Raw genomic sequence first — 144,179 nt, forward strand, 5'->3', positions numbered from 1 at the left:
TCAGTATTTAGACTTATATATATTTTCCTTTCACCCAACCTTGGGTACCCAGGAAGGAATAGCAATCAGCTATCTCTCGTCAACAATAGTTGATTTGTTTCAGACTGTCCCAGTATTTCTGGGCCCAATACAGAGTGCTAGTGCTCATCTTAAAGGCCTCAAAGAGTTTAGGTCCAAGGTACCTGGTGGACTACTTCCACCTGGCTCTGTACCAGCTTATGCTCTGAGGTCAGCCCTCTGTCCCTTCCTGTACATTCAGTCAATGCATAGAGGAGTTGTGTGTACAGATCTATGGGGCACCCAGTTCTAGTTAAACAATGCATCTCACTGCTTCTTGTTAGAAAACAGGCTTCCATTTTATATCACAGCCACAGCTGTAGAAGGCAACCGTCTTTCACAAGGAGATGCATGGGGTGGGTGTGTGAAATTACCCTTTCTATTATTCATTCCTTCTGCTATCACTCAAAGAATTTTAGGCAAAAACCAGGAGAGTAACCAAATTAGCTAAGGTTGCCAGCTCCAAGTTGGGAAATACCTGGAGATTTTTGGGGCGGAGCCTGAGGAGGGCGGAGTTTGGGGAAGACATTGCACAGTTTAGTCTGACTCTTGGGAATGGGCAGGCTTGGTGTGGTTGGAATCTTGTGTGAGTGAAAGTCATTTAAAGCCTGTTTGTACCTGCAAGAACTAAAGAGAATTCAAACTACACTCTGAAACCACAACTAGCTTAGATTTGTGTGCTTCAGACAGGTTTCTCCTTTGTCTAAAGACCTCTGCTGCTGATCTGTTCTTTAAAACCAAATTGTAAATAAGTAAATCTTCTTTGTTATATGCATACAACTCTCACCTCAGCTATCTCCATGTTCTTGCTCACTACTACAAAACCTACCTTACTGGCAGTGAACCCAAAAGCCTTTACACTTCCTACCCTAGGAATATCTTGTAACTGAGGGGAAGGTTTACAGTTCTGAACAAACCTGGTTCTTATCATAAGAGGGTTTGTGGGTCCCCTCAGTTGGTAGAACAATTGTTCTTCATATGAGAGAAAAGTCCAAAGCAGGTGGTGACTGCAATGCCCTGAGATCCCCAAACCTCCCATTTTCATCATGGTTAGTCCCCCCAGCTTTCTGTACATGTGTACACCTGAATGTGAGCCTAGAAACAATAGAAAGAGCCTGAATTAAATGTATATCAAAAGACACCGAGTCATGCCAAGAAAGAAAGAAAGGCCGGGTAGCTCCTCTATCAATCATGCGTAAACCCACCCCAGGAGGAAGTCAATCGAGGGCCATTTCACCCAAGAACCTTGGAGCCTCTTCTCAGATAATTTGATCCCAAGTAAAGACCCACATTTCCAAAACAATAAGGAATGGGTGAATTCCCCAGTTATCTAAATGACTAGTCAAGAATGTGCCTGCCCTTCCCCAATTATGACAAGTACCCAGTTTTAGATACATACATATCTAACTTCCCAAGTGTTCCCAAGGAATGCTTTGGACACACTCAATGCAAAAGGAAAATAACTCCCCTCCACAGTATAGATAGAGGATTTATTTTCAGGCTTGCTCCTCTTCGACAAATTGCACTTTTATTATCCTCACATCCCCGTGCCAACACCCCTTCAACTCTTCACCCCAGGAAAAAAGGTATAAAAATGTACCCCTTGGCTCCACTTTTTATAGCTGGTATTGGACTTCTCCTGTTACCCCAGCCGTATAGTTGTCCTCTCCTCTCTATGATCTTAACTCTCCGCTCCACAGACCTGCTGCTGCGCTTCCCTCCCTGCCTTGTCAATTTAATCTCTTGAAGCATCTTCTTTACTGTCAAGGACAACCTCCCCCTTCTTCTCTTCAGGACAGGCTTATATGTCTTGTTGTCTTTTATCAGTTTATATTTCCTTTAAGTAGGTGACAGTTTTAGAGAAAGGTTTTGGTATATTGTTTATGATATTGCATTTCCGTTCTGTAATTTCATTCATAGGGTCACCATGAGTCGGAAGCGACTTGACGGCACTTAACACACACACACACAATATTTTCATTACTGCTCTACCTTATTGTACAGATTAATTTGGTCTCTCTTTCAGTTTGTAAAATAAAAACCACATTTGTTTGAGCACCCCCCCATTTTTCTGAGTGTTGATTTGAATCTGACCTAGGTCCATATACATAGGCTAAAGATCCCAAGTATATTGGTGCCCAAAATACAGGTGTTCGTTCCATCCAAGAAGGGGGACACCTTTGCATGTTATGGCTCTGGCATTAATATACTGATTTGTATAACAACTGTCTGACTCTTTGTTTCTTTTCCTTAATGGATTGCCAGTTGATTAATATTTCATTAACCTTTTTTGACAAGATGCCAAGACCTTTTCTGATATACAAAGTTTTTCAGGGTGCAATAAAGGTGTATGGCTTATACGTTTCCTGAAACACTACAATCTTTGTGACAAAACTCACTATAAAATATGTTGTGAATCATTTATAACATGAAAGCAGACATAGGATTCATTGTATTACCCAGGGATGTGACCTTCATATTGTGCTTTGTCTCTAGTCATTAAAAGAAAAGGCAAATTTCCTTTACTAAGATGACAAAATGTGTCGGCAAATTACTTTGCCTTCAACAGGCCATTATTTCTCTGCCAGAAAGTTGATACTTAACCCTTTAAGGCAAATTACTCACAGAACATTTCCTGCAGTAGAAAAGAGCAAGAGTCCAGTAGCACCTTACATACTTATAAAATTTCTGGCAGGGTATGCGCTTTTGTGAGTCACAGCTAGAATTTGAGTCCATCTTTCCTTAAGTAGAGAAAAATGACTTAGACACACAATGGCAATGTAAATGTCAAAGGCAAGGAAATGACATTAGCAAGCATGATTGGATTAGGTGTGATATGCAGAGGGGTAGTAGGCATGGGGAAATCAGCATTGGTAATGAGACAAGGAATCTCAGCTCTCTATTCAGTCCAGGAGAATGCATAGTCTTGAGCTTCATTTCCTGGATTATCTTCTGGATCCTGAAGTCAATAATGTCCAAGGTCTGTTCTGTGATCCATACCCCAAACTGAAGCTGGATAAAACATTAGCTCAGCACAAGGGTATGTGACAAATATGTAAAATGCATTTGTCAGCTTGAGCCATAACATAGTTAATAGGAAATATTACCGGTAGTCCAAATAATGATGTTCTAGTGGGGCCCATGATCTGATGGGGTTTTGCATCTTCCCTGAATAGATTTGTCTTCTGTTTGCCACAGAGACCCAGAATATTGGATTCATTTTTTTGTTACTTAGAAGAAGGCAAAAGAAGGACAAATGCTATTTAAAGGCCAAAAGGACCAGCATACCAAAAACTGAATACAGCAACATTGGAAAAAGAAGAGTGAGGGATATAGTATGTTGGGAAGGAGTTTCATTGGTGTTGGCAGTAGCAGATCATAAGAACATAAGAGCCCTGCTGGATCAGACCAGTGGTCTATCTAGACCAGCATCCTGTCTTGCACAGTGGCCAACTAATTACTCTGGAAGACCGAAAATAGGGCACAGTGGCTGAGACTTTCCACTGATGTTGCCTCCTGGCACTGGTATTCAGAGGTTTACTGCCTTTGAATGTGGAAGTTCCCTTTAGTCACCATAGCTAGTAGCCGCTGATAGACCTATCCTCCATGAATCTGTCTAATCCTCCCTTAAAGCTGTCTATGCCCATGGGTATCCTCTGGCAGCAAATTCCTCTCACACAGTGAATTCCCCATTTTAATCACCCACGTGACTTCACCTACTGATTATAGATCCCAAATGAGAAAAACAAACACGTTTCAATAAACAGGCTGGTTATTCTAGAGTGATAATGTGCAATATCTTTAATTCTGAGTTTGGTAAACAAGAGCTCCATTACTGATAATACCTACATTTTTATTGGTGCCTTTAATAAATGGAAGAAATCATGCTCTCTAGAGATTTAATTAACTTTTCTAGCTTGTTCCCCATGTTAGTGTGAGCATTCTAATATTCTGATTGGTGTTCAAGTTGATAATTCAGCAATACTGCTATATGGTTTCTTAAAATTCTCTTTCAACTTTAAAATAAGATGCTAAATATTGATCTTTTAAGATAGAAAGATGAATGCATATCCTTGTGGAGACCTTCCCTTTGAGCATATTCCCAGCATTCTTTGTCTTCTTGTGCAGCGTTTAACAGAGGAATAAAAAGCTCAGAATAATACCAGCAGAAAGCTGCTCATAAAGACGTATGAAAGGCCATAAAACATTTGTACCTATTTTGGACTTAAGGAGATGCTGTGGTGCTGGTTAATTTTTTTTTTTTTAACAACAAGCAGGACATTCAATATATGCTTACTGGACCACTGTTAAATCGATACTGTAATTGTTTTATGACTCAGAAAATTAGATGTATTCAAGCAGAATTGAAACCCCTCTGCTGCTCCCCATTTTCTCTTCTTGTTTCTTCCCACTGCTTCCTCTGCCTTTCTCTGCCTCACCCTTTCTCTCTATATATTTCCTTCCTCACCCTCATGCCTCTTCTTCCTCCCCTTGCCTTTCTCCCTCTTCCCCTCCCATTGTTGCATCCCCCTCCATTACTGCTGCTTTCTCTTTCCATCTCTGCTCTCCTGATGTCTCTCCTCCTGCAGTGCTCTCTCACTACCATATCCTCTTAATCTCTGCAGCCCCTCTCTTTTTGCCACTGCAGCCACCTCCTCTTCTTTCCATCACCACACTCCCCCTTCTCCTACCACTGTGACTGCCTTCTCCCTCTGCTGGCTTCTGCTTTCCCTACTTCTCTTTCACATAACACTCCTATTCCCTGTTGCTTCCTTCTCTCTTCCCAAGTCTTCTCTCACTGTGTCCTCCTCCTCCTCCTCCTCTGTCATCATTGCCACCTCCAACTTCACCCTCTGTGTTCACCATACTCACACTGTGGTATAGTTTACAAGGAACTCCTAAAATGTTGGCTGAGATCTTGTGATGTAGCACTGCAAGATCTTGCCTTGTTTTAACTGGAGGGGAGCTTAAATCCTTATTGCGGGGTGTAGGGGTTAAGAACGGCAGACTCTAATCTGGAGAACAAGGTTTGATTCCCCACACCACATGAAGCCAGTTGAGTGACCTTGGGCTAGTCACAGTTCTCTCTGAACTCTCCCAGCCCCACCTATCTCACAAGGTTTCTGTTGTGGGGAGAGGAAGGAGATTGCAAGTGTCAGATAGGCTCTCTGCCGGCCCCGGATATGAAACAAGATGGTTCCCCTCACGGACAAAATGGAGTTTTTTGCACTCCTTCCCCCCCACCCCCGTTTGCACCTGGTCTCCTGCCCAAGATCTGCACCTCAATGGAGACCCACCCGAGTAATCGCTGATCTGATACCGGGTCCCGGAAGACAATGCCGGGAGCCCGGAAAGATCAGCCAGTTAACGCACGCGTTTATTTCCTGTATGCGTTGTCTTAAGTCTTTACCGGTAGTTAACTTCTGTATTGTTTCTTTGTTTCTCTAACCTAATCAACCCCATTATATTTACCCTATATATGTACCGATATTTCCCCATGTCTGTATTCTAGCCTTATGTTTCTATGATCTGCTGAACTCGCTGACTTGCTGAAATAAAACTTTTAACTCGCTGCACCGTCTGGAGAAAAGTCTTTATTACCAGGAACGCAACGTGTCACTGAGACCTGACAGTAAGCTGGTTTGATTCTCCTTAAAAGGTAGAGAAAGTTAGCATATCAAAATCAACCCTTTTCTTCTTCTTCTTCTTTTAGTTTTCAGATTTTTCAGAAAATGTTTCCTCAGGTTTGTAGAAAAATCTTCCCTATCTGTCCCTGGTCCCATTGTGTGGATGATTTGATCCACACTCTAGGGCAACATTCTGCATGAGATATTAGAAGTGCTCTGGTCTTTTCTCCACCTCCTACTTATGTATGTATATTTTTGTTTTGCTGTGTTGTTGTTCTGAGCCTTTTCATTTGCATATTTTAATTGTTAATGTTACTGATTTGTTTATTTTATGGCATTTTAAAGCCATTCGTATGCTATTTACATGCAGTTGATGCAAAATCTGACATCAGTTGTAACATTAATAATTCGATTGAATTATTAGTAGGGTCAAGAAGAAAAGAAGACTGCAGTTCCACGCTGAGTGGGGAGAAACTGTTGATTTATAATTGAAACTGTGTGTTCACAAAATTTGATACCATCCCTGCTCTCATCCCTTCGGTCTTCCCCTTGAGTGCTAAAGGAAGAGGATAACTTACCTTTTGCAAATTGACAAACGCATAAATAAAAATACAAAATAATTAGCTAAAGCAGTAAGATTTATTTATAGCTAGTCTATTTAATTTGCTTTTAGATCTATTTTTATTTGTTTTTGTTTTTTTAATGCTGGGGCTAAGTTTTAAAAATTCTATTTACCTGTAATCTTTTCCCTTTGCAAGGCACATTTCTCTCTACCTTCTTTTATACACAAGGGATACACATTCTGTAAACTCAGTCACTGATTACCCTCTAGTGGTTGTTAAGGGGATACATTCTTGAATTTGCCATCCAAAAGGAATGCCAGAAACATGAATACTTTTGTATAGAGAAATGAAACATATACCACACCAAACTGTGATAAATGTTTGTACATCTGGTTCAAAAGATATATATTATTTATTATTTTATTTTTTTAGTGAATGTATCTGGATCAAAAGAAGATATATATAAAAAGAGGCAAAGCAATAGCTGAAAAACAAAAATGCTGAAGTTGGTTCCCAGTTGGTTCCCAGTTCCCTATTCACATCTCCTAGTTCCTGAATTATATTGAGGACAATTTAAAAGCTCTGCACCCCAAAATAAAGTTTGGACCACTATGAGCATGTAAAAACATGGTCCAAGCAGATCTACAACTTTCAGGCTGTTAAAAGAGTAACTTTATATACAAATACATGCCCACTGTAATCTAGTGATAACAAGCTTCAGATTGCAGTGGAGGTCATGAAGTGTCCCACAGGATGTCCCCCCCTTCCTCTGTATACTATAGGAATACGTATGCCAATTATTTTATCCTCTGGCTGTGAGGATTGCTGAGATAATGCTGTGAAGGACTCTAGACACTGAAGAAGAGCATTACATAAATGTTCAGTGTTGCTATTAATTTAAACCTGGGCACACAAGAGCTTAGCTCAAGGGCTGGTTTAACAGGTTTAGCAGAAGCCGGCTGCAATAGTACAATTCAAGATTTTCAGAAAAAAATCCGCTTGTGTTTAATAGATTACAGCTTTTGACGGTGTGAATCATGCAAAATTGTGGTTGGTTTTAAAAGAAATAGATGTGCCACAACATCTGATTGTTTTGCTGTGTAATCTGTATTCTGGACAAGAGGCTGCTGTTAGAACAGAATATAGAGAAACATAATGGCTTCCAATTGGCAAAGATGTCAGACAAAGATGTATTTTATCTCCCTGTCTCTTCAATCTATATTCACAACATATCATAAGGAAAGCTTAGATTTTGATGAAGGTGGAGTGAAAATTGGTGGAAGAAACATTAACAATTTGAAATATGCAGATGACACCACATTATTAGCAGAAAATAGTGAAGACTTGAAATGATTACTGATGAAGGTTAACGTAGGAAGTACCAGAGCAGGATTACAGCTGAACATCAAGAAGATAAAAGTAATTATTATTGGGGAATTACACAACTTTAAGGTGGACGATGAAGACATTGAGATTGTTCAAGATTTTCTATTCCTTGGTTCCATCATCAACCAAAAGGGAGACTGCAACCAAGAAATCAGGAGGAGACAGACTGGTAAGGGCAGCCATGAAGGAGGTAGAAAAGTTCTTTAAGTGTAAGGATTTGTCACTGTCAACCAAGATCAAGTTAACTCATGCCATATTATTCCCTATTACTATGTATGAGTGTAAAAGTTGGACAATGAAGAAAGCTGACAAGAAGGAAATTGATTCCTTTGAAATGTGGTGTTGGAGGGGAGGTTACGGATACTATGGAGCACCAAAGGCAAATAAGTAGGTTCTAAATCAAATTACGCCTGAACTCTCCCAAGAAACTAAAATGACCAAACTAAAGCTATTGTACTTTGGCCACATTATAAGAAGACAAGAGTTACTGGAAAAGACAATAATGCTAGGAAATGTTGAAGGCAGCAGAAAAAGAGGAGGACCCAACATGAGATGGATTGACTCAATCAAGGAAGCCACCTTAGTTTGCAAGACCTGAGCAAGCCTGTTAATGATAGGATGTTTTGGAGGACACTGATTCATAGGGTCACCATGAATTGTAAGTGACTTGATGACACTTAACACAGAGAGAGATAGTTCTTGCCTCTTATTCTGCTTTTGTAATGACCCACAGCATTGTAGGGGGTTCTTGGACATTCATATAGGGCTACTCTGGACCTGCCCCATTCAGGGCAGCAAAAAAACTTGAGTTGCCACTGTTCAGGCCAGACATCTGTCTTAAATTGCAGACCATATGGTACAGAAAAGGCTGTCTTTTGTGAATGTGCCTTTGTTATCACTGAGTAGCTTGAATTAAGGACAGAGCTTACAGAGCAAAGAGTGCTTCACCTTCCAGGCAACGCTTCACCTTCTCAAGGCCTCCATTCAGGAATTACAGTCAGCTGATAATTAGCTACCATTGAGGAAGCATCAACAGATACTAAAGACCGTTAACCTTCTTTTATCAAAGGCCCTAACTCCCATCATGTGCCCCTTTAGGCAAACCCTTAGTAACGCAGCCATTCACAGCATCAGGACAATAGTCTCACAACAATGTCTTGTCTGTCATTAGTCAAAGCTCCCTTCAGTGGGAACTTTGACACTCGAAAGCTCAGACCCTGGAAATTATGTTGGTTTTTTAAGTGCTACTGGACTTACATCTTGCTACTCAGCTGAAATTGTTTTTGTGACAGCTTTTCAGAGGCTTCTGGCTAGCCACTGATAGAGGCAGAATGTCAGAACTGGTCAGCAGTAATTTAGATCCTTCAGGGAAGAAAATAGAAGAGACAGTATGCTCCATGTATAATTTTTATTTCTGGGATCTGCTCCTCTGAAATGATTGTGCTACTGTACTGGTGTCATAGGCCCTCCTGTCCTCTAGAAGGCGCATGCACACTGATTTACTTTCTCCATGCACACTGTCAGTAAAGGGCTGAAAGACCCCAGCAATGGGAGCCGTGCTGGGCTCCAGTGTTGCTGTCCACCTAAACTGTGTCCCTGATAACAATCTTTTAACTGTCTCTCACCGAAATACCCAGTCCCAAACAGATGCACATGGAAAAGCTACTGCTGTGTACCATAGTGCTGTGTACCATTTGAAGAGAGTAGAAAGGGAGAGTGCATTGTAGAGGCTGAATTTAGAATCTGAAAAAATATGGTCCTGAAAAGCCAGTTGGAACACGAAGATTTCAGTTTCATCGAAGGGCTACATATATGCTGCTCAAATTATTAAGCTGTGAAGCACCTATTTTAATCTGTGCAACTCCAGCTTGCATTATAAGTAGGGTTGCCAGGTCACTTGCCAATCTAGTGCCCGGCTTGGAAGCGAGGATCACATGCGCATGCGGCTGCACTGATGCAATCTACCACTCAAACCGCACCGATGCAGTTTACCACTCAAACTCCCAGTCTGAGTGGTAAAGGCCCATTGCGATGCGGCACATCCAGGTGTAAACCGGAAGCGATGTGATCGTGTTGGCGTGGCCGAGTGCACGCAATCCCTGCCTCAGCTCTGCCCCAAAAACCTCCCGCCAGAGCCAAGGGAAGACCTGGCAACCATAATTATAAGTGAAGAAACCCATCAAAGCTCCTAAGAGGAGAGCAAAGAGGAAGGCCCCCTATAAATCTAGGTATCCACCTATCATTACATTTGCTGGGCAATTGGCTGGAGTCTTGTGAATCTTCCCTTAGTGCAATCAGAAGGGAGCAGGCAGCTTCTACCATATTTGACAGAAACAGCAGGAGCCACTTGTCCCCCAAACAACCTTTTCTCCCCATTCTTTTAAAAAGGTTTCACTTTTGAAAGAACTAATGACTCCCTACCTCATTCTTCAGTTACTGATGAGTTGAGTGGTACTGCCTTATTGTGGAATGCCTGTTTTGAACACATTAAGCTGCCTTATACTGAATCAGACCCTCAGCCCATCAAAATCAGTGTTGTCTACTCAGACCGGCAGTGACTCTCCAGGGTCTGAAGGTAGAGGTCTTTCACATCACCTACTTGCCTAGTCCCTTTAACTGGAGATGCCGGGGATTGAACCTGGGACCTTCTGCATGCCAAGCAGATGTTTTCTTCATGTAGTCTAGAGAATGTATGTTGATTTGGGGGCAACACATGGCATTCATTGTTGTTTTTAAGTTATTGAGCTGGGAAGAACCTAAAGGCATCTCCTGCACTGAAGTGCTCATTCCCACTCACATCTCAGATCAGGGTAGGTTAGTTTGATCAAGATGCTATACTAAAAAAGAACAAAATTATACAATACCCAGATGGCTGAATGATCAAAAGGGCCAGGTCTGGTAATAGTTTTCTTTTTCTTCCTTGCACCAGTCTTTTGCTCCCCTTTATTCCCTTTATCTTTCAGAGTGTGTTATGATACACCTGACCCTTTTCTGCATCTGACAGCAATATTCAAAGGCAAGAAGCTTATCAGAGTAAGTAGGCTGAAGATTGCAGCTTGTTTATCTTTTCTTTGTATCTATATGGATTACAAATATTTCTTTTCCCCCCCACCCAGGCTATTTTGAAATCATCTTGCTACACAACAGGTGTAGTTTAGGTAATTACATAGCCACATCTAATCAATACATTTTATGATCAACAAAGCCAGAAGAAGACTCTACTTACGAGGCTTGTAATTGTTACAACCACTGTAATAAAACCATTTAATAAAAACATATAAAACATATATCATTAAAACAACTTTAAAAAGCATTTAAAAAGTAACAGTAAAAGTATTGGTTAGGAAGGAGGGGTCATTGAGGGAATGCCAAGCAAAACAAAAAAGTCTTCACCCACTGGCTGAAGATGGGATCATAAGGGGACAGACAAATCTCCCTGGGGAGAGAGTTCCAGAAATTTGGTGCTCTGGCAAAGAAGGCCCTCTCTCAGGTTGCCAACTGCCTAATTTCAGAAGGCTGGGGGCACCCAAAGCATAGCCTTCAAAGATGGGCAGGCAGGTTCATAAGGGATTAGGTGGGGACACTTGAAGCAGGACCTTCAAAGATGACCATAGTGGCTGGGTAGGTTCATAAGGGATTAAGTGGTCCTTCAGGTGTGTTGGTCTCAAACCATTCAGGGCTTTGAAGGTCAAAACCAGCACCTTGAATTGTGACTGGAAACAAATTGGAAGCCAGGGAAAGTGAGCCTAGACTGGAGTGATATGGGCCACTCCAGTCAATAATCTGGCTACAGTGCTCTGCACCAACTCAAGTTTCTGAACACTTCTCAAGGGCAGCCCCACATACAGCACATTGCAGTAATCTAATATGGATATAACCAGAGCATGTAACACAATGGCCAGAATTTTTTGTCCAGGAAAGGACAGAGCTGGCTAACCAGTCAAAGCTGGTAAAAGGCACTCTTGGCCACAGCTGCCACCCGTTTATCCAACAGTACTCCCAGACTACGGACCTGTTCCCTCAAGGGGAGTGCAACCCCCTACAGAATGGATGATACCTTAAATCTCAGGTCAGACTTTCCACCCACCAGTAGCACTTCCATCTTTTCAGGATGCAGTGCTTCTGGGAGTAAACTCAGCAGTGACGTAAGCACGTTGCCCGTGGCCATCCAACCCTGCCTCCAAAAACCTCCCGCTTGTGGAGAGGGAGGACCTGGCAACTCTAGTTAAAGAGCATAGGGGGCAAGCTGGAACCTTGTGGGACCCCATAGGCCAAAGGCCAAGGGGCTGAACAGCAGTCCCTCAGCACCACCTTCTGACACCTACCCTCATCAGACCCACCACAGAATGGTGCCTCCCAATCCAAGTCCAGTAGAGTACCATGATTGATGGTATCAAAAGCTGCTGAGAGGTCCCGGAGAATCAACAAAGTCACACTCCCTCTGTCCATCTCCAGGTACAATATTATTTATAAACAGAGATTTTAGCAAACCATTTTTTGTTTTAAAAAAAGAAAGAAAAGGATATCTACCCCAAATGCAGATAGTCCAGTATGTTGTTTGTAGGGTTGCCTTAGAAAGCCAACAGTCACCAGTAATGGTGAGAGTTCCTGAAGTTTACCAAAAACTGACTGACACAACTTCGCACCTCAATGACCTTCAAAGCAGACAGATATAAAGTTATAATTGATAATCTTAGGTCACCAGGACTGTTTAGTAGCTGAGGCTAGAGCACATGTGCTAATGGAAAGGAAAGCAGAAGGGAAAATAATATAGAATAGGCTGGACTAGGACTACTCCAGTTGTAATTAATCCCTATCTCAGTAGACCTTTCACTCCTTTCCCATACTGGTGTGTCCTCCTCCTCCAGGAGCCATGGCAAAGTGTCTTCAAGGAACCATCAGCCAGGATTGCTTAAATGGCTTCCCACAAAATATTTTGAAGGCACTTTCTTTTGAGCTTCTAAAGAAGGTGAATGAAGCCAAACAGGTACTGATGGAGGATGAGTGATACGAACAACAGCTGATTTCTACAGCTGGGGGAATAACATCTGGCATAACAGCTACAGATTTATCTACAGTCAAGATCTGTGACATGGCTGTTTTGTTGACACTGAGACAACTGAGTCTTATGAAATATGGCAGTGAAGGATCAACATAACATGATAGTCTGTAAAGTAGGATGTAAACAGACCAATAAGATCAGTTTATTTAGGGGACAATGGCACAGTGGTATAGCATCTGCTTTGCATTCAGAAGATCTCAGGTTAAGTCCCCAACGTGTCCAGTTCAAAAAGGATCAGGTAGGAGGTGATGCAACAGACCTCTACCTGGAGGGGTTCTACTGGTCAGACAATAACGACTTTTAAAGACCAAGCGGAACTAGTGTGTTCATGTGTATGTTCAAGGTTTCCAGTATTGTAGGCTAATAATTTACCACTAGTGACAAAAAGTACAGGTCACATTAAGTAGGTCTATCTGTTTCAGAGATACTATGTATTCAATCTGGTACATAGTTTATGTAGTTGCCACATAGGAATCCACAGTGGCTGTACTAGATACATGTTTTCATCAATATTTCATCCTGCACTAGGCTCAAAAATTAATTCTAATAAAACAAAATTATATGAACAGGAGATAAACATTTCTGCCACAGTAATCATAACGCATTAAAAGATGGATACCATAAGTTTGAACTGTTGTTCATTATTAGGTACCGCAAAGGTTTCCAAACTTGCAATGTCAACTTTTGTTTGTTGCAGATTACCTTGACTTGAAAACCTCCACTGGAGCTAATTGATAAGACTTTTTTTTATCATCCAAGCAAACATTACAATGGGACGATAGCAGCAAAGGGTAAAAATAACCTTTATTGAATTAATTACAGAGACACACGTATAAATCATTCACATGATGCACCCAAAAGGCCACCACTCCAATCCCCTCATCAGCAGAGGGCCCAGCGGGGTGCCAGGCGAAAAGGGGGCATCTTCTCCCCCAGAATTTTTTTTCAGGGTTGGGGGGGAGAAGAGAGCCCCTTCCAGGCTGCTTCTGTTGCGTGTCCTTCGGCAGGAACCTGGAGGAACGGGGCGGCCCAAGCCGCCAACTGGCCTTGGGCTCAGCGGCCGGGTGCGTAAACTCCCTGGGAAGCGGGGGACTGTCCTTGGTGCCCGGCCGGCCTCTAAGCAGAGGGCTTAGTGCCAGCCGCGACTGCCTTGGAGCCCAGCAGTTTCTCCACCATGGTGCGGGCAAAGCGCAGGAAGCTCGACAGCTCTTTGCAGCAGCCAAATTCCTCGATCAGGCTGAGCTTGTAGGTGCAGAACTCCTGCTTCTCGTTGATGTAGCTGACGGCGGCGATCAAGGGGCACAGGATGACCTTGGTGTGGTCCTCAAAGAAGTTGATCTGCACGGTGCCGTTGCTCAGGTGAAAGATGATGGTGCTACGTGTGCGAAGCCAGGTGTGCAGGTAAGGGAGGCGGGCCAGCTCATCTCCCTCCCGGGCGGGGGGGGTGATGTTGCCGCCAGCTTTCACCAGGAGCTCACTCATGTAGTTGTGGAAGTATTTCAGCATGGTAATCTTCTTGTTAAAGCTGTCCGGGTAAGAGCGCATGTTGAAGTAGGACTCGGAGCCATTCTGCTCAATGTACTGCAGGCTGTCCCCATCGTTGTACATGAGGAGGCGCATCAGATCGTTGAAGAGGACACCCACGCTGTTGTCACACAGCTGATAGCCTAGGCCGTACTTGTCCGAACAATCCACCCATTTTAGCAGCAAAGTATGGAAGTTATGTCCAAGATGTATAGTACATCTCAAAATAGGTTTATGATCAATAATTAGCCAGACTTGGAATTGCTCAGATAAAGATTCATTCAATGTTAAAATTAACAGGAGTCTTTTGGCACCATGAAGTAAATTCAATCTTGAATTCAATATTTGTGGTGGAAATAGTTTGTAAAGAATATCATGCTGTGTCGATCCTTTGCTGCCACATTCTATAAGCCTCAGGTGTTGCCAATGCCAACAAAATAGCCTCATCACAAATCTTGATGGTGGACAAAACCATAGCTGTTCTGCCAGATCCTATTCTTGACAAAGCATCTGTCAGTATTGATAGGATTTTACAAAGAAAGCCAAAACATGCACAAAACTGCTAGCCTGCAGGAATTAGAATAATATCAAGCATACAAGCCACCTTGGGAATTGTGGAAAGGTGGGATATAAATATTTTAAATACAATTTAAAAATAAAATGATACCATTAGAAAGTCTACAAAAAGCAGCCAGATATTCCAAGCATGTGCGTGCACGCACACACACACACAAACAGTGCAATGGACACCACTCATGAAGGAGGAGAAAAGAGGCCAAAGACATACAAAAAGAGAAAAAAAACACACAGGTGAAACTATAGTTACTTATCCATGCTGGTCGGGCCTCTGTCCTGTTCCCAAAGCAGGGATCTAATCATCTGAAAGTACTCCTGTGGTGTGTGGCTGAATAGTCCAGAACAAACACAGATGGTTTGGAGCTTTAGAGATTATGCTTAGGGGGGCAGATTCTGGCTCCAATTATAGGTCCAGAAGATTTAGTTTTGAAGCTTGGAAATTGAAATGGGGCAGGGTAAGATGGGGTTGCCAGGTTCCTCTTTGCCACCTGTGGGAGGTTTGGGGGTGGAGCCTGAGGAGGGCGGGGTTTGGGGAGGGGAGGGACTTCAATGACATAGAGTCCAATTGCCAAAGTGGCCATTTTCTCCAGGTGAACTGATCTCTACCAGCTAGAGATCAGTTGTAATAGCAGGCGTTTTCCAGCCGCAACCTGGAGGTTGGCAACCCTAGGGTAAGATGTGCTATCGGATGTACTCCCTGACTGGCTGAAGGGGAGAAAGAAGGAGATTTAGGGTCCTGGGAATGTTTCCAAATAAGGAATAAAGCGGAATTATCCTAGGGTTTTGCAGGAAGCTTTGTTGAGGTAGGGTTTGGATGGATAATTCAACAATTGTGCTTAGAACAGTCTGAAACAAGAACCTTTTAGTGAGAGGTACTAATATGAGCTTGGTTCTTTCTCAGGCAAAGTGCAAATATGGAAGGCCTCCTATGCGGCTAAGTATTCTGATTAACTGCTGACAGAACTTTATTAATGGTCAAACAGCAAGATACAATGGCTTAGCGCCAGTTCAGTGGTTCCATGAGTGAATGAATTTTTACTCACTCTCCTACCGAAACTTAAAAGCCCCCTGAAATACTATTCAGGGGTCACCTGTCCCACAGGCACAGCATTTGGGGGGGGGGAGTTTGGACTCCATCAGGTGGTAGAAGCTGAGAAAGTCATGCTGTGTGGGCAGAAATCCACACTGTGCTGGATCCAAGCCAATCTCTCTCTGTAGCTGCTACTGTCCTCAGCAAGTGTGAGGAGATTAGGTGTATTCCTGAAGCTGGCTCTATAATGAGACAAGATAAGGTAATTACATTGAATGGAAGATTGGGGGAGGGGGCAGCAGCTTCTGCATTGTACTCACCCACACTGTTGTTACCGCCACTTTATCCTTCATCTTCCCCCTAAGAGCCAAGGCACCTAAGACTCCTTCCCTTGCTCATTCCCAAGGCATCTTTAAACAGCACAGTGAGCTACTTATGTCCTGCACTATGCATGTTCTAGAAAAGGTGGATCTTGATGGATGGATTTTTTGGTCTTGAGAACTTTGCCACGTGTTTGTTGATCCTTCCGTTCCTGTTCTGTCTTCCTCTCCATGGATAATTTATTAATAGTTTATTCACACTGTTTATTAATTTATTTCATGCATCTTTATTCTGTCTTCCCTCCGAGGAATTCAAGGTGGTGCACTATATTTTTGTTCTCCTCCATGTTATCCTCATGAGAACCCTGTAAGGTAGGTTAGGCTGAGAGAGAGTAACTGGCCCAAGGTTACCCAGAGAGCTTAATGGAAGAGTAGGGATTTGGACTTGCATCTCCCAGATCCTAGTCTTGACCCCACACTCCTGAGGTACATGCAGCACCGCCTGACTGCTTAGGCAAATGCCTCCAATGAAGCCAGTCTTCTCTGCATCCTGCTATTCTGGTACATAATACATTAGGTACATGGAATGGGCCTTGCCTCCAAAGTCAAAGAAAGTAAACACATGCCTTGGCCATTCTCACATAGGTACCCTAAGCACACTAACCTGTAAATGATATTGAATTTTGCATGGGTTGCTTTTGTGGTGAAGCCTGAGGAAGGCAGGGTTTGGAGAGGGGAGAGGCCTCAGCCAAATATAATCCCATACAGTCCACCCTTCAAAGCAGTCAATTTCTCCAGGGGGACAGAACTTTATTGTCTGGAGTTAAGTTTTAATTCTGATAGATCTTAAGGTCCCACATGGAGATTGGCAACCCTAGGCCTGGAAGCAACCTTTGGGTAACTTGATATCACCTGATTTGCATGATTCAACTAGACCTGGCTGCTTGCTAGCTGGTCAACAGCAGCCACCCTATGAAAGCCAGTGTGGTGTAGCAGTTAGAGCTTCAGAGTAAGATATGGGAGACCCAGATTTGAATCCTCATCTTGCTGAGGATTCAAACTTTCAGTCACAAACTTTCAGCCTATCCTACCTCACAGGGTTGCGGTGTGGATAAAAAGAAGGAGAGGAGATTAATATCAGCTGCTTCTGTCCCCACTGTGGAGAAAGGTGGGGTAGGAAATGCACTAGAGCGTCCCGTGTGATGCCGGCACTTCTGGGGGTAAACCTGGAAGTGATGACATCGCACTGCATGCGCTATGCACACACAGATCTTCACCCCTCAGCTCCGACCCAACAAAGCTCCCACTGGAGGTGTTGGGGGACCTGGCAACCCTATCTATGGCATTATACCCTGCTGAGGTTGCTTCCCTCCCCAAACCTTGCCTCCCAAGGCTTCACCCCCAAATCTCCAGGAATTTCCCAACCTGGAACTGGTAACTCTAAGGAGAGAAGAAAGCAGGAAAAGGGGAGAGGCTATGGGGGCTTTTAGGAAAGGGAAAGTGGAAATAGTGGGGGCCAGGGAAATGAGATCCCTCCCACAGGTCCTTGTGAGTCTCCCCTTGTCTTATATTTAATAGTCATGTGTGAACCCATCTATGCATACGTAAATCTGTGGCTCAGGGCCACATGGATGCATATCAGATAGTTCTGCAAACAGTGCAGCTACTGTAAGCCACAAACTGGCCCACAAGTAGTCTGAGACAATTGTCAAGCAAATGATCAGATCTTGGAATTGACTGGCTGCATTTCTCAACCCTCAAGCATGCAAACTGCTGAACTCACAATGAAAATCACAGCATCCCTTAAAGCGATGGTATCCCTATTATCTTCTACATGATAGAAGACATAGCACAAGGTATCTATTTGGATATAATTTTAAAACTAAATTAAATGAAATCATGTGAACCATCTGTTCTACATTCTATTGCTCCGTATGTTTATTATTTAATTAAAATAATCTTAAAGCAATATTTGTTGCTGCAGTTCTTGTGCTACAGCTTGCCCTGATGGAACAGCACTCTGTACGCTTTCCTTTCTGCTTATGCATGGATCCAACCCCTATATTTCTGCAAGACCAGCTTACCTATCCATCCACCCAAATGATTCATTCCAGTTCTTTCTTCATCTGCATTCTATGCTGCATCATGCCCAGTTCTGAGCCAGTTCTTTTGCTGAACAAAATATGGGGGCATTGAGGTATTTCCTTCTTGTCCGTGCCTCATTCTTGCCAGTGAGTCTTATACTTATTCTAGGCAGCTGCCTCCCAATCATCTGCCCTCATGCTAAACAATGTATGTGGGCATTCCCATATGTTGTGTTATCGATCACAAATAGGCTGCATCAGCATTTGCTTTATGATTACGCATGTACTATGCCTTTCCCAGGGAGCAGTGTGAAAATACACTTGTGCATTATGATCTGGGAAAGACTTCTCAGGAAACAGATGAATGGCTCTGAAAATGGCCTCAAAATGGGTTTCTCAGTATTTTAAGAAAAAATGCAAAGCTATTCTTTAGTAGCCCTAGTTGTGTTGCAAACACCCCCTGCAAACCTTTGCCTTAGCTGACAACCTGTTCAGCAATTGCAACTGAGGTTTGTTTTTATACAGATATTTTAACCAGACTCCTGGATTGTTCTTACCCATTTCTGATAAATTATTGTTATTAACTGCTTGATAGTTACAGGGTTTTATTGTTGCCAGAATTTTCTATACTGCTTTTTTTTTGGGGGGGGGGGGTTTACTTTGATGTCCAAAAAGGCATGTAAGTATTTTAATTAATCAATAAAACAACTCTGTAAGGTAGGTGAGGCTAAGAAGTGGTGACTAGTCCTAGTTACCCAGGGAGCTTCTTGGCTGAGTGGGGATTTGAACTATGGTCTCTTCAATTCTAGTCTGACATTCTAGCCATTCTATTTATTGGCATCAGTCTTAACCCACATTTCAGTTTTAAAGAAATGTACAGTGGTTTATTCAATATAATCTAAAGTGATGGGCAGCCCTCATTTACATTATCTTCATTACTGTATGATTACCTACTACCTAACCTGGATGGCCCAGGCAAGCCTGATCTTGGCATATTTTAGAAGCTAAGCAGGGTCAGCCCTGTTTAGTACTTGGATGTGAGACCATCAAGGAATAACAGGGTTGCTGCACAGGGGAAGTCAATGGCAAACCGCTTCTATTAGTCTTTTGCAATGAAAACCTTACTGGGTTTCCTTAAGTCATCTGTGATGATGGCACGTTTAGTACATACATGACTACCTATTATGAACTCCTAGTGAGAGAATTTATAACTTTTTATTATTAGAGTATTACTTGGGAACCCACAAGGAGTTGCGAGAGGCATCTTATTTCCCCCTCACTCGCTATTTTCTCTTTCCTGAAAGCCCCCACAGCCTCTCCCCTTTTTTGGCTTCCTTCTCTCCTTTCCTCCCAACAGTTTACCTTCCTTTATCTGCCCCTTTGTCTTCAGTTTTCCCTCCCCCGCCCCCAGCAGCTTCTACCTAGGAAAACTATGGCCCAGGTGTGTGGTGCTGGCTGATTGGCCAGGCCTACTTATATAGTAGGGAACCTTCAAGGATGAGGGTGGGGGGGAACAAACCTTACTTTCCCCTCTATCTCCCTTCCTGCACCATTTCCTCTTTCCTCCTCTTGGCAACCCCCAAACTCTTTTTCCTTCTCCTGCCTCATTCTCGCCTTCTTAGCCATCTTCAGCTAAATTGCTTATTTATTTATTTACTCCATTTATACACCTTTCTCCACAGTGGGTACCAAAGCGGCTTACATTATTCCCCTTTTTGTTGTTTTATCCTCACAGCAACACTGTGAGGTAGGTTAGGCTGAAAGTATGTGACTGGTCTAAGATCACCCAGTGAATTTCCACAGCAAGATGGGGAGTCCAATCTGGGTTTCCCAGACCCTACTTAGAAGCTCTAACTGCTACACAACACTGGCTTTTACAGGGTGGCAGCTGTTGAGCTGTAGCAAGCAGCCAGGCCTAGTGGAGTCATGCAAGTTGGGTTGTATCAAGTCACCCAGTGGCTGCTGCTAGGTCCATTCTTGGCCCTTATGTAGGGTTGCTGCTATTACATCTGGAGAGCCTGTGTGGTGTAGTGGTTAACAGTGGTGGACTCTTATCTGGAGAACCAGGTTTGATTCCCCACTCCTTCACATGAGCGACAGACTCTAATCTAGTGAACTGGGTTGGTTTCCTCACTCCTACACATGAAGTCAGCTGGGTGACCTTGGGCTAGTCATGGTTCTCTGAACTCTCTCAGCCTCTGCTGTGGGGAGAGGAAGAGAAGGAGATTTTAAGCCGGTTTGATTCTCTTTAAAAGATAGAGAAAGTCGGTATATAAAAACCACCTCTTCTTCTTCTTTTTCTTCTTCATCATCATCATCATCATCATCATCGTCATCATCATCTCCAGGCGACAGAGATCAGTTCATCTGGAGAAAATGGCCACTTTGGAAGGTGAACTCTATGGCAGTATACCCCAAAGGTATTTTCCAAACACAGTTGGCAACACTACCCCGGTGAGTCCTCCCTCAAAAGGCTAGAACTGTCCTATTTCCTCCCCCCTGCCTTTTACTCACAGAAATCAACCCTGGAATGCTATGGTTGCCATCAATGGCCACTGAGGGAATCCATTTTTTAAAGCTACAGGCCCGCCTTTGATCATTTTGGGTTTTTAAAAATCTCGGAATGTGATTTTTTTTCTTTTTTACATTTTTCTGCAATCCTTGGGCATTTTCAGATTTATAGAAAGAACTGCCTTGCCTGTTCACAGCTCCAATCACTAGATTTAAGTATCCTCCAATTTGGCCAACTTGGCTATTTGAATATATTACAAAGATATTACAACTGGCATTCTGTTAGCCATCCATTATAGCTACTCTGACATATCTCCTCTGCTCATACAATGATGTTTTCATCATTGGATTTAATATTATAACTCTAGTGGGGACTGAAATATTGATCAAAATATGATTCATAACATTTGTCTTAGATTCCAACATGTCAGCTATTCACATGCTACCTTTCTGATACAGATAGACCAGCTCTTGTCCCAAATACACTCTTCCCTCTTGTGGCTTTTACAGTGCAGTCCTAAGCAGAATTACACCTTCAAAGCCCATTGACTTTAATGGACTTAGAAGGGTGTAACACTGTTTTCATTTGCACTATTTCAGTACATTTTCCTGGCAGTAAGCCCCATTGAATATACTGGAGTACAATTCTTAGCAGACCTGCTTAGTATTGCTCTCTTAATCACCTTTACCATATTTCTTGGGAGGAGAGGAGGACAACTAGTATTTATACATCTGTACCTTACCATGTACTTTCAACCTGGGTGTGTTTAGAACTTTGTGATATCCAACAGGTATACATATATTTACAACATACTTTGCAACCCATATGTTGGCTTTGAAATCATCTTGCTGAGATAGATCTCGTTGACGGCTGCATTATTCAAATCTAGATCAATAAGACCTATGTAATTATGATAACTACACACCACATTTATGAGTGTATCGGTTTCTCAATAAACCGCATACACTTGTTTGAAAAAATAGGGGTGTGGACATGGCATGCTAGACTGACTCATGGTACCTCATTGCAAAGAGATGATGTTGATGTAGGACTTTCACTGTAGGAGCTGCCAATGAAGACTGTTAAAAAAACAATTAGTTCAAAATACAGCAGTTAGACTGCTGATAATGACCTTGATTGTAACTGTTTATTTACTAGTACTGAAAGTACTTCATTGGATCGCAGTTGTTTCTGGGCACAATTCTGACCTTCAAAGTTATATAGGGCTTAGGACCAGGGTATCTGAAGAACTGGCTTCTTGGAATTCCCTTTCTGGATATATTCACCTGCTCACCTCTCTATTAGCTTTTATGCACTGTGAGAACTGACTGCTGGACTTGATGGACCTTGGTCTGATCCAGCATGGCTTTTTATAAATCCCTGTACTGATTGCAGAACCCACAGTAAAAGCTATGGGAAACAATATTTTCCAAAAATTGATCCGCCTAAACTAAATGAGGCTGATAAAGATAAGTTGGAAGGAAAGATCAAGATCAGTTTTCAGGATGTTTGGGTTGTAATAAAAGTTTTTAAAAATCAAAACTTCAGGCTTAGATGGTTTTACCTCTGAATTTTATCAGCAATTTAGTAATATTCTAAGTGGTCCATTATTAGATGCGTTGAATGAAATTCATCTGAAATGGTTTCCTGCATCCTGGTCACAAAGCAATATAATTGTGATTTCAAAAGCAGGAAAGGAGGTATTTTTAATAATTTCTTATAGACCTATTATTTTGTTTAACCTCAACTATAAAAGATTAACAACACTTTTGGCTAACCGGTAAGGACAATAATATCAAAATATCATCCATAAATTAAAACAACCTTTATCCCAAACGATAAAATGACACATGAACACACATGAAGCTGCCTTATACTGAATCAGAGCATTGGTCCCTCAAAGGTCAATGTTGTCTACTCAGACTGGCAGTGGCTTTCCAGAGTCTCAGGCTAAGGTATTTCACATAATCTACTGCCTGGTCTTTTCAAATGGAGATGTCAGCCATTGAACCTGGTATGTTCTGCATGCAAAGAAGACATTCAACTATTGAACCATGGCTCCTCCCCTAATATATAATATAAGGAAGGTGATAAATCTAATTAAGAACATAAGAACAGCCATGCTGGATCAGACCAAGGCCCATCAAGTCCAGCAGTCTGTTCACACAGTGGCCAACCAGGTGCGTCTAGGAAGCCCACAAACAAGATGGCTGCAGCAGCATTATCCTGCCTGTGTTCCACAGCACCTAACACAATAGGCATGCTCCTCTGATCCATTGTACCCTCGTCCGTTTTTATATACAATTATGGCTGCAGAATTATTTTTTGCTAAACATTGGCGTAAAACTCCTCCTCCAATTAAGTAGGAATTGGTCAATAAGTTAAAAGACTAATTTTGCATTATAAAATCAACTGCTTATCATAAAACCTGTTAAAAATACAGAAATAGGGTATAAGATTATTCTAAAAATTAGTAGAGGAAATTGGTGATATGGTAAACTTAGTAATGAATAATTTATAAATTTGATATTTACAGAGTACTGAACTGATGTGTGCTATTCAATCCCAAATATAAAGGGGAGTATATCTAATGGGATCTCTTCATGGTGCTTATCAAGATATACAGACGTTTATTCACAGCTGAGCATGTTGCTGACCTTCCCAATATCTTGTGCTCACTACTGCTAATATCCAGCAGCTGGAGTCTAGTCTCGGTTAATTGCCTCCATGGGGTAACATAGGAATCAGATTGTAATAAAGTGACTCTCATTAGCTTCTGTGGCAAATAAATTTTTTAGCCAAAGCCTGAACACCTTTGCCCATGCCCTTGCTACCAAACATAGTAAGCCTACTTCTGTCCTTAAAGAAACATTACCCGCACAATTTGGCATCCTTGTGATTTTCCGCAAAAATAATGACAAAAGGGAATCTAGTGTCTCTCTACAAGCCTCGATCCATACTGGAGCTCCGTAGAGACCACTTATTTTTTCATTTAAAACTGAAATAGCAGCTGGGACAAACTGGCCACCTTTCCTGATACACCCCCCCAGAAAGCGTTATGCTTGTCTGAAAATGACTATCTGGCCTCAGAACCATCCCTGACCCCAGAACCATCCAGCTGTCCTTGATCAGGGCTTTTTTCAGATCTGGCCCCAGCCTGGTGGTACTCTCTGTCAAATGAGACCTGTGCCCTGTGGGACCTGGCTCAGTTCCTCAGGGCATGTAAGACGGAGATGTTCCACAAGGCATATGGTTGAAGACAGCGATGGTTAAGTGGATTAGCTGGTCTTCCATCCCCTCTTCCCTTCCTTTCTGTATTTTTCCTGCCTTTCCTTTCCCATGCTTAGACCTCACCATCCCCCGTTGCCCTTATAGGACCTAGTTATGGAGTTGAGGCTCCATCTGTGTTTTGGAATAGATGTATAGTTTTAAAGTTCTTAGTCATATGTTTGAATGTTGATACCCACTGTATGGTGTATTTATTTTTTGGAAGCTGCCCTGAGCCCAGCGGTGCCAGGGAGGGCAGCCTATAAATCGAACAAACAAACAAACAAACAAACAAAGTATTATGGTCTTTTTTGTGACTAAGGCCATATTATGAGGTTCTTAACATGGGTCCTTCAGGCCAAATTAGCTTGGAAGTGAACTCCTAAACAACAAAACTGAGTAACTTGCTCTATGGGTTTCCCATTGACTTGCCAATTATGCTTCTTTGAATTATTAGATTTTGAGAATACCATTACCTTAGATTTCCCTTGGTTAATTATCAACCCTTTTGTATGACAATATTCTGAAAAGGCTTTCAACAGTCAATGAAGGCTTACAGGTAGGGTAGCCAACCTCTAGGTACTAACTGGAGGTCTCCTGCTATTATAACTGATCTCCAGAAGGAAAAAGGGGATTGCTCTCAATCCTCCTTCTCCATGTAGCCTTAAGCACTATGGGCAATTCCTGATAGTCCCCAAACCCTCAGGAGTCATTTGTGGGGGCACTAGGGTTGCCAACCTCCAGGTACTGTGGAGATCTCCTGCTATTACAACTGATCTCCGGCTGATAGAGATCAGTTCACCTGGAGAAAATGGGTGCTTAGGTAATTGGACTCTATGGCTTTGAAGCCCCTCCCCTCTCCAAACCCTGCCCTCCTGAGGCTCTGCCCCAAAAACTTCCCACAAGTGGCAAAGAGGGATCTGGCAACCCTTCCTACAGGGTTCCTAGCTAACAAAAGTGTATCATCTGCATATAATAACATTGATATTAGAGTGTTAGCCAACATTGGGTAATGGAATTTTGGATTTCTCAAAAAAGATACCATATCATTTATATACAAATTAAACAATAATGGAGCTAGCAGGTATCCTTGCCAAACTCCCTTCTGTAAAGGAAAAGAGTTAGACAAATGGCCTTCCAAACTACAGTGAATCTGTGCCAAAGGACAATCATATAACTTTCTGATTAACCATATCGATATTTAGTCAATTGACGATTTCCCTCATTTGTCCCACAGATGAACTCTTGGTAGTGAATCAAATGCCACCTGAAGATCCATAAAACTACATATAAACTGCTTCTTGGAGTTAAAAGTGTATTTCCTGGCTACATGATAGAAAACTAATGATCTATTGTAGACCTTCAAGTAACAAAGCCTGCTTGTTCATGACCTAGAGTCTGATAATCTCTGTAATAACAAAGAAGAGTAGAGTTTTTCTAATTAAGACAAGAGACTAATTGGATGGTAATTAGATGGATTCGTCCCATTATTTCTTTATAGATAGGCATTATAATCGCTTGTCTCCACGCACTTGGGATTATACCAGTTTTGTTTATCACTGAAAAAAATGGATCCAAGGCAGAACACCAGGCTGTGTTATGCTGGTACAACTCAATAGGAATCATATCTGAGCCAGGAGGTTTCCCAGTTTTGATTCTGCCAAGAAGTTTTTTAAAATTTCTGCAGGCCAGATCTTAGGCCAAGAGGCCCATCCAAATACAAACCAGGGGCAACTGTGCTCAGCTTCCAAGATCTGATGAGATCAGGTGTGTGTGTGGGGGGGGGAGGGGGCAAAATCATTGCCTCCTCCTCCTATCAGGGTAACTGCAGAAGAGGCAGAAAAGACAATTTTGTCCCCTTTCCCCTCCCCACTAATAGCCATTAATCAATGCAGGTTCAATTATCCGAGGAATACATTCTTTTGCGGTTCAAAAGGACTATTGTGGGGAGGGGAGCCTGGGAAAGTTCTGCAGCTGTCAGCACCCCCCTTGATGAATAGCGGGATCCAAACCAATCTCTGAAACTCTACTTACATAATTTGTTTTTTTTAATAAAGTATAATTATTAATAATACAAAAAAGAGATGTTACAAGCAATCATATCACCATCATTAAAAAATTTTTTTTTGATATTACATCTGAAGTAGTCTTGCATCGCAGGCTACAAGCTATGGGCCATGGGCCAAGAGCCCTTTGACTCTTGCCCTTTAACTTGCACCTAAGAGCTTGTTCCTATGGCATTGCCCAGGCTTAAGTACTGGCAAGGAGAGGAGAAGAAAGCCTAAATGATACTAGAGATGCCAGCCTCCACGTGGGACCTAGGTATCCCTCATCTCCAGACTACAGAGATCAGGTCCCCTGGATAAAATGGAAGCTTTGGAAAGTGGACTCTGTGGCACTGTAACTCACTGAGGTCCCTTTACTCCCCAGGCTCCATTCCCTACTCTCCAGCAGTTTCCCAACCTGGATTTGGCAGCCCTACACTTCCATTCCCTGCTAGTGGCCAGGCAGGACCTGGCAACTCTAAATGATACTTTTGCCAAATTCACCCCGACAGAGCTTCCTTCCTTCTTGACTTCCTCTGACATGATTTTAGGTTATTACTAGGGTTGCCAGCCTCCAGGTACTAGCTGGAGATCTCTTGCTATTACAACTGATTTCCAGCCGATAGAGATCAGTTCACCTGGAGAAAATGGCCACTTTGGCAATTGAACTCTATGGCATTGAAGTCCCTCCCCAAACCCTCCTCAGTCTGTGCACCAAAAACCTCCCACGGGTGAAGAAGAGGGTCCTGGCAAGGACCTCAGTACCTGCCCAACATAGGAGCTAGTTACATAACAGCCCACGTTGGCTGATGAACGCCCCCGTGGTCGAAACAGGGTAATTAACCGGCCCGCTGTATCTATCGTCTTTTCCTTATCAATGCCACTGATGTGAACAGGGAGTTACAATATTCCAAGGAGCTTAAACAGAAGCAAATTTTTATCTCTTACGCAAGCTGCAAGATGCACCATGAAAGCTGCCTGTGCTCCTCATATGTCAATTAAGTGAGACATCTACAAGAAATGTTTTGTCTACTCTACCTTTAAACACCTGTGAAGCAACAGAGTGTTTCAACAATATTGGACTACTTAGATTGTTTGTATTTGTTTTTGTATGGACTATATACTTCCCACTTGTGCTTGGTGAATTACCTATGCTTAATATAGCAATAGGAGCCCCGTGACGCAGAGTGTTAAGCTGCAGTACTGCAGTACAAAGCTCTGCTCACGACCTGAGTTCGATCCCAACGGAAGTCGGTTTCAGGTAGCCGGCTCAAGGTTGACTCAGCCTTCCATCCTTCCAAGGTCGGTGAAATGAGTACCCAGCTTGCTGGGGATAAAGGGAAGATGACTGGGGAAGGCACTGGCAAACCACCCCGCAAACAAAAGTCTGCCTAGTAAACGTCGGGATGTGACATCACCCCATGGGTCAGGAATGACCCAGTGCTTGCACAGGGGACCTTTACCTTAATATAGCAATATAGCAACATTGCATTACTATATGGTATTTCTCTTCCTTACTGCTGTTTTTTGTTTACAAACCTCCAGGTTCCTCCCCAAACCCTCCCCAAACCCTCCTCAGTCTGCACACCAAAAACCTCCCATGGGTGACAAAGAGGGTCCTGGCAATCTTAGCTATTACACACTCTTGTGTTGTGAAAAAAAAATCTGGTTTATTTTAGAAATGACATTTAAATGACTGTATTGTGGTAATAGACTCGCAGCCCCCGGCTAGGCTTCTTAAAATACTAGGCCTCCATAAGGACTACCAGGACTACCACTATAGTCTGTCCTTGCTGCCCCTCAGTAGGGTGGGAAATCAGCCAGAAATTGCCTGTGCAACAGCAACGTGATCTCATTTCTTGGGCAAACCCGGAGATGACGTCACACTGTTGAGGCAGTGGTTTTTCCCATCTCCCTGTCTCCAGTCTCTCTCTGGGTGCCAGCCATTCTCCGGCAACCTTAGCCCCAGTAAATCCCTTCACCTTTTCCCATCATCCTTGGGCTCTGGATATGGGAAACCTTTCTGTGTGGTAGTGACTCACACATGGAGAGGGGCATAGCATATGAAAGCTACTCATCATGTGAGCCAATAGACAGCCACGATGCCAGTACTGCAGATTCCTGGAACTTCTGTGGTTTCCATAAGGTGAAACTTCTGGAACTTCTGTGGTTTCCATATGGTGAAAGTGAACCACATAATCAGTACCTTTAGAATGCTACAATGCCAAAATGGGGCCTTTGCCGTATGCATGAGTTTGCTGAAACCTCCAGGGCTTAAATGTACATAACAAGAGAGTTGACCATTCAGAATGTAACTCATTCCTCATACTATATATGATGGTTTTAGCTGAAAAGGAAGAAGAAGCAGCTGAGAGAGATGGCTTGGCATTTCTCTCTCCACAGCTGTGGAGGCAGAGGATGAACCGCCCATGATAGTCAGCAGAACCAATAAATGTTGGTTCTTCTCATCCATGGAAAAAAACAGGACATGTAAGACAGTAGATGCTAATAAAGCTGAAAACACGAGGTCATATGACGGATGATTATGATCAAAGGGCCGGACATCCTGTCAGAGGAGGTTTGTGTAATTGGATAATTGGCATAGCACAGCAACATCATTCTGACTTCATAGCATAATTATTTTTTTAATCTTGTGTTACACTTAAAGTTGCAGCTAATATATATTGCAAACCCAGCATGATGACATCGCCTACTTATTTATTCATTTGTTTGTTTATACACTAAGATGGTGAAAGAAAGAAAAATACAAGATGAGGGGCGTGGCTCAGGGCTACAGCACCTGCTTTACATGCAGAAAGTTCCAGGCTCACTCCGCAACATCTCCAGTTAAAGGATCATGTAGTAAATAGGACCTCTGCTTGAGATTACTGCAAGTCAGAATAGGCAATACCACCTTGACAACCCAAGGGTTTGACCCAGTACAAAGCAGCTTTATGTGATCATGTGAAACTTTGTATGACTTGGATGTCAACTTGAATTTCAGCAGATTTTTTGAAAACCCCTTCCTTGCACAGGAGACCTCTGACCCCCCCGCCAATTACCCTTCAGAATCTTGTATCCCCCCAGGAGGAACATTTCAGGGGGGAATTTGGGGCGAGAGGAGGGGACATCTTAAAATCTGTGAAATTCTAGGTGGGATCCAACCTTATGCTTTTCATCATAGTTTGAAGCCTGCCAGTTTTAAGTCAGAAAGCCCAGTCCTAAATATTTAAAAATGTAAACATTAGGAAGAACACTTTATAAACATTGGCTAAATGTAGCCAAATTCCCATAAATGTCAACAGTTGTGAACCATGTTTATGTTTGAGCTGAAATACATTTTCTTCCAACAAATTTCTCTCCCTTTAATGTGAATTTTAATGTTGAATACTCTCCAGGTATTTCTGTTGAAACTTGAATTCTTGCTGAACGCTTTAGGTAGGTATTTGAACCCTAGGAGCATTTGGTTTTAGAAACTGACACCTGACAATTGTTATTTGACTGTACTTGATAATTGTCACATGATAGTATTCATATTTGCCAATACTGAGTGTTGATATTCAGTGATATATCACAGTATTTTTCATACTTTCTGCCTGCAGGGAATACTTAAATTTGTCCACAAAGAGCCAAACTAGAGGACATATTTTGCCACAAATTGGTTTGGCTTCCCTAGCCCAACTCTGTTTATATCACAGTCAGAAGGCAGCTTGCTGGGAACCAAGTTCTCAAGTGCCACAGAGGCTCCATTTGGACTGGTCTGGCACCATGGTGAGGGTGGAGAAAGTGCTTCAGTCCTTTTCCCCTGCACTCTTTTACTGACTGGAAACACCCTGGGGGTGCAGCCTCCAAGGGGGCAAATAATACACCCCTGGGAATATTTAGGGTTGAAAAAACAGCACAGGAAGGAAAACTGAATCTCCTCCCCTTGCTGTAGTCCCAATCTGAATTGGGCCCCTGTGTTACTTGGAAACTCGGCTCCCAATAGTTGCAGTAAAATGACATATCTCACACATCCACAAAAAAGCGAAAGGTGCCCCAACCCTTCTAGGGGCTTAAGTCCTGCCTCCCTTTGCCCCAGAGCTTCTATCCCACATGGGGGAAATGACCCCCTGACCTGTGTGATGCCTAAAAGGTCTCTAAGGGTGTCATGTGACCCCTTTATGAACTCATCTCACTGCCCTGGACTAATACAAAAGGGTGTCAAGTTTATAGAAAAGTTGGGGCCAATAGCATATACCCATGCCTGAGAAGACCTAAGGACCTGTATAAGAACTGGTCTCATTGCCCAAAACCAATAAGAAAGGGTTTTGACTTTGTGGGATGCACAGGTAGGATGTTGGGAGGAGGCAATACTACACCCCCACTCCTCAGAATTCCCTAAGGGAGACATGTGACTCCTTTATGAATTTGTCTAATCACCCTTGATGGATAGGACAGGGCTTTGAGTTTGTGGGTTGCATGGGTGGAAAATGGGGAGGGGGTAATAGTACTCCTGTCCCTGAGATCCCCCTAAGTGGGTTGTATGATCCCTCCACACATTTGTCTCAGTGCCCTGAACTAATAGAAATGAGATTCAGGTTTGTGGGATGCAGAGTTGGCCACAAGTTCTGTTGGTTTTGGGGCCATCGCTGGCTGCTGTTCGTTTTTCTGAACCACTCTGCCCTTTGAGGGCTGAACAGAAAACTCACTGGTATTTGTTAACCATCTCCATGAGCAGAGTGTAGAGGGCTAGACTATGGTTATATTATTTCACACTGGACTATTAAACTGTAGATTCTGACATAAGATAGAAAGGACAAGCTCAGATGATACATATTATATATTTTTTAATATTTTTTTGCAAGTCCTGCAGCCAGAAGCTTCAGAGATTCCAAACAGATTCTTCCTTTCCCCCTCTGCCCCTCAAAACACAAACAAAACAAAATAAAAATGTTACCTTGGAAGAAAAAATTAGAAGGGGACATAAAATGGCACATGTTTATTTCTCAGCTGCTACTCTGCCCTTTGCAAATAAGCGAGACATAACTACAAGAAAATGGAATGTTAAAAAAAAAAGCTGTCTCGTCTGATTCAAGTCATAAGCATATAATATGAGGGGCAGTTATACAAATGACAAGCAGAATCATTGTAGCGGTCCCCTACCAGTCATCCTACCTATTTACTATTAATATATTACTATCAGTTCCATCAATTAATATGAACATTCAACGTAGTCTTACAACCTTATTAACATAAAAGCAGCGCTTCAAACAAGCTATTTGTTTAACAGGCTGCAAGTGTTCAGCCATTTTAATGCACAAATCCTATTGATTCTATTGGATGTATGTATATATTATAAGGCACAATGCCACAACCTATTTAAGATTTCATACTAGAGCCTAACCTCCTCCCAAGTCCTTGGATAATGTTGTTACAATAAATGCCCTAAAATTTCAGTCTGTCATAAAACTGTAACCCGTCTAAAGTAAGAAATCTACAGCACCATCCTAAGAAGAATTACACCCTTTTAAGTCCATTAAGTCAATAGGTTTAGAAGAGTGTAACTCTGTTTACGATGGCACTGTCACTCTTTGAAGCTTAAATTTATAGGTCTCTGTGCAACATTGATATTCACAGCAATGTGTTTTTTTAATGGTTTTTTAGGGATACAGAAAAGCAAATGGGGGTGGGAACACGGGGAAAGGGGAATGATACATATGATATGTTCCCGCCGCCCACCTCCGTTTTTGCACCAGTTAATACTTCATGCTAATTGCTATTCATTGCTAAATTTTGTTCGACAGTGTTTTCTATCTATAAAACATCAGAATGAGCATTTGGTCTGACTTATAAAAAATATTGTGCATTCCTTTTGCTATGGCTTGAATAAAACTCTAGATGTACTGTCCTTGATATATAGTTGTGTCATTGCTTATGTCCTAGATCAGTTCTCATCCGTATTTTTCGTGAAATAGTCGCCACTTTTGTTGGAATGCAGCAGCCGATTGACAGTGTCCCCTTTGCACTCATGGGAAGCAGGATCATGCGGTTTAATTTTTCAGGGCACATGTTGCAAGCCATAATGCTCTGATACTTAAGAAATATTTCACACATTTTTGTTAAGAAGACAGATACCTTGCAAAAGGCAATACTGGAGCCTAAAATATATATATTTTTAAAATACTTAAAGGCTTACGTAACTGGAAATGGCAATGACCTGATATCTGTTCCATTTGCAATAGTGCCATATCATGAAGTGGAAGGAGTTTGTCAGCAAACGCAGATCCTTCATTTCCTGAGTCTGATCCAAATAGGCTTTAGGTCAGGTGCTCTGTAAGCAGATTTAAAGAGCTCTAAGATGCATCTGACTGCTATAAAATGTACAGACCCGTATTGCAAGGGACGCTTCAGGATACAAATGTTACATCCCTTTTGACTCTGCTACAGTCTGCATTACAAATAGTATGCATATATTGATCCTGCTGACTTAGGAAGACAGCTGTGGTCTAGAGAGGAAAGTGTGATGCATGTTATCCTGCAATGAGCAGATCGTTGCCTTAGTAACTCATGTGTGCCCAATTAATGCTGTCTTGCATTCTGTAGCACGTACCTGGCATCTGGTGACTGGAGATATGTGGCCTAGTTATTTATATATAGCTTTATTTTCAAAAGTCAAGCATCAGTTCTTAACACTGTACAAAATATTCTGCTTGTTAAACAAGACATGGCTTCATTAAAAAAACACCTTAATAAATCAATGTCGATTTAGTTGCACTGTGATTTTTTTGTGAAATCTTTTTCAAAGACAAAATATCCTAACCCTGATTCAACTAATTAGCCCCCTTGAAATCAGTGGTGTTTAAGAGAGGCGCCTTTTTATTTATAGTGTGTGTGTGTGTGTGTGTGTGTGTGTGAAGCGCAGTCAAGTCATAGCTGACTTGTGGAAACCCCAGCAAGGGATTTTCAAGGCAAGTGAAAAGCAGAGACGGTTTGCCATTGCCTTCCTCTGCAGAGTCTTCCTTGGTGGTCTGCCTTCTCAAGTACTGACCCTGCTTAGCCTCCGAGATCGGATGAGATCAGGCTATACTATCCCGCCTTCCCACTCTGTTTATGCAATGGATATTCTAAAATCAAGAATACGTGCCAAAAATGAAAACAACAATATTGAAAGGAAAACCATCTATTCCTTTTGAAACTTTCATACTATGATTGATGGCAAGAACTTGAATTCTATTATTTGGTCTGGTAGACACTGTGGTTCTAGCGTGGTTTAATGGTTAGGAGCGGTGTACTCTAATCTGAAGAACCGGGTTTGAATCCCCACTCCTCCAGATGAGCGGTGGACTCCAATCTGGTGTACCGGGTTGGTTTTCCCACTCCTACACATGAAGCCAGCTGGGTGACCTTGGGCTAGTCACAGTTCTCTCAGAACTCTCTCATCCTCACCTACCTCCCAAGGTGTCTGTTGTGGGGAGAGGAAGGGAAGGAGATTGTAAGACGGTTTGATTCTCCTTAAAAGGTAGAGAAAGTCGGCATCTAAAAACCAACTCTTCTTCATGGTGAAGACCTGCATCTGCCTGAGGCCACTCTATTTCCATCAAAGCAGCATAAACGTCTTTGGTATGATGCCAAATAGGCTTCACACTGTCTATGCGCCTTATCTTTCAGTATCTGCCAGCATTGAACAGAGGCAAAAAATAGCACAAAAATGCACTGTGGCAAACAAAAAAGAGAAACAGATCCCTATGATGATGATGATGATGATGCATCTGAAACTTCTAGACTGAGAGAGAGACAGCCAGAGGGTACAAATGAAGCTCTTCAGTTCAGCATCAGTAGTCTTGTCTGAACACCTTTCTTTTGTTTCTTCATGCTGGCACCAATATCATAACCCTGACCATAGCAATCCTCCATGTCATTTTCTTCCAGCATTCTCAACAATAGCACCATAAGCCCTTATCCCGTTGATTAATGAACTGCCCTGAATCCTGGCAAATGTTCTTTTACGCCAGTTTTCAGACCAATTCTGAAGGGCGGGGCAAATCCACAGTAGCCGGGAGCGGCACACCCACACCGCCTCCCAGGAGGCTTCCCGGCTGCCAAAAAAGGAGTTTTCATTATTTAAAAATCAAAGTGGGGGGAAATCCTCCATTGCTCCCAACGGGGCTGCTCCACTACTATAAAAGGTGGTGCAGCTCTGCTGCAGCGTGGGGGGGGGGAGTTCCCAGGGCAAAAGGGGTGATGCAGCTTTCTAACGGCAGCTCCTCCCCCAGGAATTGCCTGGGAACGCCCCCACACACACACTGGCGGCTCCTGGACACTGGCGTGTTTGCCCTCACACTGGTGTAGGTGCCACCATATTCCATGGTAAGGAATATCCTAAGGAGCTTCACCCCCCTTCTTCAGGAATGGGCTCTTTGCCTCTATCTTCATCCACAAATCTCACTGTAAAAGATATCTTTTCAGAACGACTTACAACAGGCATGGATTTGAATATGAGAAAGTAATATTTAGCTTTGTTCAACCTGTTATGTATGTTTTCTAACCCTTTGTTGACCATAAGGGTGATAACTTAATTCTGAATTGTTTTTCATTATACTCCTTTGAAGATATATGCTGCAAATGCTCATGCATTACCTCATCATATTTGCCAAGCAGCTGTATGACCCAGAAAATTTCCATTGTTGTCTGCGAAGAGCTTGTCTGAAGATCCCTTGAATGCCAAGTTGTCTGATGTCAGGAACTCCACAGTAGCCATAAAACACATTCCCTCCAATGCTGAATTTCTTGTCTTATAATCCACTAGTGTTCTGCATCAATGCCCTTGTTTGATCTAAACCTGGATTCAGTTCCCACCCACTTGCAGTATACACTCAAATGGATGGATGACTTTTCGTGCTGTTTCATAACATCACTTAAGTGTTTCCAATTACTAGTTCCAGTACCCCCAAGCGAAGAACTGGCAGTAGCAACTCCTGGAAATATTTTGCATCAGAAGTAAAAAAAACTCACTGGCATTTTTAAAAATATACAGGCCAGTGCTTTTTCCACTTCTGAACATTGTCTAAAACTCTTTCAGCAAACGTTTTTGAAAAATGATGTTTGTTCTGATCTTAGGAAAAGCCATATACTCAATTAAATTGAGTATTGAAAACAACTACATCTACAAATGCAGGCTGCATTACCTTTGGCCGCAATGCAGGATCAGCAGTACTGTTACTAAGTGTGGTCCGATGTGGCTACTTCTGTAGCACTATTCCACTTAGGCTCTGACCAGAGGTTGAGCTCTCACCATAGGGATGCCAGCCTCCAGGTGGGACCTGGGGATCCCCCAGAATTACAGCTCATCTCCAGACTACAGATATCACTTCCCCCAGAGAAAAGGTCCGCTTTGGAGGATGGACTCTGTGGCATTGTACCCCACTGAGATCCCTATTCTCCCACAGGCTACATCCCCAAATTTTCAGGGGTTTCCTAACCTGCATCTGGTAACCTTATCCCTCCACCCCCTGCCGGTTGCCAGGGGGTACCTGGCAGCTCTATCTCACCTCTTCTAAATTCATGGAAACTGGAACATTTCCACTGTCTTCTTTGAGCACTTCCACATTCACATTTCCACTGCAAGAAAAGCCCACTGCTTCAGTCAGCTGAAGGAACTTCTGCACACTTCCTGCATTTTTCTGCAACTAGGCCTGTAGCTGTTCTTTTTGTTTTCTGTTCTCAGCCTTTTTGTTTTCTGTTCCAAATGGTAGCTGAAGATCTCCCACTATTACAACTGATCTCCAGGTGACAGAGATCAGTTCATTTGGAGAAAATGGTAGTTTTGGAGGGTGGACTCTATGGCATTATACTCCTTTAAAGTCCCTCCCCTTCCCAAACCCTTCCCTCCTCAGGCTCCACCCCCCAAATTTCCAGGTATTTCCCAACCCAGAGGTGGCAACCCTATCTCAGCCTCAGACAACTGTTTGGAAGGTATTTCTACAAATATAGCAGTTGCAAGCAGTTTCTGCAGTCCTATGTATTGGATCAATTGCTATTTTCAGAGTTCAAAAGGAAAGAGTGACATTTCATGGACATTGAAGCACCCAAAGAGATCATATGTAACTCAGTCACACACTTCAGCAGTGGAATAATTGAGGCAGAATAAAAGGGTGGGGCTGGAACTGGGACTGTAAAATGAGAGGCATGAGAGGTTCAGGGCTTCAGAAAAGAAAATGTTGTGAAAGAAAATTCACAAAATCTTCCTCAAACTGAAACATCTTCAAGAATGTCCCTGAAGATGGACATCTTGCTAGCCTCCATTTCCCAACAAGCCCTCCTTCCTCAGCCTGCCTTGGAAAAGGAAATGTACTTCCATGGGGATGTAGGGGTGACAATTCTGACTGAAGCTATTCCTACATTTCCCCCAATTTAGTGTAATATTGAAGATTCCTGTAGTGTTAACAGTGTTTAATTTTCCAGAAGAGATGTTTTCACTAGTCTCCTGGAGTTTCTGGATCCATTCTAGAGGGTTGACAACCCTACAGTGATGCTGGTTTTAAAAAAGAGAGACAGAGATGGAGGAGAAGACCGGGCTAGAGAAAAGAAGAATGAAGAAGCTACAGCCTGGAAAGCTTCACTGGTATCACCAGTGGCGAATCTACATTTTTGGGACCCTGAAGCTTGAACTGTTATGGGGGTCCCTTCACAACCAGCAACAATAGGGGCCCTGAAGCTTAAGCTTCATTGGTTTCATACTAGATCTGCTCCTGGGTATCCTAGAACTGAAGCAGGAAGAGAGCACTGAAAAAAAACATCAAAGGGCAAGTAGCTTGTTCTCAGTATTTTTCACAGGTGTTGATGGGAAAGCCTGAGAAACACTGTAGGGCCTGTTACACTGCTAGCTTTTGCAAACTTGCACAAGCTACACAACTTGGCAATGTTGTAAAGTTGACCCAGGAAAGGGGGCGTCAATAGCATTCTTTGCCCAGGGCACTATTTATCCTAGGCTCTGGGTAGGGCCAGTGCGTTTATGCCTGCTCTCCTGCCTTGTGCAATGAACGCGTGGGGCTGTCATCTGTACCAGGCTGGAGAGATGAAGGGTAGAACTATACACTGTTTTGCCACGCCTTTTCAAAGGTCTACAGAGGCCTTTCAGAGGTCTACTGCTTCTATTATTTGCTGTCCCTAGTCATAATAAAAAGACAACATGAGACATGCATAAAAACAAGTTGTGAAACTTATCAAATAAAAAATTAAGTTACTAGACGCAAGGCCACTCTTAAGCATAAGGTGTAGTCTAAGTGGCACTCCGCCCACCCCTCTGATTGTCCCTAGTTTCAGCAAACACATCTGGAAGCCTGTTTTTGCTGGATAAAAAAAGTGGAGGGCATTTTCAGAAGAAGGATGGTGGGTAATCTGGAAGGGGTACTAAACTTCTAGTTTCAGAACCTGACTGAAGAAATAGACTAACTGAAGGCCCAGCAGGTGGGAACTGGCAAGCAGGGGAAAGTTAAGCTCTCCTCTTCTGCCTCATAATTTGGAAAGTGCTCTTACACCCTTACGTGTGCCTTCTGAGTAGGGTTGCCAACTCTAGCTTGAAAAATATCCAAAGATTTGGAGGCGGAGCCTAGGTAGGGTGGGGTTTGGAGAGGGGAGTAAAAAGCCATGGAGTCTACCTCAGTGGAGTAAAAAGCCATGGAGTCTACCCTCCAAATCCATTTTCTCTAGGGGAATTGATTTCTGTATCCTGGAGATCAGTTGTAATTCTTGAGATCTCCAGACCCCAAGGAGGTTGGCAACCCTACTTCTGAGGGAAACATGGAATTGAAAACTCACCATTTTCCTCTTAACATGTAGTTTCTTCCTTAGGCCCAGCTCAAATAGTTGAGCCGGAGTTTTTGCCTTCTCAACCAAACCATCTCTGAAATAAACCAGGCTTTAATATTCCAGGCTTTGCAGAATATAACATAATGCAATGTATTCTAGGTTGGATAAAAACTATTTTCCGTGCATTAAAAAAACCATACTATAAAAGGGTTCCTAAAATGGAAGTAACAAGTTTAGAAGGTTGATTTTCCATTTTTTTTCTTTATTAATAAGTTTATACAGATCACACAATGGAATTTTTATAAACTCTACAATATGTTTAGTTAGCAGTCCATTCCACAGCCCTGTTCCCTTTTGTGCGCACAAGTTGGTGTGTTGGTACGCTTAGTACAAACAGTTGTCTCGTGTAGCACTAGCTTTTAAAAAATAAAATAGGCAAATTTACAAAATTTAAACCGAGTCTTTGTAAAATGACCTGTGAGGAATGTGTCTGCTTTGTTATCAAGGGCAGCCACTTTTTGTAAACTGCTTTGCATATTTAAACTCAATCCCCAAACACACAAAGGATGTTCACTTAACCCACTAAAACTATTTTGAGTACAAGCTACCAATGGGGGCTGAAAGACAACTCAGCACACATCAATAGATTGCAACTATATAGGAATTTTCTCCCCCAGAAACATTTTTAAACTTTGAAAAATCAAACAGTTACAACCCAATACTTCTTAGGTGCTCATCCAGCCACCCTAGAGAAGCCACACTCTGTCCTTAACGTAAGCAGTCTTGACAAGATAATACAGCTCATAGATAATTTATAAACTGACAGTGCAATACTAAAAAGAGTTACTTCAGTCTAAGCCCATTTGTTTCAATTGGCTTAGACTGGAGTAACTCTCCTTAGGATTTCACTGTAAAACAGGGGCCTTATCTTCATATGGAGTTTTTAAAGTGGCAAGTATATATACAATATACTCTTACAGTATATACATTAATAAATAAATATCAAAAATAACCATCTGTATTATTCTCAGACCCCTGAGATATCTACAAACAAGTGCAAAAATTAAGGGAAAAGTTTGCCCTGCCTGATCACCAGTGTGTGGTGCAGATGTTCTTTTCACTGTTTTGTTTTGCAAAAGGAAGGAAGTGCAGTTTGTTTATGGAACAGAGCCAGGGATTATGGACGAGCCATTAATGCCTCTAGCTGATCATGACCAATGCCAGTAATTGGCTTGGCAGACGGCAATGACTCTGTCCACGGCAGAGTTATTTTATCATACAGAACTTAAAATTAAAACTGCTTGTTTTCCTATCAACATTAAATAGGTTTCCAGTGATTATTCATTCATCACAGATACTTAAAACTGCCTATTGATTCAACATGCATTATCCAGGGTCAATGAGGACTATGTTCAGCCAGATAATAATTGTGCTTATCATGTCAGGACATGTTTTTGTGGCCAAGTATTATTTGATATTATTCACAAATAAATATTCAAATGCGTAGCCAGTAGGACACTTTATAAAAGTGTACAACAACAGTACTCAAAGGCACTACTCCGTATGAAAGAATAACACTTCACTTTAAAAAAAATTAATTTAACTGCTTTTGATAAGCAACGGGAAACTCAAATTGTCAGTCACACCACAATATGTGTTGATATAACATTCCTGTTTGGAACCCCAAATTATCATACTCCCACAATAATATATTTTCAGACATTCCTGATTTCAACCAGCTCATGCATGCATATCAATACTGTTAAATATATGTCATACATAGAGGAAGAATACTGTGGGTTGTCTCTCCAACTTAAAAGATAGTTTCAGAAGGTGGCTGTGTTGGTCTACAGTAGAACAGTTAGATTGGAGTTCAGGAGCACCTTAGAGACTAAGCGCATTCTTAAGGAGTTTTACTCCAGTCTAAGCCCATTCATTTCAATGGGCTTAGACTGGAGTAACTCTCTTTAGGAATGCACTGTAACAAAAGTTTCTGTGTGTAAGCTTTCAAGAGTCAAAGATCCCTTCATCAGACACAGTCTATTCAACTTAAAAGAAATTTTATACTTAACATTTCCACAGCCTACATTGTCTAGAATGCACATTTGAAATTAAAATACAATTTATGCCCCCTTCCAACTCTACGATTCTATGATGTTCTGCTCCACATTAGTAGTTGCACATGCGCACAAACACAAGAGATGGAGCCCAATACTGAACTTTTAGATAGAAGAGGTACTTTGGGAAGGGGAAATCAAACAAGAGGTCTGGGATGAGGAGTGCTTTAACCCTTTCCTGCTCTATCTCCTCCAAATTCTGCTTTCTGTCCTAGTAGCTCCTACCTTGCTTGGGTTTCAAAGTGTCCTTAACCTTTAGTTAACTTCTCTTCAACTTGTATTAAGTACTGTGTCATAAAAACATGTAATTATTTCTCAGTCCATTCAATGGCCCAACTAGTAGCAATATGTTTTCTGTATTTTTCCATGCAACCAATTAAGTACTCAGGTCTGCCCTATTTAGACTACAGTGTTTCCACTACAATGAGCGAGTGTAGATGGAATGTGATAAGTGAATTCCACTGCTAACAAAACAATCCTCCACAATGTGTTTGATTGTGCAAAGTTTGTCTCATCAATACTTTCCCCCACTAATAAGGGTCTAGGTCATAAGGGATCAGGACTTCTGCAATTGTTCATAAACTATCATTCATATTGGATGCTAGCTTTTTAAAAACTGATTTAAATCTTGCAGCTATTCATGCCATAGACCCAAGATACAATGATATAGCTGCTATAGCATGCTGGATAAGCATTAGAAGTTGGGCATGGCATTAGAACGGGACATAGAATACCTCTGATTTCTAACACTTTCACAGAAACTGCCTATTAATAAGTTTTGTGTTGGTAAATAAAACAGCACGCCGAGGGGTCAGTGGCTGCAGCAGATTATATAAAGAAGAAAAAAAGCATATAATACATGTGAGGCATCAATTTGTACTTTTGCCCCCTTAAAAAAAATGTAGATCCAGTCCTGGTATTGAACATCTCTTCCACCCAAACTGAAACATGCCAAACAAGCACTGATCCTGGTAGTGCAAGCTCAAGGTGTCACTACCGGATGTCAAGATAGGATATTTCATTTGAGAAAAAGAGGAAGATAAAGGAAAGGCCCACTGGAAAACTGCTGTGGCATTTGTCATGCCCCCTTCCCCTATCAGAATACAAAGTGAATGGATTAGATTCACCCTCAATGATGTCCACAGTCACAAGGGTGGTGTTTTAAAGAAGAATGGTTCCAAGGTTTAGACCAGTGATGGGTAGACAAAACATTGCAAGTGCTATAGAGATTTCTGAGGACCACATGATTGTGCAGATAACTCAGTGAGCAGTTTGCATCATTTGTAGCTTATAGCTGCTAACTTTTCTAGATACCTTGGCCCCAAAATTTAACTTTAGAATCTCCAACAGGGCAATCCTAAACAATCCCAAACGCTCTTCTAAGACCATTCAATGGATTTAGAAAAATGTAACTCAGCTTAAGATTGCACTGTAAGTCTAGCGGGATGGTAAAATGAACATTCCTTATCAACTAGTTCCACAGTACTAGTTTAGCCATATTTAAGGGAAGCCACTGATATTTTTACTTGCTAATGATATTACCAGATTACATTTTATTCTTTGAAGTAGGGAATTGGAGGTTAGTGTGCAGCCTAAGATATAACTGTGGAATAGGACCTTTTTTTTCCTTCAAAAACACAAATTAGTTCTTCATTTTTAACATTTGGTACACATAGCCAGTAACATATATGAAATAAAATAATTTTGTTTCAAGATGCCCTTGTGCTTGTCTTCAGGTAAAATTCAAGTGACTTATACATTTTAGTAGCCTGGGAATGAATTCACACAATTCCCTCTAATACCAAAGTTGTGGATTTAGGTGTTTAACAGAGGAACAGCATAACAGAGCCACCCACGGCTTATAACCATGTGAACTGATCACAGTACCAAAATATTACCCACCAGTGACACACAATACATTCATTCTCAAAACTGCAGTAATGTTAATGGAACCAAGAGTCTAGAAAGAAGACAATACTTCAGGAGATAATGCTCCTTCGCTGAGGACAAAAAAACACATTTTTTTTGACACAGAGATGAATTTCAGTATGAGGAAAAAAGCCTTAAAGGCAGTATCAACACAACAGTGTTAATATTGTTTCAGTCACACTGATCGAGAAGCTAATAATTGTAGTGACTTTTCCAGCTATGAACATAGGAACATAAGAAAAACCCTGCTGGATCAGACCAAGGCCCATCAAATCCAGCAGTCTGTTCACACAGTGGCCAACCAGGTGCCTCTAGGAAGCCCCCAAACAAGACGACTGCAGCAGCACCATCCTGCCTGTGTTCCACAGCACCTAAGATAATAGGCATGCTCCTCTGATCCTGGAGAGAATAGGTAGTATTCATTTTGACTAGTATCCATGAATAGCCCTCTCCTCCATGAACATGTCCACTCCCCTCTTAACATGTGTACAAAAAGGCAATTGAGCAACTGGCACACGTCATGTAATTCATCTTCATGCAGAAATGCAGTGGGTGAAATGGCCCCAAATCCCACCCATATACTGAATAGCATTTACCACAAAGCCAGACATGCCAAGAAAGATCTCTAGATAGAAATCTGTCTGTGGATGCAATACTAGTAGATCAGTTGGGGCAGAATGGGCCCCATTGCCAACAAGTGACTTGTTGCAAGAAATTCTTCAGAATTCTGGGTGAACACTCTGCCTGAATTGCAGCACAGGCTTAGCCTGTATTCTTGCGGATATGAATCTTTAATAAACACAGTAAATGGAGATTTAGATATTTAGAAATGCAAGGCCTTATGAAATCTGTATCAAAAGGTGTGGCAAATATCAGGCTAGCCTTGTAACGGAACATTTCTCAATAGTACTTTTTGAGTCACAAAATGCTTAGATCAAAAGATACATAATCTTAATTGTTTACTTGATCTGAATAATGGTAGAACATGCTATTGCCATGCTGAAATTTTAACATAGTACAAACAGGGAAAATTGTATGCAAACAAGTTAACTTCATTTTGTTCCTTTCCCTACATTAAATGTACATTCCAGCCAAGGTCGATCACATGCAAGTCCCACTGAGTTCAGTGGAAATGTTGAAGCACATGCTCGTTTCCCGCCCCCCACTGCTATGACTTTGGTTGGATCACGTCATATCCTTTTTGTTACTCATTCACCACCAATTTCTGTGCTTACTTTTGGAAAGCAACCCACTCACCAAGACTAGCAAGAAAAAAAAAACACCAATGGTCTCAAACCAGCTAACCTATGCTGTGAAACCATGGGGAGAATTTTACTACCTAGTTAGGAGTGAGCTATTTCGGAGGCTAGTCTTCCAAGTTAATCTATTGCTATGCTCAATGCCAAGGTATTTGCAACTTTTCTAATTACATTTTGGGAAAAATTAGAGTTTGGATAAAACATTAAATGAGAGACATAGTAAATATCAGAAAAAATGTGGCTTTTGTTCTCCTGTTATTTATTATAGACAATACAAGATGGGTAAAAGTAAACAGAATGCTCTATGAACGTCTCTCTCTCAACTAAATATCTTTATTTTCATGATAAAAAATACACAGCTAGTGAGAAGTCTGTTTTTTTCATAAATATACGAGGATTGGCTCTTGTATGCAGAGCAGAGAAAAAGAAAGATCTCAGTTCTAGTTCCAGTTCTGCCTCAAACTCATGCCAAGCTAAAGCAAATCATGACTTCTCTCTCCATCAATTTCCAAGGCTGTGCAAATGGTGAATCCTTATTGTACTTTCTTCACAGTAATGCAGGATACGTAACCAGTTCATAGTGGAGAAGAGCTTGAGGTACTCTTGACACAAAGCATTAGAGAGAAGCCATAATAATGCAGCAGAAGGAATGGTGAGCAGAACAGTCATAGAAATTAGACCTAGATCATATTAAACTGATCATATGGAAGGGATGGAATCTCACCAGCTAATATTGCTCTTGCAGTGCCATGATTGCAGGAACAATCAGTGCATATGTAAAGTACCTGTTTAAACAGATCACGAGCATTACAGTAGTGAGCAGCAAGACCATCTTGTGAGTAAACAGTTCACATCAATCCTTTTGTAGTACATTTGCTTATACCATTTAAGCTCTTAGATCCCAACCCAGCTAAAGTTCACCATGATTAAATCCCATTAAAAACCAATGGAACGTTAGTCATGATTCACTGAAGTTCCATTGCTGGATTAGGCACTGAACTGCAAGACACTCTGTTCCGATGAATTGCTTCTCCTCTTATTTAACATGACTGGTACTAAATAAGAACTAAATCCTGAACTTCTTTCCTCTCTCAGTTAAACAACCAACCATTTTTATAAGCATTTAGCACCATGGATTTCATGCAACTGGAGACAATAAACAATAGCTTCATGACATCTTAAAAGTATAGCTAGACCATGGTTTGTCCACTGTTTCATATAAATACCTTTCAAATATGATTTCCCCTTAGGGAAAGAGAAATATCATGACTCATTGAACAGGAATTATAATACTTTTTGTTAATGGAAGCAAATCTTTTTTCTCTCATTAGCATAAAGTAGAATTTATAGTGGTGGACTCCTATAGAAATTGGGATTATCGAAGTTAAATGTTATTTTCATCAGATGAAGAGGTAGGTGTATTTTCCACACATGAATAGAAGTTTAACAGACATGAAAGAAAATGAGGACAACCTAATATATCTGGTCTAAGTGAATACAAACAATATGTTTCAAAGGGTTGGAACAATTCCATATTCTAATTAGGTAATGATTAGGTCTTAACATCTGACAGAATCAGAAGGACGTATAAACTATCTGTTTGTTCAAAGAAATGTCTTCTCCAACAAGTCAATTATATCCTTGGTTAATTGTAATATTAACCACAGGAGCACGCTATTTCAGCAATTCTTTCTTACATTACCAACACCAGCAGTCTAAACGTTTACATAGAGATAACCAGGTTCTTAATAATTACATAATTACAACAAAAAAATTTATGTTGAAGGGTTGTTGTTAAAACAATCTTCATAAATAATGTGTTCTATCTCTTCAGTAACCTAAACGTCAATTGGTATAGAGAGAATAACGTTTCTTTTTCTTTTACAACCAAACTGGAGATTCCTCACTGCCAACAATGGTTAAGGCCTGGATCAAGTTACTCTCCTTTTGCTTTTTCCTTTGGCTTTTTCTTTCCGTTTTCCATAACTAGACCGTTTTCTGGTTTGCTTATACCATTTGCAATAACGCCATTGGTAATTTTGCCATTCTTTACTGGCTGCTTGGGCATCTTGTATGTCCGATAGTAGAAGTTACCAAAAAGGATAATGAAAGAGGTAGCATAGAAAATGACACTCCAGTGCATCCATTTAGGAAAGGGACAATCAATATAAATAGAAAAAGCTGTGTGGCCAATAGTCACATGGAATTGTATCTGAAAGGTATAAAAACAGAATAGTGAAGACTCTCATTAATATGCCTCTGTTATTATTACATTTTTATCATTTAAGATGAATTACATTTTATAATTTAAGATGAAAATTACTATCTAAATAGTAATCTCATTTAAAAAACAGAACCGTGATCACAGATATTAACTATGTTTCAAAAGTTTATGAAGATATCATAATTAAAAAGATAATTGCTATTATGCTAAAAAAGGATAAGCCTCTAACCATTTATAGAAATGAACTGTTTTAATGTACAATAATAAGACAGCCAGTGTGGTTCAAATCCCTACTATTTACAAACCAAAGAGGTTGAGCTGAAAAATGCTAAAATTGCATTTCCAGCCCTTTCCAGGCCGAAACACGTCTGGTCTTTTTTGGATCTCATATTGGTCAATGAAAGAATGTACATCGCAGTTGTTCATGTTTGTAATTCTTGAATGTAAGTTTTTGTCTGTACTAGGAGTTTTATGCTTTTAATCTATATGTGCACCTTATTAAAATTTATATATTTGCAATTTTAGCATTTTTCAGCTCAACCTCTTTGGTTTGTAATCAGCATTTTGGTTGAGTTCCATCAGGTTCCCCCCACCCTTTTTGGTGTTTTTTCAAATCCCTACTATGCCATGGAAACTGGCTTGGTGACTTTGGGCTACTCAGACACTCTTAGCCTAACCACACAGGGTTGTTGTGAGGAATAAATGGAGAAGAGAATGATGTATGAAGCTTTGGGTTTGAGGAGAAAGATGGGATATAAACAAAGTAAACAAACAAGTAATCAGATAACTTTACTTTGCTTTCAGAGCTGCTGGGATATCCCACATTAAAACAGATTGCTACAATCACAACTGAAGCAGGAAATCGAATACTTTCTTAACGTATAATTCAGCTAAGTGTAAATCCAAGTGCTGTTTCTGCAAAACAATTTTTAACCTAATAACAGAAATGTTTTCTTGTCCTGAGACTGCATACTTCAAAAATATCTTAACGTTTATCAAATGTCAAAATGTTTCATTGTCCTGAGACCTCATACTTTAAAAATTGGTTGCTGTTAGGGGGGAAGTTCTTGATTTTATAACACAACACTGTACAAAGTCTGGAATCTGTAAAAATTTAAGAGGCCAGACTACCTCCTTATACCATATTTTATTAATGTAGCTAAAGTCTACATTTTTTTTCTAGAAATGAGCACATGAGACCACAAATCTGTGTGTGCAACTAGGTACTGCTTGTGGTTAGCCTACAGACGTTATGAACAGAAGCACGCAAATAAAAATGTTGATGCCCTTGCAAGAGATGAATGGGAATGCATAACTTCAACCTGCACTGGGATCTCAGTGTTACTTTGCATAGGACACATCTGCTGATGGGTTTTATGGGCCAGTGGATTAACTAACTCATGTGTTTAGATACTGTGGATTTGTCCATACATAACAATTAAATAACATCCCATAGTTGCATAAGGCAGGTTCTAGACCTTGTCGCTGTTAGCCTGCATAGCTGAATCTATACTAGATATGCAAGAACACAGATATTCTGTGCGTGCAATCCCCATTCTCCCCTTGAACGAATGATCAGTTCAAGCCGTTGAAACAATTATCAAGCAGTTTTTCCCCTACACAGTTATTTTAAGGTTCATATGTATATAAGAAAAGATGCACTTTTAGCTTTAAACGTTACTAAGCTATTTTACTGGTACACACTTCTTGAAGCTACGTGTTTTACATGTAATTCTGTTTCTTGCTCTACAAACACCTCTGGCTCAGAACACTACTGTTACTCATGGTCACTATTTGAGGCCCATAATACGATCTGTAAACAGAAACCCTGCTTTGGAGATGTGTGGAGGAAATCAGTTCTAGCTCTACAGTTGCAGGAAATTTAACTATCTACATATATAACAGTTTTAGAAAGAAGCACTACTTACCAGCTGCATTATGGTCAAGTAACGTTTCCACCAAAGGTACTTGTGAAATTTTGGGCCACAGGCAGCTAGTCCATAATACATATACATTATAACATGAATAAAAGAGTTAATTTGAGCTCCAAAAAAAGCTGTTGAGAAAAAGAAACAAAAATAGATTTCATTCTTTTTTATTAGTATGAATAGTACCATCATCACCATCCTATTCTATTTATTTCTATGTGACGGTAACATAAAGTTAAAATCATTTGATATTAATGGAAGATTAGTAATATTTGTAACCAAAAATTCATAGTGGAAAACACTGTTTTAGCCCCCAGAACTAAATAGCTCTATTTACAAGGACAACCAGTTGTATAATGGGGCCCTTTATTTCATAGATATACTTTGCAGTTTTAATTCTAATTTTTAAGAAAACAACAGGCACAATCTATCCTAAGGGCTGAGTCACACATTATAAAGATGTATTCTGAAGTTCCATGCTTCCAAGGCATGTGCTTGCCCATATCAGATTGAAACCATGGCATATGGGGGAAAGAAAGCAACATTAGGGGTGGGGCAAGGGGCAGAAATAATGCACACCACCTCATCCAACTGAAAACCTGGGTGTGATGTAAGCACATCAGATGACAGACAGGCTGTCCCTGAAAACTCCTTAGTAAGCATCATGGAGCTTTTGGGGTCAGCCAGAGCATCTACTCTTATGTCACATCCAAGTTTTTTGCTGGATGTGACATTGTGCAGCGTAAAGTCAGCTCCCAGACAGTTCTCCCACCAGTCAGTGAAAGCAGACACATGGCTTCCCCCTCCAGCACATTATTTTCCTGACCTGAAACAGCTCCAGGGGAGCTGCTATTTGTTCCACTGGGGAAACCTAACATGTAAAGATGGCCCCGCATGTATCTGAGAGGCAAAGAATTCTAGAACACACCTTTGTAATATTTGTAACATTTGGCTCAGCCCACAGAGGGACTGTCACACTTGCCCCTCATTAGTGCAAGTGCACTACTGTGTGCAAGCAAGGATCACAGGTCATTATAGGGTTAGTGTGAACTTTCTGTATGTCCATTCAGCCCATGTCTTTGCAATAATGGAAGTGCTGGATGGGATATAAGATTCACACACAGCCTTCCCAATCTCCATGATGATGGCTCAGCATGCATCTGTGATTGTGTGTTTGCAGCTAGGAAGTGGTAGGGTGCAAGAATATTTGCTAATCACTCTACATGTGGTCACTGAGCCCTTGTTAGGATGGACTGTATTCTGCATTATTATTCTTGCTATTAATTAATATAATGTCTTCAATATAGAGAGGCTTCTGCAGTGCTACCTGCTTTTTATCACCTGGTCCTTTAAGGTGGCACAAGCTGCTGACTCTTTAGAGCTCTTGGCTCTTCCACAGGTACCTGGCCTATTTAAACAGATGCTTGGGCTGAGGCATGAGCCTCTGGCATGAGCCGAAGGGTGCCTGTGGACAGAACAAATGTCATACCCTGTGAGAAACTGCAGTGGATGAGAGAATTTTGCCTCCTGCATGTGGAGAGAAGCTGAGCCAGGGGCTCAATTTTTTATACGGGGAGTGTGGGGGTATGTCTTTCTATTTGTTATACCAGGTGTTAGCTGGCTGACTCTGTTTTTACGGCCTGACTAGAGCCAGGTAAGAACTGATCTCTGGGCTTGTTTGTCCTATCCAGAGTCAGGTGAGAGCCGGTATCTGGACTGTTATCTATAAGCTGGTTGTCTGTCTCACCTCACCCTCTAGCTGGGGTGTGTCTGGGGGAGAAGAATAGGGAGGGAGATGGTGCCATGGTCAATAGAGTATGGGGTAAGGGGAGATATGGTAGTGGGAGAAGAACAAGCCAGGCAACGGGAGGGGACAGGAGACATTGGCATGCTGTTGCTCCTTCTGATTCTTCTTCCAACCAGGGTGATGCTGGTGACCATATCAACATCTTACTGTGCTTTAATATCTTGCTTTTAAATGCCAGGTCAGTTACAGGTAAAGCAGCAGCCATCCACAATTTAGTTCTGGATGAGAGGGCTGACTTGGCATGTATCACTAAGACCTGGTTGGGGGAAGGGGGAGGTGTTAATCTTTCCCAAGTGTGCCCCCAGGGTACTCGGTGATGCTTCAGCATCGGACCGGCAGGAGGGGAGGTGGTGCGCAGTGGTCTGTCAGGATTTTATCTGTTATGTATGCAGCGGGAAGCTGGAATCATGTTGAGCTTGGAGTTTCTCCAGGCTCCCTCACTTGTGTGTTCTAATTGGTTCTATGGACTTGCAGCCACCCAATCACGGACCTGGGGGGCGTGGCCCCAAGTGGCTGGGTTGGCATATAAGCCGGGTTTGTTGCACAGTTCTGCAGTTCAGTTCTTGTTCACTCAAGAAAGCAGTTGCTGTTGGAACTCTGTCTCTGGTCTCGTGTATCGCCCACGCATACATAATATTATCCCCCAGCTCGATGCCCTGCCCGTGATTCTGCTGGGTTTGAGAGTGTTTATTTAGTGGTGGGAGCGAGACAGGATTTGGATTCTGTTGGTGTACCGCCTAACCTGCTGCTCAGCTGTTTCTCTGCCTGAGCTTGTGGAGGTGATCTCTGCTGAGGTATTGAGGACGCCTAAGCTAGCTGTCTTGGGGACTTCAACATCCATCCCAAGGCTGCCTTGTTAGAAATGGCTCCGGATTTCATGGGCCCTGTGACAAAGATGGGCCTGTCTCAGGTAATAACAGGCCACGCACACTGTGCACTTGATCTGGTGTTTTGCTCTGGTCAGGAAGGTGGTGATCAGAAGGAAGGGGAAATTGAAGGTGGCCACCTTGTCATGGAGAGATCACTGCTTGCTGGGGTTTAGACTTACAGGGGCACCAAGACTCCGTAGCGGTGGGGGATTGATTAAGATGATCTGTCCCTGAAGCCTGATGGATCCGATAGGCTTTCATATGGCACTGGGGGATTTCCCTGCTGATATGGTTGGTGTGGCTGTCTATGCCCTGGTTGACCTCTGGAATGGGGAAATTACACAGGCAATTGACATGACTGCACCTAGGCGTCCTTTCTCATGTCAAAGTGCTCAGGCAGCCCCTTGGTTTACTGAGGAGCTGTGGGCGATGAAAAGACAGGGGAGATGGTTACAGCGATGCTGCAGAAAGACTCGGGACAAATTTGAAAGCCCACTCCATCGTGGTGAAAGCAGCAAAGAAGCAATATTTTCCACACAGTATAGACCTACAGACCTCTTTCTGCTGGTTAGGGGGTTCTGCCCAATGAGAGGAGGTGGACTACTCTGCAGCCTGCAGTAGTCATTTTGCTAATAACTTTGTGGATAAAATCTCTTGCATTCTTTCAGACTTGGCAGCAACAGGAGCGGATGGTCCTGGGGTGCCAATTTGTCCAGTTGCATGAGATACCTTTCAGCTTGTGAAGTCTGAGGATGGGTACAGGATTCTTGGAAGTCTGAAACCTACCACCTGTTTGTACGACCCTTGCCCCTCCTGGCTACTTAAACCTGCCGGGGAGGAGGGGCTGGCAGGCTGGGTCTGAGAGACAGAAAATTCCGCCCTGAGAGACAAGCAGTTGCTTCTGCTTTGAAATGGGCAGTGGTGTGTCATCTCCTAAAGAAACCTTCTCTGGATCCAGGAGAGTTGAATAACTACCGTTCAGTCTCAAATGTACTACTCTTGAGCGAGATGATTGAACGAGTGGTAGCTGGCTAACTTCAGGAATTCCTGAAGGAAGCAGATGGTCTGGATCTATTCCAATCTGATTACGGGCCTGAAACAGCTTTGGTCATCCTGGTGGATGACACTCAACTCTATCTCATGCTACCTGCAGATTCTAGGGAGGCTGTGGAAACCATGAACAGGTGCCTGGAGGTACTTTCGGAGTGGATGAGGACTAACAAACTGAAACTTATTCCTGACAAAACAGAGGTGCTACTGGAAGGTCTGACCCAGGAAATGGGTTATCTCCTGTTCTGGATGGGGTTGCACTCCTCCTAAAGGAGCAGGTTCTTAGCTTGGGGGTGCTCCTGAACCCAGGCCTGCTGTTGGATAAACAGGGGGCAGTGGTGGCCAGGGGTGCCTTTCAGCAACTTTGGGAAGTGAGCCAACTGCAGTCCTTGTGGATTCTGACTGGGTAGGGAAGGTGGAATAAAAATGCTTTAAACAAACAAACAAATGCTGCCTAAGAGAAGAAAAAAAGAAAACAGATTCTTGTTTTGAGACATTTATAATCTAAATTGGCATCTATTGTGGGTCTTCCTGGTTTATAGAATTACATAGGCTATAGTCTTAATTGCATTAGCTGTAGGTAGCAGAAAGCATGTGTGTATATGGGTGTGGGAAGGAGGGTAGGATGCAGCAGCAAATCATGGAGAACAATTATAATTTAACAACATGCCAGTACTGATGACTAAAGTTGTCCTGATGCTGGATCCAGCTCAAGCCTGTCTTTCTAAAACACTTAATGAACATCTGTGCCAGTGCAGCAGCCCAGAGGACTTTAGGCTTTTAGGTACTGAATTAACAGAGAAGACAATCATTTATTTGATTAGTGATAATAAGAACTTTATTTTTTAGAAGTTCACCAGAAGAACTGCCACGTTTTGGTAAAACTTGCTATTTCAGCTAAGGTTCAGCTTTATTTAAGGATGTGTCTTGTGTCTTGCAGTGTAATCCGTAAACAATATTACATCCTTTGAATGCAACTGACTTCAATGTACTTAAAAGACCAAAGGTTTGCTTAGGATTGCCTTGTCAATGAGCAATTTCTTTCTATAAAGTATAGTGACCAGGCAGCGATCCTAAAAATACTTACCTACAAGTAGCACTGAAATCAGTAGGGTTTAACTCAGAGTAAACAGGGACGGGTCCAATCTGTGTATCACTTAATCACCATGGAAATAAGCAGAGTGCAATCTAACATATAATTAGAAATCCTATATCTTTGCCACTGAAGAGGTTTAGATTAAGCAAGGTAGACCTGTGTGTTGCTTCATATAGCAAGCACCCTTAAAATACAAAAAGCAGCATTTGCATGCAAAATCTGATTCATGCATTTATGCCCATGTGACATGGGTTTCATCATCCCTGGGCCTATAGTTATATCCTTTTTTCCCTCCCCCTCATTTCCCAGAGAAGGAAGGATATACATTCTAACTGCAACATTCCAAAACTTAGCACACATGTATCCTATTACTTCAATATGAAACAATATTTAGCAAACTGAACATTCATTTCCAGTACAACTTCCACTTTATGCTGTTTATGAGGGTAGGGAATAGAGATTACTCACACTGTCCACCTGCAACCCACTTTATGCCAATCCACCACAAGGTAAACATAGTGAAATGGTGATAGACATGAAGGAAACTGATCTGGTTGAACTTCTTTCTTAGGATGAAAAATACTGTGTCAAGATACTCGATTCCTTTTGATATGAAGTACCACCATAAAGCCCCAGCAATCTGTAATATAGAAACAAGAACACATTTACTGAGTGAGGCCAACATGCAGTATAACCCAGTATCCTACATTAATACACATGGAATGCTGTGGAGGAAGCCTGTAAAAACAGGGCAGTTAAGAGTAATAGGTGCTAGGCTTTTCAGTCCCATCTGCCAAAATTCAGAGCAGAAGAGATATACTAGATGTGTTTACACTGAACTTTCCCCACACCACTTTATTTAAAGCATTTTAAAGAACCTTACACATAAAGAAAAATAAAATGCAGGTAAGAAGAGTTACTTAGGATGCTACAACACACAAACTATTTTTCGATTAAAGCAGAGAACCTTTGTCAACCCAGCCCCAGAGGTCAATGCAATGTTTGTTGTTCCATTAAAGCAACTTTAATCATCTGGGCCTTCATCTGAGGCACAAGGAATTTGTAATTGCCATGGATTGTAGAAGATGCAGAGATTATTTCTAAAGGCAGCAATTTTGTTGTGGGATGTCACCTTTTCCCACACTGCAATGTTTTGTTGCTGGGAAATGTGAAATTGACGAACAGGATGTAAATGGTGATGGAAGATTGTGTTTAAATATGGTTTTCAAGTCTCATGGATGGTGACCAGAAATGAGCTGGTTCCACTGTGACTAGAGCATCACTCCCAGAGTGGGTATTTTAATCTTCCTCTACCTTCTGAAGTCTTCCATATCCCCCACCCCAAGCTTCCCAGACGGTTAGAATACCCTTGGAAACAGTGCACGATACAGTGTATAAGGTACACATTGAGTGAAAAATCAATGGTAATCGCAGCTCCCACTTGCGTGAGTGTAGGTGTCTTTTGCTCATGCAAGGGCAACTTTTGGATACCTCTGATATTTCTAATCAAGCGTGACTGTGCTCCTAAGTTCTGGCCATTTTGTAACTTTAAAGTTTGGTTCCATTTTAATTTATCTTAGTTTTTATTCTTTAGAAGTCAATTGTACCACTGAAACACCGAAAAGTCTAGCTCATGCATTTAAAAAAAAATGTTGATTTTTTATTTGATCTGATTTTTTATTTTAAATTATTCAAAAATATTCCAGTTCTTTTAGTTTAATTTTCTGTGGTTTAAAAGAAGCAGTGAGAGTAGACTCTTGTAATAAGACTATCTCCCTTGCGTCTGAACAGGATTATACTGCAAAAACTAAAATGCAGCTGACGTTCACTTTAATAGATTTATTGATAATTTTCTTATTCAAACACATTATGATAACTATAACATATTCTAAATATGTTTAAAATCCTGTGTAATAAGCATGTACAAGTGGGGCACCCAGAAGGCCTTGCAAGAGGCATCTTATTTCCCCCTCCCCCACAATTTCCTTTCCCCCTTCCTTGGAAGCCCCCATAGCCTCTCCCCTTTTCCTACTTCTGTCTCTCCTTCCCACTCACCAGCCAACCCTACCCACTGTTCTTCCCAGCAGCCTCTGTCCAGGGTGCCAGATGCCAGGTCAGATTCAGTTGTACAGTGGGGCACCTGCAAGGTCTTCTAAGGGGCACCTCACTTTCCCCCGTACCCCCTCCCTACACTATTTCCCCTTTACCTCCTCTGAGGGATTTTTCCTTGCTTCTCTCCTTCCCACTCACACACCCACCTTTTATCTGCCTCTCCATCTTAAGCTATATTATATTATTTATTTCATTTATACCCCATCTTTCTCTAAAATGTGGACCCAGAGCAGCTGATAGCATTTTCCTCTCCATTTTATCCCCACAATGACCCTGTCAGGTAAGTTAGGCTGCAAATGTGTGACTGGCCCGAAGTTACCCAGTGAACTTCCACAACAGAGTGGGGATTCAAACCTGGGTGTCCCAGATCCTGTTCTGAAACACTAACCACTACACCACATTGGCTTTTGTGGGGTGGCTGCTATTGAGTAGTAGCAAGTAGCCAGGCCTGGGTGAGTCATGAAAGTGCGTGGTATCAAGTTGTGCAGTGGTTGCTGTCAGGCCTGGTCCCCATGAGTCCTCCCTCAAAGGCCAACACAGCCCTGGAAAGGGCCCTGTTCCTCTTCCTGCCTTTTCCTGAAAGAAACCAATGCTTGAAAGCTGACAATATTGTTCTGGTTGCCCAGCAACCCCCACAATATCCACTGCAGAAAGTATTCATTTCTTAAAGCTACAGGTTCTGCTTCCATTATTTTGGGGGAGTTAGATTTCATTCCCCACCCCCCCAGATATATTACATCTCAGATTTTTATTTTTGCAAATCTGGGGCTTTTCCAGGTTTATAGAAAGATCTGTCTTGTCTTTCTATGATTTTAGTCTCCAACTTTAATTATCCACAGATTTGGCCATGTTGAGAATTATTTATATTTATACCTAATGGTATTATAAAACCACTGTTGTGTGACTATATGCACTGAAGAATAAAGTTACATCTTTTGTTTAACTGTTTATAATCCTGTTTGTCCAAGAAAAAGGATTGTAATTAATGTGTACATTTTTATGGTTTAATTTGTTTTTTCAACACCATTATACAGGGCTGGTGTGTGGGCGGTTGTAGGCACAGGAGGGAAGAGTGGCCCTGGGAACTCTCTGCCCAGGGACCCCCCAAAACTTGGAATCAGCCCTACCATTTTACCAAGTATATCAAATTATCCTATGTAATTCAGTGTGTTGTAGTCCTACAGTAAAAGTTTATAAACAGATTCGTATTTATGGTCCTTTGCACCAGGATCAGGCTATAGAGCCTATTCCAGATTATTTGGAGTCTGGATCATGTTGACTAGATTCCAACATGGGCCCCACCAAAACCTTTTGAAGCTGAAATTGTTTAGTTCCACACATCTCTATGTTTAAAACAGTATTTCATAAGGATTGTTGCAGATTTCCAGCTGTAAAAAGAGTCACCATTTCTTTTTATTTTCATAAATGTATGCCTTCTCTGGCAATTTCTGCCTTAGGGATTGCTAATAAATATCTACATTAAGTTTTGGAGATGAAGAGCATGTCAAATAAGTAGGGTTGCCAGGTCCCCCCTCTCCTCCGGCGAAAGGTTTTGGGGGCAGAGGTAGGGAAAGATTGCGCGTGCAGACGGCCATGCCGAAGCGATCGCATCACTTCCGGTTTACAACTGAGAGTTTGAGTGGTAAAGAGTTTGAGTTACACTTCCGGTTTACAACTGAGAGTCTGAGTGGTAAAAGGCCCTTGCGATGTGGCACTTCCGGGTGTAAACACGTTGCAAGGGGCCGTTTACCACTCAAACTCCCAATTTGAGTGGTAAAAGGGCCCTTGCAATGCGTTTTCACCAGGAAGTGCTGCATTGCAAGGTGCCTTTTACCACTCAAACTGGGAGTTTGAGTGGTAAATGGCCCCTTGTGATGTGGCGCTTCCGGTTTACAACCGGAAGTGACGAGGCGCAGTGGCAGATGCGCGTGCACACGTTGCCCGCCAACCCTCGGCTGGTTGGCGGGCAGCCAGGTGGATTGGCGGGGTTTTGCCCGCCACCACTTGGCAACCCTACAAATAAGCATCAATGTATTTCTGAAAATCTACAATGAAAATTTAGTAAATTTGAGGAAAATATCTTTACTGTTGTTCAAATAAATTCTTTATCAAATTATATATCTGTGCATCTTTCTTAAGACACTATTGATATCAATGTTCCCAAATATGTTATCAGTGGGTTGCAACCAATGGAGTGGTCTTTGTTAATAGCAAGTTGGCTCCCTTCTTAGGCCATCATGTATCCATATGCTTTTTGTATCCTGTAATGACACTTGTCAACCACCAAGTGCCTCATTTAAGAATGGATTTAGTGCCTTAGAACTCATCTGAATGCTATAAAAATAAAGCAGAGAATGTGGGCTATATAAAAGGGTGCAAAAGGTATAATATCTGGTGTAATGGGAAGAGAAGGGAATAGACAAAGGAAACTCCTTCAGAATTAGGAGTTCCCAGATACAAAGGTTGTCTAAAGAAGTTTTAAAATATGTATTGCTCAATGTGCAGCACTATTTGCCTCCAGGCTAGATAGTCATGCATTTAACTCCCACATCAAGGTCTGTTCTTCAACCCACTAATAATAGATATAGTAAAGTAAGCACTGAAAAATGCTATACCGATGGAATCTACAGCTTTGGGAACAGCATAAAAAAACAGCATGTTGTACTCACTTTCATTTGATTTATCAAATAAAACTTATATTTCTTCAGACTTACAAAATGTGTAAAAATTATTAATTGAAATAATTATTAAAGTTAGCATGCTGCTGATTTTACAGAAATGCTGGTGTCACAACTTAGGCTCCCAAGATGAATGTATACAGAACAGTTTAAAAGCCAAATATTCCCTGACACTTAAAGCCAATGTAGCTTTCATATTACTGGGTGTACATGCATCTACAAACAATTATCAATTATCTCATAATAAGAATTGCTGTCACAGGAACCTTTGTGGGAATTTTCCTGGACATTTTATTTTAGTTAAATTTCTAAGTTTCATTCTCTATTACGTCCTTGTCATCCCTTAACCAAGAGCTGGCCAACTGGGGCTCTTTGGCCCCCTGCATTGGAATTTTCTCAAGTCTCCTTCCTCTCAGTCTTTTTTCTATCTCCTGAACCTGTATCTCATGTGGAAGTGTACAGCTACCTCAAAACTGCTTTCCTCATCTATCAAGCTAAGTTTTAAAAAGTCTAGTGGTAGCTGTGGTACCACTGTGTATTTTGTGGCATTTTGTAGTAGGCAATTCTGCATCCCCAAAGAAAGAACATCTGTGATGGGAATGATTAAGAGAGCTTCAGGAAATGGGAGTCCAAAGATCCTTGTGAACACATCAGCAAAAACTATTCATTGCTGCACACTTGCTGGAAGCAAACCTCTTTGAACTCACTGGGACTGACATGAATAAACGCAAACAGGATCAAGCTGCATACTTTACTGATTCACAGTACAATACTAAGAAGAGTCACACCCTTCTAACCCCATTGACTTCAATTGATTTAGAAGGGTGGAACTGCTTAAATGTCCTATAGATTTAACTGTAGTCATTTTTCTCTGGGTATTGTACACGCTGCCTTTACCGAGGATTTTCACTCTGACCAGAATGAAACAGTGCAGAATGGAAGACCAATCCTTCCCAGCAGAACAATGAAGAGGCTAGAAGGAAATGAGATACAGGACATCCTACGTGTCTCTATTGCACTAGAATTCAGCACAAGAAGTTGTAACAAAAATCCAACTAGCAGTGCTCTGAATAGGGTTGCCAACCTCCAGGTAGTAGCTGGAGATCTCCTGCTATTAAAACTGATCTCCAGCCAATAGAGATCAGTTCACCTGGAGAAAATTGCCACTTTGGCAATTGGACTCTATGGCATTGAAGTCCCTCCCCTCCCCAAACCCCACCTTCCTCAGGCTCTGCCCCAACCCTAGCTCTGAAAAAGGTTCCAAATAATATAGCAGAAACCATTGTCTACATCTGTGAATAACTGTGAGCTGTAGGAAAGTATACAAAGGGTGTCCACTTGTTTTGCTGGAAATATGGGGCGAAAATGCATGTCGCTTTAGCCTCCTTTATTCCCTGTTTCAGCCAGGATTCAGCCAGGATCGAACACATGTGTTTTCGCCGAATGTGCATTCGATCATGGCTGATTCCTGGCTGAAACAGGGAATAAAGTGACCATGCGTTTTTGACCATACAGTCTGCAATGATTATCTGTGTTCATTGACTTCCAGGACTGAAATGTTTGGATGAGTCTTCCTAGGAAGTATGGAACTCACTGATGATGACATACTAAATATCACCATTAGCTATGTGGCTGGCTGCTGAAGACTTACAAAGAAATGTTTGTATTGTAGATTTTCCTTTTTGGTTCCTTCTTTCAAAGTTTGTAAAAAAAAAAAAACTTACCAACTAAAGGAAATTTCTTTATGGCTCATACTTGATATAAAAATCAACTATATATAATATTAAAGATATTGAGGTAGAGGAAGGACAAATCTTAATCCAGGTTATCTACTGCCATGGAATATCATCCCCCCCAATTAATATTTTAACCAAAAGATCTCATAAAAATTAAATTGTGGCAAACACGCCTTTTCCTCAGTCCATAAAGAAGCAGCAGTCTTTACATGTATGAACACCTGAAGCTGCCTCATACTGAGTCACGCCACTGCTCTATTGTGTATTGCTGTCTGTTCTGACTGGCAGCTGCCCTCCCGGTTCTCCGGCAGCAGTCTTTCACATCATCTACCACCTGATCCTTCAATGGGATGGATGCCTGGGACCTCCTGTATATGACACTACTACTAAGCTGTGGCCCTCCCCCCAAAACAGGAAGTGGACTACTGATGAAGCACAGCTGGTGTGGTGTAGTGGTTAAGAGTGGTGGTTTGGAGATGTGGACTCTGATCTGGAGAACTGGATTTGATTCCCCAATCCTCCACATGAGTGGCAGAGGCTAATCTGGTGAACTGGATTTGTTTCCCTGCTCCTACATGTGAAACTGGCTGGGTGACCTTGGGCTACTTACAGCTCTCTCAGCTCCACCTACCTCACAGGGTGTCTGTTGTGGGGAGGGGAAGGGAAGGTGATTGTAAGCCGGTTTGAGTCTTCCTTAAGTGGTAGAGAAAGTCGGCATATAAAAACCAACTCTTCTTCTTCTTCTCATATTTATTTATGAGTTGTCTCTAGTGCTATTGCTGGTGCATAGTTACCAGCATAACCCTATGTGAATGGAAAATGCACAGTAACAGCAGTTACTTGACAGTCCCATTGTTTTTCTTGAAGATAAGCATCTGTGAGTGTAGGCAAAATTTCCCTGCTTTGTATGAGATGCTCGAATTAACTGGAGAAGGGTGCTCCTAAATCATTAGTTTGGTTCAGGGAGGGAACTGAATACATGTAGCTAAATCTCATGATTTTATCGCTAGTGTCATGTTATAGCAATTAGAATTAAGCGTCATCAAAACACCCTGAAGCAAAACACAAGTGGTTCCTCCCTAGGTCTAACACAATGCAATGAGAAGGAACTGATATGGTTGTCATCTGTTCTGATAACTAACAGCACTACCCACATCCTTTAAAAAAATACTGCAGCCCATTTGTTTTGAACTCACGTTATCTACATTTCAGCCCCCATAAGTTCTCACACATAACTGGAAACCATAACATACCTGGTTGTGAACCATGCACAAAAATTGTGGATACACATCTGTTTCATAAATACAATAGCTTCCTATTGCTACATATTCTTTTGAAATCTTTTAAAATTAATGATGTACTCATGACTGATTCACACATGTACTCTGCAACTTACATTAAATCCCAGAATAATTTTTAAAAGACATTTTTTTCTTTTCCAGATGTAGCAACTAGAAATGCATTTTGTAGGGTATAATGGCACAAGGTGAGGGGCTCTTTAAAACTTGCCCTTGTCCCATTGAAAAATACCACCACCAAGTCACTTTTATTCTATTGGGGAAAATTAGGGGTGTTTCTTAACTGAAATAGAGAAGAAGGGATGTAAGTTGAGGAAAAATATTATTGACAAGGAAGATGTGAAGAGAACACTCAAGGAGCGGCTACTAACATAGCAGTCAGAAGCGAATTGAATAGGAAGGAGCTTGATCCTTCCTTGGGCCATGTGTGGAAAGACAAAGCTCGAGAGAGGATTTCCACATCAAATCTTTGGAGCAGCAGTGGCTTGTGGGTTAGGTCACATCAAATCTCCCACTACTGGGCACTGCTGAAGCAGAACTTGGCATGGGCTTAAGTAATGACATCACTTGCTGGCACCAAGACATTCTGAAGCTGTGCGACTGCATGGGATCAAGGTCCTGGCAGCTCCACTGCCATCTCCTAATACCCTTTTGTAAGGGTGCCACACCCTTCTCCATTCAGTGGCACTGGATACACAATTGTGAGGATGGGGATATTCCCTATGACCCACCCCACAAACGACTGTTGGATAAAGCTCTATAATGTTCTGAAGCTTGTTAGCAGGCCCAGAACTCACATGTATAACTGAACAGAGCCAAAACAAATGTAGTTCTACCCTTAATAAATGCATGAAAGTCAAATAGACCTGAGGAATTTCCATCACACCAACATAAATAGCAAATGAACAAACAAAAAAAGATAAGTTGCACTGGTGTGGTGAAAGTTGACTGCGCTAGCAACATCTAATCTTAAATGGTAAATTATGTGATAATTATTTGATTAACAAAGGTGGGATTAAAGAGAGTGTTGCAAGCATTATTTAGATATTGTTCTGAAAATGAAATGTCTACAAATATCGATAGAACCAAAATAATTTCCTTTGGATCTGTCTCACGCCCACCAAATAGTTGGGTGATAGAACAATATAAAATTGACCAAGTGTGGTCATACAAATAACTGGGGGTTATTTTTGATGACAAATTATGTTGGAAGTTGCATTATGAAATTATCCTAGTTAAGACCAAAAAGAAGGATGGAACAATCATAAAATTCTTTTTCATGATGACAGCACAGTATATTCCAGCGGCACTCTAATTATTTACTATTAAGATTACTAATCAGCTTCTATATACAGCTCCAATTTCAGTACAAGTGGGTACTCCTTCTATCAAATTCATTCAATTCAAATTCCTGAGAGCAATTCTTGAGGTGCCTAGGTGCACACTTTCTATGGCCCTTACAGCCCATTCCTGAGCTTTCGGTGGCTGGGAATGGCGTGGCTGAGGTGCTGCTGCGGTGTCTCCTAAAATGTTCCCCAGGCACCTTTAAAAGGCTTTTAAATTTTTTTAATGAGGCTTTTTGCCTCATTGAGAACAGCTATGAGGCGCCTGCAAAAAAGCAGTCTCAGCAACGCCATTCTCCCTGCCAGCGTGCTGGGTCGAAAGGGGATGGAGAGCTGCCTATTGCCAGCTCCCCCCCTGGCATGCCCTGGGAATGCCCCCCGGGACACCGGAGAAGGGCTTTGCACCGGTGGGACACCAGCGAAAGGCCCACTCAGTGTCCCTGGTCAGGAGATCAGCATCTGGGCCTCCCAGCCGGCATTGGAACCACTCACTGCGGCGTAAGTAGCCTGGGCGCCAGTGGCCCCAATGCTGAGCAGCCCCTTTTTGTCCTCCTGAGAACTTTCCTCGGAGATCAGGAATTGGCTGTTAGATTAGAAACTAGTCTTAAATCACTTATAAATTTGGCCTGGCTAGCAGATTTTAAATTTAGAATCCAACTTTTGTTCATCAGTGATCAGAACAATTTTCTTCGCAGCCTAATGACTGATCTTTATACTCCAGTTTGGCTTGACCCAATAGATGAGAAATTGACCCCTTTTGGTCTTCTTCTCCCTTTTTAAAATCCACGGGGTTAAGAAAAGCTAGTTTAGCAACAAATGACCATATAAAGGACACTGATTTCCAAGACACACTGGCTAAAGCGCGCGGTGTGTGCTCTGCACTACTGTTGAGCTCCAATAATCCCACATCAATATGCACATTACCGAGGGTTGCCAGGTGCCCGCTGATGACGGGCAAACCCCCGGCAATTGCCCCCTCTGCCCGCCGACCACCTGAAGGTTGGCGGGCAAACGTGCCCACGCATGTGCATACCGCGCGCGGCCTTCCAGTTTAGAACCGAAAGTGCCGCCTCGCAAGGGGCCTTTACCTCTTAGTTTGAGTGGTAAAGGGCCGCTTTACCACTCAAACGAAGAGGTAAAGGCCCTTTGCGAGACGGCACTTCCGGTTCTTAAACGCAAAATCCTCCCGCAGGAGGAGAAGAGGGACCTGGCAACCCTAACATTACCTATCTATATTAACAATTCCAAGATATTGCCATGTACTTATGCTGGCTAGATTTAACATGCTAACATGTGTACTCCTTTCAGGAAGATATACAAATATTCCATCTAATTTTAGATTTTGTCCTTTCTCTGTTAACCAATTGGTTCACATATTTTTCCACTGTAGATTATATGTACAGGCATGCTTGGATTTATTGGAACCCTTGTTAGCTGATAAGGAACTATTGTCCGAGCAGAAGACTCTCAAAAACATATTGGCAGGGACTGACCAAAGAACTACTGTATCTGTGGCTAATTTTCTGTATTCTACAATGAAAATATGGGCTAAGATAATGTCCAGTGAATAATTTACTCAGATTCTAATCTGAGTATGATGAGAGTTTATGTAGATAATTAATTTTATATTAGTATTTTTATCTGATTCTGAATGGCCTATGGGCTGTAATAAAGACTGACTGATCTTAGGTTGTTTCTATAATAAAAACACAATAGGAAGCTCTTCCACCCAAGTTGACTTAGATAAAGGTTTATATGCACAACAACATTTCACACCTAGGTACAGTAACATCTCCAGATCAAGGCTTTGTACAGAACCTCTGTTGAATAAATAGAATTCAGGGCTGGTTTAGATTAAGCCATAAATCCCACATGATTGCTCTGGGGGTTTATAGGACCACTGGCTATTGTTAACTGGCCTCAGTAACAAATAATATATTTCAGACAGTGAATGCTTATCAGACCAAGATTCTAACAGGGTCTCAGTAATTTGTAAGTCAATCTCTAGGTAGTTTGAGAACTGTGGCGTATATACTTTTGTATTTAATGAGGTACATTTAAAGAATGCTACTGGTGTAATGGGAAATGTTATAACATAATAACTAGGAGACTGAGTTACAAATTACCAAGTCTCTGTTAGAATCTTGTGTCTGATAAGCATTCACTGTGTGACCTTAGACAAGCTTCAAAGCTCCATTTGCAAGGTGGATACAATAATAATTATCTGCTTTGTACAGTTGTTGAAAGGGTTACAAGAAAATGTATGTAGAATTACCAGGCAGTGGGAGACCAGGGGGTGGGAGGACATGGAGGGAGCAGTCAGTGATGATGTCACTTCTCTAGAAATCCAGCAATTCCTAGAGAGGTCCAAGGGCCTTTTAAAAAATTTCTCCCACTGCCACTCCAATTGGGGGGCAGGAAACAGGAATGGGGAATTCTCCACTCTTGAAGGGGTCTGGCAACCCTGATGTAAAAAGCTTTAAAGAGTGTTATAGAAATTATAAGCACCATATTTACCCTAAAGGAACTCAAGCCTGAATGTAAGATGATCACCCCTTATATGCAAAAAGTTTTTTTAAAAATTACTGGCGAAGTCTATTTTTCACTCAATCAAAGGGTATTTATAAAAGACCAACTGATGGATAGATATCAGAAGTTACTACTCACCCTGACTTCATATTCATTATCTGAGTAATCCACAGTCTGGCAGATATAGCTGTATCCTCGAGCTTTTGATGCCATAAATAGCTGAAAATATTAAGTTCACAAATTAATCTTCCACAAACACTACAAATATTATTCCTGAAAGCAATGGCATGTAAAACAGTATTTACTAAAATGTTGCATTTGCAGAAGAGTATGCCTTCCATCCTTCCGAGGTCGGTAAAATGAGGACCCAGCTTGCTGTGGGTAAAGGGTAGATGACTGGGGAAGGCACTGGCAAACCACCCCATGAACAAATATATTATTTGTTGCTGAGGCCAGTTACCAATAGCCTAGTAAACGTCAGGATGTGATGTCACCCCAGGGGTCAGGAATGACCCGGTGCTTGCACAGGGGACCTTTACCTTTTATGTCTTCAAATAGGGCTGCAGTTTCACTCTCTCCCAGTCATACTCCTCCTGTTATACCAAATGTGGTAATACATAAGCAGGCCAGTCACCTCAAATGGTGGTCCTCACGTGTCTAAATTTAATTAATTAATTTAGAGTTGCCAGAAGCCTACTTCATCCCCATGCTCCTGGCACTCAGGTTATTCTTAGCTGTAGCAGGAATAGAGTTGTATACAGCATCTTGATCAAGACGGTCTACTGGATGCTGCAAGCTAAGGTACAGTATGATCTTGGATCTACCTAGTTAGATGATGCCTGACAAATGGCATTTCTCAGACCGAACCTGAAAAATGATATGGAAATGTAGGAGTGTGTGTAGAGGAAGAGGAAGAAGAGTTAGTTTTTATGTGCCGACTTTCTGTACCACTTAAGGAAGAATCAAACAGGCTGACAATCCCCTTCCCTCCCCCTCCCCACAACAGACACCCTGTGAGGTAGTTGGAGCTGAGAGAGTGTGACTAGCCCAAGGTCACCCAGCTGGCTTCATGTGTAGGAGTGGGGAGACAAATCCAGTTCAGCAGATCAGAGTCCACTGCTCTAAACCACTGCTCTTAATCACTACACCATGCTGGCTCTCTTAGCAGAGTCCTTTCTGAAGGTACTCCCTATGTTACTCTCTTCATAAAAATTATGCATGATAATTGTGTCGGACCTTTGCCTGCAACTCAAATATACTAATTTAACAACACATCTATCTAGTGTTGCCACTGGTCTGGAGAAAAATATCCTGTCCCTTTAACAGAGGCTTAATGTGTAGAAATGGGCAGCGGAAGCTTTTCTTGGAATGGAGGTAAATAACATCACTGATAAATACCATCCCATTAAACCTCTGTTAAAGGGACAGGACATTTTTCTTCAGGCCTGTTAGCAATCGTACATCTATCGCTTCCTAGCGTTCAGATCTAAACCTAAGATACAGTCAGCTGCAGTTATGCAAATCCAAGAAAGACTTATACTGCCCATTACTGACTTAACTGTTTAACAGTTCTGTTTCCAGTTTTCTGGGCCTTTCACATGCATATGACCACATATAAAATTAAGAGTTTTCCCATACAGAGTGGACTCTTAAGTAAACTGGACAATACAATTAGGCCTTTCTGCTGCAGATATGTAGTGCTTAAAATTATATTCACTATTGAAGATCATTACATCACTTCACTATTACGTACAATTTGTACAGCTACTATATCTATATTAAAAAAAAAAGAAACATCATACAATCAAATAAGTCTCCAAGACTGAGAAACCAGCTTAAGAGTAAGTACGTCATCCAGATTGTTCCTCATACAACAGATGATCATTAACAAAAGAAGCTAAGTTCAGATGGAAGCTTCTGGAAGTGCAGACACCCTACTGAGCACTGCAGGGAACATGAGTCTGTGGGCTCCCTCCTCACTGAACTGAGCATTTGGCCTTCAAGATGCATCAGTCTCCACATCTTAAATCATTATTTATACAATAGCTAAGACATGTCTTTAAAATGCACCAGAACATTTTCAAATTACAAACACGGTTTGTCCCTGTTGGATTCAGTCAAGAGCCTGGGAGGAAGGGTGATTTAGATCCACATTTTTTTACTAGAAAAAGAGGTTGAGGAGGTAGCAAGACGTGCCCTTTATAAGATACATTTAACTGGTCCCTTCCTTGGACCCATGAATCTGGCTGCACTGATCCACACAATAGTAGCTCAAGGACACACAATTGCAATGTGATTTACATAGGGCCACCCTATTCAGCTACCGGTGTGCATTCAAACATCCCCAAACTGAAAATGTACCTGAAATTCGCTGTTTTGGGTTGGCTCAGGTTATCCAAAATGATGCAGAACTCTCCTGAAAGTCTGCAAGTAACGAAAATTCACCTCCTGGAATTTTAGGAGTATTTTGGGTTTGGGGTAGGCCAGGAGAGGGGAGGGAGTCAAGAGGAAGCTGGCCCTGGAAACAGCTGTTAATGTCTCTGGTCCCTTTTAAATTTTAATATTTTATATTCTATGGGAACACCTGGCCTCTGGAGGGTCTAACATCCACATCCCTTTAAGTTTAAAGGGAAAGGAAGGACTGAACTGGCCCCAGAGTTACCTGGCTAGCATCCACCCTGCTGGTGGTTTCAGAGAAAGGCCTACAATGTGGCCTCTGGAGACCAAGTCTACCGCCTTGAAATAATGACCAGGTCTATCCAACTATCAGCTTTTAGACTACTCAGCTATTAGTGGGTATCTCTGATCCCTTTAAATTTTAAATGGTCATTATTTTCTATGGGAAACTAGAACTCTGGAGGCTAGGTCTTCCCATAGAATAGCCCTCCGCCTTCTTCTATCTCCCCCTTTCTCAAGTGCAAGGAAAACCTAACCCAAGAGATTCTTCTGATACTTCTTGCATTAGTGGAAAAACCCTTGCTCCTGAGGAAAACGTGGTTTCAGCAGAAGACCACTGTAGGATCCAATCTATTGTACACAATAGCCATTCACCAAAAGTCATTGGAAAAATTATTGTCTATGATAAATCACTGTTTGTAAACATAAACTTCTTAGAAAACAAATTTTCACCAACCTTGATTTGAAAAAAATGATTCAAAAAGCAATTATAACATTAAAAGAACCACAAGAGTTTAGCTTCAGCATTCCAGTTTACTGTTCTATAATGACAAATAATCTTAATGATCTAAGTATTTCATTCTTGAATGTGTGCGGTGGGAACCAGGATTAAGCCTGACTTGTTTAAAATACTTTGAATAGGTATGCTAATTTACAGTAATCCTTACTCTTGTTTTGCCTGGGGCTCAGTAGTTGGAAGTGCTGAGACAGCCATACAGCTTTTGGTTGGTTGGCTGACTCAGGACACTGTCTGATTGGTTGCTGGTGTTCAGAAAAAGGGCTTCTGGGTAATAGTTGTGCACTCAGTGTGAGGTGCAAACATTCTATACCTTATATGGAAATTTACATCACAAATTATAAGCAAAATAATATGGATCAGTTCATAGATAAGAACAGAACAGTTTGCCACAAATTTCTTTAGATTCAATGAAAACTAAACCTAAAATACAAGGAGCTAAATTCCACTATGAATTAGTCTAGCATTATTTTAAAATAATTTCGGTTTTAATTTAAAAGCCTTAAAAGCACACCAGAGTAAATATATTAACATAACTTTTTCCTTTTTCTCAACGAAGACATTTAGCACTAATAAGAACAAATGTGTAACGTAAGTACAATATACTACTTTCAATCATAAATCAGCTCAGGTATATAAAGATGCCTTTACTTGTCAGAATACATAAGAGAATCATAAGATTAAATAAATGATGTAACTAAAATTTTGAACCATAAGTAGTCACTTAATCTATATAGAACACAAGCAATGGTACCTCTTTGAAAATGTAGAAGTTGAGTAGAACCATTCCAAAGTTGTAAATAATCAACAGTGACCGCAACTGGAAAGGCTCCCTTGTCTTCATCCATTTGGGGCCCAGCCAAACAATGAGGAGGTAAATCGTGCTTATTGTCAGTGTTGGAAATGGAGAGTGCATCAAGGGCCAGTTGTCAACCCGTTTGTCTAAAAGACAACAGAAGCAGAAAATGACTCAACAAGTTTTCTCACAACATTTTCATTTAAATAACTTTGCATTACAGTATGATAACCGCTGTATAAATAATGAGTATTGTAACTAAAATGTTCTGTCCGTACTGGTTATTCTATATTTTTTCTCAACTGTTACGAAAATTACATTACTGAAAATTCTAAATTGACTAATCTAGCATAGCCCATAGTAAGAATAAATAACAAGCATGCTAAAAGTAATAAACAAGACAGATAATGTCTCCATTTTTTGAGGAATTCCAGATGTCCTTGCGTGACCACCAAGCACACAGCTACCACCAAGTACACTGCTGCCACCAAATTTGCCTAGAGTGCTATATTCAAGATCCCATCTGCATATTATGATTTTTCCCTTCCCGATGACTACCACAAAAATGCTGGGGAAAGATTATTTAAAAAACCCCATATATTTTCTCATGCCTGAGATGACTACAAAGTTGTCTGCGGGCGAAAATGCATGGTCGCTTTAGCCTCCTTTATTTCTTTTCAGCCAGGATCGAATGCATGTGTTTCGCCGAACGTACGCTCGATCCTGGCTGGATCCTGGCTGAAACAGGGAATAAAGGAGGCTAAAGTGACCATGCGTTTTCGCCCTGTGAGAGAAAAAATGGAGCAAGGCCCTGTGCTCTAGTCTCTGGTTATGTATCTCCAGCAGCTAGGGTTGCCAACCTCTAGGTAGTAGCTGGAGATCTCCTACTATTACCACTGATCTCCAGCCAATAGAAATCAGTTCACCTAGAGAAAATGGCCACTTTAGCAATTGGACTCTGTAGCATTGAAGTCCCTCCCCTCCCCAAACCCCGCCCTCCTCAGGCTCCACCCCAAAAACCTCCTGCCGATGGCAAAGAAGGACTTGGCAACCCTACCAGCAGCACATGGATCTCCTTCTATTCAATGAAAGGGCAAACAGAAGGCCCTGCATAGGAGAGTCATGTTTGTTTTTTTCTCCTATTTAGTGCTTCACAAATACTACACACACACACACATCTGTAGTGTTTAGCCAGAGTAGAAATGGACAGTCCTCCCAGTCAGCTGAACTAAGGGCCAAGCTAGACATGACAACAAACATCCTTGTTGTGGCTGCCACAAGGACGCCGTGGCCACTTGAAAGTGATTTTAAAATGCTGATTGGGCCCGCAGCACGGTGGATAGAGGGTGCTCTTTGCTCTCCACACAAACCTTTTAAAGTGCGGAAACAGGCACACACACAGAGGCCATTTGTTCATTGGAGGTTTTGCATTGGATTAGCCACTCTCTAGATGCACATTTTCCCAATCTAAATTCTCAAAACTCTGCATGGGGGCTTATTGTTAAGTTCTGAGAATCTGGATGGGGAAAATGTCCGTCTAGAGAGTGGCAAATCCAAGGCAAAACCTCCCCTGAATAAATGGCCTTAGACCCAAGGTTGTTTCAGCACTTGACAAGGTGTGGTGGGGGTGGGGATAACAACTCTGTGGTGGAACAGATCCTAACTGGCATTTTAAAATCACTTTCAAATGGCCATGGTGTCCTCATTTCATTGGCGTCAACAAAACTGACTGTCAGTGAAGTGTGAAAAGGACCACAGGCTTAAAGACTTATCCTAGCTTACTCAGAAGTAAATCCTATCCATTTAAATGGGACTAGAATCCAAATAAGCATGCATAGTACTGCATATTAAATCTCAAATATCTCCCAACAACTAACAGGTTTTCTGCACAAAAAATTAAGAAACTTACTACAAAACTCCATCAGACCATAAACTCAACTATTTTGGTCACTTCTGAGTAGCTCTAGGAATCAACAGGAATTCTATGGTAAGAACTTCCTGTAAATAGGCAATGCCTTATTTTTCTTTTTAATTTTTCTCCTCGGATGATGCCTCTCACAAACCTGCCAGCGGCTGCCGGGCAGCCCTACCTGACAGAGGTTATATCTAGAGAGCAATCCTAAGTAGGTCTACTCAGAACTCTACTCAGGTCTATTCAGCAGAAGAAAATGAGGCCAGTGCTTCATGTGAGTCCACCATTGGGGGCGGGGGATGCCAGGCAGAACAAAATGATATAAAAGGAGTTAGAAAAGTAATGTAGAACATAAGAAGAAACAATAGCATTGTTTACACCTTCAGTCTCGCCAGATATCTTTCATCACTATCCCACAACTATTTAACGCCACAGATTTCCAATATGTGTGCTTCCTTTTCCTTGAATACATTCTGGAGTTATTTTCCTTATTTCGGAATCTGTGCAATTTCACACATATCCGTCACAATAAATTTACTTCAAAACAAGAAGATGGAATTCAGGGTTGTTGTTTTTTTGGTGGGAGTAGTGGCACAGAGTGGTAAGCTGCAGTACTGCAGTCCAAGCTCTGCTCACAACCTGAGTTCGATCCCAAAGGAAGTCGGTTTCAGGTAGCCGGCTCAAGGTTGACTCAGCCTTCCATCCTTCCGAGGTCGGTCAAATGAGTACCCAGCTTGCTGGGGGTAAAGGGAAGATGACTGGGGAAGGCAATGGCAAACCACCCCACAAAACAAAAGTCTGCCTAGGAAACGTCGGGATGTGACATCACCCCATGGGTCAGGAATGACCTGGTGCTTGTACAGGGGACCTTTACCTTTTTAATATGGGAGGATGCTTATGTAAGCAAATTAATCTACAATATTTCTTGGTTGAAAATGTTCAGTTGTAGTAATTCAGGGGGGGGGGATCCTCTTCTGTAAGGCTCTGATAATGTAGATGACAGTGGGGTGGGAATATGAAAACTTCAGTCCAAACCAGTCTTGGGAAAACTTTTACTACTTTAGTGACAGCAAGACTTTGTACAAAAAAAAAAAAAAAGCCAGGAAATGAAGTGTAAACAGTGATAGGTGAAAAATGCACCGAACGATACGGCTCAAACAAACAATCAGCAGATGCAGATTGTGCAACCAATGGCTGGTCTGGATTCACCCTAGACTGCAAACCAGTCAACTAAAATTGTCAGCATATTTGAAAATGCAAAAGGAACTGGCAACATTCAACGAAATGTACAGATATCAAGTCAAAACTATTCAGTGTGCACCTGCCAGTAAAAGATAGAAACTCTTCAAATTTATGATAAACACTTTAAGGACATCTAGGAGTCTGTATTACACAGAATCAAGACATTGTAGCAAACAACAGTGTTGTCTGTACGAGCAAATTATAAAACAGTGCCATGACAGGTTTATAAAATTATGTATGGTATAGGGAAAATGAACTGGTAGGACTTTTTCTTCTCTTTATTTAATAGAAGAACTCTGGGGAAACTAATGGGCTATAGATTCAGGATAGACAACAGGAAGATATTCTTCACAGTGCACATAATTAACTTATGGAATTAACTATCATAAGATGTAGTTATGGCTACTAGCTTAGATGGCTGAAAAGGGGCTAGACGGATTCATAGAAGATAAGTATATCAATAATCAAATGAAACCCACACCTCTCATAAAACTTGCTGAGAGGGTGAAAACTTCTGCCTTCATGTTCTGTTTGAGGGCTTCCCAGAGGATTTTTTGGGCAAACATGATGCTGGTCTGATCCAGCAGAAGTCATTAAACATTCTTATATATTCTTGAAAGAGGAAATCTATATATTTTTTCTGATTTGGCAAAATAGCCACATAAATTACGGCATGGCCTAAACTAAGGTTTGTTTCCTTGATAGTTTCAATTACTGAAACTTCTCGTAACAGCCACTCTCAAGCACAGGCCAAACAACTCTTCCCATATTCACCACCCACATCTTTTTAAAGAACATCTCTCATTTAAGGAAGTGGGGCCTGGAGATCTCTGAGAATTATAATTGATCTCCAGACTACAGTTCTCCTGGAGAAATGGGTTCTTCGGAGAGTGAACTCTATGGCACTCTACCCCGCTGAGATCCCTGCCCTCCCCAAACCCCACTCTTACCAGGCTCCAACTTCAAATTTTCAGGAATTTCCCAACTTGGAGGTGGCAACACTGAATTGGTGGGGGGGGGAAGGAATTAGGTTTAAACTTCAGTTGTTCTTCATTATAACATACTGCCAGCCACTTTATTAATTGCAACAATTTATCACCCTTTTTTTCTTCCACACAGAGGTACCCCAGCCAGGCAAAAAAGAGGTAAAAATAATACCATGAGTACAAAATGCAAAGAATCAAGATAGGCTTTTGCTAACTGCTGCTAGTAGAACATTTCATAAATGACAGAAACATCCTATACAGTTAACAAGAAACCTGATGGCCTTCTAGTAAGTAAAATTAAGAAGCTCCATAAAAAGGCTTAGTTTCTCTCTGATACAAGACAATGGTGCTGAGCACAGTGTGTGTGTGAAGTGCCGTCAAGTCACAGATGACTTATGGTGACCCCTTATTGGGTTTTCAAGGCAAGAAACTAACAGAAGTGGTTTGCCAGTACTTTCCTCTGCATAGCAACGCTGGTATTCCTTGGTGGTCTCCCATCCAAATACTAACCAGGGCTGACCCTGCTTAGCTTCTTAGATCTGACGAGATCAGGCTATACCATGCTGCCTTCCCTCAAGTGTAGTATAGTTTACAATAAAAGCGATAACCTGAGTGCAAGATGAGCGCGTGACCTAAGTTAACCAACAACAATTGGAAAGAGGTTATAGAAACAGGTTCACAGAAAGCAATATAAAAGTCAAGGCGCTTATATACAATGAGAGCCACTGTAGTTAGAATGTTCTACTAGAACCTGGAAGCACCAGGTTTAAATCTACATGCTGCCATGTTACTGTGAAGGTAAAATGGGGAAGGAAAAACTGTGTACACCACCCAAAACTCACAGAGAAGGAGAATGTTTTAGAGTGGTTCCCAACCTTTTTCGAGTCGCGACCCCCTTTTACAATTGCCAAGTAACCTGCGACCCCTGCCACATTTGCATAAAGCCATAAAATGACATTTTCAATAGGATAAAGAAAACACATTAAAAATAGATTTTTCAGAATATAATTCCAATGTAATATTTAATTAACTAATTTCATTAAATAATTAATTAATATTTAATGCGATGGTTGTGCTTGCATCTGGGTAACCAGCTTCAAAATTCGTGGCTGAGTGTTTGTTAAAGCCAACTTCATGTCATCCTCAACATTTAGTCTGTTTCTTGCCTTTGTTTTGATATGAAGAAGCATTGAAAATCCACTCTCGCAGAGATATGTAGAGGCAAATGGAATTAAAACTCGAAAGGCGAGCATGGTGACATTTGGATATGATTGATACATAGCACACCAGAACTGAGTCACAATTTTGATCAGAGAATTAAGTACCGCTTACAGAGGAGCTGGAAGAGTCTTACTTACAAGACTTAATATATCGCTGGGAATACATAATGCGAGGCCACTTATGCCTGGGAAGTTTTGCCTTTTGGATTAGCCGCTCTCTAGATGCACGTTTCCCCTATCTGAATTCTCAAAACTCTGCACGGGGGCTGATTGTTGAGTTTTGAGAATCCGGATGGGGGAAACGTGCATCCAGAGAGCGGCTAATCCCAGGCGCAACCTCCCCAGCATAAAAGGCCCAAGATGGAGGAGCAGAGGAGGGGGGAAGCAGAAGGAGCGGCGCCGTTTCCCGAGGTGAGTCTGGGGCAGCATCAGGGCGAACGTGGCAGAGCCGGCCGCGCCCTCCCGCCCCCTCCCACCTGTAAGGCTCCCTGCCCGGCTTGGCTTTCCCACCCTAGTGGCGGGAATGGGAGAAAGCAGCGTTGGAGCCGGCCAGCGTAACAGCTGCTGGGGAAGGGGTAATGGTTTGCCAACTGGGAGGGGAGAGGAGGCGGCGCGCGGAGCAGCAGGGGAAAAACACAGTTGCACTTACCTGTAACTGTTGTTCATTGAGTGGTCCTCTGTGCAGGCACACATGGGATCTGCGCATGCGCAGGCCAGCCGCGGGAAATTTTGATTACCAAGCTTCTCTGCCTAGAGATAGGGACGCTCCCCCTCCCCTCTGTCAACGGCTCTTCCCGCCAATTGGTGACATGACAGGGGGGGAGGGAGCGGCCATCCCTCAGTTCTCACTTCGCCGCCGTGGGACCACCACAGAGAGCTGCAGCAGGCCACAGAGGGGAAGGAGGGAGGGATGTGTGCCTGCACAGAGGACCACTCAATGAACAACAGTTACAGGTAAGTGCAACTGTGTTTTACATTGTCGTGGCCTCTGTGCAGTCCCACATGGGAGAATAGCAAGCAAATAAACACCAGGAGGCGGGAGTGAGGCTGCAAAGCTCAAACTTTATTTAAGAGCAGACATGAGAACAGCCTTACCCACTGCTGCTTCCGCAGAAGCGTCCACATCCATTGCATAATGCCTAATGAATGTCGACACCGATGACCAAGTGGCAGCCCTGCATATATCCCTCAAATCCACTGAGGAAGAAAAAGCTGCCGAGGAAGCCTGGGCCCTGGTAGAGTGGGCCGTCACCTGTAGAGGGCATACTTCAGAGGCAAGGTCATAAGCTCGCCTGATGGCCTGTGTCACCCACCTTGAGATAGATTGAGAAGAGGCTGCTTTGCCCTTATTTGGTCCAGAAAAACAAATGAACAGATTGGAATGAACCCTGAAATGTTGTGTACGGTTTAAATAAACCAACAAAGCCCTCCTAACATCCAGAGTGTGAAGAGTCTCCTCCCCGACAGATGAAGTGTGAGGGAAAAACTCAGGTAAGGTGACCTCTTGGGAGGTGTGAAAAGTGGAAACCACCTTGGGGAGGTGATCCAAAGCAGTGCGAAGCACCACTCGATCAGCATGGATTTGACAAAATGGGGGGTCATGACGGAGAGCCCGAATGTCGCCAACCCTCCTAGCTGAGGTGATGGCTACTAGGAAAGCTACCTTGTATGATAGATAATCCAAGCCACACGAAGGCAGGGGTTCAAAAGGGTCTTTAGTTAACTGGGAAAGAACTAAAGACAGGCTCCACTGAGGAATCACCTGCTTAACAGGAGGGAACACATTATTTAAACCCTTCAAAAACCGCTTACATAAAGGGTGTGAAAACAGTGAATTGCCCTCTAGGCCTTCGTGGAAGGCGGAGAGGGCTGCCAGATGTAACTTAACTGATGAATTGGCCAAACCACTCTCTTTTAGAGAGAGCAAATAGTCGAGAATTCTGGGCAAGGGGCAAACGAAGGGATCTAACTTAGCTGCCAACGCCCACTTAACAAATCTGCTCCATTTAAGCCTGTAGGCCTTTCTGGTAGAGACCTTGCGGGAAGATAAAAGAATCTCCGCCACTCCCTGTGAGAAAGATGAAACTACAGAATCAGCCAAGCTGTTAGGTGTAGGGAGGGAACATCGTGGTGTCTCACCTGATCTATGGAAATCAGGTCCGGGACAGATGGGAGGGGAATAAGTCTGCCCCTGGCTAGGTTCCACAGAATTGGGAACCAGGGTCTCTTTGGCCAGTACGGGGCTATTAGAATGATGGAGGCCCTGTCTGACACAATCTTGCTCACCACCCTGTTGAGCAGAGGAATTGGAGGGAAGGCATACATTAGACTGCCGTGCCACCTCATCTGGAAGGCGTCCCCTAGAGACCGAGGGTCCAGGGACGCGCGTGAGCAGTATTGAGGGCATTGGGAGTTGATGCCCGTGGCAAAAAGGTCTAGGGTTGGTATGCCCCACTTGTTGAATATGGGTTGTATGTAACGGGGATGCAAAGACCACTCGTGGAGGTCTGATGTGTCCCTGCTGAGTGCATCTGCGGTGATGTTGTCTGCGCCCGCTACGTAGATGGCAGAAAGAGACACGTCGTGGGCTACTGCCCAATTCCACAGTGCGATTGCCTCCGTGCAGAGTGCTAAGGAGCCCGTGCCGCCCTGTTTGTTCAGGTAGTACATGGCTACCTTGTTGTCCGTAGCCACCAGCACGGTCTTCCCTGCCACGATACCTGCAAAAGAAATAAGTGCGTACCTTATCGCACGCAGCTCCAATAAGTTGATATGCAGATTGGACTGTGAATGGGGCCATCTGCCTTGGGCGGTCAACCCTTCGTAGTGGGCTCCCCAACCGCTCAAAGATGCATCCGTAAATAATTGGACATCAAAAGAAGGGGAGCCAAAAGGCATGCCTGATAAAAGGTTGTCTGCAACCGACCACCATCTCAGGGAACGGAGTACATATCTGGGAATGGAAAGCTTTTTCCATTGAGGATCCACATTGATTTTAAAGTGGCGTAGGAACCAATTCTGTAGAGGTCTCATGTGTAGCCTGGCCAAAGGAACTACAGCTGTCGTAGAAGCCATCAGACCTAGTAATTTCTGAATGGTCACAGCCTTCTGGAACCTATTATGGCCGAAAGCTGAGACTAGGCGTTTAATAGCTGAAATTCTGTCAGGGGGGGGGGGAAGAGCTTGCCCACCTGGGAGTCAAAGATAGCACCAATGAACTTGATGCGCTGCGTAGGTGTAAGGTGGGATTTCTTATAATTCACCACCAACCCTAAAAAGGAAAGCAAATCAATCACCTCAGAAACTGAATCCTCTAAACCCGACTGGGAATGAGAAACTAACAGCCAATCATCCAGATAGGGAAAAATAGTGTGGCCCTTCATGGAGAGGTAACCCACCACCTCTGCCATGCATTTGGAAAAAACCCGAGGAGCTGTAGAAAGACCAAAAGGGAGGACATTAAACTGATAGTGAACTTGACCACAGGTGAAACGGAGGAACCGCCTATAACTTTCATGTATGGCAATGTGAAAGTAGGCGTCCTTGAGATCAAGAACCCCAAAGTAAACCCCTTTTGTGAGGAGCAGGCGAATGTCTGAGACCGACACCATCCTAAAGGTACGGGTGTACATGTACTCATTGAGGTCCTGGAGGTCCAAAATAGGACGCTTACCACCGCCCTTCTTGTCAATTAGGAAATAGCGTGAATAAAAGCCATGGTGCAGGGAATCACCTGGTACCACAGAAATGGCTCCCTTATGGAGCAGTTCAGATACCTCCTGGAGAAGTTCAGGGGGATCAGACGCACGAACTGATAAAGGAGAACCACAAGGAGGCTGTAAATAGAACTCCAACCTGTATCCTGATTTTATTATGGACAAAATCCAACTATCAGAAGTAACATATAACCAACAATGTAGGAAACTTGCCAAACGGTTAAAGAAATTTGGGGCTTGAACTACAGACCCCTCTTGGGCGGTCAGTCATGTGGAACCCTTCTTCCCTGAAGCCCTCGGGGAAGACTGCCGATCCCACTTTTTCCCCCTGCCTCTAGGAGGGAACTTTCGTTGCTCCTGAGGCTGGTAATGCGATTTAGGCTGTTGGTAATTATACGAACTTGGCCCAAACCTAAACCCCCTCCTGTAGAAGGAGCTCTGCCTAGATTGATATCTAGGCTTAGATGAGGACGTGGCCAGAGTTTGGGTCACCCCTAACGATTTTGCCATTGCCCTATCCTTCTTAAATTTGTGAAGGAAGTCATCTGTAGAAGCATGGAACAGAGCCAGCTCATCAAAGACCATGTCTTCCAGCCGTGACTTTGCATCCAATGGCAGGTTAGAGGAGCGGAGCCACGAATGGCGCCTAAGTACAACGCTGGAAGCAATGGACTTACTGGCTGCATCAGCTGTATGCCGAGCTGCATAGAGCTGATGGCAACCCAGCTTATACCCTTCAGCTTGCATGGCCCTACCTATGGGCACCTTATCTTCAGGAAGGAAATCCATCAGCGGCCCCACCTTTTCCCAGAGCAGCATCTGGTACCGGGCCATCAGAGCCGAGTGGGAGGCCACTCTCAGCCCCAGAGAGCCTGCCGAATAAAAGCGCCTCCCCAACACGTCAAGTTTGCGCCCCTCCTTATCAAGGGGGGCTGCATGGGGGCCAGGTTTTCCCTTATTAGGGAGGGTCTCCGCTATAAGGGAGTTGTTGGGAGGATGCTGATATAAGGAAGCTGAATTCTCATCCTCCACCCTGTACAAATTCTCCACCTTCCTAGGAATGGGAGGGTAGGAAGCAGGCTTTGCCCAATTTTTAAGGGCCACTTTCCTGATCCCCTTAACCATAGGGACTTTGACAGGACGAAAAGAGGAGTCTTGGAGAATATCCATAATCGGGTCGGACTCTTCTTGCTCGACGGGAGCCGCCACCACCCCCAACGCATTGGCCATTCTGGTCAATTGCTCGTTGTAGGCGTGGGTATCCTCAGTAGGGGAAACAGGGTAGGGGTCCCCTACCACATCATCTGGAGACGTGGTGAGAACGGACTCAGAATCTCTCCCAGACTCATATGATTGGTCGTCTGAGGAATAGTCAAGAACTTGCCTGGTGGAAGCAACCTTGTGCGGCCGACTTGAAGTCCCCCGTGGAGTCGGGGTGCCTGAACCCGAAGAGCGGTGGTTACGCGATGGCTCCCCATGACGGGGGTGGTAACGGTGGCCCCGACGGGAGGAAATAGATTCAGACTCGGAGTAATCAATTACCAGCACGTCCCTGCTGTCTAAGATAGGTGAACGGCTGCGGCCAGAGTGCTGGTATGACGAGGAACGCCGGCCACGCTGGGAAGCAGGAGACGGATTGACCCCCTCACTGTGCCGAGGCGAGCGTGCCGTGCTGCGCCCTGGAGATCTCGCTCGTGGAGAGGAGCGGTGACGGGAGGGTTCCAGGTCACGGTGCCGACGTGGCGCCTCCGTGCGACTCCCACGCTCTGTGCGGTGCCGAGGAGAGGGCGGCGTGCGGTGGCGGGGAGACTCCTGCGCCTGGTGCCGCATTGGCGTTCGGGGCCGGGGGGAAGGGGGCGTACGGCGCCGAGGAGAAGGGCGGGCTCGGTGCCGGGAAGAGCGGGAGCTCTGCCCCGAATTGGGGGAGGCATCCCCTGCGCGGCGTCCTTCCCGAGAAGGCTGGGAGGAGGGCCCTTGCGCCGAGCCCGGAGAGCGGCTTCTGCGCCGTCGGCGGGGCGAGCTCGGGGCCGAGCGTGACGTGCGTGAGCCCTTGGAGGCGGACCTTCCGGAGCCGGAACCCTTGGAGGCGGGACTTCCGGTGCGTGGGCTCCGACGTCGGGCGTTCTGCTCTCGGCGCCGAGGCTCGGCGTCGCGGCCACAGCGCAGCTCAGTGCCTTGGGAAGGGCCGTGCACCCGACCCAGGCTGCTGGCACCAGAAGATCCCCCGCTCCTAGAAGACCTCCGATGCCGGGGCGACACCCGATGATCCGAGGCTCTAGAGGCGCTACGGCGCTGGGAACCGGAGCGGCCGGAAACCACGGAGCGGGGGAGGCTGCGTCGCTGAGTGGTAGCGGGACCTCCCGCCCGACGAGACGTCTCCGAAGACCGAACTGAGGGGGAAGGCGACCTCCTTGAGTGCCCTGATACCCCTTTTAAGCTGCCATCAGGCATATGGGGTTGTTCGGAGACTGAAGATCTTGGTCTTGCTCTTGAGGTAAGCGTTGGGGAAACAGGGGCGCTGGAAGCCGACTGACGATTCCCCCCCCCGCCAGATTGGGCCCCCGAGGGGATAGCGGGGCTTTGCTTGTCATAAAGCGCACCTTTAAGGCGCCTCGCCCGATCCTTGCGGGCCCTTTTGGTCAATCTGGAACAAGCCCGACAAGCCGAGGGGACATGGGATTCACCCAAACAAAGAACGCACCTGTCATGGTCGTCCTGCCGTGACATGTTGGTGCCACAAGCAGAGCACTTTTTAAAAGGTGCCATTGTAGACGTAAAGTGTAGTAGATAAAGCAGTAATGAAGCTCAGAAGTCCTCTTCCCACGGCGGCGAAAAGAGAACTGAGGGATGGCCGCTCCCTCCCCCCCTGTCATGTCACCAATTGGCGGGAAGAGCCGTTGACAGAGGGGAGGGGGAGCGTCCCTATCTCTAGGCAGAGAAGCTTGGTAATCAAAATTTCCCGCGGCTGGCCTGCGCATGCGCAGATCCCATGTGGGACTGCACAGAGGCCACGACAATGTACCTCCGTTTCCTTGTGGCGTTTGCGCGCGGGAAGCCTCCTCCTCAGCACCAAAAAAACCCTTTCTCCGGCGGAGTTTTCCAAGGTGTGGTTGAAGAGAAGCCTCCCACCCCTCCGGCCCCCCGTGGGCCGACTCACGCCGAGCCTGGGGAGGGAGGGAGGGGCGGGGGCGTGCTTGTGCCGAGGCGCACTGGAGGGAGGCCAAGCCGAGAAGCGCCCCGACGGCTCCGCGGAGCCCAGGCAGGGGAACGCGGCACCGCTCTCCGGGGGGCAAGGCGGTGACGCCCAAGCCGCCACCAGGGGCTCCGGACCAGGTGCGGGTGGCCGCCGAGCCCTGGGAGCGGGGGGGGGGGTTTCCCAGGGCTCGGTGGCTTGTACAAGGGCTCGGCGACCCCCCAGAAAACACAGGTTGGGAACCACTGTTTTAGATGGACATTGGTATCAAATTTTAGTAAAAAAGGACAAAACAGTGTCTCCCTTTTTTTGTCACAGGTATCATAGAACTATCTTCTGGCCAAAACAGATAACTCCAATATGATGCAGACTTGACCCCAAACGTCCTACATCAGTGCAAACTATACCTGTTTTCTTTTTCTTTCAGCAATCTTATGTTAAGATAAAGCGTATCAGAGGAAGAGAGAATCTGTATGTACTTCTGACATCAGAACACATACAGCTAAAGTTATACATTCCTATCTTTTAACAAAACTTTATTATAAATAAAAGTTGCTTAAAAATAACCACATTGGCTAGACACCATGTCTATCTAGTCCAACATCCAGCATTTAAAAATGATCACAATTAAATACTTCAACATGCACTGCACAAGTCTAGACTAACCTGTTCAATCAAGACACTGCCCAGCCTGTCCTAATGACCAATAAAAGCATTATTTTGCACTTCAACTAATTAAGCTTTTATCTGTCTGGCACTATACATATAAATGTGAACAGCTTTCTGTTCCCTACAATTCACAGCACCTCACTTTAAGTAAATTCCATTGATTTCAGTGGAATGTATACTTACATGCTTCATTAATATCTGAACAGCAAGTTGTTAGCTGTATTTGTAGTTCATGGATTTTAGTTTTAGAAAATAAGCACACAGATATACCTTCCCCTTTACTAATATATAATTTATTGTTGTTAGGGGAAAAAAATAAGAATCACAAACCTATATGTAAATGTCTAATTGTGCCTTAAGAGCCCAACATGGGGCTTTTTTGCATTCTCATTTTCCTCGCTTGAAGGTTTCATCAGGGTGGGGGTGGGTTTAGGGTGTTCTGTTCATATGTGTTTTGCTCCCTCTAGTGGTTGATTCAATATAACTCTGGTTTAGGTCTGTCTTAAAAACCTGCAGTTTAAATCTGCAGGGAAATATGCCGGACATCAACTGGTGTGATATTGGTCTAAAACGCATGGTTGCTGAATCTCCTTTATTCCCCGTTTCAGCCAGGATCAAAGTAACCCGGGCTGGGGGGGAAACTGGACGCATTACCTTGAATGAGCAGGGACGAAACTGTGTGCAAATCGAGCCATGAAAACATAAAATGCAGGAGAAGTAGAGTTCCTGTTTAGTTTGCCACACACACCACCCCTGGTGATTGGTTGTTTCAAATTGACCAATGATGAGCCAGGAAGAACGGTTTGACTCGGGCCAGAAGAGGAATGGGAAAAGCCGGGTTCGTTTTGCATCAAAACAGGGCTGAGCCGACAATCAATAAGGTAACGTCTGTTCGCAAAAATTTGATCCTGGCTGAAACAAGGAATAAAGGAGGCTACAGCGACTATGTGTTTTTGACCATTGAGTTGGCTACTAGAGGGAGAAAACATGTGTGGAACAGAACATCCTCCCCCCCCCCCGCCCGAAGAAACAAGAACTTACAAGCGAGGAAAATGAGAATGCCCATGCAACAGCACAATTATTTTAACATAAAAGTATACGATGAAGGCAAAGTACACCATGGATCATGGATAGTGCTAAACCACTCTGCCACACTAGCTACCTTCACTCTGTCTACTCTTTTTCCTGAGCCAGACCTGAGCTGTCACCACCTTCTCTGTCTCCGGCCAAACTCCCCCTTCTCCTTTGTTCCCTCCAACATCTCATCCCCCTTCTCGAAGGTGATTGGATGCTGGAGCAGCACTCCTATGGGCTTATCTGGGTGGCTGCTTTTCCTTTCAACGGCAGGACAGTCTCTTGTCCATTACACTATCTGTCACCTAAATAAGCTTTGTACTTCTACTGGAAGTCATCAAGAGGCGCTTACAATAAATGACTGCTGAAAATACTATAAACACCACAAAGAAATTGCTAGGTGCCCTGGTGCCTGAGATCTGTCCAGCCCTATTTTAATCATTAATTCTTTTATCCCCAGGAGATTTTCTTAAGCATTCCGTCTTACAGGATTCTAGCTAGATCAAGCTGTCATCTCAATATTTTTCACATAACCAAGATTAATTAACTGATATTTAATATAATTCCCTTAAGGACCTACAGTGTACAGCTCCACAGGTTAAAAGTGTGTCCCTGTGACATTTTCTGGCAGAGGCTGTTAAGAATTTAAGAATGCAAAAAGAGGCCTTCAGGATCAGATCCGTGGTCCATCTAGTCCAGGGGTCCCCAACTTTTCCCCCTCTGCTTTCCCACCCTGCTGTTAAGTCCATGCAAGTTCTTTTGTAGATCAGCTAGATTCGAGTCTGAAACACGTTAGAGAACAACAAGATCTTGGGGATATAAGCTTTCAAGAGTCAAAGCTCCCTTAGTCCGATTCTTTTTTCAGAATCTAGCTGTTCTACTGCAGACCTAATGGCTACCCACTGAAATGTCTTTTGTAGATTGACAATGGCTATTATCAAATCGGATGGTTTGAAATGAAATAGATTTAGGGGAAAACATTCTTCCTTGTGAGTAAAAATTTACATGACCACAGCCTACAGTGATCTTACAATATATGTATGTCCTTGATATTATTCTACATTTCTCCTTAGGAATCAAACATTCATCACTTCAGTTGATTTGTAACTTTTATTTTACAACATGTAAAATCAGAACTGTTCTTACATTAATTCTACTTTGCTGCTTAAATGACAGTACTGGTGACGGTATATACATCTGACAAGACTGACAAAATAACATTATATGCCCACAGATACAACATATAAATAAATTAACCTATTTCGAGGTCAAATATACGCAGCTTCTCCATTTCAAAATTACCAGTGTCTTTACCTGATTGGAACTGACAGAGGGAATGAGTGGTTCAGTGGATTAATGTATTTGTCTTTAAATCCTAAAACCCAGATTCTAATTTGATCACAAGCAAAATGGCCGTATGTTAAGGACCAGCTCAAAAACAAACCTAGACCTATGACATACAAGAAGGTTGCAAGTTCGCTGAATAACTACAGCCTAGTCTTCTGGATATATACTCAGAAGTATGTCCTTCCAAGCTCAAAAGGGCTTACTCTCAGGTTAGTGTGCACAAGATTGCAGCCTGCATTTTGCAATAAGAAAGCATACGCAAACACTGATTTTGATTTCCATAAAATTGGGAAGGAAAAATGAACATTAATAATGGGTGAGGTCAATGGATTTTAACATATTAATCAGCTATTCCTTTTGCATACTTAAGAACACTAAAATTGTGATAAAATACTTTAGAAATTCAAATAATATTTTCAAGGCGCTGAGTGAGCATTGTAACCCCCCCCCCATCAAGTCATAGCTGACTTATGGTGACTCCAGAGGGTTTTTAAGGCAAGAGATGTTCAGAGGTGGTTTGACATTGCCTGCCTCTGCGTAGTGACCCTGGTATTCCTATTCCTTGGAGGTTTCCTATCCGAATACTAACCAGGGCTGACCCTGTTTAGCTTTCGAGATCTGATAATATCAGGCTAGCCTGGGCTATCCAGGTCAGCGTGATTGTAACACTGGCTATGAGAAAACTGCATTTTTTCTTTTACTATTCATTTTGGGGAGGGATCAATGAGCACAATCCAGTTAAAGTTAAAGCCCCAATTATTTCAGTGTGAGAGACTAAGCATGCATATGACTCTGCAACTGAAAATCAATGGGATTTAAAAGTGTTAAACTTTGGCTGGATGATGAGATTTGCATCCTGTCTTTTTCATCTACACTCATTTTGGAAAGCCTTGCAATATATCTTGGTTATATAATTCAAAATCAACATTTTGTTGCATTTCCATATAAAAAGCAAATTATTTCCTTAGGTATAAACTGCTACTCATTAATTTATCTGGTGAGCCTTACAATGTATTAATAGCTACACCTGCTATTTTCAGCGCAAAGGCACTTACAGGGCCAATGTAGCACATCCCTCTGTCCAATCAGCATCTCATCTTCTGACCTCTGCAACTGCATTACATGGGGGGTGGGGGGAACTTCACTGTGAATAAACCTTAATAGCCCTTCCCAGGAATAGCTTTGTCTACAATTGATTTCAACAGTCTTGTATATCCCATAGGAAAGTTTGATATTTGTACATCAACAGAAGATTTTACATGACTTTAAGAAGCATCTTCTAGTCTGCCTTAAACTTGATGACGCTTATAAAAATATAAATGGCTCCGTTTCGGAACTAACGGGCATGTATCTGTGTACAACGACAGGGGCAAAATCTTAATTACGTATAGTCATATCTGAACTGAGTAACTCACTGTGGAAACTACGATCAGTCATAAACATCTGAGAGACTGATAAACATCTTGCAAACTGGAGTCAGCATATATAACTCAGATATTAAGTACAGCTCATTTAATAAATTACAACCTGGTAGGATTCTCCCCCCACCCCCAGTCACAGAGTCCACGAGACTCTTGCAAATTTCAGCATAAAATGAAGAGGTGTGTATGTGTGCCACAACAACAACAACAACAACAACCAACGAACACCTGTCTCAAAGTGATGTGTGTTGAACATAAATTTCATTTTATGTGCTTATTTTTCTTACAAACACTTTCACAACTGCTCTCAAAAAGATGAAGATAGATTACTGTTTTCTAACTAAATTATACAACTAGTTCGTAAAGGGTACGAAGACTTAAGACTTATCAGAACTGCAGTTGCCTGTGTTGAAAGTGAAGGAACAGATAATACAATTATTCCAAGATAGGTCTGAATACATTAGCATACCAGTACAAGAGAAATTAATGATGCTGTTGTTCAAGAATCCACATGAAATTATAGATAAGGAACTGAATAGCCATCTCAGTAACAAAAATTGGGACTGTTTCCATGAATACTCTAACTTCCAACCTCTACATTCTGCAGAGCCAGCAGAAAACTGTATGATCTGAACCGCTAAGGGATGAACGCTCACACCTGACATTTCAGGATCAGAAAGCCAGCTTGTTCTTAAGGATGGGTTTCCTTTAGGTTATCAGCTGTAGCTGATGTATCTGAGACGGCACAGAAGTCAAAAAGCGGGGGTGAAGTGGGGAGAAGGGAAGAGGTTTGACTAGAGCCGTGTTGGCGAACCTATGGCACGGGTGCCACTTCCGGCACGCGTAGCCCTCTCTGCCGGCACGTGCGGTTCCTCCAAGCCGCTGACCTTTCCGGCTCTGCCCTGCCCCGGATGGGGGAAAATGTGCCTCTGGAGAGTGGCAAATCCAAGGCAAAACCTCCCATGCTTGAGTGGCCTCTTTCTTTCTCCGTCCTTTTCTTTCCCTACTTTTCTTTCTCTCCCTCGCTCCATTTCTTTCTCCCTTTCTCTCTCTTTTTCTTTCTTTCTTTCTCTCCCTCCCTCCCTTCCCTTTCCCCCTCCCTTCCCTTTCTCCCTCCCTTTCCTTCTTTCCTTCCTTCCTTCTTTCCCTCCAGCGGCTTCTTCGGCGCCCTCTGGGTCAGTGCGGGCGGAGGGGCGTGCAGTCCTTTTCCACCTTTGAAATGCCCACAAGCCATCCTCCAAACACCTTTCCATTTGTCTTGATATGTAGAGAGAAAACACTAAGCAACTAGTTGCCAATCTCCAGGTACTAGCTGGAGATCTCCTGCTATTACAAGTGATCTCCAACCAATAGAGATCAGTTCCTCTGGAAAAAAATGCCACTTTGGCAATTGGACTCTATGGCACTGAAGTCCTTCCCCAAACCCTGCCCTTCTCAGGCACCACCCCAAAAACCTCCCACTCATGACAAAGAGGAACTTGGCAACCCTAGCCTCTCCCTCTGGGCCCCCTCTGGGGGTGGTATTCAGGTTAAATTGCCACACTGGCACTCGGTGATAAATAAGTGGGTTTTGGGTTGCAGTTTGGGCACTCAGTCTCTGAAAGGTTCGCCATCACTGGACTAGAGAGCTTTAATCAGAACCACCATCCATGAGTGTTTAAGAGAACATCCTCCAAGAGACTCCCGCATGAGGAAAACCAAATTAAGTTCCCCTCCCTTAAGAGACAGATTTACACTGCGGGGGACTGTAGTGATCGAAACTGTAGAATGTTGCTACTATTTGAAGGGTTATAATCACAATAATGCAAAGAAGAATTCCAGTTTAAGATGAAAACAATAAAATATTGTTTTTAAAAGCATAAGCAATTGAAAGTAAATTAGCTGTACTCACTTTAAATAGTCTGAAATATTAATGGAATTTCATTGAGAACTTTCTCATTCTGTGCCTAGATTTTGAGGTAGGAGAATTTCAGTGAACACGCAAGAGAGACCAGACTTACAGTCCATTCCTAAGGAGAGGTACTCCAGTCCAAGCCCATTGAAATGAATGGGCTTAGACTGGAGTAACTCTCCTTAGGAATGCACTGTTATAGTGCCATCCTAAGCAGAGTTACATCATTCTAAGTCCATAGAAGCCAGTGAGCTTAGAAAGGTGTGACTGACTATAAGTGTCCTGGAGGGTGGTATCCTCTTACAAGAGAACATCTGAAGCACTGCAAGCAACTGGCCTCCTTATGTCGAATACTACACATATGCATTACGTCCAGCCCTTTCTTCCACCCAGATCTTTTAATAACTCATTCCACAAACACTTCCATAACTCTGATTGTCAAAACAGATTTTCTATAGATGTGACACTTGAAATGGTACAAATTCTTTACACAGTAAGACCCATGGGGTTCCTGTTGGTTAAAGTAGGCTAATATTTTGTCAGTAGGATAGCAAGTAGACTGAACCACCCATTTCATCTATTTTGTGGGCTGACAGCTGCATCTGGCTGTTGTGAAATAATTCAATCAGGTTTAGGCAGAGGAGTGACAAATAGTTCCGCAACAGTGTGGCACAGTCAGTGTTTCCATCAAGGCTGGAATCTGGAGCAGAAGTCCAGGGCTCTGGCTCATTGGTTTATTTATCTAGGCTTATATTCCGTTTCTCCATATTCTGTTCTAACTGTGGCCTCTTGTCCAGAGTACAGGTTGCGCATCAAAACGATCTGATGTAGTGGCACACCCATTTCCTAAAAACCAGCCATAGCTTTTCATGATCCACACAGTCAAAAGCTTTGCTGTAATCTATGAAACACAAGCTGATTTCCTTCTGAAATTCTCTCGTATGCTCCAGTAACCAGCGTATATTTGCAATATGATCTCTAGTGCCTCTTCCTTTTCTGAAACCAGCTTGAACATCAGGCATTTCTCAATCCATATATGGTAACAGCCTTTGCTGTAAGATTTTGAGCATCACTTTACTTGCATGAAAAATTAACTCGATGGTACAATAGTTGCTGCAATCTTTGATGTCTCCTTTCTTGGGAATTGGAATGTAAATGGATCGTTTCCAGTCTGTGGGCCATTGTTTTGTTTTCCATATCTGTTGGCATATTCTTGTCAAGATTTTGATGGACTCAGTTTCTGTGGCTTGGAATAGCTCTATTGATATCCCATCTGCTCCTGGTGATTTGTTTCTCCCGATTGCTCTCAATGCAGCTTTCACTTCACTTTCTAAAACTGTAGGTTTTTCTTCAAAAGATTCTTCTTGGAAAGAATCTTTTATCCTTTCATCTCTTCTGTATAGTTCTTCAGTGTTTTGTTCCCACCTTTTCTTTATTTTGTCCTGTTCAGTTAATGTATTTCCATGCTGATCTTTCAGCATGCCTAACCATGCTTTAAATTTCCCTTTGATTTCTTGGATCTTGTGGAACAGATCTCTTGTTCTTCCTTTTTTGTTGTTCTCTTCTATTTCTTTACACTGGTTATTATAATAGGTCTCTTTGTCTCTACGTGCGAGTCGCTGGAACGTTGCACTTAGACTTTGGATTCTATTTCTGTCACCTTCTACTTTTGCTTCTCGTCTATCTCTGGCAATTTTAAGAGTTTCCTCAGACATCCATCGAGGTTTTTCTTTTCTTTTGGCTTTAGGAATAGTCTTTGCACATTCTTCCTTGATAATATCTCTAGTTTCCACCCATAGTCTTCAGGTTTACATTCACTTGAACTCAGTAATGCAAATCTGTTCCTTACATGGTCTTTAAACTCTTCCGGAATATTGCTTAGATTGTATTTTGGTGCTATGAATGTTTTGGTGTTTTTCTTAAGCTTTACCTTGGTTTTCGATATTAACAATTCATGATCTGTACTGCAGTTGGCTCCTGGTCTTGTTTTGGCCTAGAGAATAGAGCTTCTCCATCTTCTGCTTCCAATTATATAATCTATTTGATTTCTATACTGGCCATCTGGTGATGTTCATGTATACAATCGTCTATTTGATTGCCTGAAACATGTGTTTGCAATGTGTTTACACTAACTAGTCATGCATAATTTGCATGACAAAAAACTGGACTGGGGTGAAAGTCCTGCTGGCAGGCAATGAAATAATGGGTGAGGCAAGTCAAGGAATGTTGACCCAGTTACCTGGGCAATGGGGATGTCTCTCTATCTCTATGCTATTGTCACGGCTGAGATCATACAGTGAGCAAGGCCTTCCAAGTGAGAAGAAAAAATATACATCAGCAGACTCAGACAACTGTGGTTGCAAATATGCAAAGAAAATGCACGGAATAAAGGAAAGTAGTTTTTTTTTACAGTCATACATAAACACTGTAGAAAGCAAAATTTTGCATCTGAAATCAAACCCACAAAAATCTGTTGTTGCATTAGTTTGTACAATGATATACATCTGAGAAAAAACAACAGCAATGGCTACTTCTAATAAGCACCACTGCCAGGTGGCAATCTTTCTGAGAAAAAACAACCAACTAAGAATACAGCCCACTAGAAATGAATGAAAGTAGAAGTAGAGCACAACTGCACAACTCTTATTTTATACACTGAGTTTATTAAATAAAAATTCCAGGCTGTTGTAGAATTCTTTTTTAAACAAAAGCAGTTGCCAGAGATCTGGCTGTTTCTTGAGCCATGCACCTCTCGTGAAGAGAGTGAGGAAACCCATCCACCAGGAGCTCAGTGGATATACAGGCCTCTAGACCAGATGCAATCAGGTCACAATTGATTTGGATACATATGAAACACCAGATTCAACAGTCTAAATATATGTAATAATTTGTTTAGTTTGAAAAATATATTTTTAAATAATCTAAATATGTTAATCCTACTATGAAAGGCCATATTGTGTAGTCAGAGAAAAGGTATTTGTCTACGAACTTGCTGATGTCTCACATGCATAGTCATTCAACTCATTCTCTACTGATATTCTTGGTTTCCCATTGTAGCATATTGGCTACAACTTCCCTGTTGTGTGATAAGAAAGCCCTATGGCCTATGGAGTATTTTAAAGAATTTCAGGGCTCACATGCGCTCACATTGCATAGAGAGTTTCAGATGGGTAGCTATGTTGGTCTGCAGTAGGAGCTAGATTTGAGTCCAATAGGAAAACAGGAAGACCCAACAAGAGATGGGTTGACTCAATAAAGGAAGCCACAGCCCTCTATTTGCAAGATCTGAGCAGATAGGACGTTTTGGAGGACATTGATTCATAGGGTTGCCATGAGTCGGAAGCGACTTGACGGCACTTAACACACACACACACACACAGCTATGTTGGTCTGCAGTAGGAGCTAGATTTGAGTCCAATAGCACCTTAAAAAGAGCTGTCCACAAATATCTGCCCTCTAATATTACAGCAGTTACTTCAATAGGACTGTAGCGATATATTTGCACACAGGATTTGGTGAAACTCCTGCTCAGCAGTGGGTTTTCCACAACATGGAATTTGCACTGTGTTTTCAAAGTTAAATTTTGTATATTTAAAAGTTAAAAGTTGTACAAATCCTGGAAAGAAAAGTCATTGTCATCTCAACTCCTTGCAGAATGTTCTAAGCTGAGCTATTTGCGTGAAAACATACCACTGCAGGGAAAGTTAAGTTGCAGAATAGAATTCAGAATGACTGCATGCAGGACTGATACTACAAAAGGCAGAGGCCTCCTTTTCACAACACTGGTTCAGTTTAGAACATGTGGTAACAGGACAAATGACCTTCCTAGACATAAGCTTGCCTTGAGCCTTCTTGCAAGAGAGGCCAAGATGAATCTGGGAAGAAGTATCTGGGAAAATGTACAAGAAGTATCAGAGGAAATATACCCTGATTTCAACTCACATTATTTCCACATACAGATTACAGCCCATTTCCAACCATGCTTTCCAAGTTCCACTTGCAATAATGAGACTGACTTTGAAGTATGTGTGCCGAGAACTACAGCTTAAGCATTCACTGGGGCTTGGCTGCAGAAGTACTTGCTGAAACATCAGATAACAGTTCTATGTGCGTCAAATGTAGATTCATCCCACTCCATGTGCTACTGTGATCCTATAAAATTCTCCACAGCTCAAAACTGATGGGTGTATTCTTATCATACAACGGGCAAGTGGTAACTAATGTCCTAGCAGTAGGAAACAAGGAATGGGCAAAACAATTCTGCATTTGAGACACCAGCAAATTCTCTCTCTCTTTCTCTCCCCCCCACAATTTATTGTTTCAGTCTATAGAAAGGTTGATCTAATTTTTAACCAGCACAGTTAACATTTTCGTTGAGATACCAAAGGGAGATAGTGAGTAGGCCCAGAACACGGCTCAGCAAGCGTAAGGCCCTCTTGTCTTTTAATGTATTTCAGGTGGTTGCTCTTTAAATGTGCTATGCACTCAAAATGAAACCTACCTGTGATAATCGACATGAAGTTGCCATTGATGTTACCACACGTTACTTTTGATCACATTTGTGTACTTTCTCACAATCTCAGCAGCACATATACAATTTTCATGTTCACTCAGTGGAGTTGGCAAAGGTTTCCCACTCACAACCTCTGTGGCTTTCATCTTATTTTGTACAAGCTCCTACTAATCCAACATCATCATTTATTTGCTTGTTTGTGTATGTGTATGCTGCATTTTTATAGAAAACAACTTGGTTTCCGCCCCCCCCCCCCCCCCGCCCAGCTAAATATTCAAATTGAATATGTGGAAGGAAAGTTCACCTTAAGCATAATAGATCACTAATAACTAATCTAATAAACATTAATATTGTACTGAGATTTTGATAGGATACCAGATTAATTAAAGCAAGCATTCATAAGCTTTTAAAAAGCCAGTCATTTACTTTATTGCATTCCTATTTTCCAATGATTAGACAAAGTCAATGTGGCAGTTGCCAATATATATACATCTATAACAGTCGATTTCAGTGCTTATAAAGGACATTGTCGTAAGGAGGCAGAGTAAACGCATCCAACATTATTCCTAGTTCAATATTCTAATATTATAACAGTTTTCCAAAACTTTCAGCTCTACAATATAGCTACCATATGTGATATAACCATCTTCCGTTCTCCACAAAAAATCCAGTCCAGTTTCTCAGTGCTAATGTATAAGCCAAAGTTCTGCAATACAAATACTACTGTTAGATGTGGTCCACACTATGCATTCCCCAGTCTTACAAACTTTCAAATGTGCATTGTGCTTCCAATGAAAAATGTAATTTCCACACATCACATTTCTATCCCAGTACTGCAAGATGAGAAGCAAATGAGGGCTGAAATGGACTAAATCCATTCAACTAACCTTGTGAGACAAATGTCTCCTTTGCAGCAATTAAACTCAAGCAAATTTTCTCAGTTATGTTCATACAATCCCTAGTCACTTGAAAAATGAGCAGTGTGAATTTTATTTTAAAATCAAAGTATACAGTTCTAAGAACACTTTCCTGGCTATAGTATTAAATGTTGTTGTTTTTTAAAGAAACCCCACTATTATTCAGTTAACAATATATCTAATTCTTAATGTGCCCTCATCTGTGGATATGTAAATCTGGAGACTGGCGTCATGGACTGATCTTTCCAAAAAGAACAGCCTCAGGTTGCAGAAAAATTTAAAATCTAAAAAAACAAATAAACAAACGAAAAAATTGGGGTTAAAAAACCCCACAATAATAAAAGCAGCCCCGTAGTTTTAAGAAATGAATGCCCTTAGTCACTGTTAATAAGCAACCACAACATTATTACCAGCCTTAAAGCCTTGGTTTATTAGTAAAAGGCAGAGGGAGGAGCAGGGCCCTTTCCAGGGCTGTTTGAGGTAGGACTCATAGGGTTCAGGCCTACCCACAACCACCAGGCTATTTGCTACCATGTGACTTGCATGACTTACTCAGGCCTGGCTGTTTGCTAGTGCTCAACAGCAGCTGCTGCACACAAAAAACAGTGTGGTGGTTTCAGACTACATTTAGGGAGACCCAGGTTCTAATCCCCATTTGGCTGTGGAGCTCACTTGGTGACCTTGGGCCAATCACACTTTCAGCTTAACCTACCTCAAAGGGTTGTTGTGAGAATAAAATGGTGGAGAGGAGAAAGATGTAAACTGCTTTGGTTCCCCAGTGAAAAGAAAGCTGGCTGAGGTCTGGTGTGGCATAGTGGTTAGAGCACTGGATTAGGACCTGAGATAACTGGGTCCAAATCCCTTGTTCAACCATGAACGCATCTCTCAGTGTAACCTACCCACACCAGGCTGTTGCTGTGAGGATGAAGTGGAGGAGGGGGGAACCATGCAAAAAGCTGCTTTGGTCCCTAGACAGGGAGAAAAGCAGGATATAAATTAAAAAAGGAACAAATAAGTAACTATACATGTTGTAAATAAACAAAAAATATAGCTGAAGATGGGGGTGGGTGGAAAGGAGAGAAGAAAGCAGGAACAAGTTGCCAGGAAAGACGAAATCGTGTGGGGAGGGGAACCCTGTAGAAAGTGAGGTGCCCCTACAAGTCCTTACAGATTTCCCGCTAATTTCTCATCTGGGCCAGCAAAGAGGACTAGAAATTCAAACAAAGGCTCTAACAGTACAATCCTAAATTGAGTTACACCCTTTTAAATCCAGTGAAGTTAATTGTCTTAGAAGGGTGTAACTGTTCAGGATTGCATTGCTAATCTCATAAACTGCGAATATAAGGGCTGTCCTGCAACTTTCTTGCTGCAGCACCTCACCTTCTCCCTTTCCCTCCACTGCTCCTGAGGGCCATGGGATTTTCCGGAATGATACACTACATAGCATGAGTGAAAAATTGGGTCAAGTGGCTCATTCATGTTCTTTCTGCTCACTCATGGAAACCTCCGAATACGGGCCATAGCATGGAACCTCCAGTACTGTTATACAGGAAAAGAACTGCTACTCTGTATTCCAGAGAGTACAATGATCATTTTGAACCTAAAGCAAAAGGACATATTCATTTTATTAGCAGCCAACACGATATTTATCCTCATGAATATCCCACTGCTTTACAACTATGCACATAAGTAAGGCTAACACGTAAGGACCCATGGGAGGAGAAACAGAATGACATATGGAATCTCTGTCATAAAGTCACTGCCAAAGATATCACATCAGGGTGATAACACCAGTGTGTGAACTGGCCATACCTTCCATGATTTCAGTTATGAAGAAACACCAAAAAAATAAAAATGAGAGTCTGCTTTCAGAAATACGGGAGTGTTGGAAACAAGGAAGGGAAACTGTGTAGGTGTCTTAGTAAGAATAAAATTACTTCATGCATTGTGCAACGTTGCCATGTAGTGATGTTTCAATATGGTGAAATATCATTCATTGAGCAATCTCAACACTCGGCAAAGCCTTTATGATATGATTGCTGGGCAAGGCCATAGCACTGTATAATTTCAAGATGAAATGGATTGAGTAATGATGCTACAGAGCAATGGAAGTTCTCATTTATCTGTTGACTGGCATCATCTCTAGAATCAAAACCACACCAATATTTGCATACATACTTTGATTGTGAGTGCTTTGGCAAAATGTGTATGGCGTCCCCCCCATTATTTTAAGGGGGAAACAGGAACCAATAATGAATAAAATAATAAAATTTCCTGACCTGTGAAAGACTTATCCAGACCCTTGTTGATTTCTAGAACTTTTCAGTAAAGCAGAAAACATAACAAATAGATACTGTGAAGTAGCATTAGGTTAGAGAGAGAGGAGAGTGTTGCTCTTTTTCCTACTAAAAGTTTAAGCAGAGGAAAAAGAACAGATGGCACAACAGAATAAGAGCAGCACCTGTAAGCTCAAAGAAGTCTCTGGTTCAATTTTCTGCTAAGTCATGAAATATTACCAGGTGGTGTTAAGCAAGGTATTCAGTCTCACCCTCCATCTGTATTACCAGTTATAATAATATTGGCAGAAATGCCTCAGAGAGCTGTTGTAAGAATTACTTAGATAATGAATGTGAAGCTAATTGAGTGCCTACAGGACTGGATATGAAGGTGTTGTTCTGCTGACAGACTTCCACTTCTGTTGCAGAGAAAGGGAAGACAATTTTTGCCCACACCTCCTCCCACTGCAGACCCCCACTGTGCCCCCTATACTGTGCCCCCACCCCAGGAGCACAGTTTTGGGGCGCTCAGTGGCCTGCTGCAGGTAGGGGAGGTGTGGAAGTCCCACTCCACAGATCTAATCTAATATATTATCACTGTGTCTAATTGGACACAGTGATAATATATCAGAAAAATAAGTGAGAGCATTGCATGGTAATGCTGTTATTTGAAGAGGTGGAAAACAAAGAAGCTTTGCCACAGCATAACATCTGTCTCAAACAGGGCTTGGGCGGTGCTTCCATAATTTTAACAGCCAATCAAATGAATGGAAGTTATGCAACTAAAGTGTTTGAAGGACTCCTCCCAAGGTATTTATGAGGTGATTATATTGTTATATTATTGCATCACACTAACCTAGTACCACAAATATCATTTTGATTATAAGAGGCTACATACACACCTAAGTCACTGAACAAACGCAAACATCCTAATAGCCTGAACCTAACCATGTTTAGTTGCAAGTAATCCTCATTAATTCAGAAGTGTAAAGAATACAACTGAAGTCTTACATTTCTTCCCCACACCTTGCCCTTACCATGCTGACTGAATGATCTGAAATACTTGAGACTTACATGAAAAATCCTGCTTTAATTTTAAAAGAAGAATATTTTGCTATACAGAATCTCAGGCTATATCAGACGTTTGATAACAGACAATATAGAGACGCATATAAAGGAAAAGAAATTAGACACAGCTTTATTAGCAATCAAGATGGCATCTGGTAATCCCTCAGAGAATGAGAAACACCTAAGTGACTTCTGTTAGAGGGGCTTATTGTAGCATTCCCGTTACTGGCATAACAGATTGGTTCTGAGAGATAAGGAGAGAATATGCCAGTAGTGTGGAGTAAATTGGCAGCAAACAAGAATGCAACAATAAGCAATTTTTTAAATGCAATGTATTGTGATGTACACAGTCGGAAGAAAACAAGGGCCGCACCAACTGGCGTAAGGAGACAAAGAAAACAACAATGGTGCAGCAGCAAATCAGTAACGAATAACAGTCATCATACCCCTTTGTCATTTAAATCTTTTCTATATATTTTTTATTTATAACACCCTGTCTGGACGTGACTAGTTTAGCTTGATATTACCTACATGGGAACAGAATCAAACTACAAATAGAAGAAAAAACTAGTGCCGAACTAGTACTAAACATGTACTTCTGCATTTTACTTGGCCTTTGGAAGCAGGTACATTGTTGGATTCATATATTTGAAATACGTCAAGACAGTGAGATTGCAATAGGAGGCAGGTACGGCTCTCCCTTTGTATGAGATTAAGTTGCTGCTGGAGAAACAGGAGGATTTGGTGGCAGGAAAGACAAGGAGGCTCAGGCAGTCATGGGTTCCTGGGAGCTCATAGCCAAGGCTGCATGCATCCCAACTTTCCACACTAATGAAAGCGATCCCCACTCTGCAGAATCATCTTTTTTTTAAACAACTGGCTGATTATCTTGATAGCTCCATAAGGTTATCTTCATATACCAATTTTAACACACACATAAAACACTTTATGTCTTTGCAAACATATGTCTGCGGCTTTCTCTATCTTACAGTTATACTCCTTGGGATCCAGGCTCGGACGTAGCAAAAAACAAGTTTCCACTGCTTAACCTGTCAAGCAACCCTAAGCCACTGCTTAAGCTGCTATATTATCAACCTTCATCTGTAATCCGTCTGCAACTGTGAAGTTGTTCCACTAATGCCAATTTTAAATGCCACCGTCCTGAACTATTTCACAATTCATGTTTGATTCCATGCCTTCCTCCACACCTCCAGCTTCTTCATGAAAGGGGAAAAGGTCCAACCATCCACATCACAAAACCGAAATATGAGACCAGGCCCTGGCACTACATTTCACTTAATAATGAAGAACGCTTTGCCAGCAGAGATGGAAATGGCTCGGAGCATTTAGCCCACTTTGAAAAACAGGGATATACCTGTAAGCAGCATTCGGACCAAACACACTATGCAAAGGCTGCTTTCTGCAATATGGGAAAAGTAAATTTGTAGGATGGCCGCCACATGTTGCTGCGGAAACAATGGAAGACGGTATGTGTTTCTGCCACAATCACACAACCTCTCCTTTCAATGGCAGTTGACTCCTGCTACTGTGAGTTAAAAAGTGGGTCTCAGGAATTGAGCACGTGTGCACAGATCAACACCTATAAGTGATTCACGTCGCTACAATTTAGCATCCTCTACAATGCAAAGGAAATTATTCAAAATTAGAAGCAGGAATAATACCATTCCTACCGGACAGGTGGGCTAGGACTAGGGTTCTCGCATGATAGGAAATTTAGAGAGCAATCCTAAACAGGTTTACTCAGAATCCTATCCCAGACTATTCAATGGGACTGACTTCCCGGAAAGTGCGTTCATTTAGGATCGCACTGCCAGTGGCCTTGGGCAGTTTGTTCTCCATCAACCAGGGAGCACGAAATGGAGCAGGTCAAGTCAATGCTAAAGGCGAGGAGGCAGGCAGGGGACCAGGACTGCAGCTTCTGCATCCGATCGGATCCTCCGGGCAGAGGGCCGGGGATGGAGCCAACGACAATCCCTCCATGCATCCGAGGGGGGGGGGGAGGCGGCGGCGCAAAGCAGGCCCCATCGCCCCCCGCCCGCCCGCCCGCCCCGGCTGGCTTTCCATCCGGCGCCGCAGCCTTGGCCTCCCAAGCCAAGCGGGGTTGAGACAAGAACCGCGGAGCCATTTTGACCGCTGCGTGACAGTGACAGCCGGCAAGGGACCCGGGGGCGGGGGGAGACAGAGAGGAGGGGGAGGCAGGGGGAGAGGGGGAGAGCCGTCCTTTGCTGGGAAAAGGCGCAGCCAAAAGACTGGGCGCGGGGTGGTGGGGGTGGTGGTGGGGGGGGGGGAGCCGGCTAACGGGAGACAGCGGCGAAGAGCCGGCAGGTGCAGCCCGGCGTGCAAGAAGGCGTGCAAGCGGGCGGGCGGGCGCGCTGCAGCCAGACGGCGGCGGACCCCTGGCCAGAGGCTGGCCGCGCGCAGCCCGACTGCGGCAAGCAAGGCGGCGCGCCCCGGCTTACCTCGGATGCTCCAGGACCAGCGGTAGAGCTCGAAGGTTTCGTTCACCACGTTGGCGAAGAGGCCCGGCCCTCCAACGAAGCGCTCCATGGCTGGCTGGACGGCGGGCGGGCGGGCGGGCGAGCAGCAGCGGCGGCGGCGGGCGAGGAGGAGGAGGAGGAAGGAGGGAGGGAGGGGGGCGCGCGGTCGGTCGGTCGGTGGCTCTGCTCCGGGGCGGCGGCGGCGGCGGCGGCTGCTGCTCCCCTGGCCGACCTGGGAATGCGTTTCCAGTCCCCGTCTGTGGGTATCTATCTGCAGGCTCCGCCTCGCGCCGGCCGCCTCCCGCGCCCAGAGGCAGGGAGGGAGGCAGGGAGGGAGGCAGGGAGGGAGGGGAGGGCGCAGGAGGCACAAGGACAGGCGCCGAGGCTGCGGCAACCTGGGATGGTCCCTGAGCGCTTAGCGCGGCCGGCTGGCGTCACGTGGTCCGCACAGACGCATCCCCCTCCCCTCCCCTCCCCTCCCCCCTTCCCTGTGGCATCCCGCAGCCCAGGGCGATTGCCCGGTGGCGCAGGCGCGCGAGGCGGCGGTGCGCCTTCTCCGGAACGTCCCTTGGGTCCGCGCCGGGGCGCGCGCGGGGAGGCGGCCCCGGGGGCTCCCGCTTTCGGTCGGAGGGTGGTCGCTTTCGTGCCTGGGCGTGAGTTCCCGGCAGGGCGACGACGGAAGGGTGGCCTGCAGGGCCGGGGCCACCCTTAAGGCCGCCTAGGGCGCGAACCTCAGAGGGGCACGAGTTTTTTTTTAATTTTTTAATTGGTTTTTTTTATAATTAAACAAAAAGTAAACATTTAAAAAAAACCACTACAATAAAATAATGCAAAAAAAAAAAAGAAAACATTGAAATACCAAATCGCAAAAAGAGCACTTTTACAACCAATCCATTTACATTGTATAATATAATTTGTAAAATATAGAGTGCCCTAGTATCCCCCACCCACCTTACCTGTGTACCCACCACCCTTGGACTTCCGGAGAAGTGTTTTGACAGTGTTTAAGAATCTATTATTATTTCTAATTTTTAAAAAAACACATTAATCTATAATTCATTAACTGTACTTGTAAAATTCATTTTCGCCAATTTATCAGAGGGGCACGGTTTTAAGCAGATTAAAAAAGGTATCTGATTATTATTTACCAAAAGCTATGCTGCCCTGTGCCCTGGCTTGGACGGCCCAGGCTAGCCTGATCTCGTCAGATCCTGGAAGCGAAGCAGGGTCAGCCCTGGATGGGAGACCACCGAAGAAGTCCAGGGTTGCTGTGCAGAGGAAGGCACTGGCAAACCACCTCTGTTAGTCTCTTGCCATGAAAACCCCCAAAAGGAGTTGGCTGGGACTTGATAGCACTTTACACACACACAAAAAAGGTAAAAGTCCCCTGTGCAAGCACCGGGTCATTCCTGACCCATGGGGGTGACATCACATCCCAATGTTTACTAGGCACACTTTGGATGGTTAGTTTCTCAAAAAAAAATCAACTGACCTTTTTTTTATTATTTTAAGTAACACAACAGTGCTATGGAATATAATCAATTATCACGTCTTATTAAAAAGTGTTGTGCTTTTATGTTTTTTTAATACAAGACATGTTTTTGAGTATTGGTTAGCAATGGGGGGCACAGGTAGTTAGCCTTGCCTAGAGAGCAAAAATGACTGGCACTGGCCCTGGTTGCCTGCCAGGTTCTTCCATCACTGCTTTTCCATTCGGAGAGGGCGGGGAACCATTCCATTTCTGCCTATCATATAGCTGTTGAAACCATGGGAGCTTCAGAACGCTTGTATTCCGTATTTTTTATTTTTTTACTCTTTCAAAATCCTGTCCCCCATCCTTCTGATTCCCCTTCCGGCTGCTCCCCTCTGCTACCCCTTCTTTCTTAAGGACAAGAGAAGCCCTGCTGGATCAGGTCAAAGATCCCTCTGATCCAGAATCTTATTTCCAATGGTGGTGAGACAGATTCTTCTGGGAAGGCTCTTTGTGTCCTCAGACGATTGGAATTGTACCGCCTTTGAAGATGAAAGATTCACTTAGCTATTCTGACAAATGACTGTCAGTTCACCTGTCCATTAGGAATGTGGCTTATCTTTTAATGCCTTTAGAACAAATGGCCATCATGATACCTTGTGGCTGTGAATTCTGAACATTTAACGATGCGTTGTCTGAAGTATTTCCTCTTCCTTGTCTTGAATCTACTGCCAATGTGAGCCCAAATTCTAATAAAGAATAGTGAGCAATCATTTTCTCCACTTTTTTGCATGGTTTTATAAACCTCTTTCCAGGAAGTAAGATGGCTGTCATCTAGTAAGGAAGTTGCCCAGTTTCTGTGCAACCTAATGAACTCAGCATCTCTTCTTCCACACTTTTCCAGTTCAGCTTTGGGGAAGGGACATATAGCATACATATGGGGAGCAGGTTTCCACTGTTCTGTCCTCGGCTGGTATACCTACCAGATGCATATTGGTATATCTAAAACATTTAGCTTGCAAAATTAGAAATGTTGTAACTTAAATCTGTCCCAAATCCATGTCTCATAATCCGGATATGTTGTCACTACTGGATATGGTTAGTCAGAGTCATTTTATATACTGTGAAACTAGTATTGCTATTATTACAAATGGGAACCTGTAAGGACTTGCTGGAGGCATCTCATCCCCCCCCCCCCGCCGCATTTCCTCTTTCCCTTTCCTGCAAGACCACATAGCCTTTCCCCTTTTCCTGCTTCATCTCTCCTTCAGGTGGGATCTGGAGATCTGCTGGAATCGCAGCAGGTCTTCCAACTACAGATATCAGTTCCCTCTTAGGGTTGCCAACTCAAGGTTAGAAAATTCCTGGAGATTTGGGGGTGGAGCCTTGGGAGGCAAGGTTTGGAGAAAGAGGCGATCTCAGCTGGGTATAATGCCATAGAATTCACCCTCCAAAACAGCCATTTTCTCCAGGGGAACTAATCTCTGTCTTCTGGAGAGCAGTTGTAATTCTGGGTGATTTCTATCCCCCACCTGGAGGTTGGCAACTTGTTCCCCTGGATGGGTGGAGTCTATGGTATACCCTGCTGAGGTCCATCCCCTCCACAAACCCCACCCTTCCCAGGCTCCACCCTTCCTAACCTGGAGTTGGTAACCCTATCTCTTCCCATCCAACCTACTTTTATCCTCCCCTCTGTCAGGCTTTCCTTCTCTCTCTCCCAGCACCCCACCCCCCAGCAACCTCTGCCTAGGAAAACTATGGCCTGGTTGTGTGGTACTGGCCAGGCCCACTTGCATCATAGGGAACCTTCAAGGACTTTGCGGGGGGAGCACCTCACTTTCCCCTGTATCTCCCTCCCCCACTATTTCCTCTTTCCGCCCTCCTGGCAACTGTCATATCCTCTCACCTTTCCCTGCCTCATTCTCTTCTTCTCAGCCATTCACCCACCTATCTTTAATCTGCTTTCCCACTATCCATTATATTTATTATTTATTTACTTCATTTATACCCCATCTGTCTGCACAGTGGGGACCAAAGCAGCTTACATTATCCTCCTTCCTTTTTATTTGCACAACAACTATGTGAGGCAGGTTAGTCTGAAAGTATGTGACTGGCCCAGAATCACCCAGTGAGCTTCCACAGGAGATGTGGATTTGAACCTGAGTCTCTAAGACTATATTCTGAAGCTCTAACAGCTACACCACACTGTTGAACACCATACTGTTGAGCAGTAGCAAGCAGCCAAGCCTAGTTGAGTCATGCAAGTCAGGTGGTATCAAGTTAGGGTTGCCAGGTTGCCTGCCAATCCACTGCCCGGCTCATAAGCGGGGATTGCTTGTGTGCATGGCCGTGCCAACATGATCACATCACTTCCAGTTTACACCCAGAAGCGCCACATCGCAACGGGCCTTTCACCACTCAAACTCCCAGTTTGAGTTGTGATGCGGCACTTCTGGGTATAAACCCGGAAGTGACACGATAGCATTGGCGCAGCCTCCACCCCAAAAACCTCCCGCTGGAGCCAAGGGGGAACATGGCTACCCTATATCAAATCACCTAGAGGTTGCTTCCAGACCTAGGGCTGCTAATCTCCAGGAGGGACCTGGAGATTTTCCAGAATTACAACTGAACTCCAAACGACAGATATCTATCCTCCTGGAAAAAGTAACTGCTTTGGAGGGTAGACTCAATGGCATTATATTCAGCTGAGGCCTCTCTCCTCCCCCAAACACTGCCCTCCTCAGATTGTACCACAAAATCTCCAGGAATTTCTGAAGCTGACAACCCTAGTCAGGCCTGGCCTCAAGGTACCCTCCCTCAAAGGCTATAATAGCCCTGGAAATGGCTCTGCCCCTCCAGCTTGCTTTTACTGACAAAACCAAGCCTTGGAATGCTGTGGTTGCCTAGCAACAGCCACTGAGGGAATCCGTTGCTACATGCGCTCGTTTTATAATGATTATTTTTTAAATTGTAGAAATATTTTTTAGATTTCACAGTTTTTTTGCAAATCTGGGGCCCTTTTCATTTTTGTAGAAAGATCTCTCTTGCCCGTTCACAGCTCCAGTCACAGGATTTAAGTATCCAAAACTTTGCTGACTTTACTATTAGGATGTAAGATTATTATTATTTATAGAATGTATATATGGTTTCACCATATAAACAGCAGTTTACAGCAAATAAGAACAATTTAAACCATAAAACCATGATGTCAAACATTATAAAAACAATATGAAAATAGGAACACAAGCATCAGTGTCACAACAATCCACAGTAGGTTTTACAGCCTCATGTCAAAAAACTGTGGAAAAGCTCAACCTGCCTTTGAAAGAAGCCAAGCAAAGGGATAAGTGAATATCACACTAGCAGATAAAATAGGCATCTTCGTAAAACAGGCAAACACATTAAAAGGTAAACGTTTATAGGACATAAAGGGAGGGGATGACCAATGGCTCAGCCAGCTCTTGATTCATGAATATGCACATCCGCTATTTCAATAGTGAAGCCAAACTCACTCTATGATTGGGGGATATATTTTGAGATTTGTCATTTTTTAATTACCTTTGTCTTCACAGCAGTTCACTTCAAACTCACTTTCCACTTTGAGTGAATTCAGCATGCAGCTAAGCATCATAGCATTTGGTAATTCAGCATTCAGTAATATAATTATCATCACTAATCCAAAAGGAAAAATTAACGTTCAGCAATATTCTTTGTATATGGCTGTTTATTTGTGCCTTGCTGTCCAGTTTAGAGTTCACATGAACTCATGAAACTGCCTTATACTGAATCAGGCCCTTTGTCCATCAAAGTCAGTATTGTCTACTCAGACCGGCAGCAGCTCTCCAGGGTCTCAGGCAGAGGTCTTCTGCATGCCAAGCAGATGCTCTACCACTGAGCCACAGCCCCTTCAGAAAGGTCAAAAGGAGGAGGAACAGTGTGAAAAATGTAACTCATCTGATATATAACTGGCAGGTGGGATATTTACCAATCAACAATACCCATAGATATTGCTGCCATAAAAGGATTTTTCTTCTTGGCCTGTCTTTCCAGTATATTGTGCACCAGTCACATTGCTGGCTTAGTGGACTGGGAATGGCTTTAATTTAATTAACCAGCAGGAGCTCCTGTTCTCTTCCTGTTTCTAATAAAGAACTTGTGAGGTCGAATGTTAAAGGTAGTCCCCTGTGCAAGCACTGAAACATTACTGACCCATTTGGTGATGTCACATCCCAATGTTTACTAGGCACATTATGTTTTCAGGGTGGTTTGCCATTGCCTTCCCAAGTTGTCTACACTTTACCCCCAGCAAGCTGGGTGCTCATTTTACCAACCTCGGAAGGATGGAAGGTTCAGCAAACCTTGAGCCGGCTACCTGAAACTGACTTCTGTTGGGATCGAACTCAGGTCATGAGCAGAGCTTGGACTGCAGTACTGCAACTTACCACTCTGCGCCATTGGGCCCCTAAATTTGTGAGGTACAGGGCCAAGTGTTTTGTTTCTGCATGCTGGCATACAGACAGGTTGTGCTGCTGAATGGAGGAGGGCTGGAGCTACAAGTAAATGCTACATTTACACACACATATTAGACAGCATTGCTTCTAGTGTGTAAAAACAACGGCAAATGTATTGCTTGCACAGGCAATCACCCAATCACAGGCAGCACTGAAGAGTGGAACAGATGGATGCAAATGCTATGTTTACGCAAACACATACAGAACTAGGTGCCAAGTAGAGAGCTCAGTGCTATCTCCCCACAACAGTGCGTGCGCACTACAATCAGTGACGACAACAACACAAGAGACCAAGCGACAGACTTAGGAGCAAAGCTAACAAGACTTAGGTGATGAGGTTTTGAGATCTGTTAGACATCTTACATTTTTAAAAGCAAGCACTACTTCATGTCATGTCATTTCCTCAATAAAAATAATCTTTCAACTGCTTTTTGTACCAGTAGGGGGGAAAAGAGAAGCAAGGTTTTTATTTATTTATTTATGGGCACAATGATGGGCACAGTGGACCTTGACAAGTTGAATATTTGTGTTTTTCCTTGAGTTTACTTGTCTTTGTGTAAAAAAATAAAAAAAGCAAGAGGTGGGCTGGTTTTGTTTCTGGAAACATGTGGGTGAGGTGAACTAGACTCTGCCTCTTCCTTCACCTTAAATTGCTTTGCTTCCTCCCCTCCTCTGCAGCTTTTTCAAACGGGCTTACTTATAATTTGATCCGGTTGGAAGAAAAAATGCTTCAAGCACCGGAGCACAGGAAGGTGCAGGGATTCATTTACGTCGCCTCCAGCCTCTTTTATTTTAAAATAGAGCTCCCTACTAGGGATGTACACCAGAAACAGAATTGGTATTTTTCAGATCCTGATTTTGAGGAGAGCATAATTGTTGGTATTTTGGGTTATTTGGGTCCCAAATACCTGTTTGGTATCTGGATTCAGTTTTTTTTTTTTCAGGATTCCAAAATTATTTGGGTCTATTATTCCCTATGGGGAAATTTTCTGGGAGGCTGGAGTAGCTGTTTGTCAAGGAAATGTCACCAAAACAGCAGCAGGGCAACCTTGGGCTAGTAACAACTCTCTTAGAGCTCTCTCAGCCCCACCTACTTACAGGGTGTCTGTTGTGGGGAGGGGAAGGGAAGGTGATTGTAAATTGCACTGATTCTTCCTTAAGTAGTAGAGAAAGTCAGCATATAAAAACCAACTCTTCTTCTTCTTCATTATCTTTTGTTATGGTCTGTTTTCTCACTGAGATAAAATTTTATTCAAGGCAGTTGCAATTGAGTTTATGCTTTAAATGTTGTTGCTATCTTTAGTATACCTTATTGTTATTTGGGGAGTATATTTGGAATCCAGATTGATATTCAGGAATCTTGACAATACTGGTATCCCAATCTCAAATATTCCCAGAAATGTTCAGGAATCTGGGGCTGGCATTTTAAAGTGCCAGCCTTGGGCTTGGGGGGGCGGTTGCAGGTTTTCTGGGCAGCAGGTGGGAGGGAGGCAACTCTCACAGGCAAATGGGATCACATATTAAGGGGAGCTTGCCATGTTGGTTCTGCTGGGATTCTTTGGTTTGACATTGGTTCTGTTGAGCTTGCACTCCTATATTGGCCCTGTGTTCTGACTGGCTTTTGTGGTTTGACATTGGTTCTGTTGGGATGGACTCCCTTCCCTTGCTTCAGTTGGTTTAGCTTGGATTCTCTGGTTTGTCATTGGATGAATTGGGCTTGCCACACTGTGGTTTGTGAGGATTCTCTGGTTTGACGTTGGTTCTGTTGGGCTTGTTGGTTCTGTTTGCATTGGGAGGCTTTTGGCCAGTGGTTGTCTGCTCACGTGTGTTTGGCTACTCTTTGCCCTGGAGAAAGCATGGAATTTCCCCCCATAGGAAACACTGGAGGATGGCATGGGACACCTTGTTCAGGGATCCACAGAACTGGACCCCTTGATCCAAATGACTTGTGCCCAGGTTTGGTGCCAGCCCTGGACTCTCATGGGCCACCTCAGTCCCTGCCCATCATGGCTGAAATGGCATCAGGGCAGCTGACACCAAAGCTTTGGAGTCTAGTTCACCTCATGCACAAAGAGGTGTAATAATTATACTAAAAATAACAAAAACATTCAAAGCACAAACTCAATTGCAACTGCCTTGAATAAAATTTGTTTATGTTCCTATTAATAAATTTTCTCAGTGAGTAAACATATCATAACAAAAGATAATGAAGAAGAAGATGCTGACTTTCTCTACCACTTAAGGAAGAATCAAACTGGTTTACAATCACCTTCCCTTCCCCTCCCCACAACAGACACCCTGTGAGGTAGGTGGGGCTGAAAGAGCTCTAAGAGAGTTATGACTAGCCCAAGGTCACCCTGCTGGCTTCATGTGCAGGAATGGGGAATCAAACGTAGGCTGAAGCAAGTTCTAACGAGGTGTTCAAAGAAAAACACGAAACTGAATAAAAGAAAAAGCAAATGTGCCATGTCATAAAATAAAATCTCTAGGGCACAGCTTAGTAAAGCACAGATGCACCCTGATGTAAGTGGTTCAGCAAAGGCCATGCATGAAATGTCCAGTCTAAAGTTCAAAGGAGATCTAGGCAAAGGCAAAATATCCTAAGAACACTTTCTTGGGAGTTACTCCCATAAAAAAAAATGGAAACCTACTTCTGAGCAGACCCATTTAGGATTGCTCTCATTATTTATTCCAAACATCTTATTGTCCATGTTCAGTTTTACTGGATGCCAGTCTTCAAAACAGCATTCCAACTCTTAAGGGTGTTACTAATAAAAAGCTGTGATGTTAACAAGGGGAAGAACCACTTACAGCATCAATGAAGGCAGTGCTAAGTGCAGAAAGGAACATCTGTTGCAGAAGCTTCCCAAACAATGGTACCTGGCCAGTGACTCTATGCTAGGGTTACCACGCTCCAGGTGATACTTGGGGTTCTTCAATTACAACATATCTCCAGATGACAAAACCTGTTCTTCTGGAGGAAATAGCTGTTTCAGATGGTGTACACTACGGCATTACGTTCCTGCTGAGATCCCTCCTTTGCCCAGATTCTGTCCTCCTCAGGCACTACTCATACATCTCCAGGAATTTCCCAAGCTGGACCTGGCAACCCTAATCTATGCTCAAACAAAAGAAGAAATGTTGGCAATTTTTTGTTGTAGTATGCGATTCCACAAATTTGTCTCTGCAAAACAGGGTTCCCTGCCAAGCACTCTGGTCCAGCAGGGGATGGCGACCTACCTGATTGGCATCAAACTGACACTACAACATCAGTTCTGGCACAAACCAGAAATGACTTCTGCCACACACCAGAGGAGATTTCATTGCATCAGGCAACACTCTAAGATTCACCAAAAACTTTATGGTTGTGAGCTCTAGTCCCATGATAATCCCATAAACAGACATCCACAGACAAGCAGTCCAAAGAGAGTTGATTTATTGGAAAATCCACAGGTTAACAGAAGCTGAGAATCAAATGGACACTAATGAAAACTACAAGCATGGTACAAGGCATATATTGAAGAGCATAGGGGGAGCCACTTCCGGTGACTGAGCTTGCCCTGGTGCCAGCCTCCTAGGGAAGCTCCTAGGAGACTCCAAGATTCGCTCTAAATTGGAGTGGTTCAACACTCCAACCCAGTCCTAAACAGTGGACTGGGGAAGCAGGAATTCCTCTGCTGCCTGAAGATAGCAGTCTGACCCCCATATTTTCCGAGGGAGTCTCAAAACCCTCGGAATTGTGGATGTGTGTCCTGCTTAGGCTTTGAGAGGAGAAGCTTCGCCGAGAGCGTTTTCCTTAGTTACCGGCCAGGACATCCAGCACCTATTACCATCTAAAGAAACAATTAAAGAAAAAATACCTCATTCTCCGACGTCCATGTGAGTACAAGAATTCTTTTGATCTTACCGGGAACAGAAAATTAACTGGGCTGTCAGCAACTACTGAGAACGCCGTATGCCTCCCCCCCATCATTTGCTGCCCTTTTCGTTAAGATAAATCACCAGATAACGTGCCTAGGACTCTATCAGTTTGATCTGGGAGCAGACAAAATTAACGAACTTCCAGATTGATGTGTAAGGAACCAATCAAATACTGCGACGTCTGAGAGGGAAAGGAGACTTAAAACTTCTCTCCTCCTTGGCCATGTTCCATTTTCCCTGCTGGGAGGGTCTTTTATCTATGTTCTTAAGCTTCGTTTTTCAAGAACCGGAAAGTGAAAGAAGTGTGTGTGACCTAAAGACGTCCTCCTGCAGCATGCAAGCCTCTCTTAAAAAAACTACCAAAAAAAAGAGGAGTCTGTGATTATACACTTCTGGGCAACTTTCTGCTTCCTGTTAGCCGCCAATATAAAGTGACTACAGCTGAAAAGGGCATTCTGGTAAAGCTATTATGGAAAAGTTCATTCAAGATATGATTAATTTACAAAATGAGACAAATGCAAGGTTTTATGAGCAAATGTCATCACAATTGGAGCAGATGATGATTACACTCAATATCTCCACCCAACTCACACTTCAAAGCAGTAATGAATTAACTGAAGATGTATCTCCAATTTTACCAGCGTTAGAGGGCCCTCTGGCTGAAGAGGAAAAAGAAGAACATGTACCACATCAAATCCCAAAAGCCTTGCTGATACCAATGGAATTGCAAATAACCGATCTTTTTAACTCATTCAATGAATGGTTCAACATCTACATGGACAGGAAATTTCGCAATGTTGGGATTTCCCTTCTGGAACTGGATAAGGAAAACATCACAACTGGGATGCGATTGGAAGATTACCTATTTGTGGAAGAGAGCCCTTCAACAAATTCAAAGGATCATCTTCGGTGCTTGATACATATGATGGAAAGAAGATGATGTTGGAAAACCCGTATTAAGGAACTATACTAAATAATTTTAATGGCTTCTGTGGTGAAGACTGATAAATGGAATTGCCAAAAGGACAAGATTTAAATGGATAGTGATCTTATTTGATAATAAATCTATTAGAAATAAGTTACTGGGGATTAACCTAAATCGCTTTAGGTTTTGTTGGGAGGAATGGAGAATTTAAAACAAATTAAAATTTTTAATGGAAGTAATTAATGCCACTTTGTTCTACTAATCCTTTTATTATTATTGTTTTTTGTTTTTTATTCTATCATAAGATAGAATTAATTATTAACCCCTTTTTTCTTATTTCTTTTTGTTTCCTTATATGTTATAATAAGGGATAGGTAAATAATGGAAATAAATATCAGGATTAGAAATTTTATGCAAAAGAATATACAAATTTATTTTGAGATGGAGGAGGGTGTAGGGGAAGTTAATTTAAGATTAAATGTAGTAATCTGGATAAACGTTTTTTATCTATTTTGATGTTTATTGATTATTAGTATATGTTGTAATATGTGTTTAATATTTTTAAAAATAAAAAAATATTTAAAAAAGAGCATAGGGCAAATCGGGGTAGATCTGGATGCCATGGCAACCCCCCTCCCAGGAGCTGTCAGGGAGGTAGGATCCTACCGGCATTCTCACAGAGTTCAGTCTAAACACGTTGTTTGCAGGGCTATAGCTGGCCTTGGCCAGCAGCTGGAGAAACCACAACATTCTTTTCTCAGGCCATGCCTGATATTCTGCCCCCCCAAAGCCCCCCCTTCAGTTCCCAGGAGCTGGCTTGAGAGGGTAAGCAGTATGGAATCTGCGGACCAGGTGAGGGGCGGAGACATCACGTGAACGCACCCACTCATCCTGAGCAGAACTCAAGTGCTTCCAGCAAACTAGATATTGGAGAGAACCATGACGGATACGCGAGTCCAGGATTTTTGCGATTTCAAAATGCTCCCCCCCCCCCACCATCACAGGCACCTCAGGCGGTGGTTCAGGATGCCACTCCGGGGAGGGGACATGCGGTTTCAATAGACTGACATGAAACCTGGGATGAATTCGCCTCAGTGATTTGGGGAGTGAGAGTTCTACAGTCACCGGGTTGATGATCCGGGAAATGGGGAACGGACCCACATACTTGGCACTGAGTTTGCCGCATGGGCGGGTTGATCGTAGATTCTTGGTGGACAAATAAACCAAATCTCCCATCCCGTATTCTTTACCCGACGAATGGTGTTTGTCAGCTTGAGCCTTATATTTACGTTTGGCTCGCTCTAGATTTTTTATCAGCCATGGTCAGGTTGTCTGAACCGTGTGCACCCAGTCAGCCACATCGCCACCTCCCTCCTTCCCTGAAATACCAATATGGCCAATGGGGCCAAAGTCTTGTCCATACACAGCTCGAAAAGGGCTAAATCCAGTGGACTGGTGCACAGCGTTATTGTAAGCATATTCAGCAAAGGGCAACAGTCCTACCCAATCATCTTGATGGTAATTAACGTAACAGCGTAAGTAGCACTCTAGCACAGCATTCACTCGTTTCGTTTGACCATCTGTTTGGGGATGGAAAGCACTTGACAGTCCTTGTTCCACCCCAACTAACTTCAAGAAAGCTTTCCAGAATTTAGCCACATATGTGCTCCCGCAGTCGCTGACCACCTTGCACAGGAAACTGTGTAATCGGAAGACATGTGACACAAAGAAGTGGGCCAACTTTGGGGCGGAAGGGATACCTGCGCAAGGTACAAAATGCACCTGTTTCGAGAACAGATCCGTGATTACCCAAAGTACAGTTTTCCCCTCACTGAGGGGTAGATCAGTCATAAAATTCATTGCAATTACCTCCCAGGGACTAGTGGGGGTTTCCAAAGGTTGCAATAGTCCAGGCGGCTTGCCTTGGGGTCTCTTGGCAGTAGCGCACACTGGGCAACTGCGGACTAACGAATCCACGTCTGATTGCATGTCCGCCCACCAAAACTGTCTCCTCAGCAAGTGTAATGTTTTGAGAAACCCAAAGTGTCCTGCGGTCTTAGCTCCATGAACTAGACCCAAAACCTCCCCCCGCAGCACTTTAGGAACATATAACTTCGAATCTTTGTACCAATAACCTCCGAGTTCACTCAGAGAAGCTGGGAGGGTTTGGGTGGAGAGTTCTGCTTGGCAACTGCGACGGAGAGTTTCCTTGAAGGAATCAGTAAGCCCCTCCACATCCGGCACTTTGGGAACTGTGCTGGCAGGAGTCTCGGAGGGAGGAAAGGCTGGCACCGTTGAGGGGGGCAGGGTGGATGATTCGACCGGACAGTCGGGTCCCTGCACCTCGGGTGACTGCATGGGTGGAGGAGTCAGGGCCGGCAAGGGAGGCGAGGGGAGTGAAGTGGACGGCTTGACCGACACAGTCGAGTGTTGGGCTTCCCCCCTTCCGAAGGGGGCGGCGTTGGGGGCTGGGTCTGCGATCGGGTTTGGACTGCCAAGGTGGGCAGTAAACCCCTCTGAGCAGGGGTAAATAGAGACTCTGTGGGGCGCTCAACCTTGGTAGGATACTGGGGTAGCCGAGACAAAGCATCGGCCAGTAAGTTTTGCTTCCCTGGCACATGTTTCAAGATGAAGCGGAATTGGGCAAAGAAGTCCACCCATCGTACCTGTTTCATGGACAGTTTACGAGCCCCTGTTAATGCCTCCAAGTTTTTATGATTGCTCCAAACTTCAAAAGGGGCTTTAGATCCTTCTAAAAACTGTCTCCAAACCTTGAGGGCATGCTTAACTCCCTCCTTTTCCCAGATCATCCAATTGAGCTGAGATTGTGTGAATTTCTTCGAGAAGTAAGCACACGGATGCAATTGGCCGTCCCCCCTCGCTGTAGCAGTGCACCTCCCATAGCTACTTCAGAAGCATCCACTTGGACTACAAACATTTGTTCACAATCAGGATGTTTTAACACAGGTTCGGAGGTAAACAAACGTTTGAGGCTGTCAAAAGCAGTCTGACGCTGGGGGGTCCAATTTACTCTGGCTGTAGACAAGGTGGCCATGCTTCCCTTTCCCTTAGTTTTAAGGAGGTCTGTGATGGGCAATGCAATCTGGGCGAAGTGGGGGAGGAACCCCCTGTAGAAATTCACAAACCCGAGAAATCTCTGAACCTGCTTATGTGTTGAGGGTGGTTCCCAACTGATCATGGCTTGCACCTTTTCTGGGTCCATTGTAAGTCCTTGGTGCGATATTATATAGCCCAGAAAAGTTAACTGTTTTTGGTGGAACTCACACTTGGACACTTTAGCATAGAGCTGATTGTCTCTGAGACGTTGTAACACTTCTCTAACCAGGGCGATATGTTCATCCATGGTCTTAGAATAAATAAGAATGTCATCTAAGTAGACCACTACTCCCTTGAACAGCAAATCGTGTAGGATCTCGTTAATGAGTTGTATAAAGACCCCCGGAGCCCCTTTCAATCCAAAAGGTATCACCAGAAACTCAAACATGCCAAAGCAACTGGAGAAGGCTTTGAGGGGTTCATCTCCTTCTTGAATTCTGATTCTATAATAGGCTTCGACTAAATCCAATCTGGTGAAAATGCATCCCTCCTTTAGTTGCCCCAGAAGATCTGAGATCAGAGGGATGGGGTAGGCATTGGTTTGGGTAACCGCATTAAGTTTTCGAAAATCGATGCACAAACGCAAGTCACCAGTCTTTTTACGCATGAAGAAAGCTGGGGCCGAATAAGGCGAGGTAGAGGGTTGGATGAAACTTCGAGCCAGATTCTTGTCTAAGAATTCATGGAGCACTATCCTTTCAGAAGTGCTCATGGGATAAATTTTGCTTTTTGGCAGTTTTCCATTCCCCACCACTTCAATATCACAGTCTGTTCTGCGGTGTGGGGGGGGGTAACACATCACACTCCTGTACATTAAAGACATCCGCAAAGTCCTGGTACTCAGGAGGTAGTTGGGATGGACCAGTAGTGTCCAAAGCCAAGGCAGGAGTTGATTGGATTATGGTCTTGACAGCTACTTCGTACTGGTGCCGTTCACATATCGAATTGGAAAATGCTAAAGTCTCGGCCTCCCAGTCAATGGAGGGGCTGTGCCCCCTGAACCAATTTATTCCCAACACCACAGCATAACGAATATTGGGGGCTATAGTAAAGTCGATTTGCTCCCAATGGTGGCCTATTCCCATCACTACTCCCCAAGTGCGACGGTCCACTGGCCCACCCTTGAAATCACTGTCATCCATCTGGGCGAACTGAACAGGTGCCAGCAAAGGCACCGACTTAACTTTGAGTGCCTGAATTGGCCTCATTGATCAAGGAGCGGGCACAACCAGAGTCTATTAAAGCTTTAACTTGTAACTGGGGGCCCTTTCTATAATGTTGCAACACTACATCCACATAAACAGTCTCTCCCTCCTCACTCACCATTAAGGGAGCCTTGGGTTTTGCAGAAACATCTGCGGAGGTCTGCGGTGTCGCTCCATTCACAGCAGACCCAATCCTTTTTTTGAACAGCTACCAGCGGCTCGGCCGCTTGCTCCAGTAGCAACTGAATTTCCTCATACTTGCCCAGTAGCGGTAAAACCTTGCGGGCAAGCTCCATGGAAGAAGAACCAAACTCTGGATGTAGCACCTTAATCACATCGTCCTCCGATGCCAGGTCTGGCGGTAATTTCATAAGGGACAACACTGTCTTGGCAGCCAGGTTACGCACATCCCGGTTGCCCAGGTTGAGGTCCGGACCAGTCCCACTCCCAGCTCCCGCCATTGGGAATGAGGAAACGGACCCTCAGATTGGGACCGACAGCCCCCGCTGCGCCCCGCGAACTGCAACCTCGTCAAACAGCTGGGTTAAAAGAGTTGCATCCTCTTGCGCCAACCGGGTCTCCTTTAGTAAAACATCCAACCACCAAAGTTCATTATGGGCGCGGAGATCAGCGCCCCGCGTCTCCCAGGGGGCCGCTGCAGCTAGTCGATACCACTGCTCCACGACCAACTCAGTCAGTTGGTTGGTCTCGGCTTGAGTCCGCTGTGCCTCCACAAGGATTGCACGCAGTAGATCAAATTCCTCGGGGAGCTGACCCAAAGCTCTAACCCGACCTCCCGGCTAACCCTCCAGGGCTCTAGCCAGGGATAAAGGATGGATGGGATTAGTGTCCAAATGTGAGCTCTAGTCCCATGATAATCCCATAAATAGACATCCACAGTCAAGCAGTCCAAAGAGAGTTGATTTATTGGAAAATCCACAGGTTAACAGAAGCTGAGAATCAAATGGACACTAATGAAAACTACAAGCATGGTACAGGGCATATATTGAAGAGCATAGGGCAAATCGGGGTAGATCTGGATGCCATGGCAACCCCCCTCCCAGAAGCTGTCAGGTAGGATCCTACCGGCATTCTCACAGAGTTCAGTCTAAACACGTTGTTTGCAGGGCTATAGCTGGCCTTGGCCAGCAGCTGGAGAAACCACAACATTCCTTTCTCAGGCCATGCCTGACAATGGTTTAATTATGGGGTTTGGGCTAAATCCTACAGTTTTGCAGTGGTGGGGAACAGGGGGTCCAAGGTGGGAGGTCTCACTAATGGGAAATTGTAAGTGTAGAAACTGGCCATAAACCATCAACAGCCTTTTCAGTAAACCTTTGATTAATGCTAGTGGTGGAAAGTGCCATTAAATCGCAGCCAATCAGGTGACCCCATAGGGTTTTCAAGGCAAAAGATGCTTAGAGGTGGTTTGCCATTCCCTGCCTCTGTGTAGCAACCCTGGACTTTCTTAGAGGTGTCTCATCCAATTACTAACCAGGACTGACCCTCCTTGGCTTCCAAAATCTGATGAAATCAAGCTAACCTGGACTACAGATGATATATAGGCTGGCCAAAGAGTTGCTGATGTTTCATCCAGGGTATATAAAGAAGTTCTGAAAAAATGCTATTAATGTACACCTCAAATTCTTATACGCCAATATTAGAACAAGAAATGTAACACATTTCAAACATCTAGAGATAGAGTTGTAAAGGGGTAAAAAAATACTATTTTATGGGGCCTTACACTTAAGAATCTGTTCTAGCTCCTTCATAGCTGCCCATCCCAGTCCTCCATCTCCTTATGATTTCTTGGTTGCAGTCTCCCTTTTGGTTGATAACGGAGCCAAGGAATAGAAAGTTTTGAACAATTTCAATTTCCTCATTGGAATGTAAATCGACCATTTCCAGTCTGCGGGCCATTGTTTTGTTTTCCATATTTGTTGACATATTCTTGTCAAGATTTTGATAGACTCTATTTCTGTGGCTTGGAATAGCTCGCTGATATCCCATCTGCTCCTGGTGATTAGTTTCTCCCAGTTGCTCTTAGTGCAGCTTTCACTTCACTTTCTAAAACTGTAGGTTATTGTTCAAAAGATTCTTCTTGGAAGGAATCTGTCATCCTTTCATCTCTTTTGTATAGTTCTTCAGTGTATTGCTCCCACCTTTTCTTTATTTTGTCCTTTTCAGTTAATGTATTTCCATGCTGATCTTTCAGCATGGCTAACCATGCTTTAATTTCCCTTTAATTTCTTGGATTTTGTGGAACAGTTCTCTTGTTCTTCCTTTTTGTTGTTCTCTTCTATTTCTTTACACTGTTTATTATAATAGTTCTCTTTGTCTCTATGAGCAAGTCACTGGAACGCTGCATTTAGACTTTTGATTATGTTTCTGTCACCTTTTCCTTTTGCTTCTCAGCTATCTTTAGCAATTTTATGAGTTTCATCAGTCTTCCATCGAGGCTTTTCATTTCTTTGGGCTACAAGAATAGTCTTTGAGCATACTTCCTTGATAGTATCTCTAGTTTCAACCCATAGTTCTTCTGGTTTACATCACTTGAACTTAGTAATGCAAATCTGTTCTTTACATGGTCTTTAAACTCTTAAGGAATACTGCTTAGATTTATTTTGGCACTATGAATGTTCTGGTGTTTTTCTTCAGCTGCCCCCTGGTCTTGTTTTAGCAGAGAGAATAGAGCTTCTCCATCTTCTGCTCCCAATTATGTAATCTATTTGATTTCTATACTGGCCAACCGGCGATGTCCATGTATACAATCATTTATTTGGATGTCTGAAACATGTGTTTGCAATGAACAAATTGTTGTCTTCACAGACATCCAGATATAACACTGCAAATTGCAGAACATAACTATGCTTAAGATTAATTCTATACAATGAGCCCATTTTTACAAGAAAACTGAATACCATACAATGAAAATCTATTCCAGATTGTGTGAAGCAAAAGAAGAGCTGGAGAAGCTAATTACTGGCTAAGCATATGCACTCAAATAAACTTGTGGTATATCTCCAACTTGCAGACCGTTCCAATGAGACCACCTGTAAAGTGGCCAAATTCTGTGCTGAGACCTTGTCCATAAGAAAACAGATATTTCAAATGTTTTAATAACTTTTATGTATAATTAATTACAGCACAATAAGGTTATGAATTTTAATGTGTATATTGTAGTTTTATATTTGTATGTAAATTGTGCCGTTAAACTGATGTTGACTGATCTTTTGATTACCACCAATGTTGACTGATAAACACTTAGTATAGTCATGCACAAATACCCCACCTAGAAATCATAAGAGCAACAGCCCTTTGGTCAATTAGTGCCATCTTAAAATTCTATTGTACGAAAGGGGGCTTTTTGATTGATCCGGCTATAAAGCTATTTCAAAGCAAGGTGATCACACAGCTGTTATATGGTGTCAAGGTTTGGGGTTGGAATAATGCCCTCATAGCTAACTTGGAGAGAATTCAAAATCTCTTTCTGAAAAAGATTCTTGCGTTACCTCCAAATACTCTAGCTGTCTTATTGAGAGCAGAAATGGGTCTTCCTTCCCTGTGGGCACATGCCCACAAAGCCCTGTTTAATTATTGGCATAAACTGAAGAGAGCACCAGCAAGCCAGCTTTCAAGCATCTACTTTGCAATAAGCCTAAAAGATCCCATATGGTCTGCCAGCGATAATAAAATCCTACAATTATACAGTTTGCCAGATGTCATTCAAGGGGCTCCCAAGGCTGACTATAAATGCAGGACCCAGATCTATAGGAAAGATGCAATATTTGATAGGCAAGTAATATTAGGATCCTAATTCTCAGCCTGGTATAATTTATTCTAAGTAGATCACTCAGGGGCACACTACTTGTCTGAGATCACAGTCTTTAAATTACGATCAGCCCTTACATCTATCTGTTTTCAGACTATGCAAACTACTATGCTTGAAGGACACTATACCCAACAACCAGTCACACAGTGTATATGTATCTGCAGAGGCTCAGAACCAGAAGACCTGATCCATTATATATTGGTCTGCCCATTGAACACATGAAGCTGCCTTATACTGAATTGGACCCTTGGTCCATCAAAGTCAGTATTGTCTACTCAGACAGGCAGTGGCTCTCCAGGGTCTCAGGCAGAGGTCTTTCACATCACCTACTTGCCTAATCCCTTTAACTGGAGATGCTGGGGATTGAACCTGGGACCTTCCAAGGCAAAAGATTTTTAGGGACAATTCTGGCCAGTTTAGATCAATGTCCTGTGATGGAGAAAGTTTTGTTTCTCCTTGCATACATGAAGCCAGCTGTCTTTTAGAACGTTGCCCTCTTTGCTCTAGAGGTAAAGAAAATTCGGGCCAGGTTGGCCCAATGTAGTAAACACTGAACTGCAAATCCCATGGTCAGGCGATTGATACCATAAAGTCTTAATTTCAAGTTCTGTTTGGTTTTGCTGATTATTTTGAAGTCTGTTAGTTAAATTCTAGTTGCATTGTTTAAATATTTTATATATACCTTATATTAAATGCTGCTGTAATGTTTTAAATGCTTTGATGTTCACCACCCTGGACACCTTGTTTGCAGCATAGAAATATTTTAAATAAATAACATAAAATATAATGTCACGCCATTTTACTGAACAACCTTATTCCATCTAATACGATTGATAAAGGTTATCCCCCCATTACTTAAAAAGGAGCCCCATGGCACAGAGTGCTAAGCTGCAGAACTGCAGTCCAAGCTCTGTTCACGACCTGAGTTCGATCTCGACGGGAGTCAATTTCAGGTAGCCGGCTCAAGGTTGACTCAGCCTTCCATCTTTCCGAGGTCGGTAAAATGAGTACTCAACTTGCTGGGGGTAAAGGGAAGATTACTGGGGAAGGCACTGGCAAACCACCCTGCAAACAAAGTCTGCCTAGTAAACGTCGGGATGTGACATCACCCCATGGGTCAGGAATGACCCGGTGCTTGCACAGGGGACCTTTACTTGTAATTACTTAAAGCCGCATCTGAAATAGCTGCATTTAGAAGCCACTGCGGTTCAATATCTCACAAACAGGTTGGGGTAGACATCACACTACCTCATTTTATGCATCATTTAAGACCCCAGCCTTCACACTGTTGTTATCCTTATGGAGGTGCAATGAAACAAGGGAACATAGCTCCTTAAGGAAGTGTGCTTCTAAGCAGAGCAGGCTGTAAGTGGCTGGTGGCCAGGACCTCTCAATCAAGAAAATTGCATATGTTTCTCAATTCTTCTCTTGGTGGTGAAGAGAGATGGTGGGGTATGACAAAAAAGGCAAACACTTAAGAAAATCTGGACAATATAGGCCTGCATTATAGACTACTTGAATATAGAACTGCACCTCTAAGAAATACCAAATCATCATTACAGATTTTAATGAGGAGACATTCAAGAACCAGATTCCTTATCTCATTGCCATTATTACAACTCAAGTGGTAATAGGACACACACACTTGAAACTGAGACTTGAGAAATAGAAACATGATTATGACCTTTGCCTTCATTGTACATGGGCTACATCTACTAAAATTGAACGTGGAACTTGCAAAATTATGCAACATATGACCACAGAAATTGTATTTGGTTCAGACGTATGATGCAGTTACCTCCACCTGCTCACTCTAGCCATGGAATATCATCCAAGACAAGCCTGGTGAGTGCGTACTGGTGAGGGACCTGGGGGTGACTTCTGCCTTTTCGAGGTTGCCCTGGGAGACCATCACCCTCAACAAACCCCAGCTGAAACAGCACTAAGCATTCTAGCCAAGTCTGGGCAGCCCCACTCCTAATTAAGGCCCACAAAAGCCCAGCTAGCACTGATTAGTCCACCTGCTTGCCAAAGCTGTGGAATACCTAGGGTTGCCAACCTCCAGTTACTAGCTGGAGATCTCTTGCTATTACAGCTGATATCCAGCTAATAGAGATCAGTTTCCCTGGAGAAAAGGGCTGCTTTGGTCATTGGACTCTATGGCATTGAAGTCCCTCCCCTCCCCAAACCCCACCCTTCTCAGACTCCGCCCCAAAGCCTTCCGCAGGAGGTGAAGAGGGACCTGGCAACTCTAGGAATACCACAGGCCAAGCCTGGTGAGTGCATACTGGCTGTGGGGGACCCGGGGGTGACTTCTGCCTTTCTGAGGCTATGTTGGGAGACCATCACCCCCAACAAGCTTTAGCTGAAGTGGCGCTCTGCATGATGTCTCAGGCATTACCTGAGGAGCCCCGCCTCTAATCAAGGCCCTCAAATGCCTGACTAGCAGCCTATGGCCATGCTATGGGTGCAAGCTGTGGGCATCCTGTGGGGGGGCAGGGCTAAAAGGACTGCCCTTGCCACAGCCCTTTGCACAGGTCCTATGGCATGGGCCCTGAAATGGGGGCCTCTTCCTCCTTCCTGTTCTCTGATTTTAAGTTTATGTGGTTGAGTCTCTGTTGGTGGGAGGGAGGAGGATGGTTTAATGAACTGAAATTTTTTTTGCACCAGTTTGCTGTTTTTGGTATTCTATGCATTTTATGTGTTCTAAATCTCTATTTGTTGCTGGTAAGTTGTGTCTGTATTAGTTGATATGATCTATGTAGCAATGTAGGAAGTTAATTTTTATTGTTATTGGTGACAACAGATGGTTGCTAGCTATTGCTGGTGTGAGTCTGTTATTAATTATAGTGTTAATTGATGTTGATGTAGTGATAATTTTGGGAATTGGAAGTTGTTGTGCTGTTGCTGCTATTAGATTTGTAATTTTAGCTGTTGCTGCTAGGTGTAGTATACTGCAATTGTGCTGTTATCAGTATTATAAAGTATGTAGGGCAGGGGTGGGGAACGTCAGGCCTGGGGGCTGTATAAGGCTTGCAAAATCAATTGGTCTGGCCCTTCGTGGGTCCTGGCAGATCTCTAGCTCAGAAGGATCTAAGACTGGCTATCCACCCCCTCCGGCGGACAGGAATAGCCTCTATTCAAGGCGGATGTGAGTTTGTTTTGCCGAAAAAGGAACCTTTTTCCCCCCTTGCAGAAGAGTCGTTAGCTATGGAGCTGCTAGGACCGCCCAAGAAACTGTGTTAACCCTTTCCCACCTGGGCCATGGAGAAACGTATTCCCTCTGTACTACAAGAGGGCTGGGAGCGGAAGTGGCGACAATGGAGGGGTTAAAGGGGGCAGGGCCAGAATGCACAGTGATGAGTTCTTAGCATGTTCTCATTTCATCCCTGCAGGTGGAGGTAACAGGAGCGGGCTGTAGAATCCGGCCCCGACCATGTGGAGCAGGAGCAACTCGGGCGTGCGGCTGGACAGCTACACCTGGCTGGTGCAACAGACTATCCTGTGCCACCAGGTGGGCGAGTGCACCACCGGTTGGAGGCCTGCCTGCTTGCCCACATGGGGGGGTCATCTGGGCAGCTACCTGCTTGGGGCCTCTCCCTTCCGGTTCTTTCCCCTCTAAGTCCTGCAAAAGACGTGTAGGGCAGGAAAGTGCCGGATCGGGGCGTTACTGGACTGGGCTTCTTCACCTACAAGCCCCGAACGGCTTATCACTCACTCCGTCTTGTGTTTGCTGCTCTGCCTGAATCCCTCGAGCCCAGCTGGGAACAGCAGAGCTCAAAAGCAAGTTGCTCTACGTGGCAGACACTCAGAGCCATCTCTGGTCGTGCCTCTTGGCTAAATGTTTGATCAAATATAGCAGGCTAATTTTTAAGTTGATAATTTTGTATGGCCCGCGAATGATGTTATAAATAGCCAAATGGCCCTTGGCAGAAAAAAGGTTCCCCAACCCTGCCCTAGACCTTGGTTGCTGCTGGCTCTGGAGTGCTGGGCATCCCAGTATTCTGGGGGACTGTGAGGTTTGGTGGTGTTCGAATAAGGACAACGAGATATGGGAATTCTTGAGTCCGTTCCAATCTCTGTCCTATCCCCAGGAATGATAGTGTACAGGTTCCTCTGGTTCCCTCCTTTTCATCATTGATGCTGTACAATGCCAGATCAATTAAGAATAAGGCTGCCACCCTCTGTGATGTTATACTGCAAGATGGCTTTGATCTGGCTTGCTTGACCAAGACCTGGGTACAGTCTAATGAGATGGTTTCCCTTATTCAGCTAACTCCTTTGGGTTACTTGGTCCTTCATCAATCCCAAACCGGAGGATGGAGGGGGGGTTGCAATTCTCATCCAGGAGGGTTTCTCTTTTTAGAGGATCCCTGCACCAGAGATTACCGAAACTGAATGTGTTGTTCTGGTGTGGGGCACTGGGGACAGATTGGCTATCTTACTGGTGTACTGTCCACCTAGCTCACCAGTAGATACCCTGTTGAGGTTGGCTGATGCCATCTCTGAGTGGGCTTTGAGGTTTCCTCAGCTGATAGTCCTGGGTGACTTTAGCATCCACATGGACACAAAGTTATCGGGTGCCGCCTCAGATTTCTTGGCTTCCATGGCAGCCTTGGGACTCTTGCAGATTGTATCCACACACAAATCCACACTCTTGTTTTGATCTTCTGTGCTGATGTAGATCTGGTCAGACGGGTTGAAATTGAATTGGTGCCATGGTCTGATCATTTTCTCCTGAAGGCTGATATGGGTTTTTCCTATCCCCTCTGCAAGGGTGGTGAGAGAATTTATGCTTGTCTGTGAAGACTGATGGATCTGATTGGTTTCCAAAATGCTTTGCTGGATTTCTCTGGACCTGTCAGCAGTTCCCTCAATGAGCTTACTGACTCCTGGAATCAAAATCTTTGTCAAGCCATTGCTCACTGATGTCCTGTGCGTCCCTGTTCTTCCTTTGCTGCTTGGGTTTATTGAGGAAGAGGGAACTCAGATGGCTAGAACGAGTTTAGCAGCAAGCTTGTGATGAAGCTTTGAGAACGTTATAAAGCTAGTTTGAAAATCTATGAAGGGGCACTGAAAGCAGCAAATTCGTTCTTCTCTGCTAACTATTGCATCTGCTAGTTCATGTCCAGCTCAATTATTTAGGATAGTTAAGACAATGACCTCTCCTAAGGTAGAGTCTCAAATCATTTGTGATTTGGCTTTCAGATGTGACGTGTTTGCAAGCTTTTTTGCAGATAAAATCTCTGACCTCCGCCAGGAACTTGCTTCCAATTTCCCCCCCCAAAAAGATACAGAAAAAAGAAAGAAAAAACAGAAAAATATGGATACAAAAATAGTAAATACCAAAAGTAGAAAAACAGCTGCATAAAATAAACAACACTGAGATTATTACTACCCATAACACTGATTTTACATGCTTAAACTGATATTTAACAACTACCTCCTTTAGCGTCATTGATAAATCCAAATTACTACCCCTTAGTTTCTTAATAAACTATAACCATAATACAAATGTGTTATTAGTTTATATCTATTATATAATCCTGAACTGCCTCTTGTTTGGATTATCATATTTACAATGTCTAAGCATTATGTAAGCCCCATGGGTGCCAATCTCCCGGACTGGTCATGTCAACCCCAAACAGCAAACGTTTGTGCTCGGTTCCAGCCGCGCGCCTGCCCTACATGCTACAGGGAAGGCTCTTGCTGGACCAGTGAAACTGACACGGCAGATGAGAAACAGAGGCAAGATCAACCTCTCCAGTGAGCCAGAGGGACTCCATTTCCTGGGCAGCTCTGTTTCAGCAGAAGCTATGTCAGAGAAAGCGCAAAGACACGTAGGCTGCATCTACAGCACCCCCCTTGCAACATCAGATGGTTAAGCAAAGCCATTCAGAGACATTGAGATAACAATGACTCGTTTCTCCACCTATGGATTTAACGAGCCCTGGAAGAAGCAAGATCGCACCTATTGTTTTAGATCGTTAAAGCCAATCAGCGAGACTCCTGGTTTCTCCTGGGGTTGCACAAGCCACTGGAATCAGAATAGATTTCCAAATTGTCACCACACCACCCCTCAGCCGGTCGTTAATCCTTTTGTTTTAGCTTGGGAACCAGGAGGGTAATACAATCACCCCCCCCCCAGAAAAAGAGTATAACTGAGTCCTGAAAGTCCAGACGATGCCTCCTTAGGACTCCCCCTTTTGATACAGACTGCCACTCTGCTGGAGTGAGCAGCCATGCTAGAACACGCGGGAGGCTACCCCTGCCCCCCTTTTATCCTTTTTTAGTCTATTAGAACTCAGGACGGACAACTCCTCTACAAGAAAGGTGTAGTATCTCCTTAATCTGCCTGCCATATGGCAAATGTCTCTGTACTCCTCTCTTTTGATTCTTAGATTCTCTGTATGTTTGTGTTTGCACCATTGAACGCTTGAAAACAAACTCTCTTAATTTGGAATCCTTTTCCTCTGTCATTATTCTAAGGTCACAGAAAACGGGCTCTGGTATAGTTGGTTGCACCCCGCTTTATAAATATTGTAGCTGCTGATTGCTCAGCTAATTTCCCCATTTAAAGAGCATTTCGGGTAACAGATTATACAAAACAGAAAATCTTACTTAATGTAAAATTTATCTCAAAAGACGTATCTTTCAGGTTGTATCTTCCCCCTCAAACGTTTTGAGAGGAATATATGTAGTAGAGTTTCCATTTGCCTTGATATTCTTTAATTGGCCTTCTGTTCATGAAGTTTGTCAGTTTTGCCATCACCACATATTCTGCTAATTTACTCTTCCAATCCTCTATATCTGGGCATTCGTCTGACCAACGTCCATTTTGCCGCTAGTGTGACTTGCGGCATTGTTGCCATATGTTTAAACAGTTCTTCTAGAGTTTTTGTGATGCCTGTTGGTATGATTCCCAGCAAAATGTTTTTTGGATTCATTGGTAATGTAAATCTTAAATTTTTCTGCATTTCTGCATGTATTTCTATCCAGTACTTCTTGATTCTTTTGCAGGACCCTCACATATGATAAAAGTCCCTTCCTTCTCCTTGCATTTCCAACATAGTACTCTATGCTCCCTGTTCATTTTCTGAATGTCTTTAGGAGTTATATACCAGTGATAGAACATCTTATACCAATTTTCTCTCAGTGATTGGCTAGCAGTAAATTTTATCGCTTTTGTCCACCGTGTCTCTCCTAAGTTTTGCATCCATTTCACCATGCATGGCTTGACCTGTTCAGTTTCTGTGTCATATTTAAGTAATAGTTTGTAAATTCTTCCCAATAGATGACCTTTACATTGCATTATCAAGTTTTCCAAGTCAGTTAAGTCTCTTATTCCTTCACTTGAAGATGGGCAATCTTTTTTAAAATCTTGAGACTAATTGAAAATTTAAGAGCCATTGCAAGTTTTTCCCTCTTCCTTGATCACTTGCCACATTTTGGCTTTCTCCTTGAGTATTGATCATATCTGGATATGTTATCTAGTTATTATATTTCATTACAGATCTGTCATAATATGCTTCTATGGGAGACATTAATGGTGAAGGCGTTGGACTTAAGTCTTCTTTGGTTAAACTCCCATATTCTAAATAAACTGTCTCTAATTACATGATCCATATTTTGTCATGTTTTTATCCCTAATGCTTTTTTAACCCATAAATGGTTGTGTAGTCCTTCTTTCATATCTGATTTCTCTAATTTCATTAACCTTGATTTAGGATTTTTAATCCAATCTGATATCCAGACTAACCCAGACGCTTGATAATATAGTTTTATATTCAGCAGTGTTAGTTCTTCTCTTTTCTTCTCATCTTGTAATACTTTGAATCTAATTCTTGATTTCTTGCCATTCCACACAAATTGATCTATCTGTTGTTGCCAACTTTTCAAAGTCTTGTACTCAAGATAAATTGGAAGCATCTGAAACAGAGAATTAAGTTTAGGTAACATGTTCATTTTTATTCTTGAAATTATTCCGAGCCATGAGATCCTTAATTTTGACCATCTCAATAAGTCTTTTTCAATTTCCCCCCACATTACTTTATAATTATCTTGGAATAGGGTTTTATTCTGTTACTTTTATGCCGAAATATCTTACAGGATCCTTAGTCACTGGGCATCCTGTAATTTTTCTGACAAAGTCTTCTTATCTTGATAAAACATTTAAAATTATTTTTATCTTTTTCATATTAATTTTAAAATCAAAATACATTCCAAATTCTTCAATTTGCTCCATTAAATATCCAATGGACCCTGAGGATTAGAAACAGTCAGCACCACACCATTTGCATACTTTTCATTTTAAATTCTTCTCCTTCCACTTTTATGTCTTTAATTCTAGGATCTTGTCTAATCTTATTTGCTAGCACTTCCAGTGCTAAATTAAATAGCATCAGTGACAACGGGCATTTTTGTCTTGTATTTTTGGCAATCTGGGATCTTTCAATCTTTGCATTTTGCTTGTTTCTGTTCCTCCCTTTGTCTACTTACCAGAATCTTCACATATCGAAACTCTCTCACTCCAGGGTACTATAAAGCAGAGTCCCCAGTCTTGTTGCAGCTATGGGAACTTCTGGAATTTTGAGATCAGGGAGTGGGGACCACAACAAAATAACTGTCAATCACAAAATGTGCATGATATTCTGGGACTAATCAGAGAATGCTGGGAAGTTGCAAGCCAAGCCAAGCATTCTCCTGTTTGTGATTGTGTACTCTCTCTTGAGTTATTTTATGTCTGGAGACAGATCTATTCCTGGACTCTTCACTGCCCTACCCCCAGCCCCTGATGCCCTGCCCAGTGGAGGAGTGGCCAGCAGAAGCTGTGGGAGTTCCAGCCCCATACTCACCATGGCAGGCTGATGTACAGCAGGGAGCCAGAGGTCCAGCTCAGCAGAGTTGAAGGCAGCAACAACCATAATAGCACCACTCCGCCAGGAGGATTGGTCAGCCAACAAGGAGCAGATAGAGTTGGCAGCATCTGCAGTCTTGAAGAAAAGGCAGGCCTGCAGGAGGTGGGCTTGGGCCAGCTGGCGGGAAGGCTTAATCCTCCTGTGGTAGCCAGTCAGAGGCTGGGAGGAGCTCAAAGGGAGGGCCTATCATGGACAAGAAAGCCATTCTTCCCTTCTTTGATAGGCCAGACCATTGGGGAGAGCAAGAAGTTAGGGGAGGCTGGGGAAAAGGCAAGGCTAAACCCAACACATAAAAGATAGATCCCACAACAGGCATGGGAGAAAGCATTGGACCCTGTTCCAGTGCTCTGAGAACAGGAGTCTGGTTGAGAGAGAGGAACCAGGGGATGCAACCCCCCATTCTCTCCATTTTGAGACTTGGAGACCTTGGGGATAATCCCACATAGTGGGAGTTGGATGGGGGGAAGACCCAGTCTGGGAAAAGCATCACATTTTATTTTTTTATTTATTATTTATGTTATTTATAATCTGCCTTTTTTGAAATACCTCCTGCTTAAATGAAGTGAAGCCAGGCCTGTGCTTGCCAACGTCCAGTTGGGACGTGGAGATCCCCCAGAATTACCTTAGCCAGGCCTGGCCCCAATGAGTCCTCCCTCAAAGGCCAAATAGGCCTAGAAAGGGCCCTGCCCCCTCCCCCTGCCTTTTACTGACAGAACCAAGCCTTGGAATGCAATGGCCACTGAGGGAATCTGTTGCTTAAAGCTACAGGCGTTCCATTTATCATTTTGGTTTGTTTTTTTAAACTCCCCAATGCATTTTTTTAGATTTCACATTTTTTTGCAAACCTGTGGCGTTGTTCAGGTTTATAGAAAGATCCTGTCTTACCCATTCACCATTCCAGTCACTAGATTTAAGTATCCTCAGATATGGCTGACTTTGCTATTAGTATATAGATGATGACGTATGGTCAGAACTAAAGCAATCCAACTTTATAAAGGCTGCCTCATTGCAGGTGTGTACTGTTGTTACAACATTCACTTTAATGGGTGTGTCAGCTACCTTAAGGTGTGTTGGTTGGCACATACGATTTTGCATCCTGACTTCTGTACTAATATTTAATGTAGGGCATCTTCCTCTATAGGAGTTGCATGGCAATACAGTCGGGGGGGGGTGTTGATTGTGCAAATTACATGCTATATTACATTAGTTCTGGATTTTGAAATAACTTGGATCAGGATGGTAACTGAAGTATTTGTATGACGTGATGAGAGCAAACTTGTGGAATTAGAGCAATATATTGCCTATGAGGATACCTTAGAACCGGGGTAACCTTTTCTGCCATCAGTGTGTGACTCCAGAGAGAGGGATCCACTGTGATCATCCACCACAGATATAGTTCCATGGGCCCCCTTAATAAATATGAGGCAATATTCATATTTAATATTAGATCATGTGTATTATAGGCCTGCTTGATTATAAAACTTCTCTCTGTGACAAGCTGGCACAGTAACTTTCCATTGTACAAATGAGGTCACTGGATCCATGAATGGAAAAGAGATGTATCCTGATATAGGCCACTACTAAAAAATTTTAGGAGACAGAGAATTGCCTGGGGAGGACTTCACCTGTGGCCGGGAAGTACCAGAGACAGGATACTCAAACGTCCAAATGAGATGTGACGTGGGAATTCAGTGATCAGGATCTCCCACTTTTTTTTAATACTTCAAAGCACCCACACCAGTCTCCTAATTTGATTGGGAATGCAGTGCTGGGGAGGATGTGTTTATCGCTTTTCTCCTGTGCCCTTTCTCTGATCTAAATCCTCTGTCCTACACAGAGCTAATAGTAGCTTTCCGTGGAGCTGATTTAAATATGAGAAACACATCCTACCAAGCAGTGTGCCCTGATCAAAGTAGCAATCTCACACAGGTACTTTGAAGTCATTTGGCTGTTACTATAGCACTCAGCCCATCCAGCACAATTGTTGGGTCTAATATAAACTACAGTGACGTTCCCTTGAGTTTTACATCACAGTAACAGAGTTTGAATATAGCTGTAAAGCTTTTGTTTCATGGAGCTAAAACTGAATGGGGAAAGAAAAAATTTATCATAGCATTGTGGCTTCTCTTCCTAGATGAAACAGAAGTTGCACTGAAGACAAAGTTTAAAAGAATATCTGAGAAAAAGTACATTTTCACTTAGATAAGTAAAGCTTAACAAGCTTGGTGCCATGTCAACCCATGCAGGAAAGAAACTCTAATGTGAAGGCACCACCCCAAATAAGACTCTGTTTCTGTTTATTTTATTATTATTAGAAGAAGAGTTGGTTTTTATATGCCGACTTTCTCTAACACTTAAGGCAGAATCAAACAGACTTACAATCGCCTTCCCTTCCCCTCCCCACAACAGACACCCTGTGAGGTAGGTGAGGCTGAGAGAGCATGACTTGCCCAAGGTCACCCAGCTGGCTTCGTGTGCAGAAGTGGGGAAACAAATCTAATTCACCAGATTAGCCTCCGCCGCTCATGTGGAGGAGTGGGGAATCAAACCCGGTTCTCCAGATCAGACTCCGCCGCTCCAAACCGCTGGTCTTAACCACTACACCACGCTGGCTCTATCAGACTTTTATCCCGCCCTTCTCCCACCAAGGTGGGTCTCAGGATGGCTCCCAATAAATACTGTAAATACATGCATACGTACAAACATACGTACATTTATGGTATATTGTATTTATTATGTTAGAAGCTGCCCTGAGCCTGGCAATGCCAAAGACAGTGGGGTACAAATCTAATAACTAAATAAAAATAAATACGCACGCACACTCACACACACACACATATATACATAATATAAATATCATCTAAAATATACAATAGAGAAAACAAAAATCCTACAGTGCCATACAGATAAAAATCCACCTAAATATATATGAATTTCAACTCTTTAAAAACCAAATAAATAACTAATCTAAACTAATTTTAAAATGGAGCCATTTAATTTATTCCACCCTGTAACAATAGTTCAAGTGCAGAACATTTTCAGTGATCAGGGGATCAAACAGATCTAATAGTAATAAAAATAATGATGGAGCGGCTGGGGTTCACCACTAAACCTAGGATCATATAGTGCAGGACCACTATAGAACTCCCAATGTTTTCATAGGTATCTGGAGATACATAACGAATCCAGATTTGTCAGTCAGGTGAATACCAGTTTTTTAAAAGTCTGTTTATCAAATCACACATCCTTTAGTTTATTGTTCACATGATTTTAGTTTATTGTACACATCAGCCATAAAAATGTAGCAGCTTCCCCCATGGAGCCCAGATGTTATTTGAGCTAATATAATAACTAGGAAGTGGGCATCAGGTTTCAGGCCTTGTAATCTCGTAGTCAAAAGATGGGTCTTGCCACTAGACAAGCAGATTCCTTTAGGTAACAGAAGGACCTTCCTCTGGTTTGACTTCACAGGGCCCAACTAGAAGATAGTAATATAATTTTGGGGTTGCTGGCATCACATTGACCAGTATTAAAGAGGCCAATTTAGAAAACTTTCCCCTGAGTTCCAGTACATACCAAGCGTTGGTTCCCTGCTTTCTCCATTCTTCTCAGAGAAGATTCAGGATCCCATAGATCTCTTTACTGTACAGGAATTTGCAGCTGGGAACCCTAAGAAAACTCAAGGAATCTCTTCGCATGCAGGTCCATTGACAAGGCTCAAATGATACACATTTTTAAACCATGTGTTTCAAAGTCTAGTTGAATGTTCCCACCACTCTATTCAATTGCAGTTGATAAACCAACATGCTTCAGGGTTCTATTTAAAGTCTATGGAGTCTATAGTTACTGGAAAACACTGATCATAAAATTAGATTCTTCGTCAGTAAATATATATAATCCCACACAGAAGACCTGGGTGAAATATGGCATAAATCAGAGACCTTGAGATGAGAGCTATAAGTATCTCTGCTTATCTTTTCAATGTGTCTAGCAGTAGAAAGGGTCTTGAGGGGCCCTGAAAGCCTGTTCTTCTGAGTCACCTGGCATTCTAGGAAGGCAACACGTTACTACTGAACTTGCATTGTAATCTAAAACCACTAGAACTGATAGGTGAGCTTTGGCCAGGTCTTCTTGAAGGCTAAACAGCTGTCGTCTGACACATTACAAGACCCCATTATCACTTGGAGACAGAGTTTCTAGTATATAACCAACTGGGAGATTAGGAGTCCCAGTTGTTCATTTTTCAATCAACATGTACAGGACACCATGCTGTTTCTCAGCTGGGGACAGGTAGGTACTCTGTGGTCACCAAAACTGTAGTACATTCTTGCTCCATCAGACTGCTAAATTCAGCTGTTCCTTAGGTCAGTGGCTATCCTGGACTGTTCAATGGCCTCAGTTGTCTCATACTCCGCCACCATATTGTATATGGCAGCCACAAAGGGAATTGTCTTCATTCTGAGGACATGCTCCTTTATTTTTATTAACATAGGAAAACCTCCATATCTCACACTCTGTAGGTCTTAAAGAGACATACAACAAATAAATGAAAGTATAACAAATTAAATTCCTGACGTGAAAATTTACAATGCAGGTAAGTACAACAACTTTAATACCACATTGACTCAAGCACCATAACTTAGTGCACTATACTGTAGTATACAAATCCAAAGTTCAAATCTTCAAGGCATGTCCAGAATAGTGTCCGTAGGTCCGACACCGGGGGAAAGCAAGGGAAGCTGAAGATTGGAGGACGGTCCTCTAGAAGTGTTCCGTTTCATTGACCTTCTTCAGTTCCAGTCCTCTGTATACATTCTCATAATTATATTGTAGCCTATGGCTTGCATTCATTGTACATGGCTTCTCCCATGTGGATACCAGTTCGACAACATGCATTGTGTATGGTTTGCAGTCTAAGTTATGTGTACACTTAAATAATCAAGTTTTACTTTCTGGAGGCTTCCCTGAGGACAAGAAGAAAGGTCAGCCCCGTCTACAATCAATCTTAGTTTCAGTTCCTGTAGTGGATCTGGAAGAGTGGGCTCTATCATAGCCATCCCTTAAAATGGAATCTTAATGCTCTCTTTTACTTGCCACTTCGGCATCCTCATGTCTCCTCTCCATCAGTCACCAGGCTGAGGGACTGACAGGTGCTAGAATTAGCTGTCATATATTCTTCCACTAGAAGAATATATGACATTATGAACAGAATAATTACTGTTCTGAGTGTTGGAAACACGTGGCAAAGATCAGAGTTTAAATGCAGTGGAAAGCAGTATATAATTCAACTGCTCAAGCTTAATAAGCTCTATAATCTCTTATTTAGGAAAGCGTAGCTTGAGCCATGTTTGAAGCTGAAGAGGTTCTTGCTCATTTTTTAGGAGTTAGCACCCTATGGGCAGCTAGCGTACCTGAGGCAGCAATGATAGGATATTTAGGGTGCTGAAGATTGTTGATTTCATTTTCTGATAATTGCTAGTTTCTTCTGAGGTTATTGTGTGAATGGCCTTGTGGGCTGGACTCGTTGGACAGGGAGTTTGTGCTACCACCTTGAAGATGTTTAAGTAAGCCTTAAACAAGTGCAATATAAAGTAATGGGATAATGTAGCAACACCAACAGACACAGCAACAGCATTCATTGATGCCACCCTTCAATTAGGTTTTGTCATGCCAATGCTGCCTACATATTCACCATGCACAGCAGAAACCAATTCATGCTTTGTAATGCCAGAACTCCTCCATATCATCACTGTATTCTACCTCAGACACAAAACACAATCCCACAGATGCAGACACACTGCAATGCCCCTAATAGTGTGAACCACTATGTTGTAACCAGCATGAGCCCTCCCATGATCCTTGGTAGAGATGGGAGACTGATGCTATCCATATTTCTCAATGTCTGCATCCTTTCATCTCCTGTTGACCAGTGTGTTCCTCCAAACAAATCCTCCCCACATATCCTTCTTGTGTAGGTGTTTGTGAAATATAAGCTGGGTCTAGCAGGGCATTGCCCTGACCTGGATAACCCAAGCTAGCCTGATCTTGTCAGATCTCAGAACCTAAGCAGGGAGACCTCCAAGGAATACCAGGGTGTGAAGCGGAGGCAGCCAATGGAAACCACCTTTAAACATCTCTTGCCTTGAAAATCCTATGGGGTTGCTGTAAGTTAGCTGTGACTTGATGGTAAAAGAAAAAGAAGGGCCATAAAGTCCAGCAATATGGTCACTGGTATTGCAGAAATCAGCTCAAGCCCTGTAACAGTGGCTCAACATCAGCTGATTGTATCTTTTGGGGTAAATGTTAAAGTAGCCCTCATCCCTAAAAATGTAATGGGAAGAGGAAACTTATGCCAACAGGAGCTTAACTAGAAGGAAAAATAAGCACAGTGCCCCCCACTGCTACCATCAATGCTACGGTAGCTGCACTGAAACAGGGCCAAAGCCTCTGCCGCCCTGCCCCTGCTGCCACCAAAGTCACCTCTAAGGTGGCACCATTGAAGGTGAAGCTTCCACTGACTCCCATCATCCCTGAAATCACCGCTAAGGCACAGCATTGAAGGTGGGTGCCCCCTCCACTGTCCCTCCTGCTGCTAAGGCAATAGTGCTGGAGATGGATGTGTGAGTAAGGAAGAGGGGGAACTCCATCCACCCTCCATTGCTGGACCTGAGAAGGGTGGTGGGAAGAATCCTCTCCCCACACCCCAATCTGGCAACCCAACCAAACGGCACTGAATGAATGACCAACTGGTACACAACCACCAGAAGCCGTACAAGTCCAGCCAGTACAGCATGCAGGTTTGGGAGGGGCAGGCACCCTTTATACTCACATGCTACCAGCTCAATGCACCTGCAGGCAGCATGAGTCACAGACTGAGAAGTAGGGTAAAGGGTAGGCAGCATGTCTTGCCACCCCAATGCCATGATGAAGCTTCACAAGAAGTTCATGAGAGGAAAGGTGAGTCAACAACCAAGCATCCGGACCAAGTGCTCACCCCATGCTGATCACAGCTGAGCTCACAAACAGGGAGGGCGGGAAACAAAGTGCTGGGCAGGTACTCGGCATCATCTCTCTCCACAAACCTGCAACAGGTTTTCTAAAAATAAATAAATAAAAGATCTGTAAAGGTGGTTTAGTCCTTGGATCAAAGAAGCCGATGAAGAAGGTTGGCTAAGAGAATGAGCTGTGTTGACAAAAGTAATGGGTTCAAATCTCACCTCACTCACTTAAGGCAAGCCGCTCTGTCGAAGTCTTGGTTGCCCCTGCCCCATCTGCTATACGAGGATTATTACAGTGGTCCAACTTATAGGGCTGTTGTAAAGGTTAATGGGACCATCTGTGTGAATCATTCTGAATCTGAAAAGTATTCAGTATTATTATAGGTGACTGCCCGAAAAGGAGCAATTGATACCTCATTTAATGCTTGGGAGTTATCGTTATATCACAGGCATGTCACTGTATCCTGATCAAGTTCACAAGTCCATTTCTGCAGAGAGCTGTGAGTTCTTTTTGCAAAGTGAGACATATTCCATGCAGTGTATTCCATGCAAAGTGAGATTCAGTTGACCACTCCATTCTTATCCGACAGTTGGAATAGGGATTGGGTGTTAAGGGAATAGGCCTTAGTGTTTTTGGCCTTTTCTGTCTGACCACAGGTGCAGAATCAACTGGGTGGGATCTGTCCTGTACAGAGCTATGAGTTTCGATTCTTTATACCCATGCCCTTCAAAATCTACATGAAGTCACTGAATTAGACCATTTGGAATTTTGTGGTTGGATGTCATCAATATGCCAGCTCTGTATTTCAGTATCCAAGCCTCCAGATGTGCCCATCCTGGTTCTGAACCAGTGCTTTGAGGCTCTGGTCAAATGGCTAAGGAATAACAAGCTGAAGTTGAATCCAGACAATTCAGAGGTAATGCTTGTCAGGAAAGCTGATTTTCTAGAGGGACTAGATCTGCTTGTCCTGGATGGAGTGAAGTTGGTTTTTTTCGAACAAGTTAAGAGCTTGGAGGTGCTCATGGACCCAACCTTACTGTCTGGAATGCAAGTTAATACAATGGCCAAGGGTGCCTTCTATCACAGTGGTGGCGAACCTATGGCACACATGCCAGAGGGGACACGCAGAGCCCTCTCTGTGGGAACGCACGCTGTCACCCCAGCACATCTAGAGAGTTGCAAATCCAAGGCAAAACCTCCCGTGCGTTTTGGCCATTTGGTCCCTCCCCTCGCTTGCCAGCCGCGATAAGACCCTGTGGGATCTGCCCGGGCCTGCCTCCCGCCTTCCTTTCCCCCCTGCTTCCCGGAGCCTCCCGATGGGCCTCCGACTGGGAGAGCAGCTCTGGAGCAGCAGCAGGCGGTGGCGGGGCGGGCATGGAGCGGCTAAGCCGGGGGCTGCTGCTGCCGCTGCTTCTGGCTGCCCTGGCAGGTGCGCAGTACGAGAAGTACAGCTTCCGCGGCTTCCCGGCGGCCGAGCTGCTGCAGCACGCCTATGCGCTGGAGCAGTATGAGGGCAAGGGCTGGAAGGAGAGTGTCCGTGCCCTGGAGGCCAGCCTGTGCCTCCACCGCCTGCTGTGCGACAGTGAGGCTGACTGCCACCAGGAGTGTGCCGGCGGTGGCAGCGAGGCGCTGGGGGAGCCCTGGCTCAGGGAGCCGGCCTTTGGAGAGCCGGGCGCCGTGCCGGACGAGGGGCTGGCTGAGCTGGAGCTCTTCGGGCGCATCCTGTGGCGCGCCTTCTGCCTGCAGCGCTGCAAGAGTGGCCTGCCTGTCTTCCAGCTCCGCTACCTGCCGGCCGAGACCCTGCACGACTTCCAGCGACGCACCCCTTACCTGTACCTGTACTACATGCTCTATAAGGTATGGGGCACGCCCCCTGAAGAACGTCCGGTCACGTGATCCTGTCAGAGAGACTCCACTAGCATGGGATGAAGTGGGGATGTTAATGTATGAGTTGTTTTTTCTAAACTAAAACCTCAGTATTCAGGTTAAATTGCCGTGTTGGCACTTTGCGATAAATAAGTGGGTTTTGGGTTGCAGTTTGGGCACTCAGTCTCTAAAAGGTTCGCCATCACTGTTCTATCACCTTCAACTGGTTTGCCAACTCTCTCCTTTCTTAGCCTCTGCTGATCTGCCCATGCTGCTTCTGTAACCTCACAGCTAGATTACATAACTCAGAAACTGCAGGTGGTCCAGAATGCCGTAGCCCTGTTATTGTTAGGGGCTAGTCAATGGGAACGTATGTTGACCATTCTGAAACAGAAACACTGGCTGCCAGTTTCTTTCCATGTTCAATTCAGTGTCCTGGTTATGACTTTTAAAGCCCTTCACAGTCTGGGGCTCGCATATTGCCTCCTCCCATATGTTTCAAAGTGCAAACTACAGTCTTCAGCCTTCCACCTGCTGGCTGTTCCTGATCTGAAAGTGGCCTAGGCCTTTTCCTGAACTGAGGGCGGCGTCAGCCAGAGCCTGGGCCTTTTCCATCAGGGCGCCCACTCTGTGGAATGGCCTCCCTGAACAGGTCCTGAAATAGGTTTGCCAGGTCCCTCTTCACCGCTGGTGGGAGGTTTTTGGGGCACAGCCTGAGGAGGGCGTGGTTTGGGATGGGGAGGGACTTCAAAGCCATAGAGTCCAATTGCCAAAGTGGCCATTTTCTCCAGGGGCAAGATTTGGATGTAAATACTTCTCTAAGACACTTGTCATTTATACATTTTCCAATTGCTTACTTTTATTGTTGTTTTGCACTTATTAAACTGTATAAGAATCTGATTTTCTATAGTAAGTCACACGAGAATGTTGCTGTTTAGATAGACTCTGATATTTTCCTCCCTCCTGTTAGCTGGGAGGAACCCTTAGATATGGCAAACAATCCCTGAGAGTTTCATCCCAATCAGATAGACAAATAAAAAATGACAGTTGGAAATGTGTGATACCTTTGTTTATAAAAAGTCTGCCTGATTTTTGGCAAAAAAACAAAAAAAGATGTTGTGGGATGACTGCAATCCCTCTGTTTTTTTTAACTGGTTCCCTTTCACGACCAACTTCCATCACCATGAACTCAAAATCACTTGGGGCGGAGCCTGAGGAGGGCATGGTTTGGGGAGGGGAGGGACGTCAATGCCATACAGGCCAATTGCCAAAGCGGCCATTGTCTCCAGGTGAACTGATCTCTATTGGCTGGAGATCAGTTGTAATAGCAGGAGAACTCCAGCTAGTACCTGGAGGTTGAGCAACCAAAAACAGCACGGAAACAATAAATAGAATATGATATAATATGTAATATCAAAGTGAATATGTGAGTAAAGTGAAACCAGAAAATATACAAAATTACAAACAAGAACATAAACAGACAAAAATGCACATGAAAGAACAAGATTTCCCGATCCAGTTATGTTGTACAATCAACATTAATGACAGATACAATGTATCATATACAACAGGGGTGGGGAACCTCAGGCCCGGGGGCCGTATGCAGCCCCCGAGGACATTTTTTGTGGCCCTCGGGAGCTCCGGGAACCCTGCCGCGGAGGCGGGGCGCAGGGTGGCCCTCCTCGAGGGTGTTCCTGGGGCCATGACTTACAGCGCCCTTGTAGCACCCTTTGGACCTCCTCTCACTGACTGTTGGTTGTTGGTCGGCGAGAGGGGAGGGGGAGGGACTCTTCCCCCAAGGCTGCCCCCTACAGCTGCGGCGTGCAGGAACGCTGCGGCACATTGTAAGCCCCTCTCGCTGCCTGTCGACTGTTGAGCAGCGGGGGGGGGGGAGAGGCTGGCGGCTCCCAGCGGCAGAGCATGCATGCAGAACCAATTGGGCTTGGGGAGGGCTTTTATGGACTCTGGGAGGGGAGTGCACGAAGACTGGGGTCCGGTTGCTTGGTGCTCCGTGCGCCGCCATGTGTGTGTGTGTGGCCGGTGGAGGTGGGGTGGCTGGGGCCCGGTCGCGCAGGCCGGCATGCGCGGGTGTGTGTGTGTGGGGGGGGGAGGCTTTTCTCTCTTCCTCTTTTTCTGTCATTCTTTCTCCTTTCTCTCCCTCTCTTCCTCCCTCTTTTTCTGTCTCTTTCTTTGTCTCCCTCCGTCCTTTTTTTTCTTTCCCTCTGTCCTTTTCTTTCTTTCTCCCCCCTCTCCATTTCTTTCTCCCTTTCTCTCTCTTTCTCCCTCCCTCCCTCTTCCTCTTTCTCTGTTTTCCTTCCTCCCTTCCTCCCTTGCCAATCGACTGTGGGCTGCGCCCCCCTGGCGCCTCATTTTCTGGGGCCCGCCGCTGGCTGCCCTCCCACCTGGGAGGGGGGAGTGGGGGCACCCTGCAGGCCTTTTCTGGGTGGCCTCCCTGGGGTTGCCAACCTCCAGGTGGTGGCTGGAGACCTGGCAACCCTAGCCTCTCCCCCCACTGGGATATCTACACCTGGTATGGCCCCCGAAAGATGTTATAAATATGCGAATGGCCCTTGGCAGGAAAAAGGTTCCCCACCCCTGATATACAAGGTAAGTACTAGCTTCAGACCAAATGGTCTTATATGCTGTTAAGTAAGTAAAGTCTTCTTTTTCTTTCAGTATGAAGTTTAACAGCAGATATGGGAATAAACATCAAAGCCGATCCATAGCTAGATCATCAGGACGTGTCGTCTAGATCATATGAACACGTTTTGCTATGAGCTTCATCAGCTATATAATCTGTGCATAATAAAATTATACTTAATATCAATATGTATGTGTAATTATTTATATTAAATAAATAAGCATCAATGCCATCAATTAATGCAAACATTAAAATATATCATTCTCACAATATAGGAAAACTGATAGACCATAGTAGGTGGAAATTCTCAACGGCCCAAGGCGGCTCCTGAAGGTGGAATCTCAATGATAGAATGTGAAAAAATCTTTTTACTCTGTTTCAATGAGACTGGAATTGCAAGTGAATGCAATAAGATACGGGAGCAACTAGTTAGGTCAAAGGAATGTGTCTTAAAGGAACATATCATGAATAATGACTTAATGCTTTTATAAAAAACATGAAAAATCAATTTGTGTTTAAGCCTACAGGTGCAAGGGTCTGAAAAATAAAAATAAATTTAGTCTCCATTTGGAGAAGAATTCTTTGAATATTTTGATGGTCATATGGCCGTCCTCGATATTATCACAAAATGCAAAAGGACATATCGTTTTCGCTGTGGCCTTTTTCTAATAAATGAGATGTTAAAGGCGTTTCCAAAACGCATGCTCGTATTCTGGAGCGATGCTCACAGATGCGAGTTCTTACTGTCCTATTCGTGCTACCCATGTACATTAATTGACATTTGCAAAAAATACAATAAATGACTTGCTTTGAAGCACAATTTGAGAACTGTCGTAATGTAAATTTAAAACCTGTCCTTGTAGAGCTAAGCTCTTTTACTGGTGAGCAAAGATTGCAGACCGAACAGGACCCGCAGCGATGATAATCTACTTCACTGGTAGAGTTCCGTTTAAGATGTTTGATCTGAAGCTAGTACTTACCTTGTATATGATACATTGTATCTGTCATTAATGTTGATTTTACAACATAACTGGATTGGGAAATCTTGTTCTTTCATGTGCAATTTTGTCTGTTTATGTTCTTGTTTGTTATTTTGTATATTTGCTGGTTTCACTTTACTCACATATTCACTTTGATATTACATATTATATCATATTGTATTTATTGTTTCCGTGCTGTTTTTGGTTGCTCAACTTATTATACAGCACCAAGCCCATTTTTCTAAGTACCTGGAGGTTGGCAACCCTAAGCTTGAAGTAACACAACTACAAATTAGTTTTGTTGCAAAGTAACTGATTTTATTGGATCTGATGACATAATTGCTCGCCCTTTCCTTTCTTTTTCATACCGATTCTTCATTTTCTAATGTGCTTTTTGTTTTATCTGTCTTCTACCTTTATGTGAAATGTATTGAGTCAGGCTGCAAGTTGTGTATACCAAAAGATTCCTTTTTGCCTTTGGATTTGTGTTTTGGCTAACCATGTGTAGAGGACATTCTTCTGCGGTAGGCCTAATGCAGGAACTGATTTGAGTAACAACATTCTCCCCTACTCCAGTTTATCTTCTCAACAACCCTGTGAAGTAGGTTAGGCCAAGAGTGTGTGACAGGCCCAAGGTCACTCAGCAAGGTTCCATGGCAAAGAGAAGATTTCAACCTGGGTCTCCCAGATCCTAGTCTGACATGCCAACCACTACATGATGATATTACTTCAGCATATGGAATGAGTGAATGGGATCACAAGACTGTTTGTGCTAATGACCTTTCCCTGTTGAGTCGTCTGCAGATAGCTTATGTGTACAACTGTACACACATTGGGGACCTTCTGGACTTACAGAATCTTAGTTTATCATGGTTTACAATCACTAACAATTCTTCAGCTCAACGCACGAAAGTTGGAACAGCATGTACAACCCTGCTCCACCCTGCCCCATCCTCTCATTAAATAACATTTCCATAGGGATATCTGGCTTGCAATTTACATTCCAATTCCCAAGAAAGGAGATGTGAAAGATTGCAGCAACTATCGGAGCATCGCATTAATTTCTCACGCAAGTAAAGTGACGCTCAAAATCTTACAAAAGACTATTAGAATATATGGAACGAGAAATGCCTAATGTTCAAGCAGGATTCAGAAAAGGAAGAGGCACTAGAGATCAAATTGCAAATTTACATTGGTTACTGGAACATTCGAAGAATTTAAGAAGGAAATCAGCTTGTGTTTCATAGATTACAGCAAAGCTTTTGACTATGTGGATCACGAAAAGCTATGGCTGGTTTTAAAGGAAATGGGTGTGCCACAACATCTGATCGTTTCGATGCGCAACCTCTACTCTGGACAAGAGGCCACGGTTAGGACAGAATATGGGGAAACAGAATGGTTTCCAATTGGCAAAGGAGTTAGATAAGTATGTATTTTATCTCTCTCTCTCTTCAATCTGTATGCAGAACATATAATTAGGGAAGGTGGATTAGATTTAGATGATGGTGGAGTGAAAATTGGGGGGAGGAACATTAACAATTTGAGATATGCCAATGATGCTACATTACTGGCAGAAAACAGTGAAGACTTGAAATGACTATGGCTGACAGTTAAAAGAGAAAGTGCCAAAGTAGGACTACAGCTGAACATCAAGAAGACAAAAGTAATGACTACAGGAGAATTACTCAACTTTATGGTTGAGAATGAGGAAATTTAAATTGTTCAAGACTTTCTATTCTTTGGCTCCATTGTCAACCAAAAGGGAGACTGCAACCAAGAAATCAGAAGGAGATTTGAGACTGGGAAGGGCAGCCATGAAGGAACTAGAAAAGTTCTGAAGATGCCTGCCACAGCTGCGGTCGAAACGTCAGGAAAGAAAATACCAAGACCACGGTTACACAGCCCGGATAACCTACAAGAACCAATGAACTAGAAAAGATTCTGAAGTGTAAGGATGTGTCACTGGCAACCAAGATCAAGTTAATTCATGCCATCGTATTCCCTATTATTATATATGGGTGTGAAAGCTGGACAAGGAAGGAAGCTGATAGGAAGAAAGTGGATTCCTTTTAAATGTGGTGTTGGAGGAGAGTGTTACAGATACCATGGACTGCCAAAAAACAAATCAATGGGTTATAGATCAAATCAAGCCTGAACTGACCCTAGAAGCTAAAATGACTAAACTGAGGCATTTCCATTTTGTCAGGATTAAACTTCAGTTTATTAGCCGGCATCCACTTCAAAATTGCCTCCAGGCACTGGTTCAGGGTTTCTACATCCTCCCTGGGATTAGCTACAAGTGCAAGATACAACTGATTGTCATTCATGTATTGCTGTCAACCCAACTCTCTGGATGACCTCACCCAGCAGTTTCACATAGATGTTAAAGAGAATAGGGGACAAGATGGAACCTTGAAGGAGCCTATAGGCCAGTGGTCGGCAAACTCATTAGTCAACAGAGCCAAATATCAACAGTACAACGATTGAGATTTCTTTTGAGAGCCAAACTTCTTAAACTTAAACTATATAGGTAGGTACACTGTTTATTAACTTAATAAACTTTAATTAAAGTTTTAAGTCTTAATTAAACTATAAGTACACTGAATAAAACTTGATATCATACTTAATAATGATCTTATTTATTGATAAAAATTAAATTATAAGTAAGGTATCAATCATGACAATGACTGACAAACACTTAATGTGAACAGGTAGGACCAGAACCACAGCAGAACGATATCTCCCAATCCCCGTCCAGAGGGATACCACAATCAATGGTATTGAATGTCACTGAGAGGACTAAGAGAATCAACAGAGTCACACTCCCACTGTCCATGTTCCAGCTCAAATCATCCAACAGGGCAAACGAAGCTGTTTCAGTCCCATAACAAGGCCTGAAACCAGATTGGAAAACAATTTGCCTCATCCATGAAGGCTTGGAACTATCCAGCCACCACCAGTTCAGTCACATATGTTGCATGCACATATGTTGTATGTAAAGGGCCTTCTGTGCCTTCAGTGAGGGAACAAACAGGTGTGCCTTGTCTTTGCATGGAGACACAGTGACGGGAAAAGCCACACCTGTTTAATATCCTAGTCCACACGTGAAAGGCATACCCCCAATTAAATAAAATGAAAACAGATCCCCACTCTAAATATGTGTTTCATTTTATATACACACAAGTCAGCAGAACATTATATGTGGCTACATTGCAAAAACATGTTTTTATACAATTGCTTTAGTACAGGTCTTTATTAATTTACCTAAAAGTGTCTGGAAATGTGCTTTTCTTAAGGCTTGAATTCCTGCGGACATATTTAAATTTTTTCTTTTTTAAAAGGAGGCCTGCAGACATACACTTGAAAGTATCTAGTTTATAGTTTTTGATCCAGAGGTTCGTGAAGATAGACCAAAGCAGCATATGGCTTAAATGAAATAAAAAATCAGAATGTTAAGCCCCTCATGAAAACTGGATACCAGACCTATTTTATTCATATGTATTTTGTTTAATTCTTGTGTGTGTGTTAAGTGCCGTCAAGTCGCTTCCGACTCATGGAAGTCCTCCAAAATGTCCTATCTTTGACAGCCTTGCTCAGATCTTGCAAACTGAAGGCTGTGGTTCTTGTAGGTTATCCGGGCTGTGTAACCGTGGTCTTGGAATTTTCTTTCCTGACGTTTCGCCAGCAACTGTGGCAGGCATCTTCAGAGTAGTAACACTGAAGGACAGTGTCTCTCAGTGTCAAGGGTGTAGAAGGCTGTGGCTTCCTTTAGTGAGTCAATCCATCTCTTGTTGGGTCTTCCTCTTTTCCTGCTGCCCTCAACTTTTCCTAGCATGACTGTCTTTTCCAGTGACTCTTGTCGTCTCATGACGTGACCAGCTCTTAGAGGTAGTAATATGAAACAACTATGGATTCCAATTGGATTCACTACAGTGGAGCAGTAATTTGGATGATTTATTGTACTATTAGTTAGCGGGGTATAGTGGTTAAGGGCAGAGGATTCTAATCTGGAGAACCGGGTTTGAGTCCCCATTCCTCCGCATGAAATTTGCTGGGTGACCTTGGGCCAGTCACAGTTCTCTCAGAACTCTCTCAGCCCATGCAGAACTGGTTTATCCTGGATCACTCATTATTATAGGAACAGCAAACTATCGTGAATTCTGCTTCTTTTAGCTATAAAGCTTGTGTTTTAAATGCTTATGTATTTTAATATTCTAATGGATATTTTATGGATTTTACTTGATATTATAATTGTGTTGTATTGTACTCTGATCTGGAGAACTGGGTTTGATTCCCCACTCCTCCACATGAAGCCTGCTGGATGACCTTGGGCCAGTCACCGTTTTCTCAGAACTCTCTCAGCCCACGCAGAGGCAGGCAATGGCAAACCACCTTTGAATGTCTCTTGCCTTGAAAACCCTACAGGGTAGCCATAAGTCAGCTGTGACTTGACGGCACTTACCACCGCGATATGAACACACATAAACTATTGTGAAATAAATTAGTCAAGGGAAAATTAGGTATCTACACAGAGTAAACATCTGGCTCAGAAGGAGAGATATACTGAGAAAAACAATCCAGACATGGCTTGAGAAGGGAGTCACCTGCACTAGTCACCTGCCTCACATCTTCTTTCCACCATCTTCAAATGGCAAGGCTGATGTCTGCTTTCGTGCATATGTATATCAGCTTCACAAACAATATGGAACTTACCACCCCACAACATTCCTATTTGTCGCCCACACAAATGCATATTAGCCATTTGTGGTCCAAAAGGAAAAACAAAATAACTTTTGCCAAACTTCTTTGCCTGGTTACTGAGAGGCAATGCTTGTAAATCACAGGTGACAAGATGATTTGCTACATTTACAAGTCTGATGTAGATAGTAATCAGACTGAGATAAGATTTCTAGATTTACACAGATGAGTTGCTACACACAAGAAACAACTGTGAGGTAAATTTGCTATATATAAAAATCACACTACAGCATTGGCTATGAAATAAACTGGAATTTTCCAGAATAGGCACAAGCGCTCACTGACATGTTGGGTTCATACCCCACCTGTGAACAAACTAACAATAAATCTATAAGAATAACAATCATTATTCATCCTGGTAGATGACTTGCGCCGGGAGATGTACAGAGGTAGTGCAACTGTTGATTGTCCTGGGCCTCTCAGTGGCTTTCAATATCACTGATTATGGTAGCCTTCTGGACCAACAATCTGGTTTGGGAGGCACTGGTCTGTGGTACTTTGTCCTACCTGGACGGTAGGTGTCAGAAGGTGGTTCTGAGGGACTGCTGTTCAGCCCCTTGGACCTTTGGCCTATAGGGTCCTACAAGGTTCCATTTTGTCCCCTACATGAAACCAATGGGTGAGGCCATCCAGAGATATCAGCAATATATGAATGACACTCAGTTATTTATTTCTTTTTTGCACTTCCAGCTGATCCCAGGGAGGCTGTAGAAACGCTGAACCAGTGCCTGGGTGCAGTTTTGGAGTAGATGCGGGATAATAAATTGATGTTTAATCCTGACAAGATGGAAGTGCTAGTGGTGGGTGGAAGGTCTGACCCAGGATTTAAGGAGTCATACATTCTGGATGGGGTTGCCCTCCCCTTAGAAAGAAGAAGTCCATAGTCTGGGGGTGCTCTTGGATCCAGGCCTTCTGCTGGATAAATGGGAGCCAGCTGCAACCTTTCCTGGAAAGAAATGATCAGGCCACCGTGATACATGCCCTGGTTATATCCAGATTAGATTACTACAATGTGCTTCATATGGGACTACCTTTGAAAAGTGTCCAAAAACTTCAATTTGGATCTATACCAAAGCAATCACCTGTACTTAATCAATCAATCATAGGTATTCTATTGCTCTTGACATTACCTCATACTTCTCATACTCTATTGTCTGCACTACCGGAGGAGCAATCACAGTTGCCTGCCATTGCTCTGAGAGGTGGTGAGAAAGAAAAAAATGCTACTAGCCTTTGCACTAGTACGTCACTACTGGGTACAACCTGGAAGTAACAACGGGTAGTT

General features: G+C 43.1%; 1 protein-coding gene across 1 annotated transcript; it reads right to left on the bottom strand.

Annotated features, from left to right (window-relative positions):
* Positions 1 to 44,201: 44,201 nt before the first annotated feature.
* Positions 44,202 to 97,824, bottom strand: ELOVL4 (ELOVL fatty acid elongase 4). The gene is made up of 6 exons (XM_056856323.1): positions 97,733 to 97,824; positions 67,766 to 67,953; positions 63,957 to 64,037; positions 52,591 to 52,762; positions 47,301 to 47,428; positions 44,202 to 45,360 (listed from the first exon to the last, which is right to left on the bottom strand). The coding sequence occupies exons 1-6, from the start codon at positions 97,818 to 97,820 to the stop codon at positions 45,085 to 45,087; spliced, it is 933 nt and encodes a 310-aa protein (XP_056712301.1). The 5' UTR covers positions 97,821 to 97,824; the 3' UTR covers positions 44,202 to 45,084.
* Between the last annotated feature and the right edge of the window lie 46,355 nt (positions 97,825 to 144,179).

The sequence above is a fragment of the Euleptes europaea genome, chromosome 10 (assembly GCF_029931775.1).
Source record: "Euleptes europaea isolate rEulEur1 chromosome 10, rEulEur1.hap1, whole genome shotgun sequence".
NCBI classification, from domain to species: Eukaryota; Metazoa; Chordata; class Lepidosauria; order Squamata; family Sphaerodactylidae; genus Euleptes; species Euleptes europaea.

What these genes read in the sequence shown, in the direction of transcription:
- ELOVL4 (XM_056856323.1), bottom strand. Translation starts at nt 97,820, where the DNA reads ATGGAGCGCTTCGTTGGAGGGCCGGGCCTCTTCGCCAACGTGGTGAAC. An exon ending in GTGGGTTGCAGGTGGACAGT is followed by an intron (nt 47,429 to 52,590) that starts GTGAGTAATCTC and finishes TTTTCTCAACAG; the next exon opens with CTTTTTTTGGAGCTCAAATT. An exon ending in ACTTGACCATAATGCAGCTG is followed by an intron (nt 45,361 to 47,300) that starts GTAAGTAGTGCT and finishes TATACCTTTCAG; the next exon opens with ATACAATTCCATGTGACTAT.